Source organism: Anolis carolinensis, chromosome 6 (genome assembly GCF_035594765.1).
Source record: "Anolis carolinensis isolate JA03-04 chromosome 6, rAnoCar3.1.pri, whole genome shotgun sequence".
Taxonomy (NCBI): Eukaryota; Metazoa; Chordata; class Lepidosauria; order Squamata; family Dactyloidae; genus Anolis; species Anolis carolinensis.
In genome coordinates this window covers 59,538,330-59,682,508 of record NC_085846.1, presented here as the reverse complement: position 1 = coordinate 59,682,508, position 144,179 = coordinate 59,538,330, and the positions used below count along the sequence as shown (strand labels likewise).

Sequence of the window (144,179 nt, the reverse complement as noted above, 5' to 3'; positions counted from 1 at the left end):
CCAGTAGTTCTCAGTTCAGGTACTTATTTGATAACCTAAGTTATTTGTGTATAGGATAATTTTGTTGTACCATTTCTTCACATATTCCTGGATACTATGAATAATGGAATGCGTACAAGAATATGTACTAATCAGCTCCCTCCATTGAAAGGAATTATAAGAAGAAATAAATCAGAAGCTGGAATTCTGATTGGATGCTATACTAGCTTGTATAGTTGTAATTCCTAGTACAACCAGTCAGTCTACAAACACAGGACAGCTCTTTTTGCATGTTTGACTTGAAGGCAGAGCTATTAAACTGTAATATAATGGGTGAGATCAATACCATGGTTATGTTGTACAGCTGGTTAAACAACTACAGGGTTTAATGGTACACCATCATATATTTATGCAATACTAAAAGTCTATAGGATCATGGTCTGGATAGGACTTCTTACAACCAAAACAAGTCTGGAACAATCCTAATCCACAAGTTTAGTGGGATGATAGGTCAAACACACACACCAATTTGTACGTAAAGATTGAAGATGTGGTTGCAGCCCATATTTTAACACCAGTTGCTCAATTTATTACTGTTTTCACTGTGACCAGTCTACTACAGTCCTCTAAAAAGCAATTCACAGAATTATTGACTAAGTATCTGAGGCAAGATTGAAAGGAAATACGATATATAATAAGTTGACTTCATGTATAAGTTGAGGGCAGATTTGGGATACAAAATGATAGATAATCTGGAATCAGATCCTGGGATAGAGGGCAGTGTACATCCACACTGCTCCTCTATCCCAGGATCTGATCCTAGATTATCTGCTTTGAACTGGATTATATGAGTCCACACTGCCAGATAATCTGGGATAAGAAAATAATATAGGAGTGGATTTCTTCCAATGGGGCTTAGCCTGCTTTTAACCAATAGGGGAGGGAATGCACTCAGGAGTGGGGCTTACACATGTCACATACACACAAATATAGAGCAAATTTTAAAAGGAATACTAAAACATAGATTTAAAATGCAACCTTTTCCCTTCCCAGAACGATACCATTATATAATTTTTAATGTGAGTCTCTTTCCATCTCAAATCTAGAGAGAAAAGTGGGGTGCCAATAATAATAATAATAATAATAATAATAATAATAATAATAATAATAATAATAGGGTAATTTAAAATAAAAGGGGGGAGTTGTGGGAAATCCTTAGCAGGGTGATAGTTTGCTTTCCCTGCCCATTTCCAATTTTCTTCTCCCCCTGAAGTGGAAAGTCAGTCACACACCACGTTTAAGCGTGGGAAGAGGAAGTGTTTGCAAGGCAGATCCAGGCTCGCTCTTCTGCAAGCCGGCAAATCCAGGCTTCCCTCCACTTCTACAAGCCGCTTCTATAAGCTGGTTTAAGAGCCCCATAGAAACCAACCACTCCAGGACGGGGAGGGGATTTCTCACCTGAATAGCAATGGTTGGTTGAATAAAAACACTTTCTCATATATCCAAAGGTTATCCGAAGGTATTTCGAGGATGGGCACCAACACTTCGAATTGGAAGGTTAATTCAGAAGCGCCAAACCACCTTGGATCTCAGTTCAATAGTAGTATGATAAGCAAATTTACTACGATAAACAACTTTTCTGTTTTTTTTTTTGCACATGTCTAATATGTACCTGTAATCCATTCTGAGTCCCCACAGGGAGATAAAGTGGAATATATATAAAGTATATTATTATTGCCATCTCTGGGCTTTTGGAAGCCTGAAGGAGCAAGATGGCTGTGGGGACTCACCCCACAGGCCCGGATCTAATGGGATATCTGATGATTTGGAACAAACCCTAATTAATTCAGGGAAACCCTGCTTTGTTCCAAATTAATTCACTTTTACTTGAGGCATTATTTGGACATCTCAGGTAAAAATGCAAAAGGCTCTACATTTTTGGGCCTGTCTGGAAGAGCCCTCACTTTTGCCAAGTCATATTTAGAGAGAGTAAAGCAATGGCAAGTTTCCTCTGGAGAAAATCCTATGAGATTTCTCATTAGTCAGTGTTAATCTGAGAGAACATAACAATGAAAACAAAATCAGAAAAACTGTAGTTGAGTGAAGAAATCCCAATCAGTTTACCAGCTGTTAGGATTTCTGGGAGTTGAGGGCCAAAAACATCTGGGGACCCCAGGTTGAGGACCACTGTTCTAGAACTTTTAGAATAATTTTATAGAATATGAAGCCACCTTGGAACTCACTGTGAGAGAAAGGTGGGATTCAAATTCAATTAATACATAAATGTAAGCACCATCCAAATTCTAAATATTTGTCCAATTCTTGAAGGATATTTCCAGTAACAATCAGTGATTGCTCCTCGGCTATGGAACTCCCTTTCTGGCAAAATTAGATCAGCCCCCACTCCTCCTGTTCTTTAGAAAGATGGTAAAGACCTGGCTGTGGGACCAAGCATTTGGGGCAGTGCAATAATGGCAGCAATAGGAAATGTTACCCTGCTGACCGGATACGGTACGGCTGTCTTACAATGGTTTTAATGTGAAGATAACTAATTTTAGTGTTTATGTATATTTATGGTTTATTTTATGCTCCAGCATTGAATGCTGTGCTCCACCCTGAGTCCCCTTCGGTGTGAGAAGGGTGGAATATAATTGTTTTAAATAAATAAATAAATATCAAAAAATAGCCATTGCACCATCAACGAGACACTTTGTAGCCATGTAGATTATGAACCCATCTCCTAAGTATTATTCAGCCATGTCATTTGTGTTTATATAATTAATTATCTTGTTCAGACAAGTATTACATTTGAATGAACGATACACATACCCCACACATATACACACCCTGGTAATTGAAACTTTACATCAGACAAACTTATTTTTCAATATGTCAAAAGTACACAAAACATAAAACTGCTATAAAATCCAGACTGAAAAACCCCAGGCCAAACCATATTCTCAAAATTGAAACCAATTTAAATTCTGAGAATAAGTAGCTGACAAAGATAATTTTCATAGATTAACATTTTTCACCTGAGTTTTATATTTCTGGAAGAAATATACACTACATTGGTTATGCATTGATCAAACTTTTATTGTGCCAGCTGTACTTCACAGACCTGAAAAAGTGATTCAAGCAAAACAAAGGAGAACATAAAAGCACAAGTATAATGGTTTTAAATCCCAAAGAGGCAATTACAAGTTTGATTCCAGTGATGCAGCTGGACTACAATGGAAAACTAAACACTTTGCACATATTAAGTAGCTATGAAGGCTAAGACTAGGATTGTAAATAATGAATATGTGTCGCAATTATATTGGCAAAGTGCAGCCCTTTTAATAAGTTGGGGAAATATGGAGGCAAATTGGCATGAATTCACATCAAGCGATAGTTTCAGATGTGCTCAAACAGGTAAAATAGAAAGCCTACCCCTTGCATGATAATAAACCATTTATAAAAAGCAAGTGGAAATGACAACTTATGTAATTGGGGAGTGGGGGGGTAGAGAGAGAGATTCCTTTACTTCCAATGTTTCCAAGTACAAAACACTTTTAATCTTTTCATTAGAAATGTAGAAACAGAACTACTAAACAAAATAGTATGCCAGGTTTTTCAAAGATAGAATGCAAGAGAGCCTTAATCCTCATATGGTCAAAACTTTCTGCATTTACAGCGTTCAAATACTGCTTGCCATGTTGTTTGCATTACCAGGTAATGGATCAGGATAAAAACTTAAATGCAAAATTCAAATCCTAGAACAGAAAGTTTCTCACAGGGCAATTGAGTAAAAAAGCAGTACAGCTGATCAGTAGATGTTCAAATCAGTAGGTCACATATACTGAGAAAAACCAAAGGAATTTCTCCAGATGCTGGAAGTTTGTAATAGGGTTGTCATGTATCTTATAAATTGGGCTTAGGCCCCTTCCACTCAGCTGTATAAAATCCACATTGAATAAGATTATATGGCAGTGTGGACTGAGATAATCCAGTTCAAAACAGATATTGTGGATTATCTGCCTTGATATTATGGGTTATATGGCTGTGTGGAAGGGCCCTTAGAAAGGGGTTTTCAGCATTGGAGACCATGAGAGAAAACCTGGCTTCTGGTAATCCCCAAGTAAACATAATGCAAGTTTTAGCACTTCCAAAAGAATCTTTGGAGGTTCATGCAAACAGGACAACAACGGATCTCCACCCTGTTTTAGCACTAAAAAATTTAGATTTTTTTTTAAACAGGTTAATTTCCAAATCTTAAATCTGATTGTCAGTGGAGATATTTCCCCAAAGGTCTAACATCTCCATGGTTTACACAGATGTGCGTAAATCTAATTGCTGTATCCTTCGTTCAGCTGTAGCTTCTAAGGTCCCTTCTACATAGCTAAACAAAATCCTACATTATCTGCATTGAACTGGAATATATGGTAGTGTAGACTCAGATAACCCAGTTAAAAGCAGATATTGTGGGAATTTCTGCCTTGATATTCTGGGTTATATTTATTTATTTATTTCCGATATTTCTACCCCGCCCTTCTCCCCAAGGGGACTCAGGGCAACTTACACAACTGGCAGGATCACTACCAGTACATCATAATAAGTAAAATAAGAATAAAACAATTAAAATAGTTAAATAACATAGCAAAATACAATATATAAAAGATTTAACACAGTACAACACTGAATATATATGCCAATCATACCGAATATATATGCCAATATATATGACTGCGTGGAAGGGGCCCAAGGTCAAAGATAAGGATAGACCCCATTTTACATTGTCCCAAACATAAAGATTGTGTGCAAATTTCACTATAGCATCCTGTCCACTGCTAGTGTGTTCCCTTCTCCTGATAACCACAAGCAACAAAGTTGAGTTTCAGACTCAGTCTAGAGATGGAGCAGATATTCAAAAGCATTTAAAACATGGATTGCTGTGATTTTTTTTAGACTATATGGTCACATTCCAACAACATTCCTCCTAACGTTTCACCTCCATCTGTGGCTGGCATCTTCAGAGGTTCTGTTAGCAGTGAGGCAAGTGGATGGTGTATACACACACACACACACACACACACACACACACACACACACACAGAGTAGAGTTTCACTTATCCAAGTCTCGCTTATCCAAGCTTCTGGATAATCCAAGCCATTTTTGTAGTCAATGTTTTCAATATATCATGATATTTGGTGCTAAATTCGTAAATACAGTAATTACAACATAACATTACTGCGTATTGAACTACTTTTTCTGTCAAATTTGTTGTATAACATGATGTTTTGGTGCTTAATTTGTAAAATCATAACCTATTTTGATGTTTAATAGGCTTTTCCTTAATCCCTCCTTATTATTCAAGATATTTGCTTATCCAAGCTTCTGCTGGCCCGTTTAGCTTGGATAAGTGAGACTCTACTGTATGTAGAATGTTCTGGGTGGAAGAAAGGACCCATGTCTGTATAAAGGAAGTGCGAATGTTGCAATTAGCAAACTTGAATTAGCATTTGAGTAGCCATGAAGCTTGCAAAGTCAATCAGTGAGGGTATCTATATAGAGGTAGCCTGGCCTTTGTTGCCTGGAGGGGTTAACTGGCCCCTGATTTATTGTTGTCTGGAGTTCTCCTGTTTCTGAGTGGTGATCATTATTTGCTGTCTTGATTCTGGTGTCTTTTGTACACTCCACTCCATTTTATGTACTGCTGGAACATGGCCATACAGCCTGAGAAAATCGCAGCAACCAAGTGATTCAAGCCATGAAAACTTTTGACAGTACATTCAAAAGATGACTGAATGTATATCTCAAGTACTGGAAACCTTAATTCTGGACTGAAATGCATCTTTTTAGTACGGAACTTATATTATGCAAGATTTGGTCATAGCTTTAAGAAAATAATTAATTCTGTCTAGAAAATGCTCTCTTCTATAACAAAAATGCTGTTTTATACACAAAAACCCAGATATAGCAAAAAAAATAATAATCACATCTCTAAATCAATTCAGAACCCAGGCTGAACTCAGTTCTGCATTCGTACTAATATAACTCATTATAAATTTTCATCAGCCTCAATACTACACTAATGCCTTTGCAGGATAGGCTTCTTTAGGGGTACATCCAGCCTTTTATATCCATGGACACAGATTCCATGGCTTGAAAAAATATATATTTAAAATCCTGAAAGCAAATCTTGATTTTGTCATTTTATTTAAGAAACACCATTTTGCTATGCCCTTGTATATAATGTGATTTGAGCATTCATGGATTTTGCCATCCCTGGGGAGGGGAGGAGGCAGGGCCGGCCGGAGATAATTTAAAATATTAAGCGGGGGTGGGGAAAAGCGCCCCCCCGCCAGTGCCGTGGGAGGCGTGGCCATGTGCCGCAGGAGGCACATGGCCACGCCTCCCGTGGCGCCAGCGGGCCCCGCCTCCCGTGCCCTGGCCCTGCCTCCCGTGCTGCTCGCCCTGACCCCGCCTCTCACGCAGCGTGGGAGGCGGGGTCAGGGCGAGTAGCGCGGGAGGCGGGGCCAGGGTTGGCCCCACCTCCCGCGCTACTCACCCTCGCCCATCTGGCCTTTTCCAGCTGGCCAGACTGCAGCGGAGGTCCCTCCAGGCCGCGATCGCCCCGCCTCCCGCCCAGAGCCCCGCCTCCCCCCAGTGCGTCCTGGCCTGGCTGGCCTTGCCCAGCCGGCAGCGGCCATGTGGAGCTCGCTCACCGCCGAACAGGCCTTCCTGTTCACCGGCGAGCGAGCCCATGGTCCCCGCTGGGGTGGGGAAAGCCTGACGGCGCCCTGCGGGACCTGCGGGACCTGCGCCCGAGGCGGCCGCCTCACGTGGCCTCTATGGTGGGGCCGGCCCTGGGAGGAGGGTCCTAGAACCAAACAGCAGTGGCAACCAAAGGCATGCTGTGGCCACACAATTCTTGCCTGAAGGACATCCAGTATTACTTCCTTACACAGACACAATGGTTCATCATTATAATTCTTTCCTGTGCTTTTGCTTCAGAGAGAGGGAGGGAGGGAGGGAGAGAGAGAACAGCAGTATGAGAGTAATCTGAAGGGTCACAGGCTCTAAAAGGAACAGGAGTGTGTCCAACTCACTCCAAAAGACCCCAGAGAACTGGACAGAATAAAATGTTGAAAGGCTGAAAGGGGAAAGAAGATAACATAATGTGAATAGAAATAGAAGAGCAGCCCTGGAATTTCCAGGCTGGAAAGGAAGGAGCAAGGAAGGAGAACAACACAGATACATGTAGCAGGAAATTTACCAAAAATTATGATTTTAATGAAATAGGCATATAACTGGTGGCACCTACACTCCTCAACATTTATTTCATACCAGATTTCACACAAAATAAAAGGAACAATGTTTGACCATTGACTGTGGAATCGCAGACATTTTTGAGATAGTAAACTAATTCTAAGTATTATATTTCATTAAAGCTGTCCATAATGGGCACTGCAGAACCAAAACAAACTGCCAAAAATCTGAAGTGTATATTTGGAATGTATTAGAGGCAATTGATGGACTAGGTCCAAAACCATACTATAGTCTACCCTTTAGTTCCATTAGAGAATATACCAAGTGTGATGGCTGTGATCAGTCATGTGAAAATGTACAGGAAGATACGACGTTGTTGTTGTTGTTGTTGTTGTTATTATTATTATTATTATTATTATTATTATTATTATTATTATTATTATACAATTATTATAATAATATAATAATGGGCTGTGGCGCAGGCTGGTAAGCAGCTGCTGCAATAAATCACTCTGACCATGAGGTCATGAGTTCGAGGCCAGCCTGTGGCGGGGTGAGCACCCGTCAATTAAAAATAAAATGTACCCCTGCTCGTTGCTGACCTAGCAACCCGAAAGATAGTTGCATCTATCAAGTAGGAAATAAGGTACCACTTATAAAAGTGGGGAGGCAAGTTTAACTAATTTACAACGTTGGAATGAGGAAGTGAGAAAGTGCCATCAGAGTGGATGATGAAGCAGCTGCTCCCCCCTGTGGACAGAATCGAACATCCCCTCAGGAGAAAGTTAAATTGCCTCTGCGTCTGTCTGTCTGTCTGTCTCTGTTTGATGTGTTTATGGGCATTGAATGTTTGCCTTATATGTACATAATGTGATCCGCCCTGAGTCCCCTTCAGGGTGAGAAGGGCAGAATATAAATACTGTAAGTAAATAAATAAATATTATTATATAGTATAGCACAGACAAATGTATTTTAGTGCCTGACTCTCAATAAAAAACATTTTTTGTTTCTTTCCCATTAAAAGAGCCCATAAAATCAGTAGAAATATTCTATATCCATAGAGTCCCATCTGTGGTACAATAAGACCCAATAAGACACAGAGGATACATTCCTGAACTTACATTGGAAAAAGAGAACACATATCATCTTTAGGAATATGAACCACAGAATTGCCTGGAGGACTTAGAAAATTCCTAGAAAGGACATATTTTGTTAGATGCTGTTTAGTGAAACGTTGGGAATCAGCCCCATGGATATGGAAGTTATGCTGTACTATCTAAAAAGACAAATACATAGTTTTTAGACATATGATATATTTCATCCGTTCGTTAACTGAATATATTTGTACTGATTTTCAGGCTGTATGAATAATACAAAATATTTTATTTTCTAATTCTCAGGGCATCTTAAATGCATTGTTTGCTCTCTTATAACACCCTTCTGTTTGAATCACAAATCTGAATAGAGCCCTCTCATGATTTCTGGCAAGACAATTGAACCAACGCTGTAGCTATTTTTTAAAAAATTGTTGTAATCACTCTTGTCAATTTTCTGTTCACTTCTGTCCCCTGTTGATCCAATGCTTCAAATTTTCAAACTGACCTATTAAATGCAATATGATATATTTTTGGCATTATAGTCAACAGCTAATTATTTCTTCATGTACTGTGGCTGAGGCACTAGAAAGAGATAATGGTTGGCCCTGTATTTAACAAGTCTGGTGTTAAATAATTCTTTTCTTCCCCCTTTAATATTTCCAAAATCTGTCACCAAAACCCTTTTATGCAAAGAGTGTGCTACAGTATTTATGGTTTTCATTCTCATGAGATGTAGGGTATGGTCCTGGGTCAGAGTTTGGAAAAATTACCTTTTGGGATTCACAATGGGCAGAAGTGGGAAGGAGAATGTAACATTGCCAATATCTATCCTGAGTACATGTTCAAGTCACTTGCTGAAAGCCATATGTCAGCTTGAGCTCTGTGGTAGAAGAAAGCCAGGATATTAAATTATCTTTTAAAAGCAAGTAGTCTATGTCCATTTTCCCTTTCAGCTTCTTGACAGTACAATGCCTTTCCACCTGATTTGAGGGCCCTTCTACACTGGCACTACAATTCAGCTTGAAGATAGCATGGGGTCCATGTGTCTATAAAATGTACACCCCGATGCACCCTCCAGCTTTCATCTAGCCAGAAACAAAATGGTTTTGAAAGTGCACCATAAATTCCAGATCAAACTATAAAATCCACTGGAGTCCTTCTGTGTATAATCACTGCACAGAAATAAGGCAAATGCCAAATGTGGAACGCTCATATAAACAGGGCTAATGCTGAAGCAGTTGGAGAGAACATCACACAGCCCATCTGAAAGGTAAATGCCTCTGCCCTGACAAGGTGAGCACAGCATTTCCATGGGAATGCTCAATTTCACTGCCTTGCCTTTCAGTCAGTTAAGAAAATATTTTTATAAGTGCATCTCTATGAGGAGGTAGAGAAAAAGTAATCCTTGGTTTGGAATGATCCACAGTCAGCAGAGCTTTGTGTACTATACTGAAATTTCCCGTTAGTTCTGGACTTCCTGTGTAAGCATTCAGAAGTGAACCTGATCTCTATAATCCACATTCTGATCAGATTACATGGCTATGTGGAATCAGTTTAAGGTACATGATCTGAGGCAGAAAAAATGATCAAAGGTCACCTTTACTAGGCACAAGAATCAGGACTTTCCAAGTCATGGTCTGATTTTACACATCCAATTAATCCAGATCAGGATGTAGATTTAAGAAATCTGGTTCACTTCAGAGTGCCCACACAGGAGCACTCCTATACAGGGGCACTGCAAACTGGCTGCAAGCTGCAACAGAGTCCACAAAACACCATTGATTTTGGATTCATTTGAACCTAGAATTATTGTTTATTCTTAATTGTTCTAGAGAAACATGCTGGCTGAAAACAGCTGATCACAACTTGACAGAAAACAGAGTGAGACAAGATAGTGAAATTGTGTATTCCCAAGGGCACACTGTGCATTCCTTTCTTTGGGGGGTGCATTTATTTACCTTCACTCAGAACTGTGTATTTGGTTCCTCTCTGGGGCTGCTGAAGCATTAGCCTTGTCTACGTAAGTACTCCACATGCTTCTTCCAAATTGTACCACTGCATTGTTTATATGCTGATGAGCTTCATCAGATTTTATTGCTTTATCTGAAATGTTTAATGGGCCTTTTTAACAAACTGTTTCTGACTAGATGAGAGTTGAGGGTTGCATTGGGGGCATGTTTTGTAAACACCCCAAGTCGGCTCCCATCTGTATTCTAGCACCTGTGTAGATGGGGCCATGGCTCATCACTCTAACCACAGCCTGAAGGTAGGGCCTATTTTATTCTTATTTTGAAGTTGCCTAGTCCTACAGCAGCAGCAACAACACCCTACAGTAGAAAAAAGAGAGATAAACTGTAAATGCCAGAGAGTACTGTTTGGCAAAGAATGAACTGACAAAATACAGTACCTTTCAGATGTGTTCTCCTTCTAATTGGCATCACTACCAATTGATATACAGAAGATACTTAACTTTGTCTAGGTAGAACCTATTTTAACATGGCATAAAGTTTTAGTTATGAAAAATAAACTGGCACTTGTTGGTTGGATTTTGGAGATGTAACTATGAAGGACATTTTTATCAGGTCACGCACATCACTTTGTTGTGACACACCCAAATAAGGCCTGATATAACCTAATAATGTCATGTGCTAGCTAGTTTATTCTTGTATAAATAATATTAGTCCTGCAATGAAAGTATTTTGGATCTTCCTTCTGTTGGGTATCTCATGTACATCCAGTAGTAGCAATTTCGATTGCATCTATTTCAATTATAGAATGTAATACAAAAAATAGATGACATGATCACATGAGGCTCTAAAAACAGATCTGGTATTACTAACCCATTCCAAGTTTCAGTTGGAGCACACCCGGATAGCCACTCTTCTCATCACACCAATCAGTTCCCCAAGTGGTTGAAGAAAGTAGCGAGCATATTTGACTTACCACATCTGTTGTGACTTGTCTCTTCCCAATCCATGCATTGCCCAATCCCAATCCATGCATTCATCCATGCTTCAATTTTAATATTTTTTTTCTGGAGGACTTACACAACCTCAAAAGTTCAAAACCTAATGAGACTGGAGCTTTACAATTAAACACCTCTCCAAGTTCACAAGCATAGTCCTTTTAAACACTTTAAATAATAATAATAAAAAACAAAGATGCATTTTGCCATTAAAATTCTTGGTACTGTTCCATCATTCGAGTGGAGGCCACTAGGGGCCTCTAGAGATGCTTCATTTTAATGGGGGGGGGGGAGAGTTGAAGGAGGAAAACAATTTCCCCTGTTTGTGTTGGTTATTCCCTCTCACCTCTTCCCATATTATAATGTAGGTTGCTTCCAGGAGGGAACATGGGTGGGGGGGATAAACAAGAAAACATGTAGAAATGATTTTCCTCTTAAAACCCACCCTCCACCTCCATAACATGGACTCTCCTTCTCTCTTTGGTGCCTCCTAGCGGCCTCTGCCTGGATAACGGACCACTACCAAATTCTTTCTCTGATTTGTATATTTTGCAGGGGAAAGGGATATTTCTCATTGCCAAGCCAGTTCTGGCTGCAGTTCCTAACACATTGGTTTTTGCTAAAGAACGAAGGAAAGTTTGCAAATAGTATGGATATGCCTAATAAAAAGGAGAAATTCCTGTAAGTGGCCAGAAGGAGATTTGGAATTGAACAGTATTGAAGTTCAGACTACAACTCAAAATGGATTTCAAACCTCTTTGACATGGGAACCACCAGCCATTGGTGGCAGGAACTAAAACTTCATAGAGCTGCAGCGTTGAAAGCAATCCAAAGACCCATTCAGTCCAACAATCTGCTGTGCAGAAATTGACATCTGAAGTACCCCTGAGAGATAGTCACTCAACTTCTGTAGGGGAATGCTCTTCATAATCGTTGTCGTATTTAGCTGCAAATCTCATTTCATGCAATTTGAATCTATTGATTTGTGTCATACTCTTAGCAGCAGCAGAAAATAAGTCAGCTCTATCTTCTATGTATTTCCTTCAAGTTAACATGTTCAACTATTCTCTTTGCTCATTCCATCTTTTGGCTAGGGGCAGGACAGTCAGGGGGATATTCATGGAAAGAGATTGAGTATAAAAATTGCATAAGGCAAGAAAAATGTGAGTGACCTTTGTACTGGTTTGGATCTCATTTGTAAACTCAGCAAACTTCTACAATCTTTTTTTATACCCACTCCTTCTTTAATTCTTTACTGATGCAGAAAAATGCTCTGAACAATCAACAGATTTGCAAATATTATTGTCTACCCCATAAAATAATTGCACAAACCAAATATACAATGTGCATAAACAGCAATTTTTCAATGCTGCATTAATTTATATAGTGGCTTGCTTTTGGAATGCTGGTAGCATAGTTGTGGTTAATAGCATGCAGGGTACAAGAATCATGTCTATTTTTTCACTGCTTTTCAAAAATACATACCTGCTTATGTGGATATGTGTCCTGCACGTGTGAGAACAGCATGTAGGGAGGCACATTGGAAAGCAGTAAAAAGTATCTGAAAATAAAGGAGAAAAGGTTTGTTTGTCCCTAGTAACTAACAGATTAGTTTTGCAGTTATTCCTTCATCCTCATTTTTTGGTATTTTTCTGTGAGTTTAATAATTGTTACCAGCTTTATTTATATTAATATATACAATGTCAGCACTGTATGAACCAGAAATTAAATATAGGGCTCCATCTTTACAAACAAATGTTGCTATAACATCATTTTTCTTTATTCAAGAAAAAAACTAAGCCTGTGATTCGAATACATTGAACCATTTTTAAAAAGCTACTGTATATACTCGAGTATAAGCCTAGTTTTTCAGCCCTTTTTTTAAGACTGAAAAAGCCCCCCTTGGCTTATACTTGGGTGAGGGTCCTGGCTGGCTTATATTTGGGTCAGCTTATACTTGAGAATATATGGTATTATTTTTCTCTATTATTATTGGTATTATTTCATTTATTATTTTTCTCTATTATTGTTGCTACTATTACATTTATTTTACTCTATTTTTATTATTATTAATACATTTATTATTTCACTCTGATATTATTATTGTTGTTGCATTTATTATTTTACCCTGTTTATTATTACTTGTATTATTTTCCTGTATTTATTATTATTATTACTACATGTATTATTTTACTCTATTATTATTAAAAGGATACATAGGCACATTTACATTGAAGAAGATGAGAATAATGATTTGATCAGAGTTGGACAGTCTTATCTTAAATTTGAGCTTTATATAAATACTAGCTGTGCCCGGCCACGCATTGTTGTAGTGAAGTATGGTGGTATGGGAAATAAAGTATTGAGGAATTGGTGGTAGTTAAGGTAAAGTTTAAAGGTTTTCCCCTGACATTAAGTCCATTATAAATGGGTTATATAGCTGTATGGAAGGACCTTGAATTTACACTGCCATATAATCCAGTTAAAATCAGATAATCTGTATTTTATAGGCAGTGTGGAAGAGGCCTAAGTGAGGCCTAACTCTGCCTGTCCCCTGCCTTCTAACTGGCAGCGATTGGATAAAACAATTATTCCTCTCCCTCTAATTAGGACTTTATTTTTGTTTTCTTTTTGTTGTATGAACATAGAGGCATGGATGAGGGGTTGTGCTGCCAAGTTTAGTGTTTCTGGGATGTGTAGTTTTGTTGTTTTGTCCTAGGCCGAAATTTCATTACCCTTTTATATATATATATAGATTCAAAAACATTTAACCTACTGATGCCTCAATTAATGTAATTTTATTGGTATATATTTTTATTTCTGAAATTTACCACCTTCGTCTTATACTGGAGTCAATGTTTTCGCCGTTTTTTTTTTTTTTTTGTGGTGCCTTGGCTTATATTCGGGTTGGCTTATACTCTAGTATATACGGGTAATTGGCTAATATTTTCATTCAAATCAAAAGAATTTAAGTGTGGTTAGTTTTTTAGCCCTTGATTCCCTCCCACCTTTGGTACTATTATTTATGTGATAGCTATACAAAATTACCTCCAATTATGTGGTTTCAAGAATTAATCAAAACTTTTCAGTTAGATTGTCTTCCATAGCTTATAACAACTAATATCTATTGCTTTCATTAGGTAGGTGGAGGATAGTCATAGGCTTGCTAGGTGTATTTATTATAAGGCATGTTCCTTCTTTGAGGACTGGAAATTAGGGGTATGCAATTCAGTTAAACCCCATTCTGTTTTTGGTACCTGGATTTTGGTGGATCCCCAGATCCATTTTTGGGAGCCTCCCAAATTCAGTTGGGAAACAAAATCTGTTTTTCAATCCAGCAACCAAAAACCAAGGAAGATCCAGCCCATTGGCAACAATGGGGGACTTACAAGGCTCCCCCTTTTCCATTGACTTCTTCACACTTGTCCCTGGTGGCACCCGCCCCACGCCCCACAAACATCCAGGCCTCCCCCTCATCACACGGTGGGTAGTCTAAGTCTCAGAAAGCTACCTGGGTTCAGGTTTTAAAAAGGGAGACACAGCTATTTCTTCTTCGCTCACCCTTCTTTCAAGCTTCAAACTGACTGGGTTAAGGTTTTAAGGGAGACCTGACTATTTCTTTCTTCAAGTCTTAAGCTGACTAGGTTCAGGTTTTAAGGGAGACTTGGCTATTACTCCCTCTGCTCTCTGTTCTTTCCTCAGCCTGAGTTTCACATTTATTTATTTTTTATTTTTATTTACAGTATTTATATTCTGCCCTTCTCACCCCGAAGGGGACTCAGGGCGGATCACATTATAACACACAAAGGGCAAACATTCAATGCCCATAAACACATCAAACAGAGACTGAGAGACACACGCAGAGGCAAGTTAACGTTCTTCTGAGGGGATGTTCGATTCTGGCCACAGGGGGGAGCAGCTGCTTCATCATCCACTCTGATGGCACTTCCTCATTCCAGGTCGTAAATTAGTTAATCTTGCCTCCCCACTTTAGTGGTACCTTATCTCCTACTTGATAGATGCAACTATCTTTGGGGTTGCTAGGTCAGCAACGAGCAGGGGCTATTTTTTATTTTTAATTGACGGGTGCTCACCCCACCACGGGCTGGCCTCGAACTCATGACCTCATGGTCAGAGTGATTTAAGGCAGCTGCTCAACAGCTGCGCCACAGCCCGGCCACATTGCCAGAGGTGGCCCGCACTATCCTGGCTTCCCCCTCATCACATCGGTTGAAGCTTCCTTAAGCGGGTGTTGCGGGATTGTTTGCCCTTTTAATGAAGCTGAGTTAAGTGAGGCATCCTTTTAAAACATTTATTTCAGTGAGAGCCACACCAGCTGAATGGCATTAACCACTCTTTAAAAAGATATAAATTACCTCCTCATTTTATGGCAGCTTTAGAAATGGTAAGATATGTCCTCTACCCCATATTTGAAGCTTACCTCATGTGAAGGGCACCATCAGTGGCAGTTTCTTAAGTGTGTAAAAAGTAAATTACTTTTTTTTTGCTATTTGAGTCAAAAAGCAAGCCAAGCCATACAGAGGTGAGAGCAGCACTAAGAATTTAGATCACTGATCTGTCTCTCTCAGAAGTCTGTTCACAACAGAAAAATGGAAGCCCAGCTTGGCTAAGACACATCATGACTTTCCTCTGTTCTGATTGACTCAACAGGCAGGGCTCACAGGGAAACCCCATGCGGGTGGGCAGCTGCCTCTCCGTGTTGCATATGTAGCCAAAAGAAACAAAAATCAGATGCGTTTGCAGTCACGTGGTCTGTTGTGGCTGGAAAAAATGGCAGTGGAATCTGTGCCATTACAGCTGGCCGAAAGTGCTGAACTAGCCGAACCAGCTGGAGCCCATTTGCAAAAATGAATATGTACACAACCCTACTAGAAATGTTGTCTCTTTTCAGATTGTAGTGTAGGCATGCTATCTATTTTCCTTTTATATAAGCTGAACAAGATATAAAAGCCCATACCCCATATTTGGAACATAGGCCCATCATAAAGACATAAATGTATGCACCATGTTATTTTTGAAGGTAGACAGTACAGTGTCAGGCTCACTTCAAAGAAACAGCATGAACGCAGATCAAAGATAGCTGCTCTCAAAACTCATCTTTATTGAAGAATACATGACTTTGAAAAAGTCGAGAATGACCTAATGTTTACATACAACCATTTTTATCATCTTTGTTGCAACGTCACACCACACGTAAATATCATCATCAAAACCCCACCCCCTGTATCACATTACTACTATTCCCACACAGGCTACCAATTATAATTGTTTATATTTTCAACCCCGAGTTCCCATGATCTTCTATCTTCTTCTGCCAGGTGCTTTCATGAGACATTCAGGATTATTTATGTTATGACTCCAAGTCCAGGGCTTGGAAATTCAGCCCTGGGACTTGGTTCCATGACATGGCGCCCCCCTTTTCTTCGTCCTCCTCTTCTGTGCTTCTTTCATCACCATCCTGAAATAAATCAAACAATAATTCTAGGTGTCCATTTTATCCAAAGTACCCATATACTTTTTCAATAGACTGCGATGGAATACTGGATGTATTTTCCCCAAACTTTTTGGCAAAGCCAATTGGAAAGTCACTTCGTTTATCACACCCTGTATCCTGAATGGTCCAATATATTTGGGGCCCAGTTTTCTTGAAGGTAGCCCCAATTTGATGTTTTGTGTACTTAACCACACTAAATCCCCTTTCTCCAATTTATCGCCTTCCATCCTTTTCCTGTCTGCAAATGTCTTATACCTTTTGTGTGCTTCTTTTAAGGATGCAGTCACTTGACTCCAACATTCAAGCATTTGAGTTTTCCATTTCCCTGCCCCTGTTTCTTCATTCTCTGCCCATCTTGGCAATTGGGGCAGAGGCTGTATTTCATACCCGTAAACCACTTCAAAGGGGGTTTTATTTGTTGCGGAGTGTATAGTCGAATTAAAAGCTAGTTCCGCGAAAGCTAGCCACTTAGACCAGTCATTTTGTCTCAAATTAGAGTACATGCGAAGGAACTGCCCAAGTGTCTGTTGAGTACGTTCTACTGCCCCATTCGTCATGGGGTGAAAAGCAGAACTTAGGCTCCTTTCTGCTCCTAGCATTTCCAAGAATTTGTCCCAAAATTTTGCTGTGAACTGAACACCCCTGTCACTGACCACCCTACTGGGACATCCATGAAGTTTGTAAATGTGGTTTATGTATAATTCAGCCAGTTTCTCTGCCGATGGTAGTTTCGTCAGTGCTATAAAGTGGGCCTGTTTAGAAAACAGGTCTAATACTGTCCAAATATAGCGATATCCCTTGCTAACCGGCAGTTCTCCCACAAAGTCCATAGCTACACATTCCCAAGGCCTTGTAGGTTCTGCTACTGTTTGTAATAGTCCCATTGGCTTCCCTCCTCTCGATTTATTTCTTGCACAGTCATCACATTGAATAACATGATTTTTTATGTCCTTTCTCATCCCTGGCCACCAACAGTGTTTTGCTATCGCCTTTATTGTTTTTGTAATCCCTGTATGACCAGCGCTCTGGTTATTATGAAAACGATGCAAAATCTTAATCCTCAATATCGTTGGGATATACAGTTTCTTTTTCACGAACCAAAATCCCCCCTTCTGTTCTCCCTTTTCTGCGTTGGATGCGATCCACTGATCTCCTTCATATGACTGCCTCAGTTCTTTTCCCCAACTATCTTCTTCATCAAATTTGATAGTGGCAGCGCTCTCTCTTTGGGCCTGTGCTCTTGTACTGACAGCCAATCCCCATTGTTTATCGGAAAATAATGTTCCTTCTTTTGTTGTAGTTATGCCCTCGTGTTGAGGCATGCGTGAAAGAGCATCTGCCAAGACATTCTGTTTCCCTTGGAAAAACTTTAATTGGAAATCGAACCTGCTGAAGTATTGTGCCCATCTAATTTGCTTGGGGGACAATTTTCGAGGAGATTTTAAATACTGGAGGTTCTTATGGTCAGACCAAATTTCAAATGGGATCCCACTCCCTTCGAGGAAGTGTCGCCAGCATTCTAAGGCTTTTAGTATCGCTAATGCTTCTTTTTCCCATATGGGCCAACATTTTTCAGTTTCACTGAACTTCCGAGACAAATATCCACAAGGTTTTAAGTTCCCATTTTGATCTTTTTGCAATAGTACTGCCCCGTACGCACAGTCTGAAGCGTCGCAATGGATTATGAAAGGGCTCCGGACGTCGGGGTGTTTTAGGACAGGTTCTTCTGTAAAGCGTCCTTTTAGGGTTTCAAAAGCCTTTTGGCATTCCGGCGTCCAACTCAGTTTGGCGCCAGGGGCTTTCACTTTTGCTGTCTCCCCTTTCCCTTTTGTTTTTAAAAGTTCGGTAAGGGGTGCGGTTATTTGTGCAAATCCTTTTATGAACGATCTATAAAAATTTGCAAACCCTAGAAATGATTGCAACTGCCTCCTTGTTTGAGGTACTCCCCATTCTTTTACGTCTGATACTTTAGACGGGTCCATAGCTAATCCGTCTGGAGATATCCGATACCCCAGAAAGTCAATTTGAGTTTTATTGAATTCACATTTGGACAGTTTTGCATACAGCTTTGCTTCCCTTAGTCTTTGCAAAACTTCCCGGACCAATTCCACGTGCTTTTCTTTATCTTCGCTCACGATCAGGATGTCATCCAGAAATATGAATACTCCCCGGTACAACAGTGGGTGCAGGATTTCATTTATAAGCTGCATAAAGCAACCGCCGCCATTTTTTAATCCAAAAGGTAAAATTAAATATTCAAAATGGCCGAATGCGCAGGAAAATGCAGTTTTCCAAGTATCCTCTGGTTTGATTCTTAATTTATGATACGCTTCAATTAAATCTAGTTTAGTAAATATGCTCCCTTTCTTCAATACGGTAATCAAATCCTTTACTAAGGGCATAGGGTATTTATTGTCCTTAGTAATTGCATTTAAATTTCGATAGTCAATGCACAGTCTTAAAGAGTTGTCTTTCTTTCTTCTAAATAACACTGGGGCTCCCAGAGGGGAGTTGGATGGCTTAATGAAGCCCCGTGCCAGGTTCTTATCAATATATTTCCTCAATTCTTCTTTCTCCTGAACAGACATTGGATACACTTTTGGTTTTGGTAAGTTTGCCCCTGGAGTTATTTCAATTTCTACTTCTATATTCCTTTTGGGAGGTAACTTACTTGCCTCTTTCTGATTGAAAACATCCACAAAATCCCTATATTCAAGGGGCAATAGCTGTTGGTCTATTTCCCCTTCTTCATCCCCCTCGTTCTCTTCTTCTGCTATTTTGCTTATCTCCAATTGTGTTTGTTGCTCTTTAAATGCTAGGCTCTTTCCCCTCCAATCTACTTCGGGGTTAGCTTGTTCGAGCCATGGGATCCCTAGTATGACATTGTATGTGGCAATAGGGGCTATCACGAAGGATATTCTTCCTTCCCATTTGCCTATTTTACATGGGACCCCCTGTATTTCCTTCGTAGATACTTCCCCAGCAGCAACTGATCCATCTAGCTGCGAAAATGCAATTGGGGAGTCAAGCAGCGTCTGCTGGCATTTCAGCGCCCCCGCTAATTCCGGAGTTATAATGTTCCTAGAACAACCGCAATCCACGAATGCCCTGCAGGTGGCCCGATTCTCTAACCCCGACAGGCAGATCGGCACTACCAGCATGCGTTTGTCTTGACTCACCAGCCTCTCTGGAGATTCTGGGGCTCGCACCTCCTCCTCCGCTCGTCTCCCGGCTGCTGGCTTGGGCTTTGAGGCTTTTGGCGGCTCCCCCTTCCGGGCCCAACATTCTGCTGCTCGATGGCCCGTCTTCCCATATACAAAGCATCCCGGCTTAGGTCTGTTGTCATCTCCTTTGAAGGGGATCCCCGGCCTCCCTCCGGGTCTTTCCTGCTTCCTCGTTTCTCCTCGACCCCTCGCTGCCGGTCTCTGCTGGCCGCCGCCGCCGCCGCTCCGGAATCACTTCACTTGGGCCAAGGTGGATTCGACGCGCCCCGCCAGTCGGATCCAACCCCTTAGTGTTTCTGGGTCGTCTCTGTGCGCCGCCCAACTAAAAACCTCGGGGCGTAGTCCCTCTTTGAATATCTCCACTTTGGTCACCTCAGACCACTCTGGCACCCTTTCTGCGAGATGGAGGAATTCCTCTGCATACTCGGGCACCGTTTTATCCCTCTGCTTTATACCTTTAAGCTGGTCTCGAGCCCTCAATTGCTCTAGCTGGTCTCTAAACCGGTTTTCCAGTGCGGCGAGGAATCGGGGCACTGACCTCAAGCACGGGTCGCGTCTGGCATGTAATTGCACATACCAGCTGGCCGCTCCCCTCTTTAGCGTGTTGCCGATGGCCCGAACCATGCTTCCTTCGGAGGGGAATGTGTGTGCATTGTCCTCCATGTATCCTCTGATGCCAATGAGGAAAAAGTTCAGTTCGGATGATTCCCCTCCGTATTCTAGTTTGAGCTCCTCTCTCCTAGGCATCCATTCTACAGCCCGTTGCTGCTGTATGGGAGGTCTGTGGAAGGGTTGCATCGGGTTCCCTTGGGCTGCCCCTTTGAACACGCCGCGCCCCATCCCGGCGGTCGTTCCCCGCGGCTCCCGAAATTCTGCCGCTGCTGTCGGTCCTTCCACCCATCCGAATGCGGGCCTCGCTGTAGCCCCCGCACCTCGCCTTCCTTCGTCATACGGCACATCCTCCTCCTCTCCATGGATCTCCGGCTCCTCTTCGCCTTCCTCCGCCAACCCACTGGACCCGATGCCTGGTCCCAATGGTCTTTCAACCCCGACGCCCATTCGGGGGGTTGGGAGTCCTGTTGGAGTTGGCGGCCTCAGAGTTCCCAGTGCTTGCTGGCGCTCAACCTCGCGCGCCATTCTGTCCCGGAACTCCAGCTCCTGCCAATATTCCTCGTCCCCCTCGCCGCCTGCTGCTACGGGGCTCCGTGTCGAGGCGCGCTGGCCCCTCTGGCTCCAAGCCTCATCCTTGCTCGGCTCTCTGTCGGCGCCATCTCGGGTGGGCTCCTTCAGGAGATTCTCTTCCAATAGTGGCACCAATCTCCCCACGGTTTCCGACAGCCTGGACAGGTTGGTCTCCAAGATAGATAACCGTAGGGCCACGGTCTCCGGCATGCTCCCCCCAGACCCCCAACTGGTTTCTGCAGCAGCCGAGACGCCCCTTCCTCCTCTGGGAATCCTCTGGGTCACGCCGTCCGGTCTGGGGTACCCCGTAGAGGAAGCAATAGCTTGTAGCGTTTCTTCCCCCAGCGGCCGGGCTTCTGGCAGGGCCCTCCCCGCTCCTTTTGGGCTTTGATCGCCCCCTCCACTCATCTTCACTTCACTGCGACTCCGCAGGATGGTGAGAATGTGATTCTCGACTTTAATGTCAGGCTCACTTCAAAGAAACAGCATGAACGCAGATCAAAGATAGCTGCTCTCAAAACTCATCTTTATTGAAGAATACATGACTTTGAAAAAGTCGAGAATGACCTAATGTTTACATACAACCATTTTTATCATCTTTGTTGCAACGTCACACCACACGTAAATATCATCATCAAAACCCCACCCCCTGTATCACATTACTACTATTCCCACACAGGCTACCAATTATAATTGTTTATATTTTCAACCCCGAGTTCCCATGATCTTCTATCTTCTTCTGCCAGGTGCTTTCATGAGACATTCAGGATTATTTATGTTATGACTCCAAGTCCAGGGCTTGGAAATTCAGCCCTGGGACTTGGTTCCATGACAGTACAGTAGAGTCTCACTTATCCAACATAAACGGGCCGGCAGAATGTTGGATAAGCGAATATGTTGGATAATAAGGAGGCATTAAGAAAAAGCCTATTAAACATCAAATTAGGTTATGATTTTACAAATGAAGCACCAAAACATCATGTTAGACAACAAATTTGGCAGAAAAAGTAGTTTAATATGCAGTAATGCTATGTAGTAATTACTGTATTTATGAATTTAGCACCAAAATATCACGATATATTGAAAACATTGACTACAAAAATGCGTTGGATAATCCAGAACGTTGGATAAGCGAGTGTTGGATAAGTGAGACTCTACTGTATGTTAATTTTGAAGGTAAATACATAAATAAGTTAACTGAAATCCATACTTTTATTTGCCATTTTGATAGAACATAAACTATTTTCTGATTGTCAACACTGAACTTCTTGACTTTCAACTGTCCCTTGGTGCTATTCTGAAAACCTGGCAATAGAAGATAACAAGGACATGCACATTACAAGCTGAAATCAGATGCAGCAGGCAAAAGCACTAACTGAAACTTAAACAGAAGTTGTAAATAACTAATTGCAAACAACTATGTATAATCCCTCTCCAATAATAGGCATAAACCACGTTACATTATGATATGCCAAATGACATATCATAATGCCAAAACATGGAAGATCTTTTTAAAACCCTGAAGAAAAATGAAAGGGATTTCTGATCATAATTTAATTTTGGAAAAAGATGTCTCCTAGGCCCAAATGTCCTTTCCTAGGCCTAAAAATGTTGGGGAGCACTTGTGATCTATTTCTTTATATTTATTAATTTTTTGTAGAGGGGTAGCCATCTCAAGGTACAGCTCCCTAGCTCTCTAGTTGCCCATTTCTGCCTTAAAGCCTGATATTTATCTTTATTTTCTAACATCAGAGTCAATCAACCATTAAATTATAATCCATACAAGATGAAACTGCCTGTGCCCAACATAGTCAAACAAAGCTGTTAATTTATATTGGACATTGTACTTCAACATTTGTGCTGCTGGTGTAAGGGCCTGCAGTAGCAGAGTAATATCACAGCAATACTGGCGTAAGCAACTTGATGACATGTGACATTATGTTGGCTTTCATTGCTCTGGCACAGAGTGGGGTCTCATCTGCTAGTTCTTTAATTAAAAAGAATCTTGTTAAAGTCACTCCATCTTAGGATCAGAAAAACACACCGGTCATTGTGAAGTAATCCAGTGACAGATATTCCTTTATACTTGTGGAGATGAATGGTACATGCCACATGCACAATTGTATAACAGCAATCAGTAGCCTATGTATTGTCTTCACAAAAGACATTTCAGCATGTTCTCTCTTTTTTTTAAAATCATTTTTAGAAACTGGCCCCTATCCCAAACTAGGCAATTGATGTAGCTGTGTCTGCCCTAGCTGGATGCAATATTGCATATTCACTCCATATGAGACATGTGTTAGTATCAGCTTATGGGCCCTTTGGCTTTTATAACTACAGTAGACCCCAAATTCTACTGTATTGAACCCTACAAAAAATTTTTGGCTGTTAGATAAAGTGGAGATGAGTGATTCCCTCCATTTCTGAGAAGGGCTGCCTAGCAGCTGGGCAGAGTGTCCTAGGCAGAAGATAGAATCACAGAATCATAGAGTTGGAAGAGACCCCAAACTCTACGCGATCCAACCTGCTATGCAAGAAAACACAATCAAAGCACACCCAACAGATGGCCATCTAGTCTCTGCTTAAAAAACTCCAAGGAAGGAGACTCCACCACACTCCAAGACAGCACATTCCCTTGCCGAACAGCTCCTACCATCAGGAAGTTCTTTGTTATTTTTAGGTGGAATCCCTTTCCTGCAATTTGAATTCATTGTATCCTCATTTCCTAATAAGCAGAAGATAAGCTTGCCTCCTCCTCAATGTGACATCTTTTCCAATATTTAAGCATGGCTATTTAAGCCTTTTTTCCCCTTCCAAACTAAAAACACCAATCTCCCTAAGACACTTCTCACAGGCCTTGTTTTCCAAAACTTTGATCATTTTGGTCACTCTTCTCTGGACACATTCTAGCTTGTCAATATCCTTCCTGAATTGCAGTGCCCAGAACTCGACACAGTATTTCAAATGAGAACTGATAGGAAAGATGAATAGAGATGATGTAACTAGAACCATAATCCTGTACTTCATGCACTATGTTAGCCTGCTACCCCAGGTGAGATAGCTGATGCTGCCCATCACTGGTATTGGATAAGATTCACTTACCAGAAGACATCATTTTGTCCATTTTTTCAGGTGAAAGAATATTCTGCATAAGCCCGCTTATTAGGGATAGTAGAGCTGTTTCTCTGAAGACAAGACTCTTCAGCCAATAAAGTGACATGCTTGGATCAAACCCTGCATTAAAAAAAAATCTCAAACTGGATGAGAGTAACAGTATACATTCCAACTGCATATGCTCTTCAACATATGCTCTTCAGCTTTCCATATTTTGTGAGTGGAGTTAGTACGCAAGGTGTGTCAATAGTACTTAAGTAAAAATGAGGCCTAAAGCAATTAAATTAAAACCTAAAAAGATTTGGAATCGTAAAAGCCAACACATTTTAATTGAACATAATTCTATTGAAAACTATTAAATTACCTCAGTGGAATAGCGGCACAAAACACATGCTAATGAGCTACTGCGTGAAATTTTTAAATGGGTAAACTGAAAAATTACAGGTACCCTGGTGTAAGACATGCCGAATGCTGATGATATGAAAATATGAATAATTTATATCTTCTTTAAATGTGGAATGTAAATTTGTTTAGAATTAATTTCTGTTGGGAAATCACTACACAGTAAACATCTCTCTCTCTTAGGACAGTAATAACCCTCCTGGAAAATATTAGTATTACTATTGTTATTATTTTATGATATTGTTTGGGGAAGAGTGGGAAATAGCCTGGCACTAGACCATTACACAAGAGGAATACAAAAAAGTAAAAACAGATTTAGCTCTTCCCGAAAAGCATCAAATTCTGGATAATCTGGAATCAGATTCTCACTGTAGCTTGGCTGGTTTAGAACATATTGGGAGTACATAACTGCCAGCAAAATGCCAAGTCTCCTTAGCAACCATACAAGTTGGAATGGCTTGATTTTACTATAGGCATGTAATTTCCCTGAGGACTTCATCACACACAATAAAATCAGCGTTTCTAGACAGTTAAGAAATGGCTATCAACAGAACCCAACACATGATGCAAGCTTGTACATGGGTTTCAGGAATTTCACCATTTCTAAACTGTGGTTTTTCCTACGCTTCCTACCGTGTTTTCCCGAAAACAAGACAGTGTCTTATATTACTTTTTGCTCCCAAAGATGCTCTAGGTCTTATTTTCAGGGGATGTCTTATTTTTCCATGAAGAAGAATTCACATTTATTGTTCAACAAAAAAATGAACATTTATTATATACTGTACAGTAGTTGTCATCACAAACCAGCATAACCAGATAAACTGTGAATCCTATCAAGAATTTCTTGTTACTACCATTATTTCCATGTACAACACTATGGTACGTACATTTACCGATCCTACATGATCTAGTGTTTTGTTTGGCTGGCATGCTTCCAAACAAAAACTTTGCTAGGTCTTACTTTCAGGGGAGGCCTTATATTTAGCAATTCAGCAAAACCTCTACTAGGTCTTATCTTCTGGTGATGTCTCATTTTAGGGGAAACAGGGTAAGTTGACTGGCAATTGACTTCTTTCTCAATTCCCTGCATAGAAACATGTAAAAAACACCCAATTTACCATGTGTTGGGACTTCCCCCTTGCCTGCTTGTAAACATAAGAATGATGTCATCATGGAGAGAGGAGCCAAGATGGGCGGTATCGATTACTTTCTTCTGCCATTACCATTTTGGGACTGAGGAAGAAGGAGCGGTAATTTATGTTTCTTTTAAAATGTAAAATAAATAGGCTTACCTTTTGAATTGAGAGCTATCTGTACTTATAAAGAGAAATTGTAATATCCAAAGAAAATGGGGAAGAGGACAGTGGGAGGAGAAATATGTCTCCCTTGTGGTGAGAAGGCAAACGGATAATTAGAAAAGAAAGTAAAAAAGGGGAAATCATTTAATGGGGGTAGGAAAATCATTCATTTAATTTCAAATCAGGGCTTTGTGAAGCTTAAGGAAAAAACAACAATCCCAAATGCTTCACTTATGGGATGAAGTCTAAGTGAGACTTATCTTTATGAAAAAAAGAAACACTGGTAGATTTTTAAAATAATACTAGGTTCCACTGCTGTTTGGCATACAGTGTCAATATCTTTTTCCTATATCGGCTTACCCATTTGGCCTGCCTGCTTCCATTTTGTCATAATGTAGTGTAATGTAGTGTAAATGAAGGGTAATCATAGATGAGGTTTCAAATTAACAGATATTTCCAAAATAACATACTCCTGAGACTCTGATGGGTACTGGAAAAGCAGCCATGTATGGTCAACAGCTTTTTCGGCCACTGAGCCCTTTTCGAAGCAAAAGTTTCGCATGGAACCCCAAGAAATGTTCAGTGTTTAGTTCTATCTGTCTCTTCTATGTGGCATATTACAAACGTTACGTATTTGGAAGTATGAATAATAAGGTGTGTGTATGTGTGTGTATACACACACACACACACACACACAATAGTAAAAAGAATTGGAAAAATATTATTCATTATTTAAATCTGCAAAATGATATAACAACTAGTTAAGATATTTGAAAAAATTTACAGTGTTACATGTATATCAGAAGTTAATGTGAACAATATGCCTGCTTCTTGTGGCCAAGTTTGTTAGAGTTTAATGGAGATCCCATGAAATCTCCCTCCTTGCCATGTCTCCTTTTAATGCCCGGAGCACCCTCATTATTATTGTTCCCCTGGCTAAAGAAGGTCCAACTCATTTTTTCCCACCCCACTCCTCTCCTTTTCTCTCTCTTCTGCCTTTCAAACACATTCACTGCTTAACTTAGTCACTTGGCTTGCTGGCCCCTCATCCCAGCTCTGCTCCTGTGATCTCTGCTGACAATTTCTGAGCTCAGACCGCTTGGCTTTTCTGTTTTTGTGCAGCAACATTTAGTTGACCCGGGATGACATCTAGCCACCTGCCGAGGGAAAGTCCGGGACTGTGTGAGGGGATGGGTACTCAAACCCAAGAGGAAGCAGATTATTTTAACACATTTTCTCCTGGGTTTTAGGTAAGTGTAGAAGGGCCCTTTGAAATGGGACAGAGGGATAGAAGAGAATCTGAAAACAAATCTGTTCCCTTCCCCATCAGGAAACGTCCCCTCTGGAACTGTGCCTTAGCTTCTCCTCAAACTCTTCAGTTATGGAGAGCTGACTACCCCCCATAAATCTGGCCCCTCTAGTATTAGTCTCCCAAGGAGGGGGGTTCCAGGACTCAGGGAGTCCAATTGAAATAGTATTGAGAAGGAGAAGATGCGGTCCATTATGTCAACTTAGGGAGAAGCGCAGCAGAACTCTTGCGACCTTCAAGAAAGATACGCAAGATAGCTTGCATTGCAGTTCCCTCGGGCTCAAGGTCTTGTTGCTAAACGCCAGATCCGTGAATGGTAAAACCTCAGCAATCCAGGATTTAATCCGAGATGAGCATGCGGATCTGGCCTGCATTACCGAAACCTGGCTGGATGAGCTGGGTGGAGTAAATCTTACCCAGCTGTGTCCGCCAGGTTTTGGAGTGTTTCAGCAGGCCAGGCCCAGGGGGAGGGGAGGTGGGGTAGCAGATGTCTATCAGGATACCATCCCCCTGATCAGGTGCCCTGTCTCGCAGTCTTCTGGGTTTGAATGCATCCTTCTAAAGGTGGGTAACCAGGACAGATTGGGAATTCTGCTGGTGTACCGACCACCCCCACGACACAGCAGCCAGAACTTGCTGAGATGATCTCCAGCATGATACTGGATTCTCAGCGACTGGTAGTGCTGGGAGATTTCAATATTCATGCAGAGTCCAATCTATCAGGAGCAGCTCTGGACTTCATGGTTGTCTTGATAGCCATGGGTCTGTCCCAAGTTATTTCTGGAATCACCCATAATGTTGGACACACTTTGGACCTAGTTTTTATTGCGGATGGGGTAAATATAGATGTGGAAGAGCAAAAAAATTCTTCCATTGTCATGGACCGATCATCACCTGATCAGTTTTAGACTAATCACGACCTTAAACTTCTGCAGGGGTGGAGGACCGATTAAGATGGTCTGCCCCAGGAGACTTATGGATCCAGATGGATTCCTGATGTCTCTTGGGGATGTATCTGGCATGCAAGCAGACGATCCTGTTGAGGCTATGGTCAACTTCTATAACACCGAGGTGACCAGGGCTATAGACACGATCACCCCTGAGCGTCCCCAATCATTACGCAGAGTCATTCCAACTCCTTGGTACACTGAGGAGCTGGCGGAGATGAAGCGAGCGAGGCGGAGACTAGAGTACCTCTGGCAGACGACTCGAAAAGTGTCCGACCAATCACGGGCTAGAGCCTCACTTAAAGCTTTTTTGACTGCTCACATTGCGTCTGCAGTCAATAAACCAGCTGAGCTGTTTCGGGGGGTCGATGAGCTCCTCTGACCTAATGGGGAGGGGGAGATCACCGACCTCCCAGCAGCTCGATGTGGCGAATTCGCCCATCATTTTGCAGATAAAGTCACTTGGATACGTTCCGACTTAGACACTAGCTTGAGTGTAATCCCAGAGGAGATAATCGAGGCATCTGCTTATCCGATTTTAATCGATTCGTTTCAGACTGTTCACCTTGATGATGTCAAGAGGATCCTTGGGGCTGTGAGAGCGACTACTTGCACTCTAGATCCTTGTCCCTCATGGCTAATAAAACTTGCCAGCGGGAGATTGACGTCTATGATTGGCCGGCTATGATCGTGAATGCGTCATTGGACCAGGGACGTTTTCCATCTAACCTTAAACAGGGATTGGTGATACCCTTCCTGAAAAAGACGTCCCTTGATCCACTGGTGCTGAACAACTACCGCCCGATTTCCAATCTCCCATTTTTGGGCAAGGTTCTGGAGTGGGTGGTTGCCTCGCAGCTCCAGGGATTCCTGGTTGAGACTGATCATCTGGATCCATCGCAGTTGGGTTTCAGGCCTGGTCACAGTACTGAGACGGCTTTGGTCGCCTTGCTGGATGACCTCCGCAGAGAACTTGACAGGGGGAGTGTGTCCCTATTGGTTCTCTTGGACATCTTAGAGGCTTTCGATACCATCGACCATGGTATCCTTCTGAGTTGGCTCTCTGGAATGGGTATTGGGGGTGCTGCACTGCAGTGGTTCTGCTCCTTCCTAGAGGGCCATACTCAGATGGTGAAGCTGGGAGCCCTGGCCTTTGACCTGTGGGGTCCCACAAGGTTCCATTCTTTCTCCCATGCTTTTCAACATCTACATGAAACCGCTGGGTGAGGTCATCCGGAGTTTTGGAATTGGGTGCCATCTCTATGCAGATGACACCCAGCTCTACTACTCTTTTCCACCAAATTCCAAGGAAGCCCCTCGCATTCTGGGCCAGTGCCTGTCCACTGTGGTGAATTGGATGCGGGTGAACAAGCTGAAGCTTAATCCAGACAAGACAGAGGTCCTTCTGGTCAGTCGTATGGCCGATCGGGGTATTGAGTGGCAACCTGTGTTGGATGGGGGTCATACTGCAAGTCAATTCTGCGAATGCTGAGAAAGAACAGCTGCATCTCTCTCCCAGGGCACATGTATACCGTAGAATTAAAGCAGTTTGGTACTACTTTGACAACCATGGCTCAATGCTATGGAATCGTGGAAATTATAGTTTTAAAAGATCCAGTTTTAGCTTTCTTCATCAAAGTGTGCTGGTGTTTCAACAAACTGCATTAATTCTACAGTTTAGATACACCCCAAATCACAAAGTGTATTGAAAACAGCTGGGAGAGTGCTGCAGATTTAGGAACTTATCACATTGAGGTCCTTGATGGAGGGGGCAGCAGGGCCCCCCGTAGGGCAGCAGGGCAAATTGTGGGCCGGCAAATCTGTCACTTGGCACCTCACTACACTTGCACTACCTGCTTGCCCATTGCAGCATAGCTTTCTGGCATGTGCCCACATTGTCTCCATTATTCCTAACCTGAACACGAGCAGTCTCCCATGTTCAGGTTTTCCCCTCCTACCATGCTTAATCGATGCAGCTGGCATGAAACTCCAGCTGAAAGTAGATGTATGTCATGGGATAAGATCTGCTGGACTTCATGCCGGCTGCATCAAGGAAGTGTCCTACGACAGGGATTTTTGGTAATGTGATGAGGTCCATAATCTTGCAGTGTCCCAATCTGCAGTGCCCTGGGCAGGACACTCTTTGGCCAGGGTAATGCAAGGCTGAAAATTCAGACTATGTTTCATTATTAATTCTTAGCCTCATAATTACTGAAATTGTAATTGTTGTCAGCTGTTGCTTCTTTTTCTCACTTCAAAAGTTGCCCTACTCTAAAAGTAGTCCCTTCTTGACTTTAGTTGTGAAATAATTCAGACACAAAACTTCTCCTTTCTTCTTCCCCAACAGAAGGCATTCACCAGAGAAGCAGATGTGATCCTGGCTCAGCCGAAGACAAAACTTCCAATGATTTCAGTGGGGCCAAGATTTCACTCTCCTCTGAGGCTGTTTGAATGGTTGTTGTTTTTCACCACCTCAATCACCCCCCTCTGGATCTTTCTTTTAAAGCAGCCATCCTAAGAAGAGAGTTACTCCAGCTTCATTGTGAGGAGGGTAAAGAGACCACCAAGGAGGCCATTTTTATTTGCCTTGAATTAGAAACATGAATTTTCTTCCCCTCCTACTGGTTAGCAGGCTCAGCTTTCAGCTGAGACAAACACCAAAAAAGGAAAATCAAATGAGCAGCAAGGTTTCTTGGGGTACTGAAGTGCTTTACAATTAAGTAAGGTGTGACAGAGTTGGGAGAATTGTGCTGATCATCAGTTATTGGTAGCTCTCTGCTAGGCTGCAAATGAAATCAATCCGGGACAGCATTCCAAATTGCTCGCACAAGCTTTCTTTTTATTATTTTTATTCGGTTATGCTCTGACTCCCTTCCAGAATTGTACTTAATGTCCTCATCTGAAGTTGTTCAAACAGCACCCCATGGCATAGTGTGACAGTGAAAGGATATTGCCTTTGGAAGCTGCTAATGGTCCATGAAAAGAAAACAGCAGAAAAGGGGGAAGCAGTGCTTCCAAAATACTAAAGAACAAGGAAAGGAATGCCTTTGCATTCACTGACTCCTTGCAGTCAGAAGCCTGCAAATTGAAAAATTGGGATTTTAAAAGAAAGCTGTGTTGAAGAATGTCACGTTTGTGTAAATAGCAAGAAAGTAAGGAAAGACCTGTAATTTATACCATGCAATCACAACCATGCGGTTTTTGGTGGCTCGCTTGAGTCCCTTGAAACTGGTGGAACCACTTACTGTTCCTTAGTAGGCTGGCTACTAACCTGGACTGAAAAAGGAATTATGCAATTCCCTGGACTCAGATATCACATTCTTCCCTTTACCTAGTAGCTGGGAATGACAGCAATCTTGGGGAAAATCACTTGCTATGGAAAACCAGAATCCCCACTGGACTTTGAAAAATCCCACTTCCAAAGCTGTTGTTTTCCTCTGCCAGTAGAGATGGAGAAAATGTGATCTAGGGTTGCCAGGTCAGGACTGCTCCAAGCCCTGAGATCTCAAGGCCAAAACATGTATGCCACTGGGAGGCAGTCCCTATTGACATCATTAAGCATGTCACATTAGGTATCAACCACAGGTGCACAGAGTATGCCTTTCAAATATACTCCTGTTCTGAATTCCAACATAATGCAACATGTGATAACTTTCCAGTCTTTGCGTCAGAGTTTCCACTTTCATATGAGTAACTCATGACGAAAACCGCCCCTACTTAATATTTTAGACCAGCAATGCAAAAGACCAAACAGGAACTGGTTTTGGGTGATGCTGAAGTCTCCAAGTGCTAAAATTCTTTGTAGAGCTCTATAGTGTAGACCAGAAGTTCCCAAAGATTGCTCCAGATTAATCCAGGTTTACCTGAGGTGTCATTTGGATGCCTTAAGTAAAACAGTTACCTATCATGGGTTTTCAGCCTGTGTAGAAGGGTCCTAAGGCCCATTCTGCACTGCCCTGTATCCCCGGATCTAATCCTAGATTATTTACTTTGAATTGGATTTTATGAGTATCCACTCCCAGATAATCTGGGATAAGCAGATGAGGATACAGGGCAGTGTAGAAGGGGCCTAAGGCCCCATCTACACTGCTATATAAAATCCAGATCTGCTTTGAACTGGATTATATGGCAGGGTCATTTGCAGAAAGGGAGTGGTTTAGGTTCTGTTTCAAAATATTTTGGATTCACTACATTCTGGTGCAATTTTGCTGTTTTATTTTGGCATGATTTCAAGAAGCCTCTACAAAAAACAAGTCCGAAAACATTAAGTTTTTTGCTAGAGCTTCAAGGATCTCATAACTAGCTTGTCTGTTGGCAATGAGGGAGGGAGAATCCTGCAGTTAGTAGTTCAGAAAAATAACTAGTTCAGGTTTTAACAAAATTCACATTAGTTAGGGGGAAAGTCTCTAATGAAGAGACACTGGAAACTATATGAAGAGGGCAAAGGGGTCCTGGTCAGGGGGGTTGTTACTCAGATTGATCACTGCCACCCCTCCTACCTGACCCCCAGCCTTCACCTTCTGCTGGGCTGTGAAACCTGGCAGAACAGCTGGGAGAGAACAACTCCACCACTCTCATCCAATCAGGTCTCCATGATGAATGCCAGGTTTATCTGACCATCCTGGAGAAGATCCTGGAAGGTAGCAGTTTTTCCACTGACCGATCTGGCATTCACAAGCAGCAGGCGTTAATCGGAGGTGCAGCTGCCAGGGTCATCCAGATTCTATGCAGGACCATGTCTCAGGGGCACTGTAAGGGAATTCAGGTGGCGAACTTGTTTAGTTTTTCTGGCCCACTTCTCCTCTCTAGCTGTTTCCCTTCCCTGCAATACAGGACTAGGGAATTGTGGCTTTTGATGGACTAGTCAGTGTTCTACTAACTCTCCCTCGGGGAGGTCTTCCTGAGACTCTCTTAAGAATAGTAAGAAAGAGACATATATGTCCCCTAATAATAGTTCTTTGAACAATCCAACAAATTTGGGGGTGGGGGGTTTGATAATTGGAGCCTGGCTAAGTGTCCTGGTGGATCATAGAGAGGGTGGCTGCTCTGCAGTGGTGATCGGGGGTCTTTTTTGGGGGGCTTCAATGATGGGGAACTATGTAAGGGCCAGCTTTAGTTTCTGGAGGGGGCCTTATGGGTAGTGATAGAATTAATGAGGATCCCATTTCCCTAGCTAATAAACTTACTTCTTGGCTGGTGGCAGGTATTTCCTTCTGATGTTTTCTATTTCTTTCAGACATTCAAGGGTATGTCCATTCCTAGCTTGGCTGACCTGGTTTAGTTGTCCTTATATTCTCTTAGGCATGCCAGGCATTAAGGGGATCTAAACATTGAAAGTCTCTCCCTACTCTTGATTACCTGCTTTAAGCTGGATGACAAGAGAATGAAGTAGAATTTGACTAAGAACTAGTAAGAACTAATAATCCTATGCTTGGGAGTAGAATTTTACACTTCACATTTTGTCAAGGTTAGTGCCATTTAATAAAGAAATGGTCTGTGGCCATTTTCCTCAAAGTCAAAAAAGCTGATCAGAATTGGATCCCATTCATGAGGGCGAATCTGATTTGATATGTAGATGTGTAGACTAGCCTGGGCATTTGTTACCATGCAGGACTACAGGCAACTATTGCTAGATGAAGTGAACTAGAATATCAGTTTTGGAGACATGAATTGTATTGGTATAAATGTGGTTCTCTTAACACCCAAGGTATTGACAGAATGCAGCTGACCCTGTCTATCCCCATCTGTTAACATCAGCTGAGCAGCACACAAAGTGAGTGCAGACAAGCATTCTTATTCCATCTGTTAGTGATGTAATTTGTGTGCAGATTTTACTAGCAGAGGTGGTGGTGGGAAGGTGGAGAAATCTAGTCTTTTGTTCATCACCAACGTCATGACAGCAAAACGAGCATGAATATTTCAAATTTATTTTGCTTTATGCTTCTGCATCATTTCATTCCTACCTTTCCTGCTGTACTGACAGGGAATTTCAAAGAATGTGTGTGTCACCTTGTACTTGATAACATTTGTGCTCATAATACAAGCATTGATTTGGCAGCAGTCTCCTATGGTATCCTTTGTGGACATTACAAAATCAAGTTTTAAAACACCAAATTACATTTGCAAATTGATGAGAAGTTTATCTGGCAGCAGTACTAATTACTCTAGGTTGGGCTGGCCCAGGATATTTTGTTTTCTGAAGCAAAGGCCTAAACATTGTTTCCACTTCCTTTTGACATAAAGAGTCTGATTAGTCTGTCAGGTAAATGGTCAATGTAGATTCATATTATGCAGTTCAATGCAGTTAAGCTGCATTATATGAGTCTAAACTGAGCATACAATGCAGTTTCAAGCTGCATTATATGGTAGTGTAGATGGGACCAGCATTGTTACTGTATAGTGAGAAAGTGACTTGGCCACGGTGGTCCATGCCTTAGTTACGTCTAGAATGGATTACTGCAACACACTCTATGTGGAGCTGCCTTTGAAGATGGCTCAGAAACTGCAGTTAGTGCAAAGGTCGGTAGTCAGATTACTGACTGGGGCTAGCTATAGGGAGCATACCATGCCCCTGTTAAAGCAGTCCACTGGCTGCTGACAAGTTTCCAGGCCCAATTCAAAGTTCAGATTATTACCTTTGAGACCACATCTCCTTCTATGAACTGGCATGGGCTCTAAGATCTGCTAGGAGGCCCTCCTCTTGGTCCCATCATCATCTCATGTGTGGTTAGTGGGGTTGAGAGATAGGGTCTTCTCAGTGGTGGCTCCTCGACTTTGGAATGCTCTCCCTAGAGAAATTAGGTTAGCTCCCACACTCCACTGTTATCAAACAAACTTGAAAACATGGCTCTTCAAACAGGTCTTCAAACTTGATTAGAACTCCAAATGTTAATATTTGAGGACCTAGGAACTCGTTTCACACTAGCACTTTAAGTGTCTGATATTGAATTCTGCTTATTTTATAAGCCACTGTTGCATTTTACTGACTCTTAAATCAGCAAGGGTTTTATATGATGTTTTATGTATACGTGTTTATGTAAATTACATTGCAATTGTTATCGTTCTATATTTTGTGTATTTTGTTGCACTTTTAGTGTTTTTGTAAACCACCCAAGTCCCTTCTGGGAGATGATGATGGGATATAAATAAAGTTTTATTATATAGTATAAAGGGGCTAAAACCCAGTGTGATGGCATAGTAGTTTGAGTGCTAGCCTTTGACTCTGGGGACCAAGGTTCAAATCCCATTGCAGCCATAGAAATGCAGGTTTCTCAGGCTTAGAGGGATGCAAACTCCCCTCTGAACAAATACTGCCAAGAAAACCCTGTGATAGGGTCACCATAAGTCATGTTGTTTTAGTGACCTGAAACGATTTTTATAAAGGTGTTCCTTAAAATCTTTCATTGCCAAGTTTGGGAGACAAAATTTGGTAAACTTTCTGCAGGATGATTTGAATTTGAGGATCAGATGTTTTATCAGACACACACACACACACACACACACACACACACACACACACTCCAATCAGATATGATATGCCATAAGGGCCAGACTAAATTATCTGGAGAATTCTCCCTGCCTCATGTTGGGATGTTCTTTGATACTTATGGCAGACCCACTTTTTCAAACCCTGCCAATTCTTAAATTAAGTATGCACAATCAGTACAATTTCTGACTTGCATTATCACAATGAGTGGGAACGGTGTCCTGCCAGCTCTCCCGCCTTACAATGGGCTCAAGCCATGACCTCAGGTATAAATCTGATAGCGGAGACCCCCGCTTTTAAGCTCATCTGACCTACAGCGGGGAGTTCCACAGATCCGGATAGCCAGTGGAGTGGGAAAGTGTTCTGACAGCAACAAATTATTATTAAATTCTTTTCATTACTTTCCCCCAGCCCTAACATTGTAACTAATCCCTAAATAAAAGTATCCTTTCTTTTAACTTGAAATTCTCTCAAATGGTTATTTTGTATCCCTTTTCTGACTCCTCTACATGAAAAACCTCTCTCCTTTCCTCCACTAACCCCGCCGCCATTCAAACTCTGGCGGGGAGCCTCCCGGGCTCTCCCTGCCATTGAGTAACATGGCGGACGGAACAATTTGACCCATAACTTCATCGAAAATACTCCAAGCATGCCTATCTTTTATATCTAACACTTTTGGAGGCTCCTGGTTCCGGGACAACCAACAGCGCCAGAATCGGTCCAGTTTAAAACTTCGGATCAGCTGACTGTCAAAAAGCCGGTTCCGTTTGCTCTTTCCCAGTCGCAGCCGCTCCTCTGCTTTCGCGGCTGGCGGGTTGCCTCTGCAAGAACATGAGTTTTTCCCAGGGCTGCTGGTGATGGACTGCCATCCCCCCTGGGAGAGGAATGTAGTTTCTTCAAGGACCAGCTGTGATCTCCACGGCGGCAAGGGCTCCCGGACGAACTTCTTCTGTTCATTCATTCATTTTTATGAATGATCGGATTCTTCATTCATATACTTACCTACAGTTCCATGGATTGCTGGGCTCCCAAGGACAGAAATCAACTTGAATTCTTTCACTTTATTATTTTTATGAACTTCCAGGTGCCTGAGCTGCTTATGAACTTTTCATGAAATATGAACCACATGTCTATGAACTTCCTCTATTGTCTATGAACTCTGTACATGAACTTTGATTATATTATGAATTGCTGTTACACACACACACACTGAATTCCCCAAATACTCTACATAAACTTCCCCTCGGTGAATGTATGGCATATCTTAGATATTATTTTAATTGTTACTTTAGATATCATTCCCCGGTATATTTTAATCAATAAAGGCATAGCCTGAACTCTAGTTAACCCCGAAAATTCCCGCCTTCCCTCACCCTGTACTCTGGGCTTCACACACAAAAAAAGGATAAACTGTCACCATAAAATTTAATCTATTTTGCATCTGCATGGCCCATAGCGAGAGATTGAGCCAACCCAGATCAGAGCAGTCCCCCGGGTGATTAAATCTCATATGGTAATGTTGACCACTAACTCACCTGGACCCCTGGGGAGCCATAGGAAGGCCCCCCGCTGGTCCTGCCACCATAACCCCATACTATCAATATTTGCTATCACCTCTGCCACACCTTAGGTGTTCATGAACTGTGTACATGCGTAAAATCCCGGACATTCCAAATGGCTCTATTCAAAACAGCAATAATCTTAGATTATCTTAGAAGGCGCTAGCCTCAGGTAGTCACTTTGCATAAGATATCTCCAATGATTCATTTACCAAAATCCATTGTCTAGCTGACTCCCGCCTCCCTCAACCTGATTGGCCCTGACAGAGACGAAGGTTGTTCCACATTGGCCAAGGCGCAGGGCGGGAAACCAAGCTCCCGCCTAGTGTGGCGCCCTCGACCTATCAGCAGCCAGATGGGCGGAGGGACGGGGCGGAAAATTCAAACAGACTTCAACCTTGGAAATGTATAAAATGGCTTTATTTTTACTGTAATGTTATATCTTGCATGTCGAACTATCGCGGCTTGATGTCCTTTTCAGCTGAATCGCTTTAATGAAACGCTTTGACAGTTTTTTCCTTCAACTTGGAAGAGCCTTTTTCTTTCGGTCTCAGGTAAATTATATTCTGGGTTATTTTCTACTTTTCGGTCGGCTCACCAAGGTTCGTTCCCTCATCTGAGAGATTGATCGGATCTCCCTCACAGGGTTGATCCCTACTAAATCACGGTCGATAACAAATCCACCAACCTTCATTTACCACACATTGTCCTAATCTTTATGCCCATCAAGACACACAGCCATCTATTGTTTAACATAGGCATGGGCAAACTGAGGGCCCGGGGGCCAGATGCAACCCCCAGGCATTTACCTCAGGCTCTTCTTATTTTTCCTGTCTTCTTGGCAGAAGGATACGGCAGTCCTCTGCGTCCTTATGCCAAAAAGATGGGGGAGGAAGGCATGCAGCAGCTGAGAGCCCTCTGGAGCGCTCCCTACTGCATGTCTCGCCCTCCTCCCACCATAAGGACGATGCTGGGAGGACATCTCAAGGAAGATATTTGGTGGCTGAGAGTCCTCCAGAACACTCTCAGCCACCACCTATATTGCCCTCCTCCTGGCATAATGCGAGGAGGACAGCACGAGGATCAGAGGAGGAGTATCTGGGAAATCACCACATGTCCTGCCTTCCTCCTGGCATAAGTATGAGGCAAGCAGCCCTATCCTTATGCTGGGAGGACAATCTGAGGATGACTCAGGCCTTGGCCTGTCCCCTACTGCCCCTGCCAACTCCGGGGTCCTACCCCTGGAGGGCCCTTCTCATCCAGAAAACTAATGGCCCCTTCCTCCCAGACCTCTCTGCCAGTCCCACAATGTGGCCCCAGGGCAAGAAAGTTTGCCTGTGCCTGGTTTAACATCTATAGATCTCCTAAGATCCACGTCACTGGGAATAAATCCTTTAATCACTCATTGACCCTCAACCAAGCTCACATTCTTTCCCAACCTCCAGAGGGCAGACACAAACAGATAGCAAACAGTTTGGAATACAGCCAATGACCTTTTATTACATTTCCTGCCAGACTGCCAATCTATAGCTGAGATTCAGGCACATTTAAACTTCTAGAGAAATAGCAGTTAGAAGCTGATAAGTTCCTTCAGCCAAGACACTGCAGATCCTTAAAGGTTCTCCAGTCACCTCTGTCTGTGATGTTACCATATGTGCATGTTTTTCTATATAATGCCTAGGGCTGTACCCTGAAAACACGCTGAATTTGGGAACTATTTACCTCCAATTTTATATTTGGCCAGAGCTGAATAAATTGATTTCTGTTTCTGCCTTCAACTTCTGCATTTTTCGTTGGACCTGATTAGAAGTTATAGCACACTGGGAGAACCTGACCTTTCAGTTTGGTTTTAAAGGATTGGAAATATCTATTGTTTATGAATACTACTAGTACAGATAGTACTCCAGTTCTCCCATTTTACATCTATTTAAACTACACCCTCTAGTCTCAAAAGTACATGTTCTCATGACTCAGTGTCTCTTTGGAAATCTTTTACAAAGGCATATGGAAATACGGTTTTTTGTAATGAAGCCTTAGGTATGAGGAATAAGACTCTGTCACATTAAAGATCTGGCTGGTGAATTATTTCACTGCTTTCTGAGTTGCCATTATGCTATAAACAAAAATAAAACTGCACTCATAGAAGCTGTCATCATCAACAAATTCAGCAACAAGGACAACAAAAACAACGGCAAAATGATTGAATTGGGGAAAATACCATGTGTTTTAGGCTAAATATAATAAGTGTTGTAACAGGATCACAATAATTTCAAAGTATGAGAAATCCAAATATTTCATAATGAATGCAGCATATAGCTTTTAAACAGGGCTGACATATGGGCCACTAATGTGAATGTGAATGCAAATGAGGTACTTTTGATTGCCTTGAAATAAAGTCAGCAAAATCTGAGCTTCAAAAAGCAAATTGTGCAGCTTTAACCACCTGAGTGCCACAAAAGGAAGCATGCTCTTGCAGTATTTCCCTATGAAATGCTGGCAATAAATGCAAAGCAAAGCCATTAATTTCAGGAAGCTATTCTAGATTATGGAGACTCTAACTTTGTCTTTTCTCTAGAAATAACCTTTGCATTGTTGGGTAGTATTTTAAGGAGGAGCTGAAGGGCACAGATTGTTGGTGTGTGGATTTGAACTGTATAGCAGCAGCTAGCCACATTGATATTCTGTTCATCATTAACTTCTCTAACCAGAGAATAATTTGGCAGATTTAGTGCTTAGTTCTCTTTTTTTACAAATACATAATGACCTTCTATGAGTACTGATTGGACTACAGCCAGCCCTCCACATTCTCTGTGGTTACGGGCACAGGACCCCCCATAAAAGTGAACAATCCTGAATAAAGAAATTGCTAATTTTTACCTGAGAGAACACCTCCCTAGCAATGTATAGCTAGCTTTCACTGGAAGCTGACCACAGAATCATTTTAGAGCCTAGATTCTTTTAGAGAGGTGTTCTCTCAAGGAATTTCTCGGTCATTTAGTGTGACCAGAGAAAGCTAACCATAGGGTTACAGTGGGAAACTAGAGATTTCCAGAGAGAACATTTTAATCAAATCAACAAATCATCAAATCTGCAAGTTAAACCCACAAATGGGGATGGGACACTATAGACGGTTACCAAAGTCTAATCCACCAGCATTGTAATATTAATGACAGATGCTGAACATTTATTCATTCTGTGGGAGAATTTCCTATGTGGATGTCAAGTACTACGAAATGGTCTGGGGTACATTAACTCAATGACATCAGCACTAACTTAATATCAATTGATTTCCAAGCCCCTACTAGATCCAACCCGAATGGCTATTAATGACGGATGTCTCTGTGTATATTAGTCCTACTAGTTTAATGAAACTGAGGCACTACTGTGATGAATACTAGTTGTTGTGAGTCAAACAGTAAGGCAAGTGGTAGGGAATGTATGTCGCCCCCCCTTCCAATGCTCCCAGATGTCAATTCCAGAACTAGCCTCTGTAGTCAATGGTGAGAGATTATCCAAAACATGCTCCCTCTCCTAAAGTAGAGGTTGGCTATTGGCTTTGTGCTCCAGAGGCATCTCCCCTGGCTGAATAGAAGTCTTCCAGCAGATGGACTTTGCGAATTGCAAGTAAGGATCTAATGATTTGAACCTGTTCTAACATCTACTGTATCATATAGTTGATGTTTATTGTGAATTTTGAATAAAATAGGGGAATAAAAATGAGGCAGAGCATTCCAGAGTTACTGGTGGAGTGTGAATCAATTATCTGTAGGCCCATGCCAGTGGACTACATTTGGTAGAAGACTGAACAATGAATCATTTTGCCTGAAAACCATTATCTTCTGGAGAAAAGCAGGATGTGAGAGGAAGAACCTATTCATTATTTTATTGATTGTGTTTGAGGATTTTTTAAAAAATCAGAAATAAAAATATCATCCTTATGTAATTAATTGCCTGGTATTTATTTACACAAAGCAACCTGTTTCTGACAAGTCCCCATTTGCCCTTCTCATTGTGTGCTTTTCAGTTTTTGTGACTGATGCATCTCATCCTGCTTAAAAACCACCACTGAAGGGAGACATGCATCTATGTGTGCTCACTGAGTAGTAAGTCCTATTGGACAGAATAATGTTTACTCCATAGCAAAGATTTTTGGTATTGTAAATCGCGATTAAAAATAATATAATGTCTGGGATGTGTAGATCTGTTTCACCTCCTTGTCATTTAGCATTTACACCTAAGTACATCTCCTTTTTCAGTCACTATGGAGGATGGTATTCTTTTCTATCCTCCAGAACAACCAATGTCACATCCCCATTTAGGATTCATAGTTTTGCTGTCATTTGAGCAGCCATCTCGGTGGAGAGTATGAGGCAGCAGAAATCTCAGCAGATGTAGGTAGGAAATGTATTCCATCTTTCAAATATTTTCCAATCCTCCATGCTCTCTACCAGCCATGGAATCACTGCTCAGGAGGGCTATCACAACAAGTCCTGGGCCTTATGCTACTCTGGGTATTATGTGATGCTATCTACTTTTCCTTGAGGCGGAAATACATTGAGAAGCCAAGAATGAAGACAAATCATTGTTTTCTGGAAATGCCCATCTTTGGCCATCCTGTGGTGCTAATCATGATGGAAAGAGATGGCACAAACCATTGCTCTTGCATCCCATTTTAGTGTCCTGTGGGAATATAGTTAAGAGTCATGATGAATCATTATTCATTTGCAGAAAGGGAGTGGTTTAAGTTCTGTTTCACATATTTTGGATTCACTATATTCTGGTGCAGTCTTGTTGTTTTGTTCAGCCATGGTTTCAAAAAGCCTCTACAAAAAAGCCAAATATTACTTCTTTCACTATCTCTTCAAGGATTTCATAACCAGCTTGTCTGTTGGCAATGAGGGAGGGAGGAATCTGCAATTAGTAGTTTAGAAAAGCAACTAGTTCAGGCTTAGACAAAATTCACATGAGTTAGGAAGAAAGTATGAAGCCCTGGTGTCACTCTGAAAAGTGTGTGTGTGTGATGTTTTAATTTAAAGAAAATAAGGGTTTTAAAAAAAATTAAATAAATGAAGCATGCCCTGTTAAGTGTTAAGAAGTTTTGAAAATTTGAGCAAACTTTGCTTGATCGAAGACACAGAGGTAATAGTTAACAATTCTCAAATTCCCCATGGTTCATCCATCCCTAATTTAAATGTCACATGCCATGTCGAGTATATGAGGCTAGTTTTGTTGGTGAATACATTGCAGTCTAACATTGCAATTAATTTACTCCCTCTCCCCCTGGTATGGCTGATATGATTCAAAATCTGCCCAGGTGGAGAAAATTATGCACTCATAAGGAAGACCTAACCTGCTATCCCTGGAGTGAAAGAGTCAATTTGGCATGATATCTTGATTCTTTGGGGTAGAAAACAGCCTCACATATTCTGTTTGTGTTTATTTGTCATGCAGTTACAACAAAATCAAACTAGATCATTTTAAAAATATGGGCCCCAATCCACTCCTGGTCACAATCCACTCCAAGTTAGGACACTTTGACAGCACTCAAATCTGTGCCAAAGCAGGTTTTTAAAATCTGCTTTGGTGCAGATCTGAGTCCCCACGTCCACCCCAAAACCTGGGCTTATATGAGAAGGTGTTTGCATGCCACCCCGGTAACTAATGAGATGGCATGCAGTCACACCATAACCCCCCCATAACCACAGTTAAAAGTTTAAAAAACTTACCAGGCCACTATTATGATGACCCTTCAGTCCTCCTGGCATATGGGGGGGGGGGTATGGGGCAGGATCAAAATCGCTCCTGCTCTCCCTCTCCTGGTGTGACATTTGTGCATGCCAGGGGGACTGAAAGGCTACCATAATGGTGGTCCGGTAAGTTTTTAAAATTTTTTAACTGGTTTTGGGATGCTTTGGGGGAGGGTCTGGGTGCCATCTCACAGCTTTGGGCTCCAGGAACCCAAAAGGTGCAAGATGGCTGTGGGGACTCACCCCCGGGAATACCCAGGGATGAGTCCCCACAGGCTCAATACCCCATTAGACCTGGGCCTTTCAATAAGGTCCGGGTCTAATGGGGTATTTAATTAATTTGGAATAACTTTGGTTATTCCAAATTAATTCCCTTTTACTGGAGGCATCATTTGGATGCCTCCAATAAAAGTGCAACAGGCTCTGCATTTTTGGGCTTGTCTGGAAGGGTCCTTAGATAGCAGCCTTTGTCATTTGAAACTGAGAAGACAAAGGCTGCTATCCTACACACTCTTATGTTGTGAGAACAATTCCACTGAATTCATTAGATATTGCTGTAATGAAGTATGAGTTTTGTATTCATGTTTGTTGTGTTTAACTATGTGCTTGTGGTTTGGTTAAGTAGATGTGAGACGGCAGCAGCCATTTAGTGGCTCTCCTCTGAGGCAGTTGCCATGGAGATGTGGGTGGAGCCATCTGCTGAGGGGAAGAGAAGTGAAGAGGTTTTTAAAAGCGAAGCTTCAGTCTGTGCTCTGATGAGGCACAAGGAAGATTGATTCCAGGTTGAGGGGATCAAAGAGATTCAATTGTTCATTTTGAGTCGGTTTCAAATACTTATTTAATGTAGTCTGTGTCCTGGAAAGGCACAGAGAATCTATGATAGTATATTACAAGGGTGACTGTGGTTTGAAGTCACTGGATAGTCCAAGTTTCAGACTTTGGGAACCAATCCCAGCTGGACTCACAGAGATCCATTGAAGTAACAGTTTAAAAGGAGCAGAGGAAGAAGTTTTAACTACTTTAAGTAAAAGAAGTGATACTTTAGAGAGTTTGATTCATCTCATTCTAGTATTGTAACTGTTAATAAGAATACCTCTAAGTGAAACATCTTTTGTAACCACCAAGCTTGTGCCTGAATAAACTTGATATTGTTCTTTTTACATCAAAGCCTCTATCGTCTATAGACTCCCTCAGCACAATTGTGCTACCATTTTAACACCGAATAAAGTAAAAGGCTTCCTCTGAGCTATTGGGTGGTTGAGCACTTTTATAATCTAAAGTGTTTCTCCACAGAGTGGTGGTTGTATTTCCACTAATCAGTGGCAGTTATCTTTTATTATTTTGGGACATCTATTTGTTATTAATTGGGTCTTCTACACTACCCTCTTTCAAAAATTGGTGGCAGAGGAACCTTAGACGTTCATAGTCCTTTACAACTGCTGTTAAATAAGCAGAAACATGGGTTCTTGTAGAATGTTTACTCAAATGTTTACTTAGATGCCTAAAGCATTTAACTTTCCATATTATTTACTTTCACCCTTTCACCATAATCAGTGACCAAAAAAAAAAAAAAAGATCTGCTCTTTTTTCAGAGCAAACATGCTATAGTGGTTTGAGTGCTGGAATCCCTGCTCAGTCATGGAAATCCATATGTGATCTTGGGCACATTCTGCAAGCAAATCAAAACCTTTCTAATAATATTCTCAGCCTAAAGGAAAAGCAATGGCAAACCACATCTGGGAAAAAAACTGACAAGAAAAATCTAGGAGTGCATATACAAGCACACATCAAACCAGTTCAAAGCTACCACTAACTCTACAAAACTCCACTGATCAAACCAAATCAGGATTTTTCTTCCCCTCGGTCAGTTTTCTTAACACCAGTTTTGGGCTGTATGTGGGTTGGAGCTTGCATTGGGGGTGTGCATTTTGTAAACATCCTGATCTTGATTTGGCTTTCAGATTGATTATACTGCCTATGAGGATGGGATCACAGTTATCCAGTTTAATGCAAATACCCCAGAGCCAAAGCAAGCATTATATCAAAGATGTAACAAGTAACCTACCACCACTCCTTAATTCTATTTGGACTCAAAATTTCTACTGTTTCATTCTTATTATCATCCAAATTTGTATCAGATTCCCCATTCCACCCCCTCAAAAACAGAGGCTGAATCTACACTGCCATGTAATGCAGTTTCAGAATGCAGATTAACTTAATTGAACTGGATTGTATTAATCTGCATTGCCATATAATGCAGTTCAGTGCAATTAATAGGCATTCTGAAACTGCATTATATGGCAGTGTAGATCCAGCCAGGGTTGCAATTCATAGTGCAAAATAGCAATGTAAATTGATCTGAGTACTTCAGAGTAAAAAGGAGATGTTGCCGCTGGCAATGTTTTAAAAGTAATGTCTCCTTAGGCACACAGACTGATCTGTATGCATTGCAAGAAAACCAAATTCGGTAATTCTCTCACACACTAAGTGTGGAAGTATCTACACATGGCTTCTGTGTGTTGCGATTAATGAACAACACTAGGATTTGTTACTATAGCCTCTTCACAGGCTGTGGTGGCCATCAGCTTCATGTGACAATGTCACCCTGCTGAATTAATTTTTCAGTATTAGGGGAATTTGGGAAGCTTTATATAGTTGGATAATAATTTATCGGTTTGGCTCCCACAGTCCTTTGCTGCCTGGCTGCTCAGAAAGCACACAGTCTACAAGAGAGCAGTGAACAGGAATATTTTCAAGAGCAGATGGGATGTACCTTCAAAACCCAGGATTGTCCCAGTGAAACTGGGACAGCTGGCAACCCTAAAAAATTCAAACTAGATGAAATAAAAATTATGAGGCGGAGGAGCAGAAAAATATGTCTTTGCATTGATTAGCAGGGAATGTAATTAATCTTCTTCAACTCCCTTCTCAGCCCTTAATGTAAAAACGAGGAGAAATTGGGATCTTGTTATTTTGCCAAGCATTAATTTGTGAATCATAATTTCAAAGTAGTACATTTTAATGAACTTAGAAGGTGTGATTCACTATTTTTCTTCCCAAATACAATGCAAACTAATTTAACCAAACAGCCTGAGGGACATTCAGATAATCAGAAGTTTAGATATATGGGAGTGCTGTTGACACTGGGTTATCTAAGTATATGAATATATAATGAAGAGAGACACAAAGAATTCAGATAAGGAAGAGCTTGTGCTCACTTCAGTTAGAGAGAGCACAGAACAGAGCTTTAAAAAGTAATGTCTTCTGCCAGAGCCGCCCCCCCCCCCCCAGTTCTCAGTTTTAGCCTGAATTTAGAGGAATTATCCAAGGTGCTAAACCAAGATGCACAGTTCCATTGGCATCCCACTCATCTGTTTCCCCTGCTTTACAGTGATGAATTGGTGTCGAAATAATACTTGTGAAGAATTATGAATATTTGACAACATAAAAATACCAAGTACTCTATTTACTAGAACTAAATGCTCACCTTATTTGGCTAAATTACCTCGTCAAAATTAAAGTGTGCATTAGATTAGCATAATACGGTAATCTAAGGCTCCTTCTACACTGGCATATAATCCAGATTATCAAAGCAGATAGTCCATATTATCTACTTTGAACTGGATTATATGAGTCTACATTGCCATATAATCCAGCTCAAAGCAGATAATCTGGATTTTATATGGCAGTGTAGAAGTTTTTTGTGTGTGTCAGGAGTGACTTGAGAAACTGCAAATGCAAGTCACTTCTGGTGTGAGAGAATTGGCCGTCTGCAAGGACGTTGCCCAGGAGACGCCCGGATGTTTTAATGTTTTTACCATCTTTGTTTTTAGCATCCTTGCTGAGTGCTGAGTCAAAGCAAAAGGGGCCTGGAGCTCCTATTTGAGGGAAGTTAGCTCTAATTTAAGGAGCGAAGTGTGTTAAAGCACTGAGCTGCTGAACTTGCAGACCGAAAGGTCCCAGGTTCAAACCCGCTGTTAGCTCCAGCTTCTGCCAACCTAGAAGTTCGAAAACATGCCAATGTGAGTAGATCAATAGGTACAGCTCTTTGGCTTAGAAATGGAGATGAGCACCAACCCCCAGAGTCAGACATGACTGGACTTAACGTCAGGGGAGACCTTTACCGTTACCTATCTCTAATTTAATTGCCATGGCTCGATGTAATGCAATCCTGGGATTTGTAGTTTGGTGACGCATCAGCGTTCTTTGACAGAGAAGGCTTAAAACCTGGTAAAAACTACAGACTCCATGATTCCATAGCATTGATACAGGGCAGTTAAAGTGCATTCATTCTACAGCATAAATGCACCCCAAAGTTTTCTTCTCATTTACTGAAAGCACTGGTGTCCTAACACTTTTGTTTTTAAAGAAGGAATTCTAAGCATACAGCAACTATAATGGCCATATTAGAAAGAGTGCACCTTTTGCCAGTGCGCATTTCATTTGGCAGAAAATACTTTTTTTGGTTTCATGGTTTTGAAAATTGAGGTGTGTATCAAATTCAATGGTGCATTGGACTTGAGTAAATACAGCATCAGTTAATGGTTATTGCTACTGCCATTGTTGCTAAATGTATAATTGCTGCTGAGTAAAAACCTTTCCAAATTAGAGGAAAGGGGGTAGAAAAAAAACATCTTCATGTTAAGCACAGAAAGCGAGCCAGTAACCCAAACACCAACACACACATGCACACAATAATGGAAATTTCAGAATACTTGCATTGTTAGTACATATTACATCTACAGATAATTCTAAAAAATAAATGAAACAATCAATTTTTTTAGAATTCTATCCTTATGTTTTCTATCTTCATTTAGCAATTACCCCAAAGAGCCATCTTGTCAACTATTTATGTTTGACACTGGTTTAACTAGTAGTTTTTCCACTTAATTTCCAAGCCTACAAGCCCAAATGACAATAGAAGCAGACTCAAGGTGCATTTACACCATGGAATGAATATACACCGTTATAACTGCCATAGCTCAATGCTATGGAATAATGGAAGTTATAGTTTGGTGAATCACCAGCAGTCTTTAGCAAAAAAAGGCTAAAGTCATCGTCATCATCATCATCATCATCATCATTTATATTCCACCCTATCTCCCCAGAGGGATTCAGAATGGATTCCAGACATAAAACACAAACATTCAATGCCCAAACACATCAATACACCCATAATAACGAAAATTGACAACCCAACATATAAAACAAATTATGACTTAATACCTAAAATGAAATTAAAAATGCAACGTGTTATATCAAACATAAAACAAAAAAGCAAACATCAAACAGAAGCATTCCCAGTTTCTTGGGGGCAAATAAATTGATCATTGCTGAAGATGTCTATTGAGCTGATTAGGTGAACAGGGTGCAGATTTGGATGGCAGCTATTTATCAGAGTTATAATGGTAGTATTACCATCTATTCCTCCTCCTCCTCGTAAGTCAGTGAGCAAACGTATATCTTCATCTGTTTTTTGAAGGCGGGAAGGGAGGGGGCCATCTTTAACTCCTTAGGAAGGGAGTTCCAGAGGTTGGCAGAGCCCATGGAGAAGGCCCTTTCTCTTGTTCCACCAGCTGCACTTGGGACAGAGGTGGGACCAAGAGCAGGGCCTCCTCTGATGACCACAGGGTCCGAGTTGGTCTATAGTGGGAGATGCAGTTCGTCAAGTAGTCTGGACCTGAACCGTTTACTGACAGTACTGAGACTGTCTCCCCTTCTGCAACTCCTCCTGCCCTGACTCCAATGGCTGCCACACAAGTCCAGGAATAACAACAACAACAACAAGAACAACAACAACAACAACAACAACAACAACAACAACAACTTTATTCTTGTATCCTGCTTCATCTTCCTGAAGGGACTTGGAGCAGCTTTCATGGGTACCAAGCCCAGTAGTACACAATGACATAGATCAACATAAGCACATTTAAAATGTATAAAATCATAAAAACATTCAATAAAATCAGATAAAAGTAGCTCAACAATAATAGCCAGGCACAGTGAGAATATTCAAAAATTGGAGGCAGGTGGTTACAATTATAAATGTGCAATAATTAGCAGAACACTGATGAGATAGACCAGGGTAAAGTGCAGTAGCTGGGTATAGGTGGAGGCAAGGACACCGTTAGTTTATACTGAATTAGTCAGATTTTTCTAAGGAGGAAGGAACTCCCTTCCCCCTTAGAAAAATAGATCCTTCCTGTATGGTGCAGGCTAACAGATGGAAAATTAAACCTTATGTAAAATCACACCTCTCGTAATTCCATAACATTGAATATAGGAAGTTAATATGGTGTCAAACTTTCTACATTGTAGATGCACCTGTAGTGGAAGAGAATGTTAACAGAAATGGGGCAGAGTGAATTGCTTCACTTCATATAATTAGCTCTACATGATTTTTTTAAATAGCCACTTGTCCATGTGTTCATGCACACACATATACATCCGGTTTGTATTCCAGGTTTCTCTCTGTGCTCATCATGGACCATAAAAAAGTATCGATTGATTGATATTCCAGCTTCTTCTTAGTAAAAGGTCAAAGCCTAAGAGCGATGCCACTAAAGTGGCATTGAGGAAAACATCAGTTCTTCAATAATGTCCAAAGTTTCACATATTGGTGGAGCAATTCTTGAGAAAGGGTACAAAATAGATGGCTCATTTATTTTTGCTGTGCATTCTGCAAAATAAACAGACAAAGTTACTTCAAGAAAAAGAAAACAATTATCAAGGAAAAAATAGTCAGTTGCCTAATAGCACAACTATGCCAGATACACTTACTACAAAGGCAGGAACATTATCACCACTGAAATTGTAATGAGGGAACAGTTTTTAATGTTGTTTGTTATGCTTTACACTTCATTGTTTATTTGGGATTACTGTGTTTTAACCTTTAGTATAGATTGTTCAAATCACCATGACACAATTTTTTTTCAATATTAAAATTTAGCCTCTTTCATACAGCGTACTATTCTTTGGTGAAAATGACCCCTGGTGGTAGAAGACAATATCTCGGTTCAGTTAATCATTTACTAAACAAAAAGTCCAGTTTTTTCAAATCATATTTGACTTAAAATTATCTATCTTATCTATCTAGAATCTGTCTGTCTGTCTATATAATAAATTCTCCAACTATCTATGCTTATCAGGGACAATCTAACTTTTCCACTAAGGGACGTTAATGCTGTGCACCATCTGTTACATCAATTTACCAACACTTATTCTTATCTTATAGCAGCAACATGTATCAGTTTTGACACCAAACAAAATCTTAGGAAGACCTGGAATGTCAGTTAGTTCAACTCAAAATTGGCAGAGTACATTGTAGTATAGGAGGTCACCAGTCCATGAACTACTGTTGCCAGTTTATTTCTATCAAGATTGGCCTCAAATAATATGAAACACAACCTCCCTGGCCTCTGGTGACAAAAATGGATCTAGGAGTACCTCAAGTTATGCAGCTTCTCTTTCATGATGATGACAAATATTTCTATTGACATGACTAAATAAGACCATCTTCCAGGAGAACTATAACTCTTCCCTTCTCCCCTAATTTGTACTTCAATCAACATAATAAAATACTTTTCTTCTTAGGCGATCCCTCATAGTTCGAGGATGATGGTCCTCCATTTCTTGGAAGATGCCTGTGCGTGATTTTTTTTAATGTGTGGAGGACGGTGTCAACACACAGTCTTCACAGATTGAGGTTCCAGCAGTGGTGTGATTAACACAACGAGAGTGGCTTCTCAGTCTGTTGCAGCCTTCTTCCGCCTTCACAGCTGTTGTAACATGTATCATGTTATCCTCCGCCTGCTCCGCCGTTGAGGTCTTTGGGTCTTCGGATTGTTCTTGGTCTGGATCCTCTCCTATGGCCACTCCTGGGAGTGCGTGACTCCAGTGGTTGTGCCCTCAGGTTCATTGGAACATGCAAGACCCCTCACCACGTCAAGGTGACAATCCATCAAGGGGGAATACTATATCACAACTAAAGAAAAAAGCTCCAACACTATGAATATGGTTAATATATTAACCATATACATATACAAAGAGGTTAATATATTAACCTCTTTGCTTAGTTTTCTCCATACCTCACAACCTCTCAGGATGCCTGCCATAGATGTGGGCGAAACATCAGGAGAGATTACTTCTGGAACATGGCCATACAGCCCGAAAAACATACAACAACCCTGTGATCCCAGCCATGAAAGCCTTCAACAACACTCTTTGAGTTTCATTAGAAAGTCTTTGTGCTATCTTTCCCTGACAGGTTTTGAAAAAGATACCCAGCATTGCCTAGGTTAGGAATTTTGTAGTGGTATTTATTAGAAATAGTAATTGTTTGGTTTATGATTTAATTATTTGTCCTATTAGAAAATGCTTACCAGTATGATGGGTTCTTATCTAAAAGATGCTCCTCTCCTGAAAGATAAAACATCATGAGACTAGGACTTTGGTTAAAGAGGACCCGTTCCTGGCAAGCATTTACGCTAAAGCCCGAAGTTCCCAACTGAAGAACACATTCACCAAGGTGAAAGACACCACAGCCAGAAAGGGTACAAGTACGGCTAGTGCCAAAAGTATAAGCATAGGCCTGTGTGATCAATGAAAACAGTTTCAATATTCATTACTAAATTAGGGGGCACGTAATTTTTCTGTTTCTGAAATATCGTAAGGGGTTCATTTAATTACTATAATGAACTAACTATTTTTTGTTACTATTTCATTAAGCAATTGTACACATGCACATACTGAGACTCTTTTCTTTCTCATTTTTAGTGGTATTGGGGTGAAACTTGCTACAGTGGCAGAACACATTTTTCACCGTTACCCCCCCCCCCCCACAAGTTTCAGAATGTTTCACTAATGTATCAATTTTTTAAGAAATGTTAGATTTTTACAAAAGCATTTTAAGCAAACTACAAGAGCTATGTTTAGCTTCGCCTCCTGATAGTGCTCAGTTGCTCTGTGAATTAAAACTGCATCACAAAGAGTTATAACATTTACTTAACTTACGCAAAGCTCTTCTAGCAAGTTATAATCTAGCCCGAATCATACCACTAGGGGAGGTATCACCAAACATCAGATAAAAGCAAAACTTCCAAGAACATTACCCCATCATTAAAAAAACAATAAGTAGAATGGCTGGGGGAGAGTAGGGTGGAGAGGGGATGGAATGGAATAATTACAGAAAGGGAGGAACAGAAAGAAAAAGTGAAGATAGAACCATCCCATAATCTGGTTCACATAAATATAGGACAAAATACTGTATTCCCAAAGAAGAAAGCAGGTTGCTCATAGACATCAGTGGTGAAATCAAAGGGTTTTATAAATCTAATTGAGAATCAGTGAGTTCAGCATAACATCCCAGGGGGGAAATAACTAAACGGAAAGAAGCATCCTGAAGAGAATAGATTGAACCATTTTGTTACACATCCTTTTGTTAATTTGAATGAATAGGAACAATGGGAAATTATTTCTGCAAGTTCTTCCTCCTGCAGTTCCTGTGAGATCAATTTTGGACTTTTTGTCTTTCCTTGTACTGTAGGATGAAGAGTGCTGAAAAACTTTTTATAAAAGACACATCTGTGACATCGTGATCCTAAGAAAGATATTGCACAACCTGAATTTTAATATGGTGTTCATTGTATTGTTGGGCAGTCCCAGACAGTAGTTTAACCCAGGAACAATCATGTTTAAAAAACATATCTGTTCCCGGGTTCTAGTCCATACACACCCAGAAAGCATGTGCTTTCTGGGGCGGGAACCTTTCAGGAAGACAGGAAGACAGCCCACATCCCCTCCCAAAACCCCTTAAAAGGGGGGGAGGAGTAAAAATAACTTACCGGGCACCATTAGGCCTTGCAACACAGTTCCTGGCATGTACCAAGTACGCCAAGGAAGTGAGGGGGGCCCAAATTGCTCCTGCCTCCCCCCCCCCCGCTTTCTCACACATAAGGGTACATTCCAGGAACCGTGCTGTGAAGCCTAATGGTGGCTGGGTAAATTCTTAACCATTTTTAGGTCTTTGGCTGATGGGGGTGGGTAGGGGGTTGGGGCAATCTCACACCTTCTGGGCTTCGAGAGACTAGAAGGGATGGGATGGGCATTTGAACAGGTCGCAGGGAAGTCTCAGGACTTCCCATGGGCCTGTCCATACAGGACCATAGCCCATTAGACTCAGATCTTTCACAAAGGTGTGAGTCTAATGGGCTATCTAATTCATTCATGACAAAGCAGGGTTTTCCTGTTTTGTGCCGAATGCAGTTGCGATTACCTGAGGCATCATCTGGACATCCCAGGGAGGGCACATGTTTTGTGCCTTGTCTGGATGAGCCTATTGTTTCACAAGCTTCATAAGCAACATCCACCCACGTTTAGATTTTCTATAAAAAAAAGTCTATTACTGTTGTTGCTGCTGCTTATTATGATGATGATTAAATATATACCCACCTTTTCTCATTTGTAAGCCCAAGGTGGCTTACAAATGATCAAAACCAGTACAGATTAAAAACATGCAAAAATATTATATCTGTGTAAATGTCTTTAGATTTTAAACAGTTTAAAATTGATTAAAAGACAGAATATAAAGAATCAACAAAACAACGGACTATTTAAAACTCATTGTGGTCAGTTTCTAAAAAAACCCTGATAAAATAGGAAAATTTTCAGTTTTTAGAAAAAGGACAATAAGGAATAAGCCATCCCGGTTTTCCTAGACAGGGAGTTCAAGCCTATTACTACTACTACTACTAGAGAGTAGAGACTCAAAGCAGCTTATAATAAGACCAGTACAATACAATTTAAAAACTAAAAAAGATACAAACATTAAAATAGAATTAAATATTGATGGTATTAAAAAGAAACAGAAAACCCCTTGAAACCAGCACTTTAAATTGTGCCCAGAAACAAACTGGATTCTTGAACTTTGTCTCTCTGTTGCATATCCCATATGAGGTTGGAGTTAAACTGAATTTTAGCTTATTTCCTGACCACACCCATTTAAGAATGAAGTAGTTGGGAATTTATAACTCCCTACTCTGAAAGGCAAACACAATCAAATTAATAAAGGATTGCTTTATAAACACATGCCACACCCAGAGTTGTCTGCTTTCTCCCCAGCAGAGTTCCTGCACTCTGAAAAGAAGCATTCGGCACCTGGCTGTAGATGTAATGGCATTGCTAAGATATATGTTTCTTTCTTGTGTTCATATCTCTTGCTCTTCCAAAGCAGCAATATCCATGGAAATTATCTGATTCATCCTCACAACAGTTCTGTGAAGTAAACTAAGGCATATCAGACTGATTAAAAAAAGATAAGAAATATCAAAGAATTTGTTCCTGTTCTTTCTGGTTCTATTCTGGAAATCCATTCAATTAGAATATTAATACCAGCTCCCAGAGCTGGAAAGAACAGGAAAAAATATGAGATTTCAAATTACTCTGGATGTGTCCTAAGAGAAAGAAAGTGGCATGTTCAAAATTACTGAGGAAAACGACTAAACAGGAATTTAAACATGAGTCACCCAGGAAAAGCTCCTTAATTCCTCAATTCCTGTATTTTTGGTTTTCATTTTGCTTGTAGCTAAACAGTAGCACTGTTCCAGAAAATACCCTATTTCTATCAATTATACAGTCAATTCTGGAGCTTGTTCTATCCAATGTGGTACAGTGGTTAGGTAGTGTTGGATGGAAAATTGGGCAATCCAGGTTCTAGTTTTTGCAGTCTTCATATCCACTGGTTGACCTTGGGACCCAGGGCAGTTCCAGACAGCATGCTAATGCGAATGCAATCGAATTTTAAAAACATGAAGTCCACTCCCCCCAGAAAGCGCATCCTTTTGCGGGGGGATCCACATGCCCTGCCATGCTTTCCAGCAGGGCACCAGGATAGAAAAGAAATAGCCTTTTAAAAGTAAAATAACTCACCCAGCAGGCATTTCTCCTTCTCTGGAGTTCTCCTGGGTCGTACCAATGACACACGGGGGGGGGGGGGAGAGTGAGTTATTTTACTTTTTAAAGGCTGTTTTAAGTGGTTTTGGGAGGAGGTGGGGGCTGTCTTGGGTTTCTTGGGCCCCAGGAGCTCAAGAAACCCGAGACAGATTGTGTAGATGGGCACCAGAAGTCATGCGGCACAATCCTCGTTCCCATCTACACAGCCCTGCAGCTGGAAATACACACGTCTTCTGATAGACCCGTTTATTTTCAGCAGTCAAATTGTTTCGCCACAAAGCAGGGTTTTCCTGCTTTGTGGCAAAAGCATTCATGTTTTCATGGGGCGCCGTCTGGATGCCCCACTTGAAGAAGCAGGAGGGTGTGAGTTTTAGCACATGTCTGGATGCCCCACAAACTTTATCCCAATCTGATGCACTTTACAGGATTTTGGTGACAATGAAAATGGGGAAGAGGAGATCCATATACACCCCCTTTGGACTCATTAGAGGAGAGATGTGATAGACAGTTTTTTAAAAATGTAGGATTTGATCATCAGTCTCCCATAGTAGAAAGATGAGAGATGTTTTTCTCAGAGCCCTTCCAGACAGGTGCTTAATCTGGAATTAGAAAGTGGGATTAAAAACCATGGTCCTCACATGAAGCCATTAGTCTCGGGAAATGATCTCACGGCATCCAGAAAGGTTTGGATAATGTGGATTGAACAGAAGTGCAAAAGGTACAGGACACCCACTGGAAGTTTTCCTTTCTTTTTTTCTTATTGACTCTCCGAGATGTACTGCACCTCATAAGTGCTAATGCAGATATAACAAAGTGCATACAAGCAAATTTCCTATCATCATCTCCCCTCACCATCCTGGTGCCTTTAAAGCCCCTTCCACTCAGCTGTATAAAATCCACATTGAACTGGATTATATGGAAGTGTGGACTCAGATAATTCAGTTCAAAGCAGATATTGTGGATTATCTGCCTTGATATTGTGGGCTATATGGCCGTGTGGAAATTTCACATGATAAAAAAGTTAAAAGTGTAATTGATCTTTCAGTATAATTTAAAATAGTGCAAACATGGCCAATAAACTGTGCAGAACATTATTGACATTTCACTCAAAAAACCAACTAGCAGCTGAAGCCGACACTGCCATATAAAATCCAGATTATCAGCATTCAACTGGATTATACTGCAGTGTAGGCTGGATCTACACTGCTTTATAACCCTGTATCTGATTCCAGATTATCTTCTTCAGACTGTATTATATGAGACTACACTGCCATATATATTTGGCTTGTATATGGCAGTATAGAAAGGGCCTTAATCTCTGGAATCTTACTTGCTTCATATCTTCAAGCACAGTCAAAAAGGGTTATCTAAACATCAACGAAATCATCAGGTGTCACATCCTGGGTTTAACAGATAACAATTGAGTATTTCCATTGGATGATTTTTTTTTCATTCCCCTTCTGCACACTGTTTATACTAGAATGAGCAAAACCCTCCTCATTCTTTCTGCTCTTATCTAAATGATACCAGATAAAGCAGATTTGAAAAACAGGTTTTGCTTTAGAAATGGGGCGGTCCTGGATTATGAAAATGTCAGCTGTCAGTGCAGAGTAGGCAAATGTTTGTTTTCACTTTGTCCTGAGTTTCCTTCTAAGAACTGCATCACAAAAGTGATTCAAGCATTTTCGGGGCTGTCTTTTAACTAGCAAGTGATGGGACTTTCTTCTTTGGAGATTTACAACCAGATTTCTGTCTCAACATAAGCCTTAGGGAGAACATGGAAGCATCACACTTCAAGAGGTAATGCTCTTTATTTTGGAGTGGTTGATTAAGATTGGTTCTTTGGTTTGGCTTTGGCTGCACAAGGTGTGAAGGGTGTTTAATTGTAAAAATCACTATTATCCAGTACAAATCAAGCCAGATCTTCTACTTCCTCACTTAAATGTACAGATGGATTATCTGATTCATCCTAGGAGATAGCTGAGAGAAACAAAGGGTAGTTGTTGTTGGAAATAACTTTATAGCACATTTAAAGGTTGAAACATCGTCTCAAGGCAATTAGGAGATTTAAAAGGAAACAATGAAATGTTCAGATATAAATACTGTTTATGAAAATGTCAGCATTCAAATTCCATTTCACTCTGAATAAAATGAGAAAACTCAAATACTGAAGTAAAAATGAAAGGGCATGATCTTGGGTGTTGATTTAATTCTTTATTATTAACAAAAATATATAGTTTTAGTGGTTTTGATCCTACAGCAGATTGATGAGCTCAAATTTACTGCAATCAGATGCAAAAGAGATCTAGGGACCCATGCATTAATAATTGTAAGGAATAGGGGATTTCAATACAGAACTATAACTAACTGTACCTGGAGAAATTCTCTCTGTCCCACAAGTATTAAAAGTACAAAAGCCTTGTCTTCTTTTGTATCTGACCACATCACTGGAACAGTTCAAAATAATGATGCTACTTTACACACCTGAAAGAGTTGTCATAGGGAAAAGGTGTCTCAACTCAAGCTTCATCACCAATCCTTGTTTCCACAACAAGCCAATATTTTCAAAATCCAGCGATCAGGGACAGAACGTGGGATGAAATCTTCTGAACAGGGGCACAGACAGCAAAACAAACACCACTGGGGTGATAACCTTTCCCTGTGCTATCCAAAACATTTTTAGTGGAGTTACTTTAAAAAATCCCTGTTCCGACTGACATACAAATTCAACTTAAGAACAAACCTACAGAATCTATTTTATTCATAACTTGGGGACTGTCTGTAAGGGCATACTCCTTGTCAAAGTAATATCGTGTTGTGAGTAGCATTTTAAAAGGTTGCAATGTGTAATGATGATGAATCTTTCTAAAATGAATCTTTCCAAGTTTGCTTCACAACTCAAGTATTTAGAGAACTGTCCTTTGTGGCTTGATATGCATTTATTTGAAAGTAAGCTTAGCTGGAAGCGGTTGGTTCCAAGAAAATGATGAATTGATCCGAAATGCACAATGGGATGATGCTGTCATGTTCTCTTCATGGAATGTATGGCATTGGTTAGAAAGCAAAATGGTCACACAAGTTGATAATCTTTTGCATCTTATAAGAAGGCTGGTTATCTTTGGTGTTATATTTGCTTTCCTGTGACATATTCCAGTGGGATGGCCTTGTTTCCCTTTGTATATTTCATACCAGAATTTTTTTTTATCTTTTTGCACTCCCACCATATGTGGAGGAAAGTGCCAGTATGTTTCCCACATTTCCAACAACTTCCATTATTTTTTCCTTTATTATATTTGGCCAGTTTGTTTGGTGTTAAATACCACATATGGAACATTTTATACCAGTTTTCTTTAATTTCTGTAGCATAGGCCCACCTCAGTTTCTTTAACCAAATTTCTTCCCATTGACTAAGATAAATTGTATGTCCTATTGCTCTAGCCCATTTTATCATCACTTCTTTTATTTGTTCTTCCTCTAGAGCCCAGGTAAGTAATTGTTTATATAGTATTCTTATTAATTTGTTATTTATTTTCAAAATTTTGTCCCAAAATCTTTCTGCTGTTTCGAATCCTTTCTCTTTATCCTCTTTGTATTCTTCTCTAATTTGCCAGCATTGAAGCCAAGTCATATTTGGATCTATTTTTTTAACTCTTCATGTGTTTTTAATTTTATCTCTTGGTTAGTAAGTATTAGTAGTTGTTTATATGTAAACCATTGTTCTCCCGAGGTTTCTCTTCTATGGTTAGCTTCTGTGGGTGAGAACCACATTGGAGTTGTATTGTGAAATCTGGTTTTATATTTATTCCATATTTTAATTATAAAATTATTTTTGAAGTTTTTTTTCTATTTTAATCTTATCTTTCCATAAATAGCTGTGCCACCCCCTTCTCAGATCTTCCCCCTCTAATGCTAAGATTTTTTTTTCTTTTCTAGTGTAGCCCAGTCCCTCACCCAGATCAATGCGGCCGCCTCATAGTATATCTCCAAGTCTGGGAGTCCCAGTCCCCCTCTTTTTCTGTCGTCTTTCAAACTTGAGATTTTTATTCTTGCTTTTTTGTTTTTTCGCTTCCAAAAATGGGCACCTTTCCGAATGAGCTTTTTCATTATAAGTCCAAAAAAAAATTAATATTTTCATCCAATCGGTGGAATTGGTGGGCAATCCTATACAAATGCTTTCCTTCCCCTCAATTAAAATATCAAGAAAAAGAAAAAGAAAAAAATCTAATGGGTTTTAGTGAAGGTATCTGGGATAGGGGGAAAAAGGTAAAATAGGGGTAGCCCGCTATAACCTGAGGGGGGGGGGATTGCCCAAGGTACTGAGGGTGGTAAAGTGGGAAAAGGGAGAGCAACTAAAAGTCTCTTCGTTGGCTTAGTTGGGACCGAGAGCAGGGCCTCTCCAGATGATCGTAACACCCTAGTTGTTTCATAGGAGGAGATACGTTTGGACAAGTAGTTTGGGCCAGAACCATTTAGGGCTTTATAGATCAAAACCAGCACTTTGAATTGGGCTCAGGAGCATATTGGCAGCCAGTGGAGCTGGCTTAGCAGGGGGGTGGTACACTCCCTGTATGCCGCTCCAGTTATTAATCTGGCTGCCGCTCGTTGTACTAGCTGAAGCTTCTGGGCCATCTTCAAAGGCAACCCCACGTAGAGAGCATTGCAGTAGTCCAAGCGAGATAAAACCAGAGCATGGACCACCATGGCCAAGTCCGGCTTCCCAAGGTATGGGCGCAGTTGGCGCACAAGTCTAAGTTGTGCGAAGGCTCCCCTGGCCACCACCGAAACCCGGGGTTCCAGGCTCAGCGATGAGTCCAGGAGAACCCCCAGACTGTGAACCTGTGTCTTCAGGGGGAGTGTGACCCCATCCAACACAGGTTGCAACCCTGTACCCTGTTCAGCCGTACAACTGACCAGGAGGACCTCCGTCTTGTCTGGATTGAGTTTCAATTTGTTGGCCCTCATCCAATCCGACACAGCGGCCAAGCACCGGTTCAGGACCTGGACAACCTCCTTAGTAACAGGTGGAAAGGAGTGACAGAGCTGGACATCATCTGTGTACAGATGACACCGAACCCCGAAACTCTGGATGATCTCTCCCAGCAGCTTCATGTATAAGGCCGAAACTAACAAAATGAAGTTCAACAGGGACAAATGCAAGATACTTCACTTCAGCAGAAAAAATGGAATGCAAAAATACAGAACGGGGGACGCCTGGCTCGACAGCAGTACATGTGAAAAAGATCTTGGAGTCCTCATGGACAACAAGTTAAACATGTGATGCGGCTGCTTAAAAAGCCAATGGGATCCTGGCCTGCATAAATATGGGAATAGCATCTAGATCCAGGGAAGTCATGCTACCCCTCTATTCTGCCTTGGTCAGACCACACCTGGAATACTGTGTCCAATTCTGGGCACCGCAGTTGAAGGGAGATGTTGACAAGTTGGAAAGTGTCCAGAGGAGGGCGACTAAAATGATCAAAGGTCTGGAGAACAAGCCCTATGAGGAGCGGCTTAAAGAACTGGGCATGTTTAGTCTGTAGAAGAGAAGGCTAAGAGAAGACATGATAGCTATGTACAAATACGTGAAGGGAAGTCATAGGGAGGAGGGAGTAAGCTTGTTTTCTGCTGCCCTGCAGACTAGGACACGGAACAATGGCTTCAAACTACAGAAAGGAGATTCCACCTGAACTCTCATCACTGTGAGAGCTGTTCGGCAGTGGAATTCTCTCCCCCAGACTGTGGTGGAGGCTCCTTCTTTGGAGGCTTTTAAGCAGAGGTTGGATGGCCACCTGTCGGGGGTGCTTTGAATACAATTTCCTGCTTCTTGGCAGGGGGTTGGACTGGATGGCCCATGAGGTCTCTTCCAACTCTACTATTCTATGATTCTATGATTCTATGTTAAACAATACCGACCCCTGCAGGACCCCACAAGACAATGGTTGTGGGGCTGAGCAGGTGTCCCCCAGTGACGAGCGGAGCCACTGCAGAACAGTACCTCCAAGTCCCATTCCCATGAGGCATCCCAGAAGGATACCGCGATCGACGGTAACGAAGGCTGCTGAGAAGTCCAGCAGAACCAGCAGGGACACACTCCCCCTGTCCAGCTCGCAGCGTAGATCATCTACTAAGGCGACCAAGGCTGTCTCAGTACCATGCATGAAGCCAGACTGTGCCAGATCTAGATAATCTGTGTCTACCAAGAATGCCGGAGTTGTGCGGCCACCACACGTTCCACAACCTTGCCCAAAAAGGGGAGATTGGAAATAGGCCGATAGCTGTCCAATTGGGTGGAGTCCAGTGATGGCTTCTTCAACAGCGGTTTGATCACAGCCAATTTGAGGCTCACTGGAAGTATGCCTTCCCGAAGGGAGGCATTCACCACCACCTTCACCCACTCGGCCAATCCCCCTCTGGCTTCTCTCACCAGCCAGGATGGGCAGTGGTCTAGGATGCATGTGGTAGCCCTCACCTTGTCCACATCCTCAGGCTGTACAAATTGAAATGAATCCATCTGGCCGAACACCGCCGCCGTCCCAAAATCACGATCCTCCACAGGCCCGCGTGGGAACAGACAAATAGAACTCCACCCAGCAGCCCGGTAGTAGATAGTAGTAGTGCTGTTCTTGATTCACTGATCTTCTAGCCCAGTCTTTGGGGCTCTTTAGAGTTCTTTCCCTCACAAGAGAGGCTCTTTCTCTTCTCCTCTACTCCTCCACGCTGGCTTGCTCTCTTTTTCTCCTGTTCTCCCATTTTCCCTGACGGCCACTCAGACCGACCGCCCAAGGCAATCTTCGCTGCCCTGGGTTTCAGCCTTCGTTTCCTTCAGGAATGATGTTTTAACGTTGAGAGACTGAGATGTTTCTGGGAACGAGCACGGGAGATAGAACGGGCACCTAGGTGGCAATGGCACCCTCGCGGCTTCTCCCCAATCCGCCTCCTCTTCCTGCAGCTCTCACAACTTTCTCAGCTCAACCTGGCAGATGAACCTTGCCAGGGAGACCGACACCCCAACCCTCAAGGTATCAGCCAGGGTTTGGGGAGACAGGAAAAGCAGGAAACAGGGGTTTTTCAGCGGCTTCAGGTCTTCTAGCCATGGAGCTCAGCAATGCTCCTGCTGCCACGCCACCATCTTGAATCCTGCTAAAATACCAAACTCCATGGAAGTAAAAGTTGCAGTACCTAAAAGTTCCAGTACTATATATAGGTAAAGGTTTTCCCTGACATTAAGTCCAGTCATGTCTGACTCTGGGGGTTGGTGCTCATCTCCATTTCTAAGCCAAAGAGCCGGCATTGTCCGTAGACACCTCCAAGGTCATGTGGCCGGCATGACTGCATGGAGCGCTGTTACCTTCCTGCCAGAGCAGTACCTATTGATCTACTCACATTGGCATGTTTTCGAACTGCTAGGTTGGCAGAAGCTGGAGGTAACAGTGGGCGCTCACTCCGCTCCCGGGATTTGAACCTGGGACTTTTCGGTCTGCAAGTTCAGCAGCTCAGTGCTTTAACACACTTCGCCACCGAGGCTCAGTACTATATATACAATGGAATAATAAAATGATGCCCCTTATATTGAGACTTGCTTTTTGATGTTTTGTTTTAATAATTTGAAACCATGGATGGTTGAATAATGTGGTTGAATAACCTGGGATGCAAAGCCAATCTTTTAGAGAGCCTAAAAAGCCCTGGGGCCAAGCAGAGAAAACTGTTAGGCTCAGTTTCTCCCACATTTAAATTGTTGAAATCTCAAATCTTTTTCCTTAGGGAATTTGAAGAAATTTGCAAACAATTATATATTTTATCAAAATGAACTATAATGCCATTCTCACTCATTCTGACATTTAATTATGAGTGGAAAAGCAGCAAAGGCTGAAAAACCACATGGAAAGTAATGCATTTCCCACAGAAGCTGATGAGGAAAAAGACATTTACAAGGGAATTCTTCCACTGGATTTTGTGTAGTCTCTCCACACAGATTCCTCAAGCTGTGACTTTCTTCAGAATCAAGGGCTGGAGTACAGCCCAGTTCAAATGATCCCTGCAAGCCTTCTCAATGACAAATCACATCTGGGAAGTATGCAAAACTTTTAATTTAATATAGGATTCTGGGGACACATGCACACCAATGCATGGTTCTACAGCTACACCTGTCTTAAACTAAGATTATAAGCCTCCCAAATTACAATTTTCTTTGGAAGTCCCTCTGAAAACTGTTACGAAGCTCTGCTCTTTACATGTTCATGCTTGCCAGCTCTCCGAAGTTCTTCAAGCAGTCTGCATCCAGAATATCAAGTTGTGTGTCCTTCATTGCTTGCTGTTGCTTTGCAATGCAAATGTGGAGGGCTTTGTATCAGGCAGCACTATAACCATGGCAACCAAAAAAGGGATGTGGGGTAAGTTTGCATTACTTCCTTAGTGAAGCATAACCCTCCCCCAAAAGGCCAAACTGTTTTATAGGGACATCAGTGTCTTGCTCTGGAATGAAAGCAGAGAGGAGTTCCTGTTTTCCAATCTGCTTCAATTCAGTCCTCCCTCACTCATTTTCTCCTACACAGTTTCCCTGACTCTCCACGATTCAAACTTTGACTGACTTCTTGTCCTACCCTTCCTTTTGCAAAGAGAGCAAGGAAACGAGCCTCCATCCAATCATCCAGCCTGACTGTCAACACAAACACAGTCTTTGGCTAGAAGCCTTTTTTGGCCTTTTATGGAAGGGCTTTTAATTCGATGGGATTTGGTAAGACAGTCCAGAGACAGAAGTTCCTGTACCTTGGCATTTTGGCCCAGGGGTCTGTGGAAAAACACAGGTCCCAAGGCACCAGACTAGCAAGGATAGTCTAGTTGTCCATCCCTTGCGGCTGCAGAAGACATCACAGACTGGACTGGGAAATCTTCTAAGGACCTTATTCTGCCTCGGTAAATTTTGTAATAATTTGTCTTCATATCCTTAATGTTTTTGCTACATTTGCCAAGCCTTAGCTTCTGTTCATTCTTAGATCTACTTTAAAGAGATGCTTCTTAATAAATATTTACAGCAAGAGCAGTGAAATCTCATGATATATTGTGTTGTCCATGGTGATTTTTACTTCCAGGCTGTTACATTTACAGGGAAGTTAAGTATTTTTGATGGATGAAAAGGAACATTATTTCTCTGAAAAGTTAGTTGAAATAGATTGATTCATGTAAATCTTTTGGCTATACAAAAGTCGTTGTTGCTGTTGTTATTAGAACCAAGTGCCCCTGCTTTCAGAAGGCACTTACTTTGGCACTAGGCTAGAGAGAGAAAATTATGAGATATCAAGATATACAAATTGAGATTTAGCACCTCTAGCAAAAAAAGAAAATAAAAGAAAATAAAATAAATTGTTTCTTGTAATGCTCTAGTACAGGCATGGGCAAACTTTCTAACTTGGGGGCTGTATGGCAGACTGGAGTAAGGTGAGCGGGCTGGAGTGAGGTGGTTCTCCCCAAGCACCCTTCCCTTTCCTCCCCTTACTCTTATCTTTTGGGGTCAGAAAGGGAAGGAAAGGCGGGAAATGTTTGGATTCTAAAAGAATTTGCCTTGGTAAGGATGTGATGGTGGACCGGAGAGAAAAAGTGTATCTAAGAGATCCCATATTACTTACTCCTAATATACAATCCTAGAATCCTAGAGTTGGAAGAGACCCCCCAAGGGCCATCCAGTCCAACCCCTTGCCATGCAGGAAGGCACAATCAGAACATTCCTGATAGACAGCCTCTGCAGAAAAGCCCCCAGTGAAGGAGACTCCACCACACTCCCATGAAGCCTAGCTTACTCTCCAGGACATTCTTCCTCATCTTTTCAGTTGAAATGTAAAGACGTGGCTCTGTGCGCAAGTATTTAACGAATAAGTATTATGATCTGACATGACCCGAACTAAGGCTTATGAATGAGGTATTTGGATGAATGGACTAAACTATCTATGTGTTTTAAATTTAGTATAATGTTTTTATTAAGTATTTAATTGATGTAATTGTTCTGTTTGATTTTATTGAACCCTGTAAGTCGCCTTGAGTCCCTGCGGGTGAGAAAGGCGGGGTAAAAATGTTGTAAATAAATAAATAAATATCTTTCCCTGCCATTTGAACCCATTGCTCCCTTGTGTTCTGGTCCCTAAGTAGCAGAAATGGAGAGGGGAAAGAGGGAAGGAAGGATGAAAGGGTGGAAGGGAAGGAAGGATAGAAGGAGAAAGAGGGAGGGAAGAAGGGAGAGAAAGAGAAAGGAAAGAGAAGGAAGGAAGGATAGGATGGTGAGAGAGAGGAGGACCTGAGAAAAGATCCCAAGGGGTCACACCTGGTCTTGGGCCTGGGTTTGCCCATATCTGCTCTAGTACCAATTCCAAATTAATCGACAAAATATCTGAATGAAATGGCTACAGATAGGATTAAAAAAGGACAGTTACTAAATGTGGCACTTTTTGGAACATGTCCCATTATCTAAGGATGTTTCACTGATTCCTAGATTTTTGGACAGGATCAGAATAATTGATGGTCCAGAATTTCAGGCAGTGATACCTGGTTAACTAGGGACACATCTACATTGTAGAATTAATGGAATTGGACACAATTTTTGGTGTTAAACTTCCAGGATTCCATAGCATTGAGCCATCATAGCTACTTGATGTCAAACTTCAAAAAATTCTACAGTGTAGTTATATCCTATGAAAGGGATGTTGGTGGTAGTGATGATTACAGAAGATACTCGTTTGAACCCTTTCTTGTTTTTTGAGCTTACACTGAAGTAGAGATATTTGATTTATTGTATTTCCTCTAGTTTCGAACTCAAATTCAACCTTTGTCTTCAACAAGTCAGAGGCTGACCTATCTATGACGTTTGCCAAAAAAGATGACTTTTACATACCTTCTCATGTTGGTCTGATCTGTTAAATTGCTAAAAATAGAATTCTGTCACATGATAAAGAAATCCAGTATTAATTCTGATTCTGGTTGCCAGTTTCAAATTCAACTTGGTCTGCTCCTGGCCCTTTAAAAGCAACTTGATTTCATCTAAGTACCATAAGCTTTTACATCATCAAAATTGCATTTATTTTTGCAGAGGGTCTTTTATACATTGATGAAACATGGAAGCAGAAGTGGACAACAGTTTAGGTGCATAACCAGTATCATGTACCCTGTTGCTGCTGTTCCCATTATCTCATTTTTAATTATTTTTATTCAAACATACAAACAAAGAGAAATATACTTGTAAAATACAACACAAAATGAAATCAAAACTACCACAAAAAGCATTTTTCATCTATATATATAATAAAAGTGAAATCGGAGTATGTATCAGCGTTTTGATTGGCCTGGCGGAATATGTGCTCGCGTTTTGATTGGCCGCCACTATCCCAGGCCACTGAGACCAACAGGAATGACGGATCTGCACCAAACTTGGCACACTTCATCCCCACGATGCACTTTATGACCTGCTGCCATTTGGGGGAGGATGGACCACAGATGATGGGATTTGCAGTACTTTCAAACACTTTAACTCCCACAGACTACTGCAATGCCCACCAATGATAGAAATGGACCAAACTTGGCACACAGAACTCCTGTCAACCCCTTTACATCCTGATGTATATTGGGGCAGGATGGACCAAGGATGATGGAATTTGCAGTACCTTCCCCCACTTCTTGAGACCACAGCAACTGCCACAAATCACACAACTGAACCAAACCAGGCACACATATCCCAAATGACACACTTCACATGCTGCAGCAGTTTGACGGAGGGTGGACCAAGGATTATGGGATTTGCAGTACATTCATCCAATTCACCTCCCACAAACCACTGTGATGCCCATGAATGACAAAACTGTATCAAACTTGACACGCAGGTGCAGGGCAGCCCACTTTACATCCTGGTGCAGTTTGGGGGAAGAGGGACCATGGATGAGGGGACTTACAATATCTTCAGTCACTTCCTGGGACTACTGTGACCCCCACCAATGACTGATCAAGACCAAACTTGGCACATAGAGCCACCATGGCCCACTCTACATCTTGGTGAGATTTGAAAGAGCTTGGACCTTGGATGATGGGACTTGCAGTATATTCATTCACTTCCTGAGACCACTGTCACCCCCATCAATGTCTCATCAAGACCAAACTTCAAACAGAACACCCATGACTCACTCTACACCCAGGTGCAGTTTGGAGGATGATGGACCATGGACGATGGGACTTCCAATACCTTCACTCACTTCCTGAGAGCACCGCGACCCACACAAATGACTGATCAAGACCAAACATGGTACATGGAGCCCTCATGACCTATTCTACATACTGGCTCTGTTTGGAGGGGGATGGACACTGGACGATGGGACTTGCATATGGGAGTTGGAGCTCACCCGCACCCACTGAACCCAGCTGACATTGGATATAGGCTACACTGGGAACACAGGCAAACAATGCCTTTCTCAAATGACCCGGGCATCGTCGGGTCTCCAAGCTAGTTATATATAAAAGTAGCTAACATACCTTTAACTGCAACATACTGCCTGTACACATTATAAACAAACACCTACTAAACTAATCTATGAACCCTCCACTCACTGCCTGTTGATTTTCACTTAGTTATTGGTCTCCTTAAGTATCACTTTATTTCTACTTTTCTACTTTTAATAACACTCTTCTATGTCAGGGAACCAATAGTTGAAGATTGTCCCAATCTTTACTGCATAAGGGTAATAAATATGTCCCAGTCTTTCTTGAATTTATTCAAGGATTTCTCCTTAATCAGCATTGTCAATTTGTCCAGCTTAGCTAACTTACATTTTTTCATCAGCGTATATCTGGTTCTTTCCATATCTGAGCATAGATTATTCTCATTGCTGTAATAGTAATCTTCCACTATCTCCTCCAATATATGTAAAGGATTACTTATTTGCAGTATCGGCTAGCAGCTGCCATATAAAAGAAACAATTAATTAGTTCTTGATTTTAATCTAAGTTTAAGAGGTTATTCAATACAATCCCCATATCAATAACTATGTTTTTTCTTACCTGCACCCCACATAATATGTTCATTCTATGAATTTTCTAAACCTTCCAGAAAATTCTATGATGTACAATACAGTCGTACTGCAGGGCCTAATAAATTCCTAAATAGAATATCTCTCTAGGAATTATCTAGATCTCCAGAGGAAGTCTATTGCGACTTCTGGTAAAAGACATTCATTTCAATAGGTTTCACTATTATACAGTTTCCTGTTTTCATGGTAAATTCAGGAACATATCCCATATGGGTAGGTAAAAAACTAATTTCAAGATGAAACACTATTTTTGGGAGTAGAGTTCAGCACCTTGAGTAACTCCTTCAAAATTCAGACTACAATCTGGAGCAGATTATCTGCTTTGTGTGCTTAAAACCATAAGCCACCACAACTCACTTTCCTACGGCTCCACTTGAGTAGAACCTAATTGCACAGGAACTTTAATCAGATCACATGCCTGTGTAGTTATCACAATGGTGCCCCATGGCAAATGGTCCAATCAACACAGAATTAACAGACTGAAGTCTGGACATCTTTCAAACATCTAGTCCAGGAAGGGAGACATATGAGGCCCTCAAGGACTGTGCCCCATTCTGTGGCCTCAAGAGGACATTGGGGCTATGCTTTACTTTTTAAAAAACATTATTTTTCCATTACTAAGCCAGTCACAAGGTTTTTTATCGAAAAGACAAAAACGTTTATAAAGTTTATCACATAATAATAATAAAATAATAATAATAAAACTTTATTTATACCCCGCCACCATCTCCCCATGGGGCCTCGGGGCGGCTCACAATGTTACAAAAGTAACAGCGCAAATACACCAACAATATACACAGTTTAAAACACTAGAAGATAATAAAACAGAAGTTAAAACAAAGGTTTATACAACAGTAATAATATCAAACAACCACCAATGCCATTCAGTCAACTTCAAAGGTGGGGGGGGGGGGACTATAGCAGCAATATAGGATAAAATCATTAGATAAAAATATTCCAATGAAAGGAACCTAATAACATTCAGGATAGAATTATAATGAGGCTGGTCATCCAATAGCTGTCTCTCCAAAGGCCAGCCCAAACATCCAGGTTTTCAATTGTTTCATAAAGGATGGTAGGGAGGGCGCCAACCTAATCTCCCTGGGAAGGGAGTTCCAGAGCTGGGGGCCACGGACGAGAAATGTGAAATGTGAAATGTGGAAGCTCAAAAACCTCCCAAGACAAACCAAGGGCAAAACATATCTTTCTAATGAAAATAAAAACACTGAACTCTAAGATCCACTGAATCCGCCTTTAGGAAGTAAGCCAATACTTAGTAACCAGCTGCTATAAATCACTACTGACCAAGAGGTCATGAGTTTGAAGCCCAGGTCGGGTTAAGCCTCCGACCATAAAAAAAAAAAATAGCCCCGGCTTGCTGTTGACCTAGCAGCCCCGAAAGACAGTTGAATCTGTCAATTAGGGAAATTTAGGGACGCTTTATGCAGGAGGCTAATTTAACTAATCTACAACACCATAAAACTGCTCACGAGGAAAAGAATGAGGAAGAACAGCCACCAATGGACGGTGAAGCAACAGCTACCCCTGTGGCCGGAAATCGTGAAGCTGGAAGATGTTAAAAAAATGCCTCTGTGTCTGTCTAAAAACTGAATGTTGTTTGTCTATTGGCATTGAATGTTTGCCATATATGTGTTCATTGTAATCCGCCCTGAGTCCCCTTCGTGGTGAGAAGGGCGGAATATAAATACTGTAAATAAATAAATAAATAATACTTACAGAAATTACACTAAGTCAATGGGTTTATTCTGATAGGACACGACACTGGATTTAGGCCTGAATTGGCTTTCATGTTAAAAAGTAATATAAGGTCAGCAGAATGGATTGTCAAAGTGGAGAATAAAAAAATACACCTTCTGCTCTGAGGCGTCATCTAGTTTGGGATTGGGCTGTGCTGGAAGTCTTCTGGGAGAGATGCAAACTGAGGGATGCTGCAGCCGTTCCGTTCGACCCACTGGAAAAGACTGAAGGTCTGGGGTGGGTCTTTATTATGCTGTGCATAGTTCCTCACAGGGAACAAAGAGAAAACAATGGACAAGATCCTCAGACCAGAGAACTAAACAGGCCTAGACACATATGCATCCAGGAAACAGCCCTCGAGTCAAGCCAGGAGAAATACACCAATGCTGTACTCTGTTGTTGCAGAGAACTCTTCATAGGTGTAGTCAATGAGATGCTTGCGCTGATGCAGAAGGTTGCTTCTGGATAGAAGGGGTACATCTCTCAACACACAACCAACCTGACTGTGAAGTCACCTTTGCTTGCCATTTTTTTCTCATTCAGTACCTTTTTGGATCTAATTTAAGCTCAAGAGAGACCTGTTTTTCAAACAAGAAGCAAACTTGAAGTGAACATAGCAAAATTAGGGTGTAGGAGTTGGCTTAAAAAGGAGGTACTGGGAGACTTTGGGGTTTCAAAAAACAACCCCCCCCCTTTCAACAGCTCTGCTCTAGTCTGTGCACATTATGTATTTTGATTATGTGTTTTAAGCAATGTTGTAATCTGCCTTGAGCTATAAGGAGAGGTGGGTAAAAATATTGTTATTATTAAGTAGGTACCTTTGCAAAGGTGGTGCAAAAGAAGCTATCCCTTGCCTTCTTTTTCTGGTACATCTCTTTACCACTTCATTCAGTATATGATTTAGGTCCTGTCTCTGTTGAGGGAAGAACTCATCTGTGATTTAAGCTATGTGTGTTTACCCATGCTTTTATCAGCTTAAGTGAAATCACATTTCATACATTATCCAATTGTTTTTTATGTTTGCACAGTCTTAGGATCTAGTTCACATTAACTGTAAGCAGGTTTTATTAATGCAGTTTCCAGTCCATTCTTTTTCTTTGTCTCCAATCATTCTCTATTTAGTATTTAGCTAAACCAAAACAATCAAGAAGCAAAATCAACCATGATTCTTCTACATACTGAAAGTCTACCATATTGGGGCCTGAATTTTCTTGTTTATCTTTTCTTAGATACATCTGATAGCAAAGGAGATGTGGTCCTCTTGATGTTCATATTGCAACTCTATGTATTGAACTGCCTAGTGATGGGGTTAGTCCTGATTAGAAGACAGAAAATATGTTCTGAATCAGATTATCATATGTGACAAGAGTTTCCAAATTTTCAAATGCCAATTCTAAATATATGTGTGCATGGTTTGTAAGAGAGATAGAGATAGAGATAGAGATAGAGATAGAGAGAAAGAGTGAGAGAGAGAGAGAGAGAGAGAGAGAGAGAGAGAGAGAGAGAGAGAGAGAGAGAGAGAGAGAGAGAGATTGGGATTCAGGAATGGGCAGATTGTGATTTTCCAGGTGTTGATAGATAATTCCCATCACCAAATCTAGCTAATGGTGAAGGAGTGTGGGAATCAAAAAACATATGATGGGATACATTATGTCCACTTCTGATAGACAGAAATGTTAGATAGATGGTGGGGGGGGGGGAGGGGGGGAGAGACAGACAGACAAACAAACAAACAAACAAACAAACAAATAACTACAGAGATAGAGACAGACAAACACTTAGAAAATGGTAAAGACCCAGCATATTACAAGATGGCATGAGAAAAGAAGAAAAATGGGACTGAAATGAGAACATAGAAACAAGGAATTTGAAACAGACATGTAGAACAAGCAATAGTGCACAAGAAGGCAATATATATATCTGTTCAGCTATTACTGGACTGCAACTTTCATCAGTAGCTCTTTAAATCTTGCGAATAATTGTTAGTTTTCTTTCCATCAGATAGTTCATAGAAGCTAATGAGCTCCTTTTGGCTTAAATCATGAATATCAATTTATATCAGCACCAGATTAAAAAAAAATAGAATCAGAGCTTGCAAATTTTTTTTTAATGACAGCTCCTAGAATCCCTTCAGAATCTAATTCTCTGGTGGATTCTGGGAACTATAGTTCAAAAAACCAGTCTTATGCATTCTGATTAGTATTGTGTCATGAGAAGCAATAAAGCGAAGTTATGACAACTACACTTAGAAATTGTGACAACTACGCTTAAGAACAATAAATGGCATTGTGTCTCTTCTATTTATAGCAAAGAGAAATTTACTCCACCCCAAGGTTTGCAGTTGCTCTTAACAAATTTCTGCCGTTCACAGGCTGTTATGTGTAAATGTTTGCAGTGCCAGCCAATGCTGTTGAGCTAGTGAAAGGAATAAGTGCGCAATCACTCTTTCCACAAGTAACTTCACACTTCATGTATCAGAGGGATCAAGAATCAGCGGAGAGTCCAAACAATGACTAAAACTGATTTCTGAGTTGAGAGCACTGTGACATCAGACAACACTACAACAGTTTTTGAGTACATTCCAGATGGACTCACTGCAATCATGAAGTTACATCCTTGAGCTTTTAGCAGCATTAGCAGCAACCATAAAGTGCTTCTGCTGCAGGAGTGATGGATCCCAGTGCTACTGCACTACAATTCCTATCCTAGTCAGTGATAAAAGACAATGGAAACTGGTCCTCAGCATCATCTGGATGATTGCAAGTCTCCAACAAAAGTAACCCAGATCTGCAATAACACTCAAAATTTAATATGTTTTGGGAGAACAGCTCTGCTCCAAAACTAGTCTGCCGATCAGCCTAGATCCCATACAATTCAGCTGCCCATACTTTAAAAACTGTAGGATAATTCTGGTGCTTCCAGGAAGCTTTGAAGTACATCCTGTGTTCCTTTCACACAGAGTAATAGCTGGATCCAGCAGTTGTGTTGCAAAATCAGGCATGACCTATGTGGACTGCAGCAGTTGATCAGTGAGTCTACTATATATATAAATTTTATTGAAATTTTGCGGTGTTACATAAACATAGACTAAGGGAAAAAGTGGGGGATGGGTATTGGTATTTTTAGGAGGTGGGAGGGGGGTAATATCCTAATTGTACAGTACACATATAGAGGGTATTAAACATATGCCCTCTATATGTTTAAGAAAGAGGGGGGTATAGAGGGCTAGACATTAGGGAGGGAAGGTTGGGAAGGGTTTTGGGAAGATAGATGGGGTCTATTAACAGACTCCTAGAGTAGGTAGCCCTATCATGGGTAGGGGGGAGGAGTAGACTTCCAATCTTCTAGCTTCCATTAGCGTCTTATGCTGTATCTTCATTTCAATGTTTCTTGAAGGTATTTCTCAAAGTTTGACCAATTCGTTTCTCTGATTGGTCTTCCGATACTTTTTTATCAGAGAAGTCAATCTATCCATATTTTTAATGTCCATCAGCTTATCTAACCACATTTCTTTAGTGGGCCTTTCCCTACCTTTCCAATTTCTTGCGACTACTATTCTGGCTGCAGTCACTGCATAGGTTAAGATTTTTTCCTTATTTTTCTTCTCTTTTTGTGAGATAATTTCTCCCTGCTCTTGAAAGTTATATAGTCATAATAAATAATCTGATTTACAGTCAAATTCTGTTTTAATTTTGTTTACATTCCGTATGAATTGTTTTCCAGTACTTATTAATTTCTTTACAGTTCCACCATATGTGGAAATATGATCCAACCTGGTCTTTGCACCACCAACATTTGTTGTCTCTGTCCCTATACATAAGTCCTAGTTTTTTGGGTGTCAGATACCACCTGTGTATTGTCTTTAGCCAGTTTTCCTTTAAGTCTGTGGAGTAACATAGTTTAATCTTTTTATTCCAAATTGTATTCCATTCATCTATAGTTATCGGTCTAACCACATTTCTAGACCATTTTATCATTGAATCTTTGATAATTTCCATTTCCTTGTTCCATTCTAATAATTTGTTATATAATATTGTTATAATTTTTTATTTCTTTTAAGTAAGTTATCCCAGAAATTACTAGACATATTAAACCCTATTACTTTATCTTTTTTATATCTTTTATTTGATGATATTGGAGCCATGAAACGTTCTTGTAGTCTTTTTGAATCTCCTCCAATTCTTTAATTGGTGGAGTATCTGTCCAAATAGTTACTTTCTTAATAATCTCATTGTATGTCGGCCAATTTTGCCAGCCGAGTAATCTCCGTTGATTTGCTTCTAGAGGAGAGAACCACAGTGGGGTTTTCTCATAGAAGTATCTTTTATGTTTTCGCCAAATTGCAATCAAAGCCGATCTGATAAAGTGGTTTCCAAATTGCTTGTCTATTTTAAGCTTGTCCTGCCACAGATAGCCGTGCCATCCCCACCGCAAATCATGTCCTTCTATTGTTAGAATTTTCCAATATTACCCAATTGATAATCCAGTCTAAAGCACACACTTCATGATATAGTTGCAAGTTGGGGAGGTCAAAGCCTCCTCTTGCTTTTGGAGTGGTCATCATTATAAATTTAACTCTAGGTTTCTTATTTTTCCAAATAAATTAATTTATTTCTTGGTTCCAATCATTAAACAATTTGTTACCTCTAATAATAGGGATATTGTGGAATAAATATAATAGTTTGGGCAAAACATTCATTTAAATTACGGCTATTCTGCCCAAAAGCGATATGTTTAGGTTCTTCCAATTATCTAGATCTTCTTTTATCTCTTTCCATTTGGCCCCATAATTGAGCTCAAGTAATTCCTAGGTATTTGATTTTTTTTTTTTTTACAATATCAAGTCCTGAGATCTCTTCCATATCTTCTTGGCTTTTTTTTTTACATATTCTTTGTGAGAATGGTTGTTTTCTTCTTATTAATTTTGAAACCAGCCAATGCACCAAATTCCTCTATTTTTTCTAACCAATCTTTAATTTTAGTTTTTGGATTTTCACCTATACAAATCACGTCGTCTGCGAATGCGCGGACTTTTATCTCGTTGATCTAATTTAATACCCTTTAGATTTCCATCTTTTCTTATTGATCGCAGTAAAATTTCTAAAGTAAACATAAAAATTAAAGGGGATAGCAGACATCCCAGTCTTGTTCCTTTTAATATTTCGAATACTTCAGTAAATGGGCTGTTTACTTTAATTTTGGCAGTTTGTTTGTGATAAATTGCATTTATTCCATTTTGGAATTGGGTCCCGATATCTAATTCATTTAATAGTCATAGAATCATAGAATCATAGAATAGTAGAGTTGGAAGAGACCTCATGGGCCATCCAGTCCAACCCCCTGCCAAGAAGCAGGAAATTGCATTCAAAGTGCTTTGAAAAAGTCCCAATTTACATTGTCAAATGCTTTCTCAGCATCTAATGCTAGAAACACGACTTCTTTTTGGTGGTTATGGTCAAAATATTCTATCGTGTTGAGTATTATCCGGACATTATCTTTTGTACTGCAATTGGGGAGGAAACCTGTTTGGTCCTCTAAAATCCATTCATTCAAAAATCCTGCAAATCTCTCAGCCAATATTTTAGTATACATATTGTAGTCATTATTTAATAATGATATGGGATGGTAATTTCTTACATTACTAGGATCAGTTCCTTCCTTATGTATCAAAACAATTTCTCCTGTCTTCCAAGAATCAGGGATTAGTCCATCAGTCAGGGCACTATTCATTAATTTTTTTAGAAACTGGATTGTTTCCTCTTGGTCAATTTCGTAAAATCTGGCTGTAAAGCCATCTGGGCCTGGAGCTTTATCTGCCTCTAATTTTTTAATGGCATTTTTAATTTCCTCCAATGTTTTTTCTTTATTTAACTTTGATCTTTGATCTTCTGATATTTTTGTAGTTTTTGCTTGCATATATAATCTACTATTGCTTCTGGGTTAATTTGATCTTTAGCATAGAGATTTTTATAAAATTTCCCAAAATCTCTTTTTATCTCATCATCTGTATATACATCTTTTTCATGAGTTTTAATTTTTATAATTTGTTGTTTGTGTTTCTTATTATTATTCTAGCTAACCATTTCCCAGGTTTATTAGCATTTTCGAATGAATTTTGCCTTGTCCACTTTAGTTGGTTGGCCAGTTTTTCTAATTCTAAATTCATCTTGCCCTTCTGTAGGGATTCTAATTTCTTTAATATTTTTCCATCACTTGGTTTTAGTTTTAATTGTTTCTCCAATCCCTCAGTCTCCCTTTGTAGTTCTTGTAGTTTTTGATTTTTAATCCTGTTTTTTTGTGCTTTTTGTTGTATAAAGAACCCTCTAGCAACGGCTTTGTATGTGTCTCAGATTATTTGTGGGCTAATATTCTGTTTATCATTTAGTTGGAAATATTCTTTAGTCATTTGTTTAATCCTCTTTATATCATCCTCCTGCTTGATCAGATTTCTATCTAGCCTCCAACTTATAGAAGGTTTATTTTTTATTATATTTCATCATTAACAGACAGTGGTCTGAGAGGTCTCTTGCGAGGATTTTTATTTCTGTTGTTTTAGACACTAAACCTTTCGATAACCAAATCATTCTATTCTGGTCCATAATTTATGTCTACTTGAATAGAATGTAAAATCTTTTTGATTAGGGTTTTTTTATTCTCCAAATGTCATATAAATCAAATTCTTCTTTTAACGGTAGTAAATTTTTCGGGAGAGATTTATTTTCACTTCTTTTTATGTTTTGAAGAATTGTCTAATTTATTGTCTATAACTCCATTAAAGTCTCCCATAACTATAACATGATCCAATTTGGATTGGCAGATATTATCTCTTAAAAATTTGACAAATTTACATTTTGGGCCATTCAGCTATATAGATATTACATATTAAAATAGTTTTGTGGCTAATTGATATTTTTACTGCAATTATTCTACCTTCTGGATCTCTAAATTCCTCTTCTGGTTTTAGTTTTTCATCTATATATAGTGTTCTGTGCTAAGTCCTTCTTTAATTTCCTATAGAATTCATCTGCTTTTTCTTCCATTTTTATCCAGATTCTTTCCTCCTTGTAAGTTAGCATTAGTCCCTCCTGTCTTTCCCATTGAAATCCTATTTGTAATCGCTTTAATTTGTCCGTTAAGAAGAAATATTTTCTCCGGTTATTGAGGGTAGATTGGGGAAACTCTTTGAAAACCACTATTTTCTTCTCTTTGTACATGGTCAAATTTGTTCTAGTGATTCTGAAGATTTCGTCTCTTGTACTTCTTTTAACAAAGTGTACAATTGTGTCTCTGGCCACTTTATTTTTCTTTGAATAATTGGTGTGAATTCTATGGGCTTTGTCTCTTTGTCCTATAGCATCCTGTTCTGTGCATTTTAAAATTTTGGCTATTATTTGCGCAATAATATGTTTAATATTCTCTTTAGGTTCTTCTTGGATGTTAATTGATGTTTTGGTGCTAAATTCGTAAATACAGTAATTACTAGGCTTGCTCAAATAATTCGTTTTCCCCGTTTACCGTTATTGATTCGTTATTTTCGATTGTTTTGAAGCAATATCGAACCTTGGTTGTCCACACGTCTGGATATCGCGGTTTCGAATCGCGAGAGGCCGTTTTTTCTAATTTCTTCGTTTTTTTGTTAAGAAAAAAAAGCTTTTGCAAAGCACCCAAACTACTTTCCTTTTGCCCCTCAGCCAATGGGAGGCTCAGCCAATGGGAGGGGGCGAGGGGGAAGGAGGCCGAGGAGGAGGAGGAAGACGGAGGGGGGAAATGGCCGCCGCCGCCGCCGCCTCGCCTCAGCTCAGTGCATTAATTAATTGGGCCTTAATGAGACCCCTTCCAAGCCAAACCCACCAGAGAAACACCCTCAATGCAAACCTTGCAACGTCCTTCTCTCCTTCTTGGACACAAAGGCAAAGGGAGGAGGCACTTCGGGTTCCCAAGCGACCTGAAAAGAGCCATAGAGAAAGGGAGAGCCAGTGCGCATGCTCCACCCTCCAAGGCACACAAGGGGGGAGTTCGCATGGGAGCCGGAAGTGTTGGGGCCTCCGTCCCTCCCTTGCTTTTCCTCTTTGGTCTCCCTATCTTGAACACAGAACACGCATGAAAAAAAACACACCATAATTTCACAATATATAGTTTAAATAACAAAAGGAAGAGGAAGGAAGAGGCCCGGGATGCGAGGGGGTGTGGGCCAGGCCCGTCCTCGGCTGCTCCCAGGGGCCCAGATTCGCACCCTCCCTCCCCCCAATACAGGTCTCCAGTCCATACCACGCTACATGAACTTGAATGGATACTGTGGTTGTGTTGTCAAAAGCTTTCATGGCCGGGATCACACTGTTGTGGTATGTATTCCGGGCTCTATGGCCATGTGCCAGAAGCATTCTCTCCTGACGTTTCACCCACATCTGTGGCAGACATAGAGGTTTTGACGTCTGTGCGAAGCTAGGCAAGTGGGGTTTATATATCTGTGGAAGGTCCAGGGTGGGAGAAAGAACTCTTGTCTGTGGGAGGCAAGTGTGAATGTTGCAATTGGTCACCTTGATTAGCATTGAATAGCCTTGCAGCTTCAAAGCCTGGCTGCTTCCTACCTGGGGGAATCCTTTGTTGGGAGGTATTAGCTGGCCCTGATTGTTTCCTGTCTGGAATTCCCATTTTCTGGGTGTTTCTGGGAAGGTAATGGCACTCCATGTAGTCATGCCGGCCACATGACCTTGGAGGTGTCTATGGACAACACTGGCTCTTGGGCTTAGAAATGGAGATGAGCACCAACCCCCAGAGTCAGACATGACTGAACTTAACGTCAAGGGATACCTTTACCTTTACCTACACACACACACACACACACACACACACACACACACACAAAAGCAGGGACTATATATATATATATATATATATATATATATATATATATACACACAATATATATCACACACACACCAATTTAACAAAGTTTCAGCCACAAAAACAAAGTTTCTGAAGTAGAACAATGACTTTCACAGTAAAGACAACCCAATTTAACAGGAAATAAGACTTTCAAACCAGGAACAGATTACTGCAATTATTAAAAAAAGGTTTATTATAAAAGCTATGAAAATTTGCCAAAAATCAGAGGATAAGGGAAACGTTCCACATTTTGGTGAGCTATCAGTGTTAAATGTGTTCTACCACTGTACCAAGTTTGAAGAAGATCACTCAAAAAATGAGGGCGGGAGAGCCCCCTAAGTCCCCCCCCCCTTCGGGCTGTTTTTGGGCCACCGCGCATGCGCGTCCGCCATTAACGAATTAATTTAGAAAATAATGAATTTTCGTTAATTTCGAAAAATTTTGGGGGCCAAATTCGTTATTAGCAACAAAAACGAAAAACTGCCCCCTCTAGTTTTGAAACGAGTTTAGAATCAAATTTTTGATGGATCGATCAAGCCTAGTAATTACTACATAGCATTACTGTGTATTGAACTACTTCTTCTGTCAAATTTGTTTTATAACATGATGTTTTGGTGCTTAGTTTGTAAAATCATAACCTAATTTGATGTTTAATAGGCTTTTCCTTAATCCCTCCTTATTATCTAACATTCACTTATCGAACGTTCTGCCGGCCCGTTTATGTTGGATAAGTGAGACTCTACTGTATATTGAGTTTTCTTTTCTTTCTCACTTTCCCCCCCCCCCCCCCCAAAATTTCCAATCTTAAGTAAGTCGTTAAAGTGATGGTGGCTTTCTCTCAAAGCCAATGTTGCGGAGAATGGAAAAGGGAGAAGGGACAGAGAACTCCAAAGAATTTCTTCTCCTGTAGCTATTCAATTCAAATATCTCAATTATCCCAATCTTTTAATTATACTATTTTTGATCTCTTCTGTCAGCTGATACTATATGTTTGGGTTGATCGACTCCTTATCTCTTATATGTTATGATGAACAAACCGGCTAAAGGGATCACCGTTTGCTCGGTTCCCGATTATTAAATATTACTATGTTAGTCCTCTTTATGGAAGTTAGTGATTCAAATTATATAACTTACATTCATGTCTGGAGCCCCCTGCCTTCCAGATTGCTCTATTTTCAAGTCCTCATTATACTCATTGAAGTGAGCGCAGCGTCCGGCTTGTGCCGAGGTATCTCCACTTCATGAGTCACGCCTTGCTTATCAAGGTCCCTGGACCTGCTCGATCCCTCACCCTTGAGGAGTGAAGGGTCTTTGGGGTCATCAGGTGTCCTACTGGCTTGGCAACCCCTCTCGTTTCAATCCGCAAAGAGGGGGTGAGTCTATGACTCCAACCGGTGCGACATCGAGTGGTTCGCCAGGAGCTCTAGAGAACCATGTCCATCGCCATGAGCACCCACCCGGAAGGCCCAGTGAGTCTACTTTATTTTGGCTGCGTAAACAGGTCCAATAGTTCTATTCCTAATCCTATAATAAAAGTTTAGTTTGTTTCCTATAGCCATAATCCTAAAAGCTAGCCATTGTCTCATGCATGCATTCTCTAACAAGTTTAGCACCCAATCAGTTTTGTTTTGAGAAGTTTACAAAAAGATTGAGGTAGATAAAAAGCAAACAGGTCACACGTGAGAAGAAAAGTGATAGGAATCAGCTGAAGCATGGGGTTTACAATTCCTAATCTTACAGGCAAGAATTTGTCAGCCTGGATTTGCAAAACTGAGCTTGAGTTAGCAGGATCCAAATGTTTCTGTTTCTACAATATCTCCTTCTCCCCACTTTCCCTGGTGTTTTCAGCTTATTTCAATTGCTGCAAAGCAAATTAAAGTTTAAAAAAGCAGTTTATACTGAGCAGGGTGAAAGGAGGAGAGAATGCTTGCCCTTTACAATATGTACAGGCAAAAACAAACTCTCTTAGGGCCCTTCCAGACAGGTACCAAAATGTGGGACCTATCGGGCATTTACTGGACACCTCCAGTAAAAGAAAATTAACTCAGGACAAAGCAGGTAAACTCTGCTGTGTCATGAATGAATTCAATACCCTATTATACCTGAGCCTTCCTCAAAGGCCCAGGTGTAATGAGATATAGGGTCTGTGGGGACATGACTCCCAGGTAGTCCCAGGGGTCAGTCCCCACAGCCTTCTTGGATTTTCAAGCTCCATGAGCCCATAGAGCCAAGAGGGCACCCCCCAACTGTGCCGAAAAGCCTTAAAATAAAAAAGTACTAAGCTGGCATTATGCTTCTCTAGCAGGCCTCCTGACATATAGAAATGACACACCAGGAGGCCGGGGGGGGGGGAGCAAATTCATTCCTCTACTTCCCCCCGCCTCCTGGCACATCATTTCTACACACCAGGAGGCTTGCCAGAGTAGGGTAATGGCAGCCTGGTAAGGGTTTTTTTTAAAACTTATAAGGTTTTTGGGGGGAGGAACCCCACCGGGATCATCTGTTTTATGGGGGGCAGGCACAGTAAAGCTATTGTGTTGGGAGAGAAGTATCCAAGAATGCTTCCACCCCGGGTGTGGGCAGGGCCTCCACAAGAAGTCACACAATGTTGTGTGATGGCTGACTTGGTGCTCCATCTCCAAAATACGGTGGAAGCATCTTAGGATGCTAAAATTGCCCCATCTGATGAGACCAATAGTCTGTAATATGGCTCTGGTACAGTTGTTCCATGTCTCTTCAGATTTTAGTGCTCAGATATGTATCTTTTGAAACATTTCATTTCTGTCTTTCAGTCTTTGTGCTTATATCATTAGCCTTTGGAATTTTTCGTGCATAAGCAGGCATTAATGTAATGAAAAGTACAACACAGTATCTCCCACTGCTGCTGAAATGAGAACCTCCAGTGATGGCTTTGCAATTTTACCCTCTTGTAGTAGTAAATTGCTGGTTAATTTAAATCTTCCTCTCTCCACAATCTCCTAGCAATTCCCAGACTTGCTTTTCTAGCTCCAGCTGCTCATATTTATATTTTTTTCATGATTTTGGCTCATATAGGATTATGCAGCTTTTACAGCTTTATATCTCTATAGCTTATGTCTACATATGCTAAGGGTTTCCTTTATGCTGTTTCCCGTGATCATGTCATATTATTTCTACAACTACTTTCATTCTACCAGTGCAAAGCTCTCTGCTGTCCAATGTCAGAGGATTATGTTCTCATAAATTAAAGTTCATGGTCTGTTCTGAACATTAGTGTATAATATCATGGCAAAAGGGATTTTACTATTAACATTGAATCAGTTCTATTATACACTAGTGCTCTCTTATAAAAAAGGACTAGTCTGCTTTTATATGCCTAAATAAATAAATAAATAAATAAATTTGAAAAATCTGTATCCAAAGGTTTTCCAGCTTGTTACACTGCTATTATTAAAATCTATTAATGCAGTGTAAATAGCTTTTATCTATGTGCAGCATCATACTATGCACCCATGTTCAATTTATGATCAGCAATAATACCTAGCACCTTTTAAAATGTAGTACTGCTGGACTATTTATCTTATACCTTTGAATTTGGTTTTTGTGACTTAAATATCAAATTTTTTTTGTCTCTATTTAATTTCAATCAATCAATCAATTAATTTATTGATTAGCCCTTAGGCCATATCACAATACCAAACCAAACAACAAGGTTTGATAAGACATGATTACACTCGATGTAGTAAGTTAAAATAAGATACTTATACAGTAGAGTCTCACTTATCCAACATAAACTGGCCAGCAGAACGTTGGATAAGTGAATATGTTGGATAATAAGGAGAGATTAAGGAAAAGCCTATTAAACATCAAATTAGGTTATGATTTTACAAATTAAGCACCAAAACATCATGTTATACAACAAATTTGACAGAAAAAGTAGTTCAATACACAGTAATGTTATGTAGTAATTACTGTATTTATGAATTTAGCACCAAAATATCACGATGTATTGAAAACATTGACTACTAAAATGCGTTGGATAATCCAGAACGTTGGATAAGCGAGTGTTGGATAAGTGAGACTCTACTGTAATAATAAAGTAAATAAATATGATAAAACTGAATATATATACATCATATTTCCTTGTCACCCCTACAGTTTTGCAAGGTTGCTATTGAATTTTATTTTATTAATGTCTGTCTAATTTTAAAATGTATCTAGAACTTTTTAAATTCTATTCCCATCTTCCAATATGTTAACCACTCCTCGCAGTTTTGTTTTATCTGCAAACTTGATAAGGATTCTCTCTACCACACCATCTAAGCCATTGATAAAAATGTTGAAGAGTACTGGCCCTAAACTAAACTTGAGATCTCCTTGCAGTTTGAAGTGTAATCATCGATGATAACTTTTTGAACTTGGTTCGCCAACCAATTATGAAGCTATCTGACTAATAGCTGTGAAGCTAGGGGGGCTACAGCCCAAAAAGGTTGTAGGCATCAGGTAGAAGAGTATTCTGGCTAGAATAAGGTAAAGGTAAAGGTTTCCCCTGACGTTAAGTCCAGTCATGTCTGACTCTGGGGGTTGGTGCTCATCTCCATTTCTAAGCCAAAGAGCCGGCATTGTCCGTAGACACCTCCAAGGTCATGTGGCCGGCATGACTGCATGGAGCGCTGTTACCTTCCTGCCAGAGCGGTACCTATTGATCTACTCAGATTTGCATGTTTTCGAACTGCTAGGTTGGCGGGAGCTGGAGCTAACAGCGGGCGCTCAAGCCGATCCCGGGATTTGAACCTGGGACCTTTCGGTCTGCAAGTTCAGCAGCTCAGCACGCACTTCACCACCGGAGCTCCGAATAGCACTTGGTTATTCTAATTTAATGCATTTGTACCTCATCTGCATTCCAGCAGATGACTAGGGGCTTCATTATCTCCTCATCCCTTTAAAAAAAAGCCTTTTGTGTTTATGGTTGAGAGGTATCCTTGACATGATTTTTCAATAATTTTTAGCCTGGTTCATACCCAATACTTTCCTTTTGTATGTTGCAGTGTGAACAAGCCTCCAGGGAAACTGGGGCCCTTTCTACATTGCCATATAAAATACAGATTATCTGCTTTGAACTGGATTATATGGCAATGTAGACTCAAATAATCCTGTTCAAAGCAGATAATCTGGATTTTCTGATTTTATAATACCGTGTTTCCCCTAAAATAAGACCTCCCCAAAAAATAAGACCTAGTAGGGGTTTGGGGGGATTGCCAAATATAAGGCCTCCCCTGAAAGTAAGACCTAGCAACTAAGGCTGCAGCAAAGTTCCATTGGGAACCATGGCTGCAGGACTAAAGCAGCACTCATACACACCGGAGGGAGGGAGAGATGCGGCTTGAAGAACCTTCCGTGGCTGCTGCTGCGCTGCCGTTTCTTCCTTCGGAGACAAGGCTCCGTCCTGGCCATGCTCCCTTTGCCCCCAAGGCTTCTGATTGGCTCCTGGAGCCAGGGCAAGGGAGGGTGGGAGGGAAGGAAGAGGGCTTTCCACTCGTCCTGCTCCTTCTGCTTCTTAAAGGTACAGGACGCATAGGGATTCTCCTCTCATCCTTATTCCTATCCTATGCCATGAAACATATATTATACTATTATTCTATTACCATATTATTATCATCATATTCTCTTACTATTATTATATCCCATTATTATATTATCCTATTAATAAATTTATGTCATTATATTATATTTTTCTATTATTATTATATCATTATATTATTATTCTATTATATTTTCATATTATTATATTATTATTCTGTTATTATTATATTCCATTTTATATTATCCTATTAATATATTTTATATCATTATATTCTATACTATTATTTTATTATATTATCATATTATTATTTTATAATAATGGAAACCTTGTGAAACCTAAACTACAAGAGGTACCATAGATTGTTGTACATGTAAATAATGGTAGTAACAAGAAATACTTGATAGGATTCATAGTTTGTCTGGTTATGCTGGTTTGTGATGACAACTACTTTACAGTATATAATAAATGTTCATTTTGTTGTTCAACAATAAATGTGAGCTTTTCTTCATGGAAAAATAAGACATCCCCTGAAAATAAGACCTAGTTCATCTTTGGGAGCAAAAATTAATATAAGACCCTGTCTTATTTTTGGGAAAACAGGGTATGAACTATATTGTAGTGTAGAAGGGGCCTGAGGCAATGAAATCCTTTCCATGATTTTGGCCAAGCCAGTGAGGAAGTTATACATGAACCTTCCGCACAACCATACAACCCAGAATTCAAGGCAGAAAATCCCACAATATCTGCTTTGAACTGGGTTATTTTAGTCCATACTGCCATATATTCCAGTTCAAAGCAGACAATGTGGGATTTTATTCAGCTGTGTGAAAGGGGCCTGAGGCTCCTTGAAGATTAGTCCATGTAGTGCCACTGGCATGATATCTCAGTTAGCTGAACAGGACCTAGTATGGTTCTCCCACCAATGCAATGGGGAACTCTTTTCTAAAAACAAAACAAACAGCAATATGTGATGCCAGGGGAAGCTTTTGGTTGCTAAAACTGAGCTGAATGAATAGAAAATTTTAAATTCTCTATTCCCAAGGGTGCTCTTTAAGAAGGAAGTAGCAACAAAATACATAATTGAGTTCTTCAAAAGCATTTACACATCTGGAAAAGCTGGCTTTCCTTCTCTTTCATTGGTTTTACAATGCACAGTTCACTTCTGATGACCTCATCACATATGAAAAAACAAGTGTCCTAGGACGTTTCTGCCCCAGTTCACTCACAGAGCCCCATGCCACCCATCAGATGATGTAGGCTGACTTCCAGCAGTGCTCCATGGATGAACTGGGCTGGCAGCAAGGTAGGATGCTGCACCACCAACACAATAGCCTCCATGTGTCCCATTAGGAACAACAGGGCTACCATGAGATTAAGCCACATGGCAATACTTCCCCAAGTGTGATGGGAAAGGATCAGCTGCTGGCTAGGGTGCCAGGGTTGCACCGCTGCCTCCCCAATTCACCATAAAGGCTCGCAAATCACGATGCTGTGATGAGGTCCTGAGAAAACCTAACCCCACCACAACCACCACCATCCCACCTACATTGTTGATCTCTCTTTTTATTCAGGCAGGCTTTAGGCAACTTAATAAAGATAGCTTTTAATATTAAATGAGCAACTAGCTCAATGGTTCTAAACCTGTGGGTCCCCAGATGTTTTGGCCTTCAGCTCCCAGAAATCCTAACAGCTGGTAAACTGGCTGGGATTTCCAGGAGTTGTAGGACAAAGCACCTGTGGACCCATAAGTTGAGAACCACTTAATTAGCTGCTCTTGGAAAGTTGCTGTACTGCAGTTGTCAAACTACATTAGCCTTAGCCAGACTAGGCAATATGAGGGATGTAAAACAACAACTTGAGAGCCACAGATTCCTCACAATTGGATTGAATAACTAAATTGTTTCATATAGTAGACATATATATCATCATTATAGGTTTTTAATCATTGAAAGTATTCAGAAGTGATTTAGTATTATCTTTTGATACAGCACCAATGCTGGAGAAGAAAAAAAGTAATACGAAAAGAAGAAGACTACGTTACAGTTAAATTGGTTCAATCAAGGAAACCACTGAGGGGACAATTGAGAGGTTTTTCATTCATGGCATTGCTATAAGTTTTTTTTTTTTTTTTTTTTGTGTCAGGAGCAACTTGAGAAACTGCAAGTTGCTTCTGGTGTGAAAGAATTGGCCATCTGCAAGGACGTTGCCCAGGGGACGCCGGATGTTTTGATGTTTTTACAATCCTTGTGGGAGGCTTCTCTTATGTCCGCACGTAGAGCTGGAGCTGATAGAGGGGAGCTCATCTGCACTCTCCCCAGGTTGGATTCGAACCTGGCAGCCTAACACTAAAAATCACAACAAAATGTAAATTAAAATCTAAAGCATATAAACATTAAAATAGAATTAAATATTTAGATATTTTTAAAATAGTTAAAATTTAGTCTTGCTTTCCACAGCTAGGGAATGATTTCTCACAATGGCGTACTTCAAAGTTATCAAACATTCACTCTTTCTTAAAAGTTTTTTTGTTCCTTGTTTTTGCAAGGCTTTATATTTGTGCACAGCAATGACCTCAGAGTATCATTATCATGGAAGCCATAATACTGAAAAAAAGAAAAGAGAGCGCCTCTTATCCACCAGAAAATCATGGATTCAACAGGATGAAGATTTTTGCACTGCAGAAGTAACATTAAGGAAGCCGTCTTCTATCCCACATCTGGGTAAGGAATTGCAAAAATGTTTAAGATCTCAATACTAAAAGGCCTCTTTTGCCCCCCTTGCCACATTTTCATCTGTTTCTTGACATTTTGCTATTTCAACAGATCTAAATGATATCCACCGTTTCAACCATGCTGTTCTATTTCCCACCTCTTGTCTGAATAAGCACGCTCTGCTTTTCAACCATTTTCACTCTTTGACAGTGCCCTGGTCCCTAACTTGTTAAATTAGCAGAGGATACATACATTTCATCCTCTGAGTTAAACAGCTGATGAGTGCAATGGTTAAACAAATAATATTCTGTCCTATCCAATTTTCAGTGGACCGCAAGGAAGCAAATCTTTGCAGCTGGATGGATTCTGGTTTCTAGTAAGTAGGAGGGATTCTGAACAATATGTACAACTTAAAATAAAAGATACAAACTTTATCCTTGTATATGTGCTTATCTTTATGGATAGATTTTTTCACTATTATAAGTAATTGTGATTCCACTTCTGTGATCCTAAGCATACCTTTCTGGAAAGGCCTCTAGTGGAAACAAAGTGTGAAATCAATCATTTGTTATTTCCAAATATATTTTAGAGAAAAAGTAGAGCTGTTCTAGATCTGGTTGAAGTTTGCATATGAAGACTTATTGAGATTTGATTTAAGACGGGCCTTGTCAGTGCAACAAGCATTTAGAAAACTCCTTGAGAGATCTTGAAGGTGGAGAAGGCTGTTTTAAAGCATCAGATCTAGTAATCTTTTTGTCTTCTCCGCATATGTGCTGTATCTCTTCCCTTCTTTCAAAACTTGCAAACATTCCAGGACAAAGCACACTTTTCAATAAATTGTTTAAGAAAGAATATCCAATTTGAAAAAAAAATCCTGATATATTCATAGCCCATATTCCCTTCATCAGAAATCAATATACATTGCTCTCCTTATTAGAGGTGTGGAATTCGGCCAAAAGGCATGCCATTTTGAGGTCCATTGTCTGGTGACCCCTTATTGTGTTTACCAGGAAGTTACTCAAATGGGGAGGGGTTTTGCCATTTGGCAAAGAATGCTGCCCATTGACTACAATGGGAAACTTTATAGGCTCAATCCTCAGTCATTTTAAGGCTTGTCTGCATGAAACCTACCTCAGTTTTAGACCCCATTTACAATTGTAGGGCTGCCAAGTTTCAAAGCAATTTGCCAATCTACTATTTTTTAATAATTATGTTAAGTTTTTGCCATAATGTTTTTAAAAAATAAGACTTAACTCCTTCCTCTCCAGAACCAATAAATCTGGCTCCCTTAATCCATTTTGCTGGGCTTTTCGGCTCTCTCTTCCCCGTTCTGTTTTTGGAGATTATACAAAATGCCCCACCAAAAACTACAAATCATTTTCATTCAAACCAGTTTGGGTCCAAGCCTACCATTATATATATATATATATATATATATATATATATATATATATATATATATATATCAGATTGAGAAAGCATGACTGGCCAAGGCTATCTAGTGAGTTTCATGAATTAGTAAAGTTCAATTTTTAATTTCCTAAATTTTAGTCCAAATTCTAACCATTTTACGGGTGCATTTGGAAGTATAAGGACTCATCACATTGATGCTTTTCAGTATCCCAGGGTGCTTGCAGTATGCTGGGAGGACGGAGCCTGCTGGATGCCATCAGATGGTGCATGGCAGCTTCTGGCAGTCTTCCGGTTGCTCTTGACATGAAAAAAAATAGAGAAGACTAGGGCTAGCGTGGGGAGAAGTCAAACAGTGACACTCCCCCCAGATGAGTGTCCTTGGTGACCTCATCTGCTTGTTTCTCCCACTTTCCCAAACATACACATTTTAAAATGGGAGAAGGGAGGGGAAAGGAAGGGTGTTGGGGAATAATAAGAACAAATGCCAAAATCACTCCAGAAAAGATTCTTGAACATTCTTAAATCTTTCATTCTTGACAGAACTTCTAAGCTGTATAGTATTGCTCCCGTTAAATGAGTGACAGAAATATAATAGAAATAATAAGCAGAACCTGTAACTTTCTAGTCAGTAAATGCAGAGTTTAGCCTTGCTTAGGAAAGTGAAGTGAGTGAGGAATTCTCAGTGAAAGCTTTCAACTTGAAATTAGGGAAGGCAAAGAATGAAAAAAAGAGAGGAGTTGAAATTGCTTCCATTTCTTTACCATTTTTCACTAGCACTGCCAGTTTTGCAGTAGGAAGGCAAGCACTTCTCAGCGGCTGCCAATTACATGATAAAATGGCATTGTTCCCAGAGAGGTTCTGGGTAATTTTGTTGTTAAAGGCTGCCACGAGTAAGAGTGCTGTTTTATAGTGTTGGGAAGCTGCCTCATTTTATTTCTATTCCCAAAATTGATGATATCCTTCCTTTTTGCCAAGGACAAATGCTGTGGAAAAGTGAAGGTGCATTTTGACTCAGCCTGATTCAGTTTCCCCATGCAAAGTGAACACTCCTAGAAACAGCCCTCAGCTTAACTCTGAGAATATCCGGTTTCATTCTTCCTGGTAAATGAATCAGAAAGAATTCTTACAAAATCAAACAGAAAGAAGTGCTCTTCTTCCTAGAGTTTCTATTGGCAGTAATATTTTGGAATACAGAAGCACTTAATACTTCTGCGTCAATATTGGATGCTTTATTTTTCTTCCCTTCTGCCCCTTTGTAACTTGTGAAACTAGTTTTTTTTAAAAAGCCCTGATGCTGAACCATTATGAGTTGGGGTGAAATCTGAAGAAGGTTGCATTTCACCTAACAATAGTGCAGGAATTTCTCAACTGGAGGAGTTCGTTTCTAGGCAAGGCATTTTCCAAAAATTCTTCTCTATTCCTGAAGAGAAGCACTTTTATTCATACTGATTTCTTTATTAGTATGCTGCCAGGATAAGCAAACTTTTTGTTATGAAGGTTATGCGTTAGGAATTAGGATTGTGGCATGTTGAACTGGAAAAGGGCAGTTATAGGGAAACGAAATCAGCCCAGCTCACTTTCTAAGAAGAATCACTTCTATTTTTTTAAAAAGCATTGTCACATCTGTTTTGTAAATATGTGAATGAGAATTCTCAATATTTAATCTTTTCTCTTCAACCACCACCCTGATTTCATCAGCCTATCTGCAAAGAAAGAGTCCCAAGAAAGCAGAGACAAAGCAGCAGGTAAGACGATACTTGCATTTGAGAATAAAAGGCCAGAAAGAAATTGCATAAAAGAGGTCAGTAGAAATCCTTCACAGAACATTGCACCATTTATTTAATCACAACAAACATTTGTTTAACCAAACTCACTCATTCTCTTTGGAAAAACAATTTAAAAGTGCAGGGGACAGAAGTACAGGTTAAAACTGAGTAAATAATGAAGAGAGAATACAATTAAAACAGATGGTTCTACAAGTAGTTTTCTTTCCCATTTATAACATACTTCACACCATTCTCAAACAGTGTTATCCCAGAAATGTTTTCCACTCTCTGCCTTCCATTTTCTGCTTCTCAGGAAACTGCTGCTTGATTCCTGATCCTCTAATAGTACATTACAGTGACAATTTATTTTACAAATTGAAAAGACCTCATGCCGTACAGCTGTGAAAATGTTCGGTTACAGATTTACTAGTTAAAATTTTGAAATAAAAAGGTTATATATAATGCTTAAATACAAAACTATACATTCTTTTATATACAGTTTTATTAACACTTTATATACAATTTGTATGAAGCACTTAGTGCCTCATAATTCCATACAGTACTGTACATTAAGAGTTCCAGTTAAATACAATACAGTTGCCATGCGGTTACATCTCATAATTGAGGTGTAAAATCAACTTCTTTAGGTAGAATTTGGAAAAGGTTCTCTGTTAATGGCTTTTGTTGCTTTGGGGATTCTGGGTGATCAAAAAAAAAAATCAACATTTATTTATTTATTTATTTACAGTATTTATATTCCGCCTTTCTCACCCCGAAGGGGACTCAGGGCGGATCACATTACATATATTAGGCAAACATTCAATGCCTTTAACATAGAACAAGGACAAGACAAACATAGGCTCCGAGCTGGCCTCGAACTCATGACCTCTTGGTCAGAGTAATTTGTTACAGCTGGCTGCAGCCGGCTGGCTGCTCACCAGCCTGCACCACAGCCCGGGCCCAAACCCTGATGATTTACAACTACCCATTACATTCATTGTTTGAAGTAACAAACTTTTGGAAATAAACAAGTCTGAAATTTCTGTTACGGAGGAATTTAGCCATTCCGAGCAAAGACATATATCTTCTAAACAACTTGGAAATATTTATAGAATGTAGAATTTATAGACTTAGAGCATGTGGTTTGAACTGTATTGTCGAAGGCTTTCATGGCCGGGATCACAGGGTTGTTGTATGTCTTTCGGGCTGTGTGGCCATGTTCCAGAAGTATTCTCTCTTGACGTTTCACCCACATCTATGGCAGGCATCCTCAGAGGTTGTGAGGTATGGAGAAACTAAGCAAGGAAGATGTGTTGTCGAAGGCTTTCATGGCTGGGATCACAGGGTTGTTGTATGTCTTTCAGGCTGTGTGGCCATGTTCCAGAAGTATTCTCTCCTGACGTTTTGCCCACATCTATGGCAGGCATCCTCAGAGGTTGTGAAGTATGGATAAACTAAGTAAGGAAAGGAAAGAATATATATCTGTGTAGAGTCCAGGGTGTGGCAAAAGTCCTTTGTCACTGGGAAGCCAGCATTAATGTTTCAGTTAATCACCCTAATTAGCATGGGAAAGGTTTTGTCTCTTGCCTGGGGGCATCCTTTGTTTTTTAATACTGGTAGCCAGATTTTGTTCATTTTCATGGTTTCTTCCTTTCTGATGAAGTTGTCCACATGCTTGTGGATTTCAATGGCTTCTCTGTGTAGTCTGACATGATAGTTGTTGGAATGGTCCAGCATTTCTGTGTTCTCAAATAATATACTGTGTCCAGGCTGGTTCATCAAGTGCTCTGCTATGGCTGATTTCTCTGGCTGAATTAGTCTGCAGTGCCTTTCATGTTCTTTGACTCTTGTTTGGGCGCTGCGTTTGGTGGTCCCTATGTATACTTGTCCACAGCTGCATGGTATCCTGAAGTAGCTTCCCCCTATGCTTTAGTTCTGTACCAAGATTACCATATTACAGTAATCTAATGCACATCACAATTTTAGGAAGGTAATTTAGCCAAAAAAGGTGAGCATTAGATTTGGGTAAATACATATATTCTGCGGTATCTTATATTCAGCAAAAGTCATTTAACTGCTTTGAGACTGTGCCCCAGATAACCAATAAGAAGTTGTGGTACCATAAAATTCCCTAATCTCCCAAACAAAAAAACCCAACATATCAATTATTAAATCTTCTCAATGTTGTTTGTCTAATCATTGTTCTTATTTTCATCATTACTAGTCTTTTATAATCAAAGTTATTAGCAAACTATTTTGACGGTCTTCTGAATCTTAGTTTGGATTGTGTCTGTGTAAAACATTCAAATGATGTCCATTCTCCTGGACAATTTTTGAGAATTCCAACACATTTTATTCACTTCACTTCACTTCACTTCACTTTATTTCTTAATTAGTCGCTCTCCACCAGAGTGCTCCGAGCGACTTACAATTTAAAATATCATTCCACAATATAAAAAACATTCAACATAAAAACATTCAACCTAAAAACCTTCAACATTGACTATTTGGCAAATTTGATCTGATTTACTTGAATGCACAACCAAACAGCCAAGTCTTGAGCACTTTTACAAAAGGTTGCAACTCCAACATTGCTCAAATATATGGAGGCAATGAGTTCCACAGAATTGGAGCATAGATCAAAAAGGCTCTACGCCTTGTAGCTTCCAGGTGTACCTCCCTAGGGCCCGGTACGTATAGGAGATTTTCCTGGGAGGATCGAGGTGACCACTGATGGAAACAAGGAATGAGGCGGTCCCTAAGATATAATGGTCCTTGGCCATTTCGAGCTCTAAATGTCAGGATCAGTATCTTGTAAGAGATCCAATGTTCTGTTGGTAGCCAATGCAGTTGTTTCAGAATCGGTGTAATATGGGATCTTATAGATGATCCCGCTAGCAGCCTGGCCGCCGCATTTTGGACCATTCGGATCTTCTGGGTTTTTGTCTTCAGAAGGCCGGCATATAAGGCATTACAATAATCCAACCTAGTGGTGACTGTTGCATGGATTACCGTTGTCAATGCTTCTGTCGAAAGGTAGGATGCCAATTTCCTTGCCTGGCGAAGATGAAAAAAGGCCTGCTTACTTATGGCAGTGATCTGGGCCTCCATTGTCAGCAATGAGTCCAACACAACACCAAGGCTTTTAACAGTAGCAGATGGAACCAGAACTTCCCCATCAAAGTCAGGCAGTGACTGGATTAACTCTGGTGGCTGGCCGGCCCAGAGTATCTCAGTTTTTGCGGGATTCACTTTATTCCCACTCTGAAGTTGATTTCTTCACAGACATTCAAAACTCTCTCTCTTCAGTATTTGTTAAAATTACAGTTCTATAGTGCAAGGAAACATTTTGCATTCTAAACCACAGGAAACCCCAGCAAACCACACACTACTTCTGAAAGACCCTGTTGTCTGCCCAATTATGATATTGATTGAAATAGCACCAAAAATGGAACAAGTGGGTGAGCAGACACATCGGCTAGCAAAACCTAAGAAGCTATACTGGGAAAATTCATTAATCGTTATGGGGGGCTTTCCACCCACTGGCTCCACCCACTGGTGTGCGGTCTTCTTACCTGGCACTTGGCTGCAGGCACTCACACTTTCCGGGTCTGTCTGCATGCCTCACCACACATACTCTCCTTGGAAAGGAGAGTAAGAGTAAAAGGCGCTCAGCTGCAGGCACTCTTTGGGCTGCCTGCCTTGGAAAGGAGTAAGAGATGCTCAGTTGCAGGCATGCTCCAAGCCTGTCTGCCTGCACTCCCCATCACGCACACCCCATCACACTCTGTGTGTGTGTGTGTGTGTGTGTGGCAGGGTGCACAGGCAGGCCCAGAGCACACCTGCAGCCGCGCTCCAGGCTTGCCTGCCTGGACATCCCGCCACACACACACTCTCTTTCCAAGGTAAGGAGGCAAGTTCAGATGCACATGAAAGCAGGCTTTCGTGTCAGACAGATTTCCATGTGGGGAGGGGGCTTCCTGTTTCATGCTTCCAAAGAAACAGAAGACATGAAAGAAATGGTAGAAATTGTAGGAATTAATTGCATGCACATTCCTACTTTCTAGTCCAAAAATGTTGGGCTAATGCGTTACTTTTATAGTATCGTACCATATATCTATTTTATTTATGTCAATATATATCATAACTCAAATGTATTATCCTAGAAAAAAACTGTTCTCAAGATCTCTATTTGCTTTTCCTTCCACTAAATAATTCTTAATGTATTTGTCCTCATTTCCAAAGCTATTCCTTGTTATCCAGTAAAATTCACAACTCAGCACCTTTTCATGCTACAAAATTACACTGCTATGATTCCAATATAAATGTTATAGAACCCTGGAATCTTATGGAATGTTTGACTTTTCAGTTTTGGGGACAGGATTTCAAATTCTCATATTCTAGGATTCCATAGAAGATTGCATGATAAGTAAAGTGGGATCATGGTGCTGTAATTCTTTAATGTGAAAGAGCCCTAGGTTTAAAACTGAAATGGCTTAACAGGACATCTGCTGTTGGGTGTAATAAAACAACTAACTTAACAAATATTTTATTTCTTTGTAGCTCTTTCACCCCCATTGGGAATGGTACAAATGACTGTGCAGAACTACATGAGGTAGGTAATCTGTGTTCAGATGTCCAATCCTAGCATCTGCATTTCAAAATCCCAAAGGCAATCAAGTCCTGTTAGATCAAGTGCCTCCATGATGTTTTAACTATAGGATGGCAGGAAGAATATTTGCTAACTTAATGACAGCATTTACTTTTCCTAGTATTAAGCTTAAGGACTACGTAATTAGTCAATGTTGTATTTGGGTGTCAATGTAATGCTTTCTATGCCAAAATACAGATTTATCTTTCATGCTAGTACAAGCAAGTAACCAAATGATTAAGTAACTACTGCACTCTCATGTATCACATCAACAGGGTGTGAATAAGACTAGGTTCACACTATCAGGTTTTCCCACACATAAGCAGCAATTGTATCTAAATCATCCAGGCAAGTAGGTGCACAGACATGACTGTACATAGAGACGTCTGCATGCCGTGTCAGTTGTTGAGTTGCCCCATTTCCAACTGCTAGGATCATGGGAGAACTTAATAACATAACATTTCCCAATGTAACACACATGTGCACACTACAGAATGAAGAAAATAATTGCATCGATACAATTGCAGCTAGCCCTCTCAGGCCCCTTCTACACTGCCATATAATCCAGATTATCAACCCAGATAATCCACATTATCTGCTTTGGATGGGATTGTATGAGTCTTCACTGCCATATAATCTATTTCAAAGCAGATAATCTGGATTTTATATGACTGTGATGGGGGCCTTACTCCCTAATACGCACTATGTCATAAAATTCATCCCTGCACTCTGCGCACTGTAGTACAATCTTGCATAAACACTATTCACTAATGTATGTCCATAACAAACCTTCTTCCACATATAAGTGTTAAAAACGAGATTCCATGACAACCATGATTCAGCACTCCATTTGTTAAATACACAGGAATTCAAAATCAGATATTAAAGAATTTAGCACAAACAGCCCTGGGCCTGAAAGAATGAATCTGTACATTTGGGTTTCTCCCAGATTTTTTGAACACAGTTATCAAATTCTTTCCATCCCAAACACACCATGTGAAGAAATGTCTTTATTTTGATAAATATAGATTTTTAAATGAAGTAAATGCCTTGATCTGGATCTCTTATCCATTTATAAGTAAACTAGCTGTGCCCGGCCACGTGTTGCTGTGGCGTTGTCTGGTGGTGTTGGTGAGAACTTGTTGAGGTAGTGGTGGTATTGAATGTCTGTTGTATGGTTGTCTTTATGTTTAGTATGCATTTGGTTGTTTGTGTACTGTGAAAGTGGTGAGGGTAGAGGGGGGTCTATATCCCTGTGTAGTATTGTATAGTATTTATACGTTGTCCATGTGTTGTGAATGCTTGGATTGTGTCCTGCTGCATAGTAGAAAGGGTTGGGCTGGATGGCCCTTAGGGGTCTCTCCAAACTCTTGGATTCTATGCTATTATTATTATTATTATTATTATTATTATTATTATTATTATTATTATTATCTTCATCATCATTATTATGTAGAGGCTGGATGGCTATCTGTCAGGAGTGCTTGGATTGTGTCCTCGTGCATGATAGAAGGAAGTTGATCTGGATGATCCTTAGGGGTCACTCCAAACCTTAGGATTGTATGATGTTGTTATTATTATTATTAGTAGTAGTAGTAGTAGTAGTAGTAGTATTGAGATGCTGGGTGGCCATCTGTTGGGCATGCTTGGATTGTGTCCTCCATGGCAGAATTGGGTTGGACTGCATTACCACAGTAATTATTTCATATTACAGTAGAATCTCACTTATCCAACATTCGCTTATCCAGTGTTCTGGATTATCCAACGCAGTCTGCCTTTTAGTAGTCAATGTTTTAAATTCATTGTGAACTTAGCTTTCTAACTGGCAGCAATTGGATAAAAACAATTATTCCTCTCCCTCTAATTAGGACTTGATTTTTCTTTTCTTTTTGTTGTATCAACCTAGAGCCATGGATGATGGGTTGTGTTGTCAAATTTCGAGGTTGGGGGGCCTGTAGTTTTGTTGTTTTGTCTGCTGCCCTGATGCCATCACTCTTTTATATATATAGATGAAGCTAGCCAAAGAAAAAACCAGTGTTTTGTTAAAGTTGCCTGATCTTGTCATTGTACCTAAGAAAAGGATACCTAAGACTAAAGGATATTTGTGGTTATAGCAGTAAGAGGCAGATGGAGAACATTGTGCTTTGAAAGACTTCACAGTCAAAATCCTCATAGTCCCTTAAAAGAAACAAACTACTTAACAGATAATGGCCAGAAATCTTAACCAAAGTAAAGAAAGAAACTTCCTTCAATACCCTTTACTATATATATTCTGCATGGAGCTTTATTAAAAGCTTCATGCCTTATATCTTTCTTGAAGGTAGGTGGCTAGAGAAAGTGTGTTCCCCAAAGACTCCTGAAGATACACCATCTGTCAAAACCAAAGAAGATTTGCCACCTTTATAATTAGCATTTACCGGTACCTTAACACCTACATTCTAACACTTACTGTAACATACTGTTCCTGAGAATAAATGTGTTTGCCATAGTCTCAGACATGCTCCTACATAGTAACATTTTGAATTAAAATCAAGATGCAAATGTTTGCTCCAAAACGAAACTATAATGATGTCCTGGAGAACCTCACATATCAACAAACATTAATTCTGCATTCCCTTTCTGCAGATCCTTGCATAGATTTTCAGAAATGCCTGCTCTCTCACGATGGAACAGTGCAAACTCATCTCATCCTCTCCCCAGTACTCCAAAAAGGTCAGTGTTGGTCTGATTTCAATATTTATAACTTTTACATCATAGCCTAAACACCTTAAAGGCACCAGATCCCATCTGATCTTGGAAACTAAGCAGAGTTACTACATAGATGTGAGGTCACCAATGAATACTAGCTGCTGTAGACTATATTTCAAAAGATGGAATTGGCAAAACCACCTCTGCATATTCCTTTCCTAAGAAACCCTATGGAATTCATGAGATCATCATAAGTCAACAGGTAACTCAAAGGCAGATGCGCACACACGTAACTTTCACACCAAGAGTGCAAACCAAGTGGTTCCCCAGATATTGTTGGACTGCAGTTCCCACCAGTCCTAACCATCGGGATCAACAATAAAGTATGAGTCCAAAATCCTCTAAACAACTATTCCTATTCTGTTTTACAGTATAAGCCACATCACTCAAACTGTAAATCATTTACCTATATAAATGTTCATAATTCATAGGCAGGCACATATGAAATTAGGTTGGCCTCTTTTACTAAATTATTTTATTCTTGGGAATGGTTCTGATCATTTGTACATCAGGAGATTTCCCATTTAGCTGGATTTAATCTTCATGCTCAGATACTTCTCTTTTCACACAGAATAAGCCTACTTAGTTATATTTAGGAATGTTCAGAATGTTCTATAAATATCAAAGTCTGGTGCTCCAAGTTCATTATGTACTGTGAAAGGCTTACAACAAAATTCACCATCTAGAACAGTAGTTTTCAATCTGTGGGTCCCCAGGTGTTTTGGCCTACAACTCCCAGAAATCCTAGCCAGTTTACCAGCTGTTAGGATTTCTGGGAGTTGAAGGTCAAAACATCTGGGGACCCACACGTTGAGAATCACTGATCTTGAAGCATCAGTGATATTATTTGGGTCAATTTCAAACCATAACATATGTCCTACAAGCTTTTGAAACTTCTTCATCAGGCAAAGATTGTATAAATCATACAGGAGGAGAGTAGTAATGATGTTAAAGTTATGGACCTACATTCCATCTGAGATGTTGCCAATTTAGTATTGAGTAATTTCAATGCTGGCAGAGGCCATGCCCCTTATTAGCCAAGAAACTGGGGGCCCTTCCACACAGCCATATAACCCAGAATATCATAGCAGATAACCCACAATATCTGATTTGAACTAAATTACCCACTGCCATATAATCCAGTTCAATGTGGATTTTATACAGGGCCAAAGACTTAAATGGTCTTTGTTTCTTATAATAAAATATCAACTTCAATAAGAGCAGAAAAGAAACTTCTTTTGAGATCTTGCTGTCCCTGACTTTGAGAAGCTAAGTGGATTTTATGCAGCTGTGTGGAGGGGGCTTTAATATACCATCACTCTCCACACATTCAACCATACACAGCTTGAAAATATATATCTTTAAAATCTAAAATTCCAACCTTGATTTTGCCATTTTATATAAAGGATACCATTTTAAAATGTAATTGTATTTAATGGGACTTGAGTATCCACGGGTTTTGGTATTCATGGGGAATCCTGGGAATCCAATAATTGCATGTAAATAAAATCCACTTTTAAAAACTTTCTCTTTATTTAAATGTTTTGGATAATGAATGTCATTCACTTGTATTGCTTGCCTCAAAGACAGTGAAGTATTACAGTTCCGAAAGTTTTTAAGAAGCTTGGATTTTAATCTGAGTTGAAAAAAATGTCTGTTCCTCGAACCCAAAAAGTGTACATCCTTTCTTATTGATCCAATGGCAGTGTAAGAGAGGAAGCACCACAGTTTAGTTCCCTCCTTGTGGGATTTGCCATATCACCAAAACCAGAGCCGTCTTTAGGTAATTTTCTGTAGTAGGCAAAGGTAATTTTGCCGCCCCCCCCCCGTGGCGTTGGGGGGTGGGGCCGCATGGTGCAGGGAGCGGGGCTGTGCAGGGGGCGGGGCTGCATGGTGTGGGAGGCAGAGGCAGGTGGTGCACGTGGCCTGGACCCCCCCACACACGCAGCCCTGCCCCCCACAGGAAGGCCCAGAAAGGAGGAGGAGACGGGGGTGGTGCCATCCTCCCGGGGCCTCAATGGCATCCCTGGGATGATGGCGCCACAGGCAAAAGCCTACCTCGCCTGGCGGTTGGACTGCCTCTGACCAAAACCCAAAGCAAGATGTCAGGAGTGTTGGAAAATGTAGCCTTCCCATTATATGATGTTCATTCTCAAACTACAGCCATACTCATGCTTGATAGGCCAGAGTGGGGCTAGTCATCTTTTGTACATTTGTGCCTGTAATTGATAAAGCCAGGGAAACCAGAAGATGGAGGAATGTACAGAAGAGGAGAGGTGGACCAGTAGTTGGATATAATGGAGAGAGCGTGCTAGCAGGGATGTAAAAATAATAGGTTTTTTTTTCAGCCATGATTGGGAAAAATTTCCACTTTCTTGCTGATAATATTGTCAGCTGTCATGGGATTTTTTTCACCTGAGAGGAGTGAAAATACCAATGCACATTTGCATTTAATTTTCCAGCACATCACTGTCATTTTTGGGAAAAAAAATACAATTATTTCACTCAAACAAAATTTCAAAAAAAGGTACTGAAATGTGAAAAACCATCCCAAGAGTTCCTTTCCATAGCTATCTTTCCTAATTCTCATTAAGTCTTGTGCCATCTTCTCTTTCATCCCTGTTAGGGCTTATTGATCCATGCATTCGTATTCTGGGTGTGGTAAAAGTTGAATTCTGTCATGCTTTTGTCTCATGGTCTTTGCAAGTCTCCCATGAGAAACTCTGGTATTAAAAAGAGGCACAATTCTAGCTACTTAATGACTATGTTTCTACATAAAATATGCCAAACATTCCCAACATGAAATGTAGTTGGATTTAATAACCAGCAAAGTATTTATTGTAAATCTTTGGCAGGGGCAATGATTATGAAACATCCCTTGTCTTGATTTCTTAAACTCATGTCTAAATAGATCTGAACTGAAAACAAGATACAAATTTCATCAGTGTTTGCCTCCTAGGTATATATATATATATATATATATATATATATATATATATATATATATAAAATCTAGCTACAAATTGTATATTCAGATATACATTAATGCGATACAATGTGAGATACCAATTTACTCAAATCTAATGCTCATGTTTTGGGCTAGATTACTTTCTCAAAATTTGGGTGTGCATTATATTTGCATAATACAGTAATCTTGTTGCTGAGCCAAAGCAAAAGGGGAAGCTGCCTCAGGAGCATCTTGAGCTCCTATTTGAGGGATGGCATCTCTAATTTAATGGTCAGGTCTCAATGCTATGCAACCCTGGGATTTGTAGCTTGGTAAGGCATCAGCATTCTTTGGCAGAGAAGATCAAAATGTTGTAAAACTACAGCCCACATGACTCCATAGCACTGACTCATGGCAGTTAAGGTAGATTTATTCTAAGCATGCAGCAACTGTAATGGCCAAATTACAAATTGTACATTACATTCAGAGGCAAATACCTTTTTTTATTTCAGAGTTTTGAAAATTGAGGTGCACATTAGATTTGATCGCTCATTAGACTCGAGTAAATACTGTGGTTTATAACATATCGGTAGACTAGCTTAGTGAAAGAAGAGATCACATTAGCCAAATGGCATAATTCTTTCTGATGTTTTCTCCATAGCATCGTTGAATGGCTAGATTTCTCTGAAAAGGACCCAGTTGAGGTTTTGCTGGATTTGGGATTTGGCACTGATGAGCCAGACATCTGTACTAAAATCCCTTCCCGCTTCATCAGTTGTGCATCCGCTGCTAAAGGAATCAATATCCGTGTCTTTATTGAAGCACAAAGACATCGCATGGATTTGGAAAATCCCAATTTGTGCGGTAAGTAAGTACATGCTGCAGGGTAAAAGTGCTATTTCAATATTTCTTCTTCACAAAATACACTCTTCCTTTTTTAAAGGGAGAGCACAAGTATGAACCATTCTCAACAGGTAATTTTTGTGCTAACCTGCTATTTTCTTTAAGGGAGGTGTTTTATAAGCCATGGGTTGTTGAGAATGCAGGTGAACAGTTCTTATTTATTTATTTATTTGTTATTAGACTTGTATACCGCTACTCCCAGTTTGGCTCGGAGCAGGTTTACAGAAATAGATTAAAACAATACACTTAGCTTTAAAATAACAATAAAAACAATAAAAACAACAATAAAAACAACAATAAAAACAGATATAGCCCCGAGTTTTTCACCCATTGAAAGCTTGTCGGAAGAGCAAGGTTTTGCAGGCTTTCCGAAAGGCAAGTAGGTCTCGGATAGTTTGAGTTTCAACTGGCAAGGCATTCCATAAATGAGGGGCTACAATTGAGAAGGCTCTCTGCCTAGTGGAAGACAAATGATAAGTGCGTATGTTAGGGACTCCAAGCAAATTTTGGTCTTCGGACCGAAGTAATCTCTGGGGTTGGTAGGGGGATAAGCGGGCCCTCAGGTACCGCGGCCCCAAACCATGTAAGACCTTAAAGGTTAGAACCAGTATCTTGAAAGTAATCCGGTACTCAATCGGTAGCCAGTGCAGCTGTTGTAGAATTGGGGTGATACGCCACCTCGCCGGCACCCCGGCGAGAAGACGAGCCACCGCATTCTGCACAAGCTTCAGTTTCCGGATCACTGACAGAGGAAGGCCAATGTAGAGGGCATTGCAGTAGTCGAGCCTCGAGATGACCGTCGCCTGGATCACCGTCGCCAGGTTGTTCCTAGATAGGTAGGGAGCCAGTCGCCTAGCCTGACGTAGATGGAAAAACGCAGATCTGCTCACAGCAGAGACCTGGGCCTCCATTGTGAGCAGAGGGTCCAATAAGACACCCAGACATATCTCAGAGCATATTCAAAATAACAATTTGGGTAGACACTGTTTCTAACACACATATTTAAAAAAAGAAAAGAAAAGAAAAAAACTATTATGAAATACCATTTTAAAATAACCACAAAATATTAAAATGGCATCCAAATGTAACCTTAAAAGGCAACTTAATTCCTCCCTGTTGAATCTCTGTGTTGAGTTATTGAGAAGATAAGGGGAAAAAATTCTGTCACAACCATTTTCAAAAGGTAGACATCTTTAAAAAAAAAAAAAACCTTGATTTTAAAACTGAGCATTACAGAGGTGTATTGTTCCAAGTCCATAAAATTTGATTTTCTGGAAAAGTGTTTTAGTTTTGTATTTCTATAATGATGGGAAAGTAAAGATCTTAATTTGTTTAGTATTGCTTGCTAGCCTACAAGGACGCTTGAATAAATAAAACAATTAAAACAATACAAGGATCAAACCATTTAAAAATATATTAGAATACACTTTTAAAATTCCTAAAAGCAGTCTCAAACAATCCTAGAATCCAATTTTGAAACATTCAAAACAACATTTTCAAACACTGAATGCCATACAAATCAGCACTGTTTTGGTTGCCCACCAGAAGATTAAAAGAGATAGAGCCAACCTAATTCTTTGGCTTCGGATTTCCTTGGACAAGGTGCTACTATCGAGAAATCCCAGTTATAGGTATCCACTATCAGGTCTTGGGACATGGAACAGGACCTCCTCTGAAGATCTCAAAATTCAGGAGCAATGGGTGAGCTAAGCAGTTTACTATTTCATCTTCACAAGCAATGAATATTTGCCACAGTTTTCTTCCCATTTGTGGAGAAAATGAATATTTATGTGCAGTTTGTATCCAGTTTTCACACATCCGAGGTGAAAATTATTCTGTACAGAAATACATTTTTTCTTTGCATTAGAACTATTACTTTTTCTCAAATTTAAGGGCGTTTTCGACAATTGGAAGTCCTGGATCATGTGACCAGTGCGTTTTCCTCTTTGTTGAATGATGTCAGTGCTATGCAGCAGAAGCCAGAAGATGAAAAAAGAGATAGGACAGCAGTAGACTCTCTGAAGGAGAAACCAGTGGTCACACAGACAAAGCGAAGGAGGATAGGCCAGCTCCTGAGGAAAGCATCCAGACAAACAACTATTCATGGTCCTCAAGTTTACCGAAGTGCTGGTCCATGCAAGGTCAAGGAAGACTACTGCCCTGCTGCTGATATAGACCTACATATCATGACTAAGACCAGCTTGTCAGATAATACTGCCTTGGTCTGTCTGAAAGAGGAACTGCTCCCAAGTGAAGAGTCAGAAACGGCAATGACTATAACTCAGCTCGCCCAGTCCAGAGCTAGCAAAACATGGGCATTGCCTCATCCAGCTATAAAGCAGTCCCGCCTTCCTTCATGCAGTGAGATGGCTCTTAAAGACAGACCACATAAGGAATCCAATTTGCTATTGACCCATATGCTCAGGAGAGTATCTGGCTTTGGTGGCAAGCCTGCAGACTCCTTTGAAATGGAAGAGGTAAGTCAAACGGGTATATATTCCATATGGATAGGAGACAGAGATGTGTACTATATAATAGATCTGAGAACCATGTGGCCCTTTGGCCCTCTGCCACATCCCCACCATTTTGACCCTAGCCTTAGCCAGATGAGTGGTTATTTTTGCTCAGTGCTCTTCCTGCTTCTAGTGCCTCCCCAACAGTCTGGGAGAGTTAATAATAAAGATATGCATATGGATGACTTGTGAACATTTCACCCCACAGGAGAGATTGCACTACAAAGATGTATTGAAGCAAACAAAAAAAGTACTATACATGCAAAAGAAATTCTAAAAGATATTATAAGAAAATTAGCTTTTTTCCCTAAAATAAAATCTTATAATTTGTGTGCACCTTACATTTGATGGTGCCTTAGAGTCAATGAAATATATTATCCTTCTCTCCCTTGCTGGTTCATGTTCTTGAACTAGAAGGAGCAATGAAATGATGACCTGTGCATTAAGACCCTTCAGCTTCCTACCCATGGGCTCATAATCTCATGTGATCTCCTGAAAGCTATGCATTGTGGAGTCATTGGTTCCCACATGAAGCAAAAGGATTGGGGTAATGGTTTGTGGGTTTGACAAGTGTTGCCGGTCTCTCTCTTACATCACAGATTTTTGTCCCAGGGAGACAACTCAAGTCATCCTGTCAGGTCTGCAAACCACTGCATCTTTCCATCATCACATGTCTCCTTGGAGGTTTGGCAGGGACATTCCATGTGCTGACTCTTCCAGGGGCACCTGTACATTCCTTGAAGACAAAAACAATTGCACTTCTTGATATTCTACATTAGGGGGTCCTCAAACTTTTAAAGCAGAGGGCCGGTCTACAATCCTTCAGACTGTAGAGGGGCTGAATTATCATTTGGAAAAAAAACCCGAACAAATTCCTGTGCACACTGCACATGTCTTATTTGTAATGCAAAACAACATCAACAATGAAAGAACAATACACTGTTTAAAAATCAAAACAATTGTAACCAACATAAACCTATCAGGATTTCAATGTGAAGTGTGGGCCTGCTTCTGGCCAATGAGATAGTCAAGTTAAGTAGGATTGTTGTTGTTGTTGTGTGCCTTCAAGTCATTTCAGACTTTGGGCGAGCCTAAGTCTAAAATTATTTATTTATTTATTTATTCATTTACTACATTTATTTATTACATTTATATCCCGCCCTTCTCACCCCGAAGGGGACTCAGAGAAGCTGTATGTACATACAATATATTATTGCTATATTATTAGCATTGCACAATATTAGCATTATATATTACTATATTGAACTATACCACTATACTGTAATATATGTAATATATAATGTATAATTAATATTATTACAGTAGAGTCTCACTTATCCAACATTCTCTTATCCAACGTTCTGGATTATCCAACACATTTTTGTAGTCAATGTTTTCAATATATCGTGGTATTTTGGTGCTAAATTCATAAATACGTTAATTACTACATAGCATTACTGCGTATTGAACTACTTTTTCTGCCAAATTTGTTGTCTAACATGATGTTTTGGTGCTTCATTTGTAAAATCATCACCTAACTTGATGTTTAATAGGCTTTTCCTTAATGCCTCCTTATTATCCAATGTATTTGCTTATCCAACGTTCTGCCGGCCCGTTTATGTTGGATAAGTGAGACTCTACTGTATATGGTATTATTATTAGTATTATATTGTATAACATTATAATATTACTATCAATATTATATGTATATACAATATATTATATTATTAAAAATGATATAAAAATATTATATTATAAAACTGAGGTTGGGGGGCAGATAAATGACCTTGGAGGGCCGCATCCGGCCCCCGAGCCTTAGTTTGGGGACCCCTGTTCTACATCATTACTCATGCTGGATAGAGCTTTACATTGATTCTGTACCTCCAGACTGACAGAATGATTCCAGGTCCTTCTACTTCTATGTGCTGCTTCCCACCAACTGTCTACTTCCTGTGTTGAGAAGTGACCTCCTCCTCAGAGACATCCCCTGTGGGTTCCTCCTCCCAGACAGTCTGCTCCACGGTGCCCAAGACAACCTTTTCTTCACTAATATGTTGAGGTGTAGATACATGGTCCTTAAGCTGCTGCTGAACCTTTACTTCTAAAAGGGCCATCAACTTGCACTTATTGTGAGTATAGCTAGCCACATCCTCTGGCAAGGACACAAACATACCACAACTGTCTACATGAGCTTCCTTCCTTTCTACATTTTTAGAAGTCTTAAGTGAAGAATGGAATAAAACTCAGAGCTTCCCCTTCAAACTCTCCCACTAAATACCCACTTAAAGCCTCGCTTCTTTATCTTGCTCTTGTACACTGAACTCCAGGAACTGGGACAGATAGACAGATTTCCAAAGGGCATGATGTTCTTTTCCCAGCAATAGTGGAATATGGAAGGCATGTGTGATGTAGACCTGAAAAATGAAAAGTGAAATTCAGTGTATTTTAAAAGAATCAAAGAAAAAGATGTACCAACAACAGAGAAACATCTGGATGGTTTAGTGTTGTTTTAGTCTAAAAACCTAAAGTTAAAAGAGAAGAAATATACATTTAATAATTAAAACTCTAAACTGCTTTAAGAAGTGTTTTTCTCTGTCTCAGATCCAGAGCTTTGAAGATGAAGTTTCCTGGGGAAATCCTCTTGAAAGCACTTCAGGTGGGTATTAGCAAACAAAATGGCTCTGTATATTTTTACAAGTTTGCATATGGGAAAGCCTTGAGCTATAAATGCCAAAGAAATGAACTGGTCAACCAAACATTCCTTCACAGCCTGATGTCTTGAAACAATACAATAATCCACACCACCTTCAGGGAGGACTTTATGGGAGGCTTGCTAGTAGCTGATTATAAATGACTAGGAGGTCTAAAGGAATTGGGCAAAACAAAAACACTACCACGTTATAGAATTGAAAGAAAGGACGTGTGTCCAAACCCCAACCTCTCTGCCTCAGACCTCCCAATGCATGAAGGTGTCCTGCTCACTTCAAAGGATCAGTCTGAACGCAGATCAGAGATGGCTGCTCTCAAATCCAATCTTTATTGAAGAACACATGACTTTGGAAAAGTCAGGAATGACCCAATGTTTACATACAACTATTTTTATAACTTTTGATGCTACGTAACACCACACGTAAATATCATCATCAAGTCCCACCCCCAATATCACATTACTACCATTTTCACACACTAAACCAATTATAATTGTTTATACTTTCGGCCCCAAGTTCCCAGGCATATTCTATCTTCTTCTGCCAGGTGCTCCTGGGATTGTTTATGTTATGACTCCCAGTTACAGGGCTGAATTACCAAAGCCCTGTAACTGGGTTCCATGACATGGTGCCCTCCTTTTCTTCGTCCTCCTCTTCGGTTCTTCTTTCATCACAAGCCTGAAACAAAACAATAATTCTATGTGTCCATTTTGTCCAAAGTACCCATATATTTTTTCAGTAAGCTACGATGGAATACAGGGTGTATTTTCCCTAAACTTTTTGGCAATGCCAACTGGAAAGTCACCTCGTTGATAACACCCTGTATTCTAAATGGTCCAATATATTTAGGGCCCAATTTTTTCGAAGGTAGCCCCAGTTTGATGTTTTGGGTACTTAGCCACACTAAATCTCCTTTCTCCAATTTATCACCTTCCACCCTCTTTCTGTCTGCGAATACTTTATACTTTTTCTGTGCTTCTTTTAAGGATGCAGTCACTTGACTCCAGCATTCCATCATTTGCGCTTTCCATTTCCCTGCCTCTGTTCCCTCATTCTCTGTCCATCTTGGCAGCTGGGGCAGAGGCTGTATTTCATACCCGTAAACTACTTCAAAGGGGGTTTTATTTGTTGCTGAATGTATAGTCGAATTAAAAGCTAGTTCTGCAAAAGCCAACCACCGAGACCAGTCATTTTGTCTCATGTTAGAGTACATTCGAAGGAACTGCCCAAGTGTCTGCTGAGTACGTTCTACCGCCCCATTTGTCATGGGGTGAAAAGCAGAACTTAAACTCCTTTCTGCTCCTAGCATTTCCAGGAATTTTTCCCAAAATTTTGCTGTGAATTGTACTCCTCTGTCACTGACCACTCTACTGGGACATCCATGCAGTTTGTAAATGTGGTTTATGTACAATTCAGCTAGTTTCTCGGCTGATGGTAGTTTCGTCAGTGCTATAAAGTGGGCCTGTTTAGAAAACAGGTCCAATACTGTCCAAATATAACGATGTCCTTTGCTAACCGGTAGTTCCCCCACAAAGTCCATAGCTACACATTCCCAAGGTCTGGTAGGTTCTGCTACTGTTTGTAATAATCCCATTGGCTTCCCTCCTCTCGATTTATTTCTGGCACAATCATCACATTGAACAACATAATTTTTTATGTCCTTCCTCATCCCTGGCCACCAGCAATGTTTTGCTATTGCTTTTGTTGTTTTTGTAATTCCTGTATGACCAGCGCTCTGGTTGTTGTGAAAACGATGCAAAATCTTGATCCTTAATGTTGCTGGGATATACAGTTTCTTGTTCACAAACCAAAATCCCCCCTTCTGCTCCCCCTGTTCTGCATTGGATGCGATCCACTGGTCTCCTTCATAAGACTGTTTCAGCTCGTTTCCCCAATTATCTTTTCCGTCGAGTTCAACCATAGCAGTGTTCTCCTTTTGGGTTTGTGCTCTTGTTCTGACAGCTAAGCCCCATTGTTTGTCAGAGAATATTGTTCCCTCTTTTGCTGTGGGTATTCCTTCGTGTTGAGGCATGCGTGAAAGAGCATCTGCCAAGACATTCTGCTTCCCTTGAAAAAACTTTAATTGGAAATCGAACCTGCTGAAGTATTGTGCCCATCTAATCTGTTTGGGGGACAATTTTCGAGGGGACTTTAAATACTGGAGGTTCTTATGGTCAGACCAAATTTCAAATGGGATTCCGCTTCCTTCGAGAAAGTGTCGCCAGCATTCTAAGGCTTTTAATATGGCTAGTGCCTCTTTTTCCCATATCGGCCAACATTTTTCAGTTTCGCTGAACTTCCGGGACAAATATCCACAGGGTTTTAAGTTCCCATTTTGATCCTTTTGCAATAGTACTGCCCCATACGCACAGTCTGAGGCATCGCAATGGATTATGAAAGGGCTCCTGATATCGGGGTGTTTTAGAATGGGTCCTTCTGTGAAGCATTCTTTTAGGGTTTCAAATGCCTTTTGGCATTCTGGCGTCCAACTTAGTTTGGCGCCAGGAGCTTTTACTTTTGCTGTCTCTCCTTTCCCTTTTGTTTTTAAAAGTTCAGTAAGGGGTGCGGTTATTTGCGCGAAGCCTTTTATGAAGGATCTATAAAAATTTGCAAACCCCAGAAACGATTGCAATTGCCTCCTTGTTTGAGGCACTCCCCATTCTTTTACATCTGATACTTTAGCTGGATCCATAGCTAACCCTTCTGGAGATATCCGATACCCCAGAAAGTCAATTTGAGTTTTATTAAATTCACATTTGGACAGTTTTGCGTACAGCTTTGCTTCTCTTAGTCTCTGCAAAACTTCCCGGACCAATTTCACGTGCTTTTCCTTATCTTCAGTCACAATCAAGATATCATCAAGAAATATGAATACCCCTCTGTACAACAATGGGTGCAGTATTTCATTTATAAGCTGCATAAAGCACCCGCCTCCATTTTTTAATCCGAAAGGTAAAATTTTATATTCAAAATGGCCGAATGCGCAGGAAAATGCAGTTTTCCAAGTATCCTCCGGTTTGATCCTTAATTTATGATATGCTTCAATTAAATCAAGTTTAGTAAATATGCTCCCTTTTTTCAATACGGTAATTAAATCCTTTACTAAGGGCATAGGGTATTTATTGTCCTTAGTAATTGCATTTAAATTTCGATAATCAATGCACAATCTTAGGGAGTTGTCTTTCTTTCTCCTGAATAACACTGGGGCCCCGAGAGGAGAATTGGATGGCTTAATGAAGCCCCGTGCCAGGTTTTTATCAATGTATTTCCTCAATTCCTCCTTCTCCTGCACAGACATGGGATACACTTTTGGTTTTGGTAAGTTTGCTCCGGGGGTTATTTCAATTTCTACTTCTATATTCCTTTTGGGAGGTAATTTACTTGCCTCTTTCTGATTGAACACATCCACAAAGTCTCTGTATTCAGGTGGCAATAGCAGTGGGTCTATTTCACCTTCTTCATCTCCCTCGTCCTCCTCTTCTGCAATCTTGCTTATCTCCCATTGCGTCTGCTGTTCTTTAAATGCTAGGCTCTTTCCTCTCCAATTTACTTCGGGATTTGCCTGTTCGAGCCATGGTATCCCTAATATTACGTGGTATGTGGCAATAGGGGCTATCACAAAGGATATTCTTCCTTCCCATTTGCCTATTTTACATGGGACCTCCCGTATTTCCTTTGTAGATACTTCCCCAGTAGCAACTGATCCGTCTAGCTGCGAAAACGCAATTGGGGAGTCAAGCGCCATCTGCTGGCATTTCAACGCTCCTGCTAACTCTGGAGTTATAATATTCCTGGAACAACCACAATCCACAAATGCCTTGCAGGTGGCCCGATTCTCTAGCCCCGAGAGGCAGATTGGCACTACTATCATGCGTTTGTCCCGACTCACCAATTTTTCTGAAGATTCTGGGGCTCGCACCTCCTCCTCCGCACGCCTCCCGGTTGCTGGCTTGGGCTTTGAGGGTTTTGGCGGCTCCCCCTTCCGTGCCCAGCATTCTGCTGCTCGATGGCCCGTCTTCCCACATACAAAGCATCCCGGTTTAGGTTTGTTGTCGTCTCCTCTGGAGGGAATCCCCGGCCTCCCTCCGGGTCTTTCCTGCTTCCTCGTTTCTCCTCGACCTCTCGCCACCGGTCTTTGCTGGCCGCCGCTGCTCCTGAAGCGCTTTACTTGGGCCAGGGTGGATTCAACGCGCCCCGCTAGTTGAATCCATCCCTGGAGCGTTTCGGGGTCATCTCTGTGCGCTGCCCAGCTGAAAATCTCGGGGCGTAGTCCCTCTTTAAATAATTCCACTTTGGTCACTTCAGACCACTCTGGTACCCTTTCCGCGAGGTGGAGGAATTCCTCTGCGTACTCGGGCACCGTTTTGTCCCTCTGCTTTATTCCTCTAAGCTGGTCTCGAGCTCTCAATTGCTCTAGCCGGTCTCTGAACCGGTTTTCCAGTGCGGCGAGGAAGCGGGGCACTGACCTCAGGCATGGGTCCTGTCTGGCATGTAATTGCACATACCAGCTGGCCGCTCCTCTCTTTAGTGTGTTGCCGATGGCCCGAACCCTGCTTGCTTCGGAGGGGAATGTGTGTGCATTGTCTTCCATGTATCCCCTGATGCTAATTAGAAAAAAGTTCAGTTCGGCTGATTCCCCTCCGTATTCTAGCTTGAGATCTTCCCTTCTTGGCATCCATTCAGCGGCCCGTTGATGCTGTCTGGGAGGCATGGGGAAGGGTTGCATCGGGTTTCCTTGGATCACGCCGCGCCCCACTCCGGTGGTCATTCTGCGCGGCTCCCGAAATCCTGCCGCCGCTGTCGGCCCTTCCCCCCATCCGCATACTGGCCTCGCTGTAGCCCCCGCATCTCGCCTTTCCCCGTCGTACTGCACATCCTCCTCCTCTTCCTGGATCTCCTGCTCCTCTCCGCCTTCGTCTGCTAATCCACTGGACCCGATCCCTGGCCCCAGTGGTCTTTCCACCCCGACGCCCATCCGGGGGGTTGGGAGCTCTGTTGGAGATGGCGGCCTCAGAGTTCCCAGAGCTCGCTGGCGCTCCACTTCGCGTGCCATTCTGTCTCTGAACTCCAGCTCCTGCCAATATTCCTCGTCTCCCTCGTCCCTTGCCGCCGCGGGACTCTGCGTTGAAGCTCGCTGTCCCCTCTGGCTCCAATCGCCTCCTTTGCTTGGCTCTCTCTCGGCGCCATATCGGATGTGCTCTTTTTGGAGATTCTCTTCCAATATTGGCACTATTCTCCCCACGGTATCCGACAGCCTGGATAAATGAGTTTCCAGGATGGATAACCGCACGGCCACGGTCTCCGGCATGCTTCCTCCAGATCCCCAACTGGTTTCTGCCGCCGCCGGAACGCCTCTTCCCCCTCTGGGAATCCTCTGGGTCACGCCGTCCGGCTTGGGGTACCCCGTAGAGGAAGCTATGGCTTGCAATGTCTCTTCTGCCAACGGCAGAGCTCCCAGCGGAGGCCCCTTTGCTCCGTCATGGCTTTGATCTCCTTCCCTGCTCATTATCACTTCACTGCAAATTTGCAGGAGGGTGAGAACTGGATTCCTGACTTAATTGTCCTGCTCACTTCAAAGGATCAGTCTGAACGCAGATCAGAGATGGCTGCTCTCAAATCCAATCTTTATTGAAGAACACATGACTTTGGAAAAGTCAGGAATGACCCAATGTTTACATACAACTATTTTTATAACTTTTGATGCTACGTAACACCACACGTAAATATCATCATCAAGTCCCACGCCCAATATCACATTACTACCATTTTCACACACTAAACCAATTATAATTGTTTATACTTTCGGCCCCAAGTTCCCAGGCATATTCTATCTTCTTCTGCCAGGTGCTCCTGGGATTGTTTATGTTATGACTCCCAGTTACAGGGCTGAATTACCAAAGCCCTGTAACTGGGTTCCATGACATGAAGGTATAGAGACACACTATAAGGATGGTAAGATGAATACACCTTTGGTCCACCATCTCTGACACTGAGAATTTGGATTATAAAATGCTACTCTTAGCATGTATCTTTAGTTTGAATGTATTTACAATGTATAATGCACAATGCCACAACTCTAGTCCTCATTTTTACACGTTACCATAAAATGCCATTAGACAGAGCTTAGGGCACATCTAGAGGGCAGGTTAGCTTAGTCTACCTATTCCCTTAAAAAGGCTCTGGATTCAGCACTTGCATGCCAAATCTAGGTCTATTGTCCAGATAGCCTTGACCACATCTGCCCTGCTTGGATTGTCACCTCCTTTGTGTCATAGAATCATAGAATCATAGAATAGTAGAGTTGGAAGAGACCACATGGGCCATCCAGTCCAACCCCCTGCAAAGAAGCAGGAAATCGCATTCAAAGCACCCCCGAGAGATGGCCATCCAGCCTCTGCTTAAAAGCCTCCAAAGAAGGAGCCTCCACCACGGCCCGGGGGAGAGAGTTCCACTGTCGAACAGCTCTCACAGTGAGGAAGTTCTTCCTGATGTTCAGGTGGAATCTCCTTTCCTGTAGTTTGAAGCCATTGTTCCGCGTTCTAGTCTGCAGGGCAGCAGAAAACAAGCTTGCTCCCTCCTCCCTATGACTTCCCTTCACGTATTTGTACATGGCTATCATGTCTCCTCTCAGCCTTCTCTTCTGCAGGCTAAACATGCCCAGTTCTTTGAGCCTCTCCTCATAGGGCTTGTTCTCCAGACCCTTGATAATTTTAGTCGCCCTCCTCTGGATGCTTTCCAGCTTGTCAACATCTCCCTTCAACTGTGGTGCCCAAAATTGGACACAGTATTCCAGGTGTGGTCTGACCAAGGCAGAATAGAGGGGGAGCATAACTTCCCTGGATCTAGACGCTATACCCCTATTGATGCAGGCCAGAATCCCGTTGGCTTTCTTAGCAGCTGCATCACATTGTAGGCTCATGTTTAACTTGTTGTCCACAAGGACTCCAAGGTCTTTTTCGCACACACTGCTGTCAAGCCAGGCGTCCCCCATTCTGTATCTTTGCATTCCATTTTTTCTGCCGAAGTGAAGTATCTCGCATTTGTCCCTGTTGAACTTCATATTGTTAGTTTCGGCCCATCTCTCTAGTCTGTCAAGATCATTTTGAATTCTGCTCCTTTCTTCTGGAGTGTTAGCTATCCCTCCCAGTTTGGTGTCATCTGCAAACTTGATGATTGTGCCTTCTAACCCTTCGTCTAAGTCGTTAATAAAGATGTTGAACAGAACCGGGCCCAGGACGGAGCCCTGCGGCACTCCACTTGTCACTTCTTTCCATGATGAAGACGATGCATTGGTTAGCACCCTTTGGGTTCGTTCGCTTAGCCAATTACAGATCCACCTAACCGTAGTTTTGTCTAGCCCACATTTTACTAGTTTGTTTGCCAGAAGGTCGTGGGGGACTTTGTCGAAGGCCTTACTGAAATCCAGGTAGGCTACATCCACGGCATTCCCTGTATCGACCCAACTTGTAACTCTATCGAAAAAAGAGATCAGATTAGTCTGGCATGACTTGTTTTTGGTAAATCCGTGTTGACTATTAGCAATGACCGCATTTGTTTCTAAGTGTTCGCAGACCACTTCCTTAATGATCTTTTCCAGAATCTTGCCTGGTATCGATGTGAGGCTGACCGGACAGTAATTGTTTGGGTCATCCTTTTTTCCCTTTTTGAAGATAGGGACCACATTCGCCCTCCTCCAATCTGCTGGGACTTCTCCCGTTCTCCAAGAACTCTCGAAGATAATTGCCAGTGGTTCTGAAATAACTTCCGCTAGTTCCTTCAGTACTCTTGGATGTAGTTGATCTGGCCCTGGTGACTTGAATTCGTTTAGAGCGGCCAGGTGTTCCTGGACAACTTGTTTGCCTATTTGGGGTTGGATTTCCCCCAATCCTTCGTCCATTCCATGTTGCTAAGGTTGAAGATGGCTTTCTTTTTCTGAGAAGACCGAGGCAAAGAAGGTGTTAAACAGTTCTGCCTTTTCCCTATCCCCTGTCGCCATCACCCCATCTTCTCCTTGCAGTGGCCCTATCGCCTCCTTTTTCTTCCTTTTTCTACCAACGTAAGCAAAAAAGCCTTTTTTGTTGTTTTTTATGTCCCTGGCAAGCCTGAGCTCATTTTGCGCTTTAGCCTTGCGAACCTTTTCCCTACAGGTGTTGGCTATACGTTTGAATTCTTCTTTGGTGATTTCTCCCCTTTTCCACTTCTTGTGCATGTCACTTTTGAGTTTTAGCTCAGTTAGAAGTTCTTTGGACATCCATTCTGGCTTCTTTGCACTTGTCTTATTTTTCTTCTTTGTTGGCACTGTTTGCATTTGCGCCTTGAGTATTTCACTTTTGAAAAACTCCCATCCATCCTTAACTCCCTTGTTTTTTAATATTGGCGTCCATGGAATGCCGCTCAGTAATTCCTTCATTTTTTGGAAGTCAGCTCTCTTAAAGTCCAGAATGCGTGTTTGACTTGTCTTAGTTTCAGCATTCCTTTGTATTGCAAACTGCAGGAGCACATGGTCACTTGCCCCTAAGGATCCAACCACTTCAACTGTATTGATCAGGTCTTCCACATTTGTTAAGATTAGATCAAGAGTTGCTGATCCCCTTGTTGCCTCTTCTACCTTCTGGACCATAAAATTGTCTGCAAGGCAAGTGAGGAATTTGTTGGACTTTGTACTCTTGGTTGAATTTGTTTTCCAGCAGATATCGGGATAATTGAAATCGCCCATGACTACTATATCTCTTCTTTGTGCCTGTTTGGTCAGCTGTTGACAGAAGGCTTCATCAAGTCCTTCATCCTGACTCGGAGGTCTGTAGTAGACACCCACGACAAGATCTTTTTGAGTCCCGGTTCCCTTGATTCTTATCCAGATGCTTTCAAGCTGGTTTCCCGGATTACAGTCTTGCATTTCTTCTGCAACGTAACTGTTTTTGATATATAAAGCTACTCCCCCTCCTCTCCCCTTTGTTCTATTTCTGTGAAAGAGGTTATAGCCCTCAATGGTTAAATTCCAGTGATGGGAGTCATCCCACCAGGTTTCAGTGATGCCTATGACATCGTATGTGTGGTGCTGTGCTAAGAGTTGGATTTCGTCTTGCTTATTTCCCATGCTCTGAGCATTAGTGTAAAGACATGTAAGCCCCTGTGACCTCCCCTCGAGCTGTTTATTTGGGATTATTGTGCTCTCTGTACTTGGTCCTTGCTGTGTTTGTGCAGCCCTCCGTTTAGCCTTTTGGCGGTTCCCTATGGTCGTGGGTAATATAGTGTTTGCCAGGCTGTTGTTCCCCTCCCCCAGTGGATCTAGTTTAAAGTGCGTCTGATGAGGTTTGTGAGTCTGTGTGCAAAAAGATGTTTTCCTACTTGTGTGAGATGCACCCCATCACTTGCCAGTAGTCCATCCTCTTGGAAGAGTAGACCATGGTCAAGGAAGCCAAAATGACCTGTACTATTTTTCCGGCCCTTGTAGAGCCGTGTCCTACAACGGGGAGGAGGGATGAAAAGATCACATGTACATTATACAGTTTTAGCTTTGTTCCCAGAGCTCGAAAATCATTTGTGATCTTTTGAAAAGTATGCCTAGTCACCACTACAAACACTACTTTTAGTCAGTCAAGCTGCATCTGAGCTCCTAGCCATCACCTCTGCTAATGTCACAGTGGGGAACCGCACATGCAACCAGCAAGAAAGAGAGCAGACAAAGATGTAGGGGTCAAATGGCTACAATACCGATGCTGTTGCGATTCTCCCTCATACCAGCTGGCACTTGTAGCTATAAGTATGGAACAGAAAGTGATATTTGCAAGTAATAATGCAGCTATTGTGCTCCTTTGTGCTGTTCAAACTGACATGCCTGAACACCATCAGATAAGGCTTAAAAGTAAACATTGACTAGACTTGCTTGATTTACAATTTCATCTATTTGCTCATTGCTAACCATAGATTGATCCTGCATGGGAGCACATCAGATGGCATTTTGATTTGTTTTATGATATGTATTTCTAAAACATGGTCAAAAAAAAGAATTGAGTTTGAATGTATGGTATCCATTGGCGGTGGGCGGGGAGATGACAAAATTCTTGGGCCCTTAAAGTGAAGTTTTTTGTAATACAAAATGCGCTCATGCTTGAGCTGAAATCAGTTAGTCAAGCAGATAACTGATAACAGCTGAACTTCTGCTTGAAGTGAAGCTAGGACAGGGGCAGCAGTGGTATTAATTAGATGGAAGTGACTGATGATAATAATGTTCAGATTGGTTGTATACCTTGGTTCCATGGTTGTCCACTTACTAGAAGGTACAGCAAATTTTGTTTTCTGTTGCTACAAACTCCAGGAAACCAACCAATGGATTAACATTGTGAGATGAAAATTCCCCCTATTTAGGATCAACCTCCAGATGGTAGCATTGGTTCAGATGTGGAATAGATTGACTCAGGGTGTTGTGAAACTTAAAAGAAAACCAACAATCCCAAATGCTTATCCCATGTAATGTAGTCCTCAGTGGGGGTGGACATCCTTTATAGAAGGTTTTCATACAGAAGTGGAATGACTATATTTCAGAAGTGTTTTAGCTAAATAATCCAGTATGAACTAGATGGCCTTTGGTCGCTTCCAAGTCTATAATTCGGTGCTTATATCAATGTGGTCCTAGGACTGTGTACTTTGTGGCTCTTAATTTCACCAGATTCCCCAAACCCACAAAAAGGGGTGAATGCCCTCTCCTGGGATCATCAAGAGAGGCAATTCCTATTTTAGTTGTAAGCCTCTCTGAACTGTGTTTAGTGTGAAGCTCCTTCTATACTGCCATATAAAATCCAGATTATCTGCTTTGAACTGGATTATATGGCAGTGTAGATTTATATAATCCAGTTCAAAGCAGATAATGTGGATTATATGATTGTATAATCTGGATTATATGGCAGTGTAGAAGGAGCCTGAGTGTGTATGTGTAACTGTATTTCAAAATTAGATGTGTACTTTTACACACTTTCCGTTTGGGTTTTTTTCCCTTGAGATTTTTGACAGTTGATAAATGCCCCAGATGGTCACAGAGACAGAATATTTAGCTCTTGGATCTAATTGTACTCTGTCATAAATTTCAAGTAACCCAATAAACATTGCTATCTGAATTAGTGCAACAAATAGTACTTTTTTGCATAGCCAAGACTTAAAGCTAGCCAAATTATTTGACCCATGAGGTCAAAAGACAAAAAAAGCCCTTAGGATCCTATCACCATCCTTATATCGGAGCCCCCTTGTGCTGGCAGGACTGATGACTTGAAGGTTTGGTTGCTGACCTGAAGGTTGCCGGTTCGAATCCAAGTCAGGGAGAGTGTGGATAAGCTCCCTCTATCAGCTCCAGCTCCATAAAAGGTCACGAGAGAAGCCTTCCACAAGGGTGATAAAAACATAAAAACATCGGGGCGTCACCTGGGCAATGTCCTTGCAGATGGCCAATTCTCTCACACCAGAAGCAACTTACAGTTTCTCAAGTCACTCCTGACATTAAAAAAATCCTTAGCAGCAACAATCTAATAGAAATAAGCAAAATAACTCATCATTTGATGCCCTTCTACACATGCCCCAAACTGGTGCTCTAATAGTCGGGCCTGATCTGGTGAAATACCATCTGCTTGACTGCTCTATGTCATTTCTCTTCAGTCTTGTTACTTCTCTCTTTAACTGTGTCATGAGATTCCTTTATCTTTTCCTTCCTGTTCACAGAATGCAGACTTAATTCTAAAAGACACTCAAATCCCAGGCATCCCTAAATGACTTACAAGGAATACCAGAGTATTTTTGAGCAGAAGTGGATGTGTAGATGCATGCATGTTTTTAAAGAAAAAAATTACAATTCTTTATTAGGCAATTGTATCATTGTTATAAATAAGTAATTGTACTGGGGAGAAGGGATAATCCTTATTTAATTAAATTCATCTATACTCCCAGGTTGGCAGCAACCAGACATATGTGAGACTAATACCCACAGCCTGCCTTGTATGCATGTGCAATTAAAAATTCACTCTACAGTTGCACTGGCAGTTTAGTGTTGCTTTTGGCATTTACAAATTCTTTTATTTTGTGACTTTTCCCCCCACCATACACATATGCTGGAGCAGATGTTGCTTATTTGTTGTTTATTCAAATCTGTAAGCTCTGGCAGCAAGCGCTATTGTTCTGTAATGAAGCCTCGCTCACTGCCCTGTATTAGGAAGCCCCAGTAAATGTCTGATGGGCAGTTAGCTCCAAGCAGGAGGGCTATGCTATTTTACTGGCATCTAGCTGGCTATCTGTATCTAGCTATTCTTGTTTGATGATATTGACCACTCGGCTGTGCAAAGGAACTGAAACCCACACAATATACCGAAGGATAGGACAACACAGTTATGGTCCTCTGCCTCTTATTTGCATCCACATATATGTTTTAAACCAGCAGGGTGTAGTAGTTTAAGTGGTAAACTAGGGCAACAAGAATAGTCATCATAGCACAATAGTCAGTACTGTAGTACTAACTTCCCACTCTAACAGAGTAGAGATTTCCTATGTCTCCTTTCCCTTCTTTTCTAGATTGTCTCCCCTCTTTTTACTAGCTGTGGTCAGCTGGTTTTTTTCAGGCAGTAGAGGCATTGCTATTGGCTAGATTTCAAAGGAAGGAATTAGCATGATTTGCCTACAAAATCCTATGAAATTCATGGGGCCTCCGGAAGTCGTCAGGAAAGCTAAGGTGCATGCATAGAGACACAGAGAGAGACGCCACACAGGGGCATCGACCAAAGAAGGAATGGGGCTCATCCCTGTAGAGACTGTGCCAACATGGCAGCAGTCATTGGCTGAGAGGCCCTCTTTGCAGCCCAAGAGGCAATCAATCAGAAAAGTAACCACCTCCATCTGGCACATGGTAGCCTGGAAACTCACTTTCATAGCATTTGTGATTCATCTTGTCCCAACAAGTGGTGCCAGGGACCAAATCGCACTTGAGGCTTTCCAGCAGCTGGGTACATTCTACCTCTCCAGCATGCGGAGCTGACATATTAGCTCCTGTGACTTATTAAGTGGCAATTCTTTTAATTATCACACCTTCACTCCTCTTTTTCTCCCACCCACCCACTCCCCACTACAAATGTTGGCTCCATGGGAATATGTGGAGAAGGCAATTGGCATGTTTCTTAACTGAGTGTGTTCCAATAGTGTGAATCCTGTTTATTATCCTCCTGTAAAGTACTGTACATATGGGAACGATTGCTTGATGGCAGGAGACAGAAAGAAAAAAGAGAGGGAGAGAGAGAAAGCACACACCATAGCAATTTCCCTGTTTCTGATGGCATCGGGGCAAGTTCTGTTGGTTTTCACAGATGGTAGTTGCTTGCCAAATGCTACTGATCACAACAAAAGGTATTATGTACTTAATCCTTTTCCTTCCTTGTCACATTTCATCAAAACCTGCCTGGTAGATTTTTTTTTTCTTATGAAATCCTATGGCTTCTATATTTAGTCTCTCATTCACACATGCAGACATATACAGTAGTTCAGGGGAACAGATGCACAATCTCCTTTTGTTAATCTACAACAAAAGGGATGGATAAGGAGAATGGAATTATATTTGAACAGGAGGAGTTGTTGTGGGTCAGCATCATGTCTCAACTATATCGGCTGTGTCTGTAGTACTTGCTTTATCTAGTACCAGAATTTTCACACAAAGTCCCACAATGAAGAAAATCGCTAAAAAAATTTACAGAAAATTGTGTCTTCTGGGCCACTGGGGAAACAACTTTTAACATTTTTAATTTCCTCCATGAAGGAATGAAATGATCAAAGGTTTACATCCCTGGGAAGGTGAGGAAAATTGGTTGTTAAAAAGTTCACCAACTACTTTAGGCAAGAAAAGAACCTGTCTTTGCCACTAAGTGCTATAATGATGATTTAGTGAAGGCAACATCTTGGGAGTTTGCCAGCATTAGTTTGCTGTAGAACAATTATACATCATATCTATAGAAGTTCATGTGTGACCCTCCTGCTATCACTGTCAGCCGGTCACTTGGGTCCCGTTCTTCCATGTTACCATGCGCCTGCACGTTAACAAATAAGAAAAGCATATCAGTTTGTCACTCAAACATCCTGACCTATCAAACTTGCCTCCCTCTTTCTTTGCCTTCAAAAAAAAGCCGCTGACATCTGAGATCTTCTGATTGCCTCCTAGGGCCCTTTCACACAGTCATATGACACAGAATATCAAGGAAGATAATGTGCAATGTCTACTTTGAACTGGATTATCTGAGTCTACACTGCCATATAATCCAGTTCAATGTGGATGTTACACTGCTGTGTGGAAGGGGTCTTAGTGTAACCCAGGGAGGTGAGAAAAGAAATGAGAAAAGAAGTGATATGCATGTGTTTTGAGAGAAGACTTAACATAACTTTTTACCAGTTTCAGTTGCAACTTCCTTGCAGAACTCTGTTTACATTCTGATCTAGATAAGCTCAAACTAACAGAAGCTGTGGTCTCAAAGGTACGGAATTTTTTTGGTCAAAGACATAAGAAAAGCCCACTACAGCATCTTGCTTTTCACAGTGGCTAGCCAGATGCCTCTATGAGTCTCATAAGAAGAACATGAACATAATAGTACTCTAAAACCTGGAGCCATGCACTGCCTTCACAATCAGTAGTCAGCTACTTATTCTCCATGACATTGTCTAAATCCCTTTAAAATAATCTCAGGTAGTGGCTGTCACCAAATCTTTTGGCAATGAGTTCCACAACACAACTTAATTGTTTACTTTGTGAATTATGTATTGTTGTTGTTGTTAATTGGCATTAAGCTGTCTTCGATTTATGACCACCGTATGAATCAGAGACCTACTGGAACTCACCTAAATGAACACCTAAATTTGGGGCCAATCTGGAGCATTGATACTTTGGACTGATCATTGAGTACATGGAAATGTTTGCATGTTCAACTAGTGAACCATGGCAGTACTATCAGAATAACAGAGACATGACCCTCCTGGTTCAGCCTGACTGCACAATCACACTTACTTATCATTTGTTGCTCTGTCTGTGGCAATGGAAAACTGGCATACACATGCACCCATCTCTGCATGCATAAACCATGGCATATGTTGTACATGCATCAGCTGTGCATGCAGCATCTGTGTGTGCATGGCGGTGGCGGCAGGGACCAGAAAACCACCTTGGTTGGTCAGATTTGGCCCATAAGCTGTAGTTTAGGGACCTCTGCTCTAGAGCATTCCCTGACTTTTCCTAATTCACGGTAAAAATGAGTCAACTAGTTTTATTCCACATTAGAGATTGGAAATGGTTGTGGAATTTCCAGAAATGCAGTGGAGTGAGAAGCTTGCACAGGATCTCTGTACTTCTGACACTTGTAGCTTTGTGCCTCATTTCATTAGAACTCGGCACAGATGTCAGTCGTTTTTTTCACTGTTTGGCAGGGATTAGAAAGTGGACTAAAGCCAGTTAGCAAGATGAAGATAATATGAAAAATTGGGAAGGAAGGGCCTTGTATAAATCTGGCAAATATGCCTTAGCTATGGGAGATGGAGTTCCGGTGGTGAAGCGCGTTAAAGCACTGAGCTGCAGACAAAAAGTTCCCAGGTTCCAACCCCGGGAGCGGCATGAGCGGCCGCTGTTAGCTCCAGCTCCTGCCAACCTAGCAGTTCGAAAACATGCCAATGTGAGTAGATCAATAGGTACCGCTCCGGTGGGAAGGTAACGGCGCTCCATGCAGTCATGCCGGCCACATGACCTTGGAGGGGTCTATGGACAACGCTGCCTCTTCGGCTTAGAAATGGAGATGAGCACCAACCCCCAGAGTCGGTCACGACTGGACTTAACGTCAGGGGAAACCTTTACCTTTACCTATGGGAGATGGAGTCAGAGGCTATTATTAAAGCAGATTAGTACTAATGTAACTCTTCCTTGGCTCATCCACACAAGGCATAATTTCCAGCCCAGTGAGCATTATCCTACCCAGGCTTGATCCCACTAAAGTCACACTTATCTGTGTATATCCAAATTCAATTGGTCTAGAAAGTCACACAGTCCCCTCTCTCCAAAGTCACCTCAGAAATATATTTCTTGCATGTCCACATGTTTACACACACACACACTCATGCTCTGTCCAGTAGCTACAGGCATCCTGTTCTTCTCTTTCCATCCTATTTGTTTCAATTTCTCTCCCTACCCTTTTTATTTTGTTGTTTGCAAATGTTTTAGGAAGAGAATCACACCAGGATATGCAAAGCTCTGTTGTTTTTTAAAGAAAGACAAAATACAATAAAGATCACTTGTTTCTTCCAAAATATTTTAATGCTAATGCTTGGCATGCACTCCAGTAGTAGTGAAGATATTAAACAATTATTGATAATTGATTAATGATTATTCACTTAAAGCCAAATGTCAACTATGAGTTTGATATTTGGTTTCCCAGGACACTGTTTGATCATAACAATGGTAGTATTGCACACACAATATTCATTCCACTTGTTGCACAGCTTCAAGCAAATACTAAATCAGTTTGTCATCAAATGTACCTTTTGTGTTGGGTTAATGACAAATTGAGACAGTCCCATTGGTGTCATGAGAGCCATTACACTTCAAGTCAAAAGTTAAGAGAGGGCCTCCATTCTAAATTCTTCACACAATCCTCAGGACGAAACCATCTTTATTAAAGAGATTGTTGATTTAAAGGCACTATTGAGTTCCAGCTCTTTCCTTATTTTGTTGTAGCCTGTAAGAATGAAAAATAAATTGAAGGTTCTATCATCTCCGGGTGAAGTTGTAAGAGTTTTTACAGTATTTTCACATTTTGGGACTTTTGGCAAACATTTGTGAAAGTGTCTTAGTACTGCAGAAAATACAATCGTACTTTGCTATTGCTGCTGGTGACAATTTTCACTCTCTTGCAAAAGGCAAAGGTTATTAATGAAGAAGAACACAAAAGCTAGGAAAGGCTGCCAAAGTTTGCCTTTCCCTGGGCCTCCTTGGAAGGATAGATTTTGCCCCTTCTTCCCCTTTTCTCCCTGCTGAGTTAATTGAGTACAAAACCACAAAAGCAGAGTGACAAAATACATGTCAGCGGGGATGATTGGTAGCAGAGTGAAATCCAAAAAATTCACCATCCTTCTTCTTTGCACCATCCTTCACCTCCTTCTCTCCAGACTGTTTCCCTGTGTGGAAAAACAGCACTGGACAAACACACTCCAGTAGATGAGGGTTCAGTTGGTAGTCCAACGGCAAACAACTTTATTTACATGATCTATTTACAGACAGAGCAAATTCAGTCCTTTCCTCCATGAGTGCTTTCCGAAAGCACTCATGCACACGCACAGCACATTGCTCATTGCTGTTCTCCGCTCTACACAGGAAAACACTCCCTCTACATTCCACAGGAACAAGATAGTAAGTCCCGGTCACACACTTGACCCCATTGGTCCTGTGATACATCAATCATAGCAGACTCTCATTAACCCCATAATTGCTGAATCCAGATTGATTTTAACATTTCACAACACACAATACCCTGACAATACATACCTCCAAACTACTAATTTGGGATAGTATGGAGGTATGTATTAAACTGACTGTTGTGTTTTAGTTATAGCTCCATTCTCTCAAAGTCCACACGGAATGCAACATCTTCGTGTTCAATTTTTGCATTTATTCAGAAACTAGGGCTGTCAGGATCAGGTCCAGATTCCCTGAAATATCATATTCTACCATATGAATTATTTTGAGGTTGAAGGTGAGAACCTCTCTCAGATACATCTCCCTTACAGAGGACATTCAAGAAGCATTTTCAGCAATTGATTACAGCTACTCAAATTCACTTCCAGAGAGGCTTAACTGGTTGCCTCCCTAGTGTTTTCTGCCTGCAAAGACTTTTTTAAATTTCAACAGGCCTTTGGGAAATGATTAGCATTTGTCATGTGTTAGCCTATTTTAGTTCTTACCTTTTAATGGATTTTAATTGCTATGAATTCTACTTATAATTTAATTGTATTGTAAAAGTGCATACATTTTTAATAGATGTATGCTTTTATTTCTTGCTTTTGTTGTTGTAATGTGCCATCAAGTCAAGTCCACTACCTTCTTCAGCTGAGAGAATGTGACTTGCCCAAATTTACTCAATCAGTTTCCATAGCTGAGCCAGGGTTCACATCTGGTCTTCCCAGGTCCCAGAACAACAGTGTAGTCACTAGACATGTCCAAAAACTTGTTTTGAATCGTATATTGGATTTATTTCGGATTATTCTCGCTTTTTTATACGCATTCCGAGACATTGTCTCACAGTGCAACCAGCAATGTAATTTGAACCATTGTTAACCCATTCTCTAATTGTCTCTTAATGTTTTGTTAATTCCCCCCCCAAATTTTTTAAAAATATTAAAAATATTTTTTTTGTTTCTGCAACCTACCTTGAATGGGAGCTTAGCCCAGCCTAATATGGCTGCCGCTCCCCGGCCAATCAGAAGCTTCCACGATGGACGCAAAGGTGGGGGCTAGGGTCCTCTGCATCCACGTGGAAGATTTCCATAAAAGCCCATTGTGTAGCCCGGGCGAGCCATTCTGGGCTGGGCTTTGCGCGGAGTGGGTGGTGGTCTGCAAACGGAGCGCAAGCAAGCCTCTTGAGGGCGAGAGAGGGTGAAGGGGCCCAGTCTGGCTGTTCCCACAGAGGGGTTTGGAGAAAGGGTTAGGGAACTGGACAGGGGGAGTGTGACCCTGCTGGTTCTCTTGGACATCTCAGCGGCTTTCGATACCATCGACCATGGTATCCTTCTGGGGAGGCTCGTCGGGATGGGGCTCGGTGGGATGGTTTTGCTGTGGCTCCGGTCCTTCCTGGAGGGTCATTCCCAGATGGTGAAGCTGGGGGACACCTGCTCGGACCCCTGGCCTTTGACCTGTGGGGTTCCACAAGGGTCTATCTTATCCCCCATGCTATTTAACATCTACATGAAACCGCTGGGAGAGGTCATCCGGAGTTTTGGAGGGTGTTGCCATCTCTACACAGATGACACGCAAATCCACTACTCGTTTCCATCTAATTCCAAGGAAGCCCCTCGGATGCTGAACCAGTGCCTGGCCGCTGTGGCGGACTGGATGAGGAAGGACAAGCTGAGAATCAATCCTGACAAGACAGAGGCGCTCCTGGTCAGTCGCTCGTCGGATCGGGGTATTGGGTGGCAACCTGTGCTGGACGGGGTTGCACTCCCCCTGAAATCACAGGTCCGCAGTTTGGGGGTCCTCCTGGACTCAGCGTTGACGCTTGAGGCACAGGTGTCGGCGGTGGCCGGGAGGGCCTTTGCACAACTCAAACTTGTGCGCCAACTGCGACCATACCTCGTGTAGTCTGATTTGACCACGGTGGTCCATGCCTTAGTTACCTCTAGACTGGACTACTGTAATGCGCTCTATGTGGGGCTTCCCTTGAAGACGGCCCGGAAATTACAATTGGTCCAATGCTCGGCTGCCAGATTAATAATGGGGGCAAGTTACAGGGAGAGATCTACTCCCTTATTTAAGGAGCTCCACTGGCTGCCGTTCATCTTCCGGTCCCAATTCAAGGTGCAGACCATCACTTATAAAGCCCTAAACGGTTTGGGACCCACCTACCTTCGTGACTGTATCTCCCACTATAAACCTGCCCGATCTCTCCGATCATCTGGGGAGGCCCTCCTTACGCCACTGCCTATATCCCAGGCCCGCCTTGTGGGTACTAGGGAGAGGGCCTTTTCTGCTGTGGCCCCTCGACTATGGAATTCACTGCCCATTGAGATTAGGCAAGCTCCCACTCTATTAGCTTTTAAAAAGGATTTAAAAACATGGCTCTTCCGCTGCGCTTTTGGAGAGTAAATTTTATTTATTCCTTTTCTTGCTCCTCTCCAACATCTTTCCTCTAGACGGTTCCACTTTCGTATGTCCCTGCTCCCCGTGGTCTCCATTCCCCTTATCTTTCTCACCTGAGTTTTTATCTTTGTATTCATGTTGCCGGCCCTGTTTTTACTGTTTCTTTGATTTGCGTTGTAGTGTATATTGTATATTATTACTTATTGTATTGTTTAATTGCTCTATGTTATGTTGTATTTATACTTGTTATATTGTTTTGCTCTGGGCATGGCCCCATGTAAGCTGCCCCGAGTCCCCGTTGGGGAGATGGTGGCGGGGTATAAATAAATTATTATTATTATTATTATTATTATTATTATTATTATTATTATTATTAGGGTTTTGTTGCTGGTTCTTTCTCTTAGAAAGGAAATGTCTAGTTTTCAAAGTATCTTTGCACTCCTTGCCAGGGCATTGCTTGGCGTGGTGGTCACTGGTCCATTTCTAATTGAAGGCATTGGGTTGAGGCTTGTGGGATTACATAGCCAGAGACACCATTGTTTTCCAGTGTCCTTCTTGCTTACAAATATAGCAAGGGAATTTCTAGTTTTCAAAATATCTTTGCACAACTTGCAAGGGCATTGCAAATTTGATGAGGATAGCTCAAGAAATGAGGACGGGAGAGCCCTGTTAACCCCCCCCCCCGGGTTCCTTTTTTTTGGTGATTGCGCATGCGCGTCCGCCATTTTAAATACATTAGAATCATTATGAATTTTTGGAAATATCCAAAATTTTTGGGTGAAAAAAATCGGAAATACTTTCTATATCAAAGCGCCAGCGCCCCCTACTTTAAAAATGAGAATTGAAACATTTTTTTTCATCGATTGGACATGCCTAGTAGTCACTACACCACACTCTTGGCTTTATCTATATTCTGTTTTTTTCTAAGACCCCAGCTACACTGCTGTATAAAATCCAGATTATCTACTTTGAACTGGATTTTCTGGCAGTGTAGACTCATAATGTGGATTATCTACTTTGATAATTTGGATTATATGACAGTGTAGATCTAGCCGAAGGTATCTAAGAGCTAGGGAACAGATCAGGATGATGGTGATGGTGATGACAATGATGTTATAAGTGGAAACACAAGTAAGAACATGAAGTTTTTACTGAGAGGAAAACCCGTTCATTTCAATGGGATTTTCTCCTAGGTAAATATGTTTTGCATTGAGGGCCAATAGTTTCTTTGTTTTTTTTTTAAAGGGGAAAAACATTTTGGTTCCACTGATTTTTAAAATGAATAATAGGAACAATGACTTATTAGAACAAATGTCTGAGGGGAATTTCACACAGCCATACAACTCATATCAAGGCAGAAAATCCCACAATATCTGCTTAGAACTGGGTTATCTGAGTCCATACAGCCATATATTTCAGTTCAAAGCAGAAAATGTGGGATTTAATTTAGCTATATGGATAGGGCCCAAGCATCCAAGGAATTCCAAGAGAAGCATTGTTTGAGGTGCTTCACTGTTAGATCTCCATTGGAGGTTTGTCTCTTGCTGCCACCTGCAGGCCATTATTTTGTGTTGATCTTGGTTGATCTTGATGTGATAGCCCGGTATTGTAATTTTATTTGAATGATCAAAATATTTGTATACTGCTCTTCATCCTTACAAACATAATGGGCATTTTTGATTTAAAAAATTAAAGCACAGATCATCGGAATAACGAGAAAGAAAAGTGGCACATGCATTAAAACAAGCAGAATCCGCCAATTAAACTGTGGCACAGAAATTCTGCTGATAATATACTTCACAATCTTTGAGGAGGCCTGCCATAGATGTGGGTGAAATATCAGGAGAGAATGCTTCTGGAACATGGACATACAGCCCAGAAAACACACAACAATCCTGTGATTCTGGCCATGAAAGCCTTTGACGACCTGCCTTGATTTGTACCATGCCATTGCCAGCTCTTGAGGTCATCTCAAGTTAGCATCATGTGCAATAGTTACAAGAATGTATATAAGATTTGCAGTTGCATAACTTTGGGGAGTCATATTTACGGTAATCTATTACTGAACATGACCCCTGCAAAAACTACCTCTTAAGTTAGGCAGCAAACAAATAGCTTCTGAAGCCCTGCAAATTAGAGTGCTGGAAAATGATGATTGCAGCATTTTGTTAGTCATGGAGCATGTTGAAAGAAGAAGCTGTGGCAGGACACTCTTTGTGTGCCTAAAGAACAAGAGAGGGACACAGTAATCATTTCTAGGGGCCTAACGTAGATACAATGATGGTATTCAATGCATGATCTTATCTTTATAATGATATATTCTCACCTAAAGATCAACATACCTCAATCATGAAACCTTAGAACCAGATCTTTAGGATTAACTTCTCCAAGCAGTACCTCAACTACTCTCCTGTCCTGAGCAACCTATATTTTGCCTCTGGATTAATAGGATGCCTCCAGACAGAGGAGCTTTGGATTCTTAGGCCCCATCTATACTTCCATATTATGCAATTTGAAACCACATTGTACAGTCAGTGTAGACACCTATAATGCAATTTACCACCCCAGTGATTCTGGCCATGAAAGTCTTACTCCTGTGCAAAAGTTACACCTTCCTTTAGAAATTGAATGTGAAGGAAAGCAAAAAATCATAAAGAGAAGATGACTTATTCAGAAAATGTTTTGCATTGTTCCTGGAGGCAGGGAGAGATAAGGAAATGACTCTCAGAACCTTATCTTGTTCATAGGAAGAGCTAGTATGCTAGGCTTTGTCCCACGGATGTTGAGTACCTGCTTAATAACTCTATGGTACCAAGTTGTTATGCAGTCAATTCTCTTCGGTCTGAGAGAACATTTATTATTACAGCAGTGGTGTATCATCTCATGACACTGTTGTTGACTTTTGGGAAGCCACCATGTACATGGTGAAGAGCAATTCACATGCAACCATTTACAGTTGTATTATTCCTAAAATCAAGATCAGGACACTGGATGGTTTGCTCCAACCATATCATCACAAGCTTTCAAATCAGAGGTGCAGTAGTTTGGGGCCCTCATCCAATTACATATAGCTCTTGGCATTTCACAAGCCCTCTGCCACCAATTTTAGACCTCTGGCAGAATCAAATCTGACACTTTCTTTGGCAATCCACTTGGTAGGGAAGAAGAGAGAAATGGAAAATGAATCAACAGAAGATAGCAAAAATAGAATGTGGATCATCTTATTCAGTATTGGCTCTTCTTCCTTCTCTCTTTGAAAGACAGAATAATTGAATCACAGAATTGGAAAAGACCACATGGGCCATCAAGTCCAAAGCCCTGTCATGCAGGAATACACAGTCAATGCATCCCCAATAAATAGCATCCTTAATGCCTCTTTCCTTCCCTTGCCACAGTCCTCTATGGTGTAGGATGCTTTGGCAGAGCTTCCTCAATCATTAAGCTATAACATTTATTGCGAAATTTCAAAGGAAACTGCAGTACCAATGTACTAGAAGTAAGGCATCAAAGTGTGGTAAACTACAAGTTGCACATGACTGCACCACTTGCATACAGCATAACTTTTGAAAGGGTATAGTGTGTACAAACAAAGTTCACAGGTACTGTGGAAATGGTACAAATTCATGACACTTACTTTGACTCCCTAGAGCAGACTTGTTTAAAGTCTGGCCCAGGGGCCAAATGTGGCCCCTAATCAAATTTCCACCAGCCCTTTCACTTCAGGCCTTCACCCCTTGCTTCTTTCCTTCCTCCCTCCCTTTCTTAACTTTCTTCCTCACTTCATTTGTTCATTTGTTTGTTCATTGGTTTGTTCCTCCTTGGGAATCAGGGCCTTGAAAAAGGTGAGCTCCTCAGGAGGAGATAAAGAGAGATGGCAGCACCTTGCATCCCTTCACTCTGATTAAGTGTCACCTTCTCCTCAGGTGGCTCTAGCCTCAAGTATTCCATCCCAATGGCCCCTTGTCTCTCTCTTTCCCCTCAACTTTTTCTTTATTTCTTTGCAAAGGAAGACTCCCCAATTGCTAAATTGCTACATAGTCGCTACATAGCCAGAAAGGGTGAGCCCTGGAGGCCGAGCACCTGCCTGCCTTCCCTCCCTTCTTTCTCCACCCTGTCTTCACCTCACATTGTCTCCCCGCATTTTCCAAAAAAGCTGCCCTTCACAGTGGCTCCTCTCTTGGGAAGAAAAGGGAAGAGCCAGGCTGCAAGTATAAGCCCCCCCTCCCCCACCACAATCAAAGCTCTCTTGACAGATGGCCATGCTGCCTCTTCTGAAAAACCTTCAAAGAAGGAGACTCCACCAGACTCTGAGGCAGCAACAACTTGAAGGCACGCAAAAACAACAATCCTAATTAACTCGACTCTCTTATTAGCCAAAAGCAGGCCCACATTCCCACTGAAAGACTGGTATGTTTATGTTGGTTAAAATTGTTCTTCATTTTATATATTGTATTGTTCTTTTATAGTTTTTTTGCACTACAAATGAGACATATGCAGTGTTTTTTTCATATTATAGTCTCCCCCCCCTCCCCCAAACAGGCTGGGGGACCGTGATCTGGCCCTTGGCTTAAAAGTTTGGACCCCAGCCTTAGAGTAATAGAGAAGAGATGTATATACTTTGTATTCTCATTCTGCTGCTGCTGCTCAGTCGTTTAGTCGTCTCTAACTCTTCGTGACCTCATGGACCAGTCCACGCCAGAGCTCCCTGTCGGCCGTCACCACCCCCAGTTCCTTCAAGGTCAACCCAGTCACTTCAAGGATACCGTCCATCCATCTTGCCCTTGGTCGGCCTCTCTTCCTTTTTCCTTCCATTTTCCCCAGCATCCTGATCTTTTCCAAGCTTTCCTGTCTCCTCATGATGTGGCCAAAATACTTCAGCTTTGCCTCTAATATCCTTCCCTCCAGTGAGCAGCCAGGCATTATTTCCTGGAGGATGGACTGGTTGGATCTTCTTGCGGTCCAAGGCACTCTCAGGATTTTCCTCCAGCACCAGAGTTCAAAAGCGTCTATCTTCCTTCGCTCAGCCTTCCTTATGGTCCAGCTCTCACATCCATAGGTTACTATGGGGAATACCATTGCTTTGACTATGCGGACCTTCATTGCCAGTGTGATGTCTCTGCTCTTCACTATTTTGTCCAGGTTGGCCATTGCTCTCCTCCCAAGAAGTAAATGTCTTCTGATTTCCTGGCTGCAGTCTGCATCTGCAGTGATTTTCGTGCCTAGAAATATAAAGTCTGTCACTGCCTCCATGTTTTCTCCCTCTATTTGCCAGTTATCAATAGGTGTAGTTGCCATGATCTTGGTTTTCTTCACATTTAACTGCAACCCAGCTTTTGCACTTTCTTCTTTCACCTTGGTGATAAGGCTCCTCAGCTCCTCCTTGCTTTCGGCCATCAGAGTGGTATCATCTGCATACCTAAGGTTATTAATGTTTCTTCCAGCAGTTTTAACTCCGGCCTTGGATTCCTCAAGCCCCGCACGTCGCATGATGTATTCTGAGTACAAGTTGAATAGTAGGGCGATAGTATACAGCCCTGCCGTACTCCTTTCTTCAATGTCTACATAGCTTCATTGCAAAAACATCAGGGATTGAACATGTAGATTTTTGTTTTAATTATTTTTCTTCTTGCCTTGATTTTTTTTTGACTACAGATATGATAGTAACCAGAACAAACAGTTGCCAGTCTGACAGCAGTGGATTTCTGGAAGACCCTTCTGAGCCATTACCTCTACAGGTGAGTAGAGAACAAGAAGCCGAAACCTATGGAAAAGTCACATCTAGTTCTTAGAGAAGTTCAACATTTGAAACTTCATGAACTATCACTCAAGTTTTAAATATGTGGGAGTGCTCTATTGTCATTTTTCATTGTTACTTGTCCAATGCCAACTGCAACATTATTTCAGCCAAAACTCTAAAGCGGACATGAAAGCTTCCTGAGAATAAAATGTTGGCCTCTCCTCAAAATCATCAGGGATCTCTCTCAGGTTGCGTGTATGTTTTGTCCATCTCCAGTCTTCTCTCTCTGGTGAAAAATGTGTTGCCATTACTCTACAAAACTTTTAAAAACCTGAGTTTTGATAAATAGATGTACTGTTTTCACATGTCAACTCTAACTGACCACTATAAAGATCTTAAAGCTATGTATCATCTTATGCTAACAATAATAATAATAGGATCCCCCAGATGGCGTAGTGGACTAAGTGACTTGAAGGTTGGGTTGCTGACCTGAAAGCTGCCAGGTTCGAATCCCACCTGGGGAGAATGCGGATGAGCTCCCTCTATCAGCTCCAGCTCCATGCGGGGACATGAGAGAAGCCTCCCACAAGGATGGTAAAAACATCAAAACATCCGGGCGTCCCCTGGGCAACGTCCTTGCAGACGGCCAATTCTCTCACTCCAGAAGCAACTCAAGTTGCTCCTGACACGAAAATAATAATAATAATAATAATAATAAAGTTTATTTATACCCCGCCTCCATCTCCCCCAAAGGGGACTTGGGGCGGTTCACAGATAATACCAGATAAAAACAATAACAATATACAATACATCAATAAGCAAAAACATACACAGATTATAAAACTTAAACAGTAACCTCTAGAAATAAAAACACACTTAATAAAACATGGAATTAAAACAGTGAGGTTTTGGAACATTTAGGATAAAGAGTCATAATTTGGATCCTTTTGGATCCTGTTCCATTTCGTTCTACTCCCACAGCAGTGCAATGTGCTTTATGCCTGAGCATTTATTATCACTCTGTACTACATCCAAATAAGTGAGTTTATATCCACTGAGCCTCTGGTGTCTCAGTGTGTTAAAGCGCTGAGCTGCTGAACTTGCCTACTGAAATGTCCCAGGTTCAAATCCGGGGAGCAGAGTGAGCGCCCGCTGTTAGCTCCAGCTTCTGCCAACCTAGCAGTTCGAAAACATGCAAATGTGAGTAGATCAATAGGTACCGCTCCAGCTGGAAGGTAACGGCATTCCATGCAGTCATGCCGGCCACAGGACCTTGGAGGTGTCTACTGACAACGCCGGCTCTTCGGCTTAGAAATGGAGATGAGCACCAACCCCCAGAGTCAGACATGTCTGGACTTAATGTCAGGGGAAACCTTTACCTTTACCTTTTACTATATCCACAAAAGCTCATGCAATAATAAAACTGGAAAGTCTTAAAAGATGCTGTTGCAGTCCTTCCCCCAACACCCACCCCTTCTCTTTTTTTTTGTGCTGTAAAAGATTAACATGGCTGCTTGTTTGGAAATTAGACCAGACTGGTTTCTTCTAATTTGAACTTGCTCTGGGATCAGCTCACAGGAATCTAAAGACAGTTTTATTTATTTTTTCAGGCTTTGTCTCTGCCTGGAAACCTGAGACTTAGTTTCAATTCCCACGATGGTCAATCATTTCTACGGTACAGAAAAAATTCAATTTCAACAAGTCAGGACCTTCAGTCCTATGCAGAGGGGCCCAACATTAACACAACAGCAGGCAGCAGCTATGTTGCATTATTGCCGAACCTAAGTAGAGAACATACTTTTCAAGGAGAGGAAATCTTTTATTCTATAAGTGAAGAAGATGATCTGTGTGTGACTTCTGGTGGTCAGGAGGAGAGCGCAGTCAGGGAAACTGGACATCAAATAGATGAGATGGAAATACAAAGTAGAAGAAGGGAATTGGAGAAAGGAGATGTACAAGAATGTCTTGTATGCCATCGTAGTGATAGTATGAATCAAGTTGAAATTAGATCTCCAGAAGAAAACTGTCTTTCACATGGTAGGGAAGTAAACTCAAGTATATATATTGATGGAGGGCAAATAGAAGACATTAGGAGAGAAGATGATGAAGCTTTGACTGAAGAAACAGACATTAAAGATATAAGCAAAGGAGATGTATGTTTAGAAGGTGCAGCAGGAGGTGTAGCAGAAATGTTGAAAGAATTGAAGGTTTGTGGAAAGTTGGACTCACCTCTTCCACCCACAGATGTCACAAGTGGCTGTCAGGATGTTGATTTGAGGGATCAAATGATAACTTTGGATACAGCCAATACCTTCAGAATTAATAATGACATAAATACTGCACAACCAGAGCTCAATGTTATTTCCAGAACACTTCTTCCAGATGATAGCTTTCCCCCTTCCTGCTTTGGAAAGGAAGAAACTGACTCATTGGATAAGTTACCAAGGAGCATGGAACTGGATGAAGAGGGGCATGTTCCCTGCTTTGAAAAAAATAGTAATAGCCCTTTTAAATCTGTCACTGTCCAGATGCCTTCAAGACTGTTGTCCAATATGCAGAGCATTTCACTGGGTGAAACAGGTGTTAAGAGCCAGTCCATTGACTTCACATCCAAGATGTCCCAGTGCTCTAAGGATGATCCCCTCCTCACACCAATTTCAGTAGCCTCAAATGCAGAAGACAAACGAATCAAAGAAGTTTCTATTCAAACAGACAAGAGCACAAGAAACAATGAAACTCTCCCTCACATTCGTTGTCTTCCTTCATTTCATCGACATGGCCATCTTGTGAAGTCCACTTCCCTAGACACAGGACTTCACGGGAAATACAGATCTTGCTGTTATGAACCTTCGAGAAGTTGGTGTATCCAACCTAGAGGTCACCACTGCTCACTGAACTCCCATCACTGCTGTCTGATGTGGCCTTTCCCCTTTGTTACTTCATGCAACCACCCTGCCGCATGCTGCTCATCTAACACTACCACAGAGCTTCAGCTTCTGAAAACTCTCAAGCTATTGCAGGATACAGCACTGAGAAATATTTCTTCTGTAAGTACTCTCTCTCTCTCTCTCTCTCTCTCTCTATATATATATATATATATATATATATATATATATATATATATACCCTGTTTCCCTGAAAATAAGACATCCCCAGAAAATAAGACCTAGTAGAGGTTTTGCTGAATTGCTAAATATAAGGCCTCCCCTGAAAGTAAGACCTAGCAAAGTTTTTGTTTGGAAGCATGCCCGCCAAACAGAACACCAGAGTATACGGGATTGGTAAATGTACGTACCATAGAGTGTTTTACATGGAAATAATGGTAATAACAAGAATTCACAGTTTGTCTGGTTATGCTGGTTTGTGATGACAACTACTGTATGTATATAATGTTCATTTTTTGTTCAACAATAAATGTGAATTCTTCTTCATGGAAAAATAAGACATCCCCTGAAAATAAGACATAGCGCACCTTTGGGAGCAAAAATTAATATAAGACACTCGCCCCTGTTAGATTGCTTCTTAATTTTGTGTTATACTGTATATTTTATCAATTGTGTTGGTTAATTGTATTATGATATGTTGTTTTTATGTTGTTTTATATTGTATTGTCCTGGGCAGGGCCCCATGTAAGCCGCCCCGAGTCCCTTTGGGGAGATGGTGGCGGGGTATAAATAAAGTTTTATTATTATTATTATTATTATTATTATTATTATTATTATTATTATTATTATTTTCGGGGAAACACGGTATATATATATATATATATATATATATATATATATATATATATATATGAATTATTGTTGCAATTGTTAACTAGATAGTGCTCTGGTTTGCTTCCTATTAGGCTATTGATGCATATAGCTTAGTTGGTTCTCCATACAGGTCCTCATGGATTCTGCATCCAAGGATTGCCAACCAGGGCTCTAGAATACTGTTTCCCTTTTTAAAAATCCAAAAATCACACCTTATTTTTTCCATTGTATATAGGTATGCCATTTTAATGCTATAATGGAACTTGAGCAGATTTTGTCATCCAAGGGAATCCTCAAGCCAAACACAGTGCAGTGGTTACCAACCTTTGGTTCTCCAGGTGTTTTGGACTTCAGCTCCCACAATTCCTAACAGCTGGTAAGATGGCTGGGATTTCCAGGAGTTGAAGTCCAAAACAACTGGAGGACCAAAGATTGGGAACCACTGCCCTAGTGGATACTATAGACCCATTGTTTTTTCTAGCTCTATGAGGAGCGGCTTCAAGAACTGGGCATGTTTAGCTTGCAGAAGAGAAGGCTGAGAGGAGACATGATAGCCATGTATAAATATGTGAGGGGAAGTCATAGGGAGAAGGGAGCAAGCTTGTTTTCTGCTGCCCTGGAGACTAGGATGCAAAACAGTGGCTTTAAACTATAGGAAAGGAGATTCCACTTGAACATCAGGAAGAATTTCCTCACTGTGAGAGCTGCTCAGCAGTGGAACTCTCTCCCCCAGAGTATGGTGGAGGTTCCTTCTTTGGAGGCTTTAAGCAGAGGCTGGATGGCCATCTGTCATGGGTGCTTTGACTGCGATTTCCTGCTTCTTAGCAGGGGGTTGGACTGGATGGCCTCTTCCAAGTCTACTATTCTATGATTCTATGATTCTACTCTAGCAGCGATTCTGCGGGGATTTCAGAAGACCTCTTTAACATTTTCTGCTATTAAGGATGTGAACATCTATCATATTTATTTGCATTTTATTTCTCAGAATCTCATCAGTATTCTAATCTATCCCCATTCCATTTAATTTTATGATATTCCTAACCTTCTTGCATGAAGATTTGTGCATATTTTCCAAAAAAGAATGTAGTTTCCTATACATTTTGATGTATGTATTTTGTATGCATTTCTCCATTAACTAAAGCATTCTTTGTGTCTTTTTCAAATATACACATTTTAGTTACACAACACTTTTGAAGTGTACATATTTTTACAATATACTCAATATAATCACACCCCGCCAGAATGCACGACAAGCCTCATAAATGGATAGGTGTTTGAGGTGACATGCATTCTGGTTGCTTGTTTGAGGAGGTGCACACATGATATTTCTGTGGGTAAAGATTAGGTTCAATATACCCTTGATCTGTCTTCTGGTGTGTTTACTAGAGGGATAAAAAGAGATAGGCGCTATTTTTTCTTTTCCTTTTTTTTTTTAAACAAGAACTGGTAAGCCTAATTTTTCATCCTATTCAAACGATAATAAATTAAATGTGAAAATCTGGGATCTAATTTGTATTAGTTTCCAGAGTTTACATAAATACAATTGGTTCATGTTTACATTCTATGTGATAAAACATTAAGAGAAGCAATTGTGTCAGAATCATATACCAAGAAGAGGTTTCATATCAGTTTCCTTTTACTTGAATCTCAGATTTATGTAGATAACATTGTTATCAGTGGTGTAAAATTAGTTTTATATTATTTGATTTGATTCAAATGTCATTTGTGCCATTTTTATTTTTTTATTACACGGTTCTTTGAACTGCCCTTTTGGAGATGTCCATAAGATGGCAATGTTTCACAAAGCACATTTGTCCCAGAAACCTTTTCAAGACACATAGTTTGAGTATACTTCTTGATGATCTGGTAAAAAATAGCAATATTTTCTCCAATAACCCTGAGAAATAATGTGATAGATTTACAACACTGAAATTTATCAATATTGGTAGAGTTAATTCAACAATCCAGGTTGAATTGTGTGGTTTATGCCTTTCTCTATGCCATTGGCTTGGTTGGGAGAGAGAAAATGTACTGTATGCCTATGTCCATAGCTTGGGAATGGCAACACATGAATACTGGATCTTTTGTTTTATGAGGGCATCCTAGAGAGATGCCTTTATAAAACAAATTTCTGACAACTTCTCATAAAGGTGTTGGATGGTTATGAAGAAAAATTGATATTGCTAGCCAGAATCACCTATGGAAAGACACAGATGTGCAGAAATGTACAAATGCAGATATATCTATGGAGACTATTAGGAATTGGAAGTTTTCAGGTATGTTCTGCCCAAGACTATAGGGCTTTTTCATTTGGTACTTTTAAACAGTTTAGTCACTTACGTTAAACAGGTATGAGCACATAGTAAATTGCTAAATCTTTCTATCTAGAGTACCGTCCAGGAAATTGAAGTCATGAAAAATTCATGCCAAAAGTTTCGAGAACGTCTGGATGAGATAGAGCTACACATGCTAGAGCAAGAGGCTCTCTTCTCCACTTTAATGTCCAAGGAAGGACGGTAATGGAACCACAAATATTAACAGCTGCTATTTCTTTGTATGATACTGTGCACTTCTCACATAATAATGTATGCAATGAAAAGCACAATTAAGGTGCGATGGGAGAAAGCCTATTGTTAACCCTGGCATCTTATATGTGTGCTTTTGGAGGACATATTACTGACTTACTATTCCATGTACAGAAGGCAACTACATTGACCACTGAGAATCTGCATTATAAGTGATGGGAAACCTACTACCTGCTACATTAGAGGCTTGTTTAAGAGGACAGAGGACAGAATAGATTTTGTATCATGCACAGTTCAATGTTCTAACCAAAAGGGAATTGCTGAAATGACACATAAGGAGGAACCTTTATGCAAATTGTGTTGCTGCTTTTCAGCATCTGCAACCTAGGGTTCATTGCTTCACTCCACCTAATAGTAGGACTAGCCTGCCTCCCCAAGAAAATAACAGATGCCATCCAAACTGATTAAAAAGATCAGAAAGACCAGATTTTGTTTCCCTTCCTTCCAGTTTTATTTTGGAGATTCATAGCTGTTTCCTTTATTTCAGAATAGTTTCTGTCAGGTCTTGAGAGAGTCAGAGACTTGTTTATATTAGCTCCCTCAGTCAGTTTATTTTAACCCACAAGAAAAGGAGCAGGGATGAAATCTGAGACTTTTCCATCCATCTGGATGTGCCCACAGTTGGCTGAAATTGTACAATAAGGAAGTTTAGCATACAAATAAGAATTCTGGAATAATATAAAGAAATGAGTCTGTTTCTAAATATTGAATCCAAAAATTACTTTTAGCTAAAAACATTGTATGTGACTAAGATATTTGAACCAATGGAAAGCTGCCATTTCTTATCTTCTCTTTTGTCGTTTTGTCATTTTCCACAGAGAGGAAAGAAACCGACTGCAGGTCTTGAGGCAGGCTGTGCGTCGAGAGGTGGCCGAGCTGGAATGCCAGCTACAGGATCATATGCACCAGGTTAGGGAAGGAATTCTTATGGTACGTCTTGCAAGTAGACAGTCTGGTGATGAATGACACTGCCATTCACATGAGCCTGTTCTGTAAATCATTTGGGGTGAGGAGTTGAGACAATCAATGGCACCAGGCCATACTGTAGCCAGGGTATTGCAGCATCTGTAATGACTTCCTATCATCTACTATGACACTGGCCAACACATATTTTGGTACCTCAAATGTTAGTCCTATTTCTGGGCATATTTGACCTGCTGATTCCAAAAAATATGGCACAAGATTTCCTCTATTGACTTTAGTTTTTGTGATGCAGAACATATGATATCTACCAGTTGCCATCTGCTCTCCCATAGAAAACCATGATAACCATATTTAAGAAACTAGAGCTGGTGCAGTCTATCCAGTGCAATTGTCTGAATCAGCACTCCAAATAAGCCCAGTAACAAATCTAAAATCCAAGACACCCAGAAAACGTATTTTTGTTGTGCTGTGCAATTTTTTAATGCCTGTTCTTTGAAATGATCGCAAAAAACCTTCAGAACTCTTTTAACATATTTGAAATATTTTATATGTTTTCTCTTGCTTAAAATATGACTGAATTTAGTCTGGCATTGCAGAAATACAGTGGAACCAGCACCTCAATTTCACTTACTATTTAAAAAGTTATCTTTAGGCATTTTCTTGGTCTTCCAGCATGTTTCTATGGTATGCTTCCACCAGAAGCTGACCTCAGAGCTCTGCTCGAAGACTTAGATATGCAAGAGAGGTGGTGTTTCTAAGCATTTTTTACACGGTCCAGCACAGTTCTATAGTATGCTTCTTCTGGAAGTAATTCATTTCAATAGGGTTCACTATTATCTGCAGTTTCACATTTCTACAATCAGTCCCTTGCAGAAACATGGGGTTTTACTGCAGTTTATATTGATTTACTGTTTGCCATGCAAAGATCATAACAAAAGAGTGAGCTAAAAATGGAAATATATAAATAAGTTGGCAAATGTATTACAATAGAGTCTCGCTTATCCAAGGTAAATGGGTCGACAGAACGTTGGATAAGCGAATATGTTGGATAATAAGGAGAGATTAAGGAAAAGCCTATTAAACATCAAATTAGGTTATGATTTTACTAATTATGCACCAAAACATCATGTTATACAACAAATTTGACAGAAAAAGTAGTTCAATACACAGTAATGCTATCTAATAATTACTGTATTTACGAATTTAGCACCAAAATATCATGATGTATTGAAAACATTGACTATAAAAATGCGTTGGATAATCCAGAACGTTGGATAAGCGAGTGTTGGATAAGTGAGACTCTACTGTATCATCGTTGTCATAATTTAACGGTATTATTATTAGTTAATTTAACAAAGTTATAAGAGTCTTTGAAGGTAGGCACAAGAAGCACTAGATGGCAGTATGTATACTCTGATGGATCCAGTTTTGATTTTATTTATTTATTTATTTATTTTAAAAAAGATGATTCCATCTCTGGGTTGTTGTATGTTTTCCATCTCTCTTCTTTTTGCAGAATCTGGATCAATTATTAGGTGAACAGTCTAATCTGTGCTCAGAGCTTGGAATTCCTGGCTGGAGGGAAGAAAAGGCATCCAATACTCCTACAGATGCTGATACTACTGCTTCTTCCAGAGCCAAGTGCTCAAAGAATACCTGTCTGAAATGGACATCAAGCAGAAGTGCCACATTCCCATCCACCCCTTCAACCTCGTCATTCAGGAAAGATGAACAGCAGGCTTCAGCTTTCATAGCAGAGAAGCCCAGCTCTGCTTCAGGCTCTGAGGAAATTCACATTAGTAAAAAGGAATCTAAAGCTCCTTCTCAGCCAAAACTGGATTTCAAAACCTTTATACAAAATGTAAAAATAATTTATGTCTGTACCTTATTCTCTATGTGTATCTGGGCAGGTGGTAGCACTCCTGGGGGCATTGCATTATGAGAAACAGCATAACTCCTCCTTCATTCTTCTTCTACATTCAACATCTTTATTAATGACTTGGATGAAGGTTTAGACCAGGGGTCCTCAAACTTTTTAAGTGGAGGGCCGATTCACAGTCCCGAAGACTGTTAGGGGGCCGGACTATAATGAAATAGTCCAAAATTAAGATTGTTGTAGTTGTGGCCTTCAAGTTATTTCAGACTTAGGTCAACCCTAAGTCTAAAGTTTAGGACAGAGGCCAAGTCAATGACCTTGGAGGGCCGCATCCGGCCCATGGTCCTTAGTTTGGGGACCCCTGATCTAGACTATCTCATAAGACCATAGGTAAGCAAAGAGACCTCCAAAAACCATCTAGACAGTCTCATAGGACCATAGATAAGGAAAGTGACCTCCAAAAGCCATCTAGATGGTCTCATAAGGCCATAGCTAAGCACAGAGACCTTCAAAGACCATCTAGACGATCTCATAAGACCATAGGTAAGCAAAAAGACCTCCAAAACCAGATAGACTTAGGTCAACCCTAAATCTAAAGTTTAGGACAGGGGCCAGGTAAATGACCTTGGAGGGCCGCATCTGGCCCCCGGGCCTTAGTTTGGGGACCCCTGGTTTAGACTGAGAACTTGCTTATCAAGTTTACAGATGACACCAAATAGGGAGGAATAACTAATACTCCAGAAGGCAGGATCAGAATTCAAAATGGCCTCAACAGATTAGAGAGCTGGGCCAAAACTAACGAAATGAATTTCGACAAGGAGACATTTAAGATACTACACTTAGGCAGAAAAAATGAAATGCAAAGATACAGAATGGGTGATGTCTGGTTCGACAACAATCTATGTGTGAAAAAGATCTTGGAGTCTTAGTGGACAGCAAGTTGAACATGAGTCAACAGTGTGATGAAACAGCTAAAAAAAGCTAATGGGATTTTGGGCAGAATCAAAAAAAGTATAGTGTCTAGATCAAGGGAAGTCATGGTGCCGCTCTATTCTGCTTTGGTCAGGCCTCACCTGAAATACTGTGTCCAATTCTAGGCACCAATATTTAAGAAATATAATGACATGCTGGAAGGTGTCCAGAGAAGAGTGACTAAAATAATAAAAGGTCTGGAGACCATACCTTTGAGGAATGGCTTAAATTGCTGGACATGTTTAGTCTGAAGAAGAGAAGGTTGAGAGGAGAGATGGTAGCCATGTTTAAATATTTGAAAGAATGTCATAAGGAAGAAGGAGCAGGCTTGTTTTCTGCTGCCCTGGAAACTAGGAGTCGTAGCAATGGGTTCAAATTACAGGAAAGGAGATTCCGCCTGAACATTAAGAAGAACTTCCTAACCATAAAAGCTGTTCAACGGTGGATCTCTCTACCTCAAAGTGGAGGCTCCTTTTTTGGAAGCTTTTAAACAGAGGCTGGATGGCCATCTGTCAGGGGTATTTTGAATGGCACACGCGGTCTCTTCCAACTCTATGATTCCCTCAACCATATGCTGACATAAATGGAGATTATATCTAAATGTATTGACAATAGATTCCAGCTTCTATTTTTCAGGAATCATTAAAAATACCTTCTTGGTAGAATGAACCTTCTATCAGGAAAGCCCTTGGTAGACTATGATACATTTATCAGCAAATGCAACTACCTTTTTATTAGCATTAAGATTTTTCTTCATCAGTTTAACCTTCATTGTGTGTTTTAAGTGTCAATATGTCTCATATTTTCTATTTAATTTAGCTAGCCTCCTGTTAATTTATTTTCCTAATTCCTTATTCCTTTTATTCTTATTTTTTTCTCAGTTGAAAAGATCTTTCCGAAATTCTTTCAGCCATGATGCAGCAGGAGGAAGAGTCTGATTTATAGCGATGCTTTCCTAACCTCCTGGAAGTACCTTGGAGAACGGAAAATGAGCTGCTCTTTTATATACACAAGAACTATTCATAAACATTAAAATCGTTTTTATGATTTTATGATTATATGTAAAAAATGTATACAGAGTCAAGAAAAGCCCCAAGGAAAAGTTTGGATTACATCCGTCATAGAGAAGATTCAAGGAGAGAACACTGACTGAACAAGTCATCATAAGATAGAATATTTCATGGAGGTTCTACGCAAATTGATATGTGCTGAAAATTTTGTGATTTTTCCTAAAAACCTGTTACATAGAGGACTGGTGCTAGAGCTAATGAACCTCCAGATAATTATAGTCATTATGTGACCTTTTCCAGTAAATGTCTTCATTTTGACCGCTTGATTTCTTGATGTCAAGTGCCACCTGCTGGTAGAAATTTAAAGCAGCCGAAAGAATAACTTTCTTATATCTGTTTATCTGTGATATCTGTTTTTTGCTGTTCTACTGCATGGAGTGTTAAATTTGCTTTTAGTCCTGGAATTTGTTGTATAAATTCTATGGAGGAAAATAATGGCTTAAATCCAATTAATAAGACCAACGGGAAAAGACCCATCAATCGATGAAGCATGGCCCCCATCTACACAGCAATATAATGAAGTTTCTAAATCCAGATTATCTGCTTCGAATTGGATTATATGGCAGTGTAAATCCAGCCTTAAATAAGTGTTGGTTTTCAAGTTCTCATCAATTCAGCAATTTACTAACAAAAGAGAATTAAGGCAAGGGTGGACAAACTGCAAATTTCCAAGTGCTGCTGGGTTGCAGCTCCCAGCAGTCCTAGCCAGAATTACCAGTGCTGAAAGATGCTTGGTGTTATCATTCAGTGAGATCTGT

At 40.8% G+C, this 144,179-nt stretch overlaps 2 protein-coding genes and 2 long non-coding RNA genes across 6 annotated transcripts; 2 read left to right on the top strand and 2 right to left on the bottom strand.

Annotated features, from left to right (window-relative positions):
* The first annotated feature begins 63,486 nt into the window (after positions 1-63,486).
* Positions 63,487-143,687, top strand: itprid1 (ITPR interacting domain containing 1). Of its 3 annotated transcripts, none has more exons than XM_008112821.3 (15): positions 63,487-63,938; positions 86,836-87,010; positions 87,329-87,377; positions 90,113-90,159; positions 94,744-94,795; positions 97,457-97,543; positions 101,188-101,390; positions 103,323-103,906; positions 106,544-106,598; positions 132,152-132,234; positions 133,847-135,283; positions 138,383-138,510; positions 139,398-139,488; positions 141,020-141,364; positions 143,233-143,687. In XM_008112821.3, the coding sequence occupies exons 2-15, from the start codon at positions 86,857-86,859 to the stop codon at positions 143,287-143,289; spliced, it is 3,372 nt and encodes a 1,123-aa protein (XP_008111028.2). In that variant the 5' UTR covers positions 63,487-63,938; positions 86,836-86,856; the 3' UTR covers positions 143,290-143,687. The 3 variants fall into 3 exon arrangements, with proteins under 3 accessions (XP_008111028.2, XP_008111027.2, XP_008111029.2); XM_008112820.3 differs by having other exon boundaries at positions 139,398-139,509; XM_008112822.2 differs by lacking the exons at positions 63,487-63,938; positions 87,329-87,377 and having other exon boundaries at positions 86,870-87,010; positions 139,398-139,509.
* Positions 101,576-106,564, bottom strand: LOC134299965 (uncharacterized). The gene is made up of 2 exons (XR_010007218.1): positions 106,225-106,564; positions 101,576-104,678 (listed from the first exon to the last, which is right to left on the bottom strand). It is a non-coding gene; the product is annotated as an uncharacterized LOC134299965 (long non-coding RNA).
* Positions 106,605-114,996, top strand: LOC134299966 (uncharacterized). Its single transcript, XR_010007219.1, has 2 exons — positions 106,605-106,911; positions 112,579-114,996. It is a non-coding gene; the product is annotated as an uncharacterized LOC134299966 (long non-coding RNA).
* LOC134299964 (uncharacterized) lies at positions 106,957-112,577 on the bottom strand. Its single transcript, XM_062984298.1, has 2 exons — positions 110,540-112,577; positions 106,957-107,328 (listed from the first exon to the last, which is right to left on the bottom strand). Exons 1-2 carry the CDS (start codon positions 112,154-112,156, stop codon positions 107,245-107,247), a joined length of 1,701 nt encoding a protein of 566 aa, XP_062840368.1. The 5' UTR covers positions 112,157-112,577; the 3' UTR covers positions 106,957-107,244.
* Positions 143,688-144,179: the final 492 nt, after the last annotated feature.

Coding starts and splice junctions, on each gene's coding strand:
- LOC134299964 (XM_062984298.1), bottom strand. CDS start 112,156: ATGAGCAGGGAAGGAGATCAAAGCCATGACGGAGCAAAGGGGCCTCCG. Junction 107,329..110,539: donor CAGAATCTTCAGAAAAATTG/GTGAGTCGGGAC, acceptor GTTTTGTTTCAG/GCTTGTGATGAAAGAAGAAC.
- itprid1 (XM_008112820.3), top strand. CDS start 86,857: ATGACCTCAGAGTATCATTATCATGGAAGCCATAATACTGAAAAAAAG. Junction 87,378..90,112: donor TGGATGGATTCTGGTTTCTA/GTAAGTAGGAGG, acceptor TGATTTCATCAG/CCTATCTGCAAAGAAAGAGT. Junction 138,511..139,397: donor TTAATGTCCAAGGAAGGACG/GTAATGGAACCA, acceptor CATTTTCCACAG/AGAGGAAAGAAACCGACTGC.